At 46.6% G+C, this 144,179-nt stretch overlaps 2 protein-coding genes across 6 annotated transcripts; both read right to left on the bottom strand.

The window, feature by feature from the left end:
* Positions 1-5,962: 5,962 nt before the first annotated feature.
* On the bottom strand, positions 5,963-55,647 carry LOC137426480 (rapamycin-insensitive companion of mTOR-like). Of its 2 annotated transcripts, XR_013621612.1 has the most exons (6): positions 55,456-55,647; positions 55,114-55,161; positions 54,840-54,937; positions 35,920-35,984; positions 30,789-30,876; positions 5,963-6,694 (listed from the first exon to the last, which is right to left on the bottom strand). XR_013621612.1 is itself a non-coding variant. In XM_078769065.1 (5 exons), exons 1-5 carry the CDS (start codon positions 55,502-55,504, stop codon positions 35,306-35,308), a joined length of 567 nt encoding a protein of 188 aa, XP_078625191.1. In that variant the 5' UTR covers positions 55,505-55,647; the 3' UTR covers positions 34,266-35,305. The 2 variants fall into 2 exon arrangements, 1 of the variants encoding a protein (XP_078625191.1); XM_078769065.1 differs by lacking the exons at positions 5,963-6,694; positions 30,789-30,876 and adding an exon at positions 34,266-35,612.
* A 27,735-nt stretch (positions 55,648-83,382) lies between these two features.
* Positions 83,383-137,224, bottom strand: LOC137426479 (alpha-N-acetylgalactosaminide alpha-2,6-sialyltransferase 2). 4 transcript variants are annotated; one of them, XM_078769062.1, is made up of 10 exons: positions 136,983-137,203; positions 120,242-120,347; positions 119,701-119,863; positions 117,973-118,180; positions 113,532-113,670; positions 103,109-103,212; positions 101,261-101,344; positions 100,993-101,092; positions 97,635-97,839; positions 83,383-84,513 (listed from the first exon to the last, which is right to left on the bottom strand). In XM_078769062.1, the coding sequence occupies exons 1-9, from the start codon at positions 137,186-137,188 to the stop codon at positions 97,639-97,641; spliced, it is 1,311 nt and encodes a 436-aa protein (XP_078625188.1). In that variant the 5' UTR covers positions 137,189-137,203; the 3' UTR covers positions 83,383-84,513; positions 97,635-97,638. The 4 variants fall into 4 exon arrangements, with proteins under 4 accessions (XP_078625188.1, XP_078625189.1, XP_078625190.1 ...); XM_078769063.1 differs by lacking the exon at positions 83,383-84,513 and adding an exon at positions 93,095-93,139; XM_078769064.1 differs by lacking the exons at positions 83,383-84,513; positions 136,983-137,203 and adding exons at positions 136,251-136,518; positions 137,213-137,224 and having other exon boundaries at positions 96,833-97,839.
* Between the last annotated feature and the right edge of the window lie 6,955 nt (positions 137,225-144,179).

Genomic DNA, 144,179 nt, shown 5'->3' with positions numbered 1-144,179 from the left:
TGGAAGGGGGGGGGGGGGAATTGGAATGGGGGAGGGATTGGGACATGGGGGGGGGGGGAATTGTGAATGGGGGAGAAATTGGGGAATGGTGGGGGAGGGAGTTGGGAATGGGGGAGGGGGGAGAATGGGGGAGGGGGGAGAACGGGGAATGGGGAGTGGGGAGGACAGGGAGTGGGGAGGACAGGGAGTGGGGAGGACGGGAGATTGGGGAGTGGAGTGGGGCATTGGGAATGGGGGGGGGGGAATTGGGACTCGGGGAGGGATTGGCGAATGGGGGTGGGAATTGGTTGAATTGGGGAGAAATCTGGGAAGGTGGGGGTGGAGTTGGGAATGGGGGAGGGGGGGAGAACTGGGAATGGGGGAGTGGGGGAGGACAGGGGAGTGGGGGAGTGGGGAGGACGGGGAAGTGGGGAGGACGGAGAATGGGGGAGAGGGACGGAGATGGGTGGAGAGAGGACGGGGAGGGAGACGGGGAGTGGGGAGGTCGGGGGAGTGGGGAGGTCGTGGAGTGGGGAGGTCGGGGAGTGGGGAGTGGACGGGGAATTGGGAATGAGGGGGGGGGATTGGGATGGGGGAGGGTGATTGGGAATGGGGGGATTGGGAATGGGGGGGGGGGATTGGGAATGGGGTTGGGAATTGGGAATGTGGGGAATTGGGGTTGGGGGAATGGGGGAGGAATAGGGAATGGTGGGGGAGGGGAGTTTGGGAATGGGGGAGGGGGGAATGGGGCATTGGGAATGGGGAGTGTGGAGGACGGGGAATGGGGAGGACGGGGAGTGGGGAGGACGGGGAATGGGGAGGACGGAGAAGGGGAAGTGGTGGGAGGACAGGGAGTGGGGAGGACGGGGAGTGGTTAGGTCGGGGAGGTGCGGAGGACGGGGAGTGGGGTGGACGGGGAGTGGGGAGGATGGGAAATTGGGAGGATGGGGAGTGGGGAAGACGGGGAGTGGGGAGGAGTGAGGAGGACGGGAATTGGGAATGAGGGGGGGAGGGAATTGGAGATGGGGGAGGGGGAATTGGGAATGGTGGGGAGGGGAGTTGGGAATTGGGATGGTGGGGGAGGGGAGTGACGAAGTGGAATGGGGGGGGGGAGTGGGGAGTGTGGGAATGGGAAGGGGAGTGGGAGGACAGGGAGTCGGGGAGGATGTGGAATGGGGAGTGTGGATGGGGGAGTTGGGAGGAAGGGTAGTGCTGAGAGGGAGAGGCGGGGAGGAGGGACGGGGATGGGGAATGGGAGTGGGGAGGACGGGGAATGGAGAGTGGGGAGGACGGGGAATGGGAATGGGGAGTGGGGAGCACGGAGAATGGGGAGGACGGGGAGTGGGGAAGCCGGGAATGGGGAGTGGAGAGGACGGGGAATTGGGAGGACTGGGAGTGTGGAGTGGGGAGGACAGGGAATTGGAGGACGGGGAGTGGGGGGTGGGGGGGACAGGGAGGAGGAGTGGGGGACAGGGAGGGAGGAGGAGTGGGGGACAGGGAGGGAGGAGGAGTGGGGGGAGAGGGAGGGGAGGAGGAGTGGGGGGAGAGGGAGGAGTGGGGGGGAGAGGGAGGGAGGAGGAGTGGGGAGGACGGGGAGTGGGGAGGACAGGAGGAGTGGGGAGGATGGGGAGGGAGTAGTACAAGGAGTGGGGGGAAGACAGCGAGTGGAGGGGGACAGGGAGTGGGGGGAGTGGGAGTGGGGAGGACAGGGAGAGAGGAGGAGTGGGGGGACAGGGAGGAGGAGGAGTGGGGAGGACGGGGGAAGGAGGAGGAGTGGGGGGGGGACAGGGAGGATGGGGAGGGAGTAGGACAGGGAGTGGGGGGACGACAGGGAGTGGAGGGGGGCAAGGAGTGGGGGGACGGGGAGTGGGGAGGACAGGGGAGTGGGGAGGGGGGGAGGAGTGGGGTGGGGCGGACAGGGAGGGAGGAGGAGTGGGGGGACAGGGAGGGAGAAAGAGTGGGGAGGACAGGGAGGGTGGGTGAGTGGGGAGGAGCAGAAGAGGGAGGAGGAGTGGGGGGACAGGGAGGAGTGGGGAGGACTCTGAAGCAAAGTGAAGCATCTCTGAAGTCGGGATGAAGCCTTTCGGAGGTTCTTCTGACTGATCATCTCAAGCAGCTTATGGTCCGTTTCAACAATAACAGTTTTACCAAACACATGCTGATTGATGTTTTACACATGCAAGAACTACCTCCACAAGAGGCTCATTTTGGTTGTTCCGAGGATATTGGGTACATTTGCTTGCAGTGCGCCACAGTCTCTTCAATGTCCTTTGAGATGCCAGGCCGGTAGACTATTTCGCGTGCCCATGCCTTACTCGTATATTCCCAGATGGCTTTCCTGGATGTTATTAAGGACTTGCATTCTCAATATGGCCGGACTGATGAGTTTGTCACCCAGGCACACGAGTACCTCAGTCTCATGAACTACGTCCCTCATACTCCAGTAATGGTGACCACGCTCGGTCACATACCTTTTTGTGGTCGGCCAACTGTATTTTTCAAGTCTATTCAGCTCCACAAGACAATTATTCCCTTTTGTTGCTTGCTGCATTTCCTCTAACTTCCCATTAGTCATGGGAAGAGATCTGATGAATCTACCTCCACATCTGCCATGAGGTCCTTCTCAACCGAATCATTGGGATGTAGGCACGTGACAATACATCAGCGACATGCATTTGAGGACCTGGCTTGTATCGAATGTTTGTGGAGTACTTGAACAGTCACATAAGCATTCTCTGGTGGTCGGGATGAAGCTTTTCGGAGGTTCTTCTGAATGATCATCTCAAGCGGCGTATGGTCCGTTTCAACAATCACAGCTTTACCAAACACATACTGATTGATTTTTTTCACGTGCAAGAACAATCGACAAAAGTTCTTTTTCAATCGGTGCGTAATTTTGTTCTGCTTCAGATAGTGACCTGGAAGAATACGCCACTGGGTGACCTTTTTGCATGAGGCAAGCACACAGGCCTGCCTTTGATGCATCGGCTTGTATCACAACAGCAGATTGGACATCGAAGAACTTCAAAGTGGGTGTTGTGGTCAAAGTTTGCTTGATATCCTGAAATGCAGCGTCCTGCCCACTGCTCCAATGCCAATCAATCAACGTCTTTTCTTCACAGTAGACAACTGCATCTCCTTCCTCTCTTTCTTCCAACGCAAAATTGACAACATCTACAACAGCTTGACCACCACTGCACCCGCTCCCCCTCCAACCACCTGCCCCCCCTTGTCCTGCCATCCCTTGTCTCGGTTCTCCCCGTTCTCCCCTACTGACCTCTCTGAACTCCTCATAGGAATGAAAACTGCCACCTGCACTCTTGACCCCATCCCCTCCAGCTTTGTCAAGGCCTCCCTCCCTGCTCTCTCTCCACTTATCATTGCAACAATAAACTCCTCCCTGTCTACAGGCATCGTCCCACCTTCCCTCAAAATTGCTGCTGTTACCCCCATTCTAAAAAAACCTGGTCTAAACCCTGACACCCTAAACAACTTCAGACCCATCTCCAACCTACCCTTTCTGTCGAAAGTTTTGGAACGCGCTGTAGCCGCTCAACTCAAACATCACCTCTCTGCCAATAACCTGTATGAAACATTCCAATCCGGCTTCCGCTCCAACCACAGTACTGAAACTGCTCTCCTCAAAATCACCAACGACCTTCTCCTCTCCTCTGACGCTGGCAACCTCAACATTCTCGTCCTCCTCGACCTCAGCGCTGCCTTTGACACCATCGATCACACCATCCTCCTCACCCGACTTGAATCCACCTTTAACGTTAGCGGCACTGCCCTCTCTTGGATTAAATCATACCTCTCTGACAGACGCCAGTTCATCTCCATCAATAACTGCAAATCCCCCACTGCTCCCCTCCCCCAAGGTGTCCCCCAAGGTTCAGTTCTTGGCCCCCTCCTCTTCATACTTTACCTGTCCCCCCTCGGTCACTTAATCCGCCATCATGGTCTCCAATTCCACTGCTTCGCCGATGACATCCAGCTTTTCATCTCCACCAAGTCCGTCTCCACCGACACCCACTCTATCCGGACAAACTGCATCACTGAAATAAAATCCTGGCTTCAAATCAACTTCCTCAAGCTTAACTGTGATAAATCTGAAATAATCATCATTGGCCCAAAAACGCTCACAAAATCAACCCATAACTTTGCCCTCAACATCTACGGTATCCCAGTATCCACCTCCCCTCACATCCGGAATCTTGGCGTCATCTTTGGCCAAACCCTCTCCTTCGACAAATACACTAAACAGATCACAAAGTCAGCCTTCTTTCACCTGAAAAACATTGCCCGTCTCCGCTCATCCCTCTCCTCCACGGCTGCAGAAACCCTCATCCATGCCTTCATCACCTCCCGTCTGGACTACTGCAATAGCCTCCTCTATGGTTCACCCTCAAAAATCACCAATAAACTCCAATACATTCAGAACTCCGCTGCCCGTCTACTCACCCATTCCCGGACCCGTGACCACATCACCCCCGTCCTTTACAAGCTTCACTGGCTTCCCATCCCCCAGAGAATCCAGTACAAAATCCTCCTCTTGACATACAAAGAAAGCCCTCCATAACCTGGCCCCATCCTACCTGGCTGACCTCCTCTCCAGACACACTCCCACCCGCAACCTCCGCTCTGCTGGTACCAACCTCCTGACCCCCTCCATCCGGACCAAATTCAGATCCTGGGGGGACAGGGCCTTCTCCATCGCTGCTCCCACCCTCTGGAACTCACTACCTCACACCATCAGAGACTCCTCCTCACTCACCACATTCAAAACATCACTAAAGACCAACCTGTTCAGCACTGCATTCAACATTCAACCCACAGCATTTAACCCCTGACCATCTCTTCTCCTTCTCCCTCCTTTTGCTTTAAATATTTCCCTATTGATTCGTCTTTTTGCAATTGTTGTTTTCATGTATCGTTATGCATTATGTTTTCCACTCTGTCAAAGCGCCTTTGGGCTTCTTGAAAAGCGCTATACAAAATAAATGAATTATTATTATTATTATTATTATTATTATTATTATTCTTCAGGATTAGTCTGAGTGGGCCATACGAGCGGATAGGTTGGTGATAATCCAGCCCAAATAATGCACCGTTCCGAAGAACCGTTGCAAGTCTTCCTTGTTCTCAGGCTGAAAGTACTCGGCGATGGTTCTCACTTTTTCTGGGTCTGGCTTTCGGCCTTCTGCAGAAATCACACTGCCGACATAGTTCACCTCAACAACAACAGGCATTTTAAGGCCATTTTCCCTGCTAGAGCGGGGGTTAGCCTTACGGTCCCCATGACAATCTTCTCCATTTTGCCCTATTTTCTGCATCTCCCCTTGTTAACCCCCTTGCCCGCATTTCTTCTTCCACCACCTTGAGCCAAGTCTTTCTCGGTCTGCCCCGTCCTCTACTTCCTTCAACATTCATTTCCATCACTCTTCTCAACCAGTCACTTTCATCCTTCCTCAACACATGACCAAACCATCTCAACCTGTTTCTCTTCACAGCATCCATGACAGGCTCCATTCCCATCATCTTTCGCAATTCATCATTTGTCTTCCTCTCTCTCAACGATACTCCGCACATCCACCGAACCATTAGCATTTCCACCCTTTCCAGCCTTCGTTGCTGCTCCATGTTGACATAGTTCACCTCACTCATGCGAAATTGAAACTTGTTTTTGTGGAACTTCACGTTGTTTACTCTCGGATGCCTTCAAGATTAGGCGAGTGGGAAAAGAGATTAACCATCAACCGAAAGGCTGTCTTACTAAAAATTACTCTACTCAAGCTCAACCACTGGCTGAACAAAAGGTTTATTTTCCTCGTTACGTACGTAACTTCACACTGGAAAATCACACGAGAAGCAATGGTTTTTACCTCGCCATCACACTCAGCCCATTGTGAGGTGAACTCTCGCATTATTTCCCATCTCATATCGACAAATTGAATCAAATTTCGAATTTTTTTTTTTTTTTTTAGACAAAAATTGATCAGACCGCATTGTTTACATTCCTTTCTGCAGCAAACCAAGTAGGCCGGAACTACGTGATGAAGATAAAATAGTGCCGTAAATTAATCCGGCTGCCTCTGATTGGTTGATGTGACCATAGTACTGAGTGATCAGGTCTGCGCGAATATCAAATAGTGAGCGTGTTCTTGGGCTAAATAATAACCTTTTGTGGTGGAATATTGAGTGTGGAATTGCAGATTTTGACTTAATACATGCGGATCTAATATTCAAAATGAAATACACTTGTTCACATGAGGTACATAACAAAATTGAATGATAGAAGGCCTTATATCATGGCCTAAACAGTGCCTAATGACTTTTAGCTTGTTGGGCAAACAGACTTTTAGCCAACAAGTAAACTTTGTGGCAAGCACACAACCAACTGAGATAACTAGCTACTCAACTAAGCCAAGATGTGGAAAATGTAGACATTCAATCTATTCAAAAATTGCAATGTATATACAGATATATGATTACTGCAATTTAATGGTTTGTGAGAAAAATAAAAAGGAGGAGCAAGACAATGTCAAATCAAGAAAGTTCGAGTTCGGATAAGCTCTGTGGTGGCGTTCGCCATATGCCTTGCTCGGACCTCGCCATCTTGAAGGGTCCGCTCGATTTCTGCAGGTTCTGCCAGCAGCTGGGCCATGCACTCACGTGGCCCACGGACACACTCGAGCACAGCCTCACACACCAATTCCTATAGGATGCGAGGACGTGACAACAAATCACTTCCGCTGGGAAGAGACAGTTGTGTACTTTTGAAGAAATTTTCCTTTTTTTGCAAAATTATTGACAACTTTAACTTTGCCGATATTTAACAATCAATCCCAGCAATGCATTCACCTTGAGATTTACAGAAATTAGACTTTACAAAGAATGTATAAACACATTACAGTTTGGAAGAACAGTGCAATACAACAAGAATACCTTGATGTTGCTTTGACTCCTAGTGTCCTATCAACAACCGTTTTGTCGTTGACATGCTGAAAAAAAATTCCTCCATTTTGCATGCTGGAGACATATACTAGTTGGGGTACCTGGCGTTGCCCATTGCTGTTCTAAATCCTGTTGGTATTTTGAAAAAATCAAATTTGGAATTTGTTTCACATATTTCTTGTGGGGGCTCAAAACACTTCCCTACACCCAAGTAAAAGGGGAGAGGGGGGTGTAGTTGTTCGAGTTCAGATAAGCTAAGGCACCGCCACCCCTTCTCCTCCAGAAATATATATATTTTTAAATGCAACTTTTTTGTTTTTTCAAACTTTCAAAAACATTCACCAGAACTCACTGACGAACCCATAATAGTTTGAAGATCCGTTTGACCAACTCTGAGAAAAATGGCAACACATCGACGTCTCTCATATATATATATATATAATTATGTATATATATATACCCACCTACTTTTGCAGCCCCCTGTATATATATATATATATATATATATATATATATATATATATATATATATATATACATATATATACATATATATACATATATATACATATTGTTACAGACGTGGCTTGGATGTTATTTACCGAGCGGTTTTATGGTATGGCCACGTCTGCACAAGTTACCCGATTGTGCCCGAACGTTGACTAGTCGCGCTATGCTGGCTCAATAAGAAAAAGAAGACACCCGGCTGGATTACACTAACACAATACGACACCAAGGGTTCAGTTCTCAAGACCTCCGGAGGAGGTTATATTAAGGCGGAAGGTTAGATTACAACTACAAGAGGGACAGCATAGAAAGACAAGCACTTAGACACAATCTTATATTATTCCCAACAGACGACAGATAAACGGGACAAAATGCTGACTCACACGGGGATTGATGGCAAGGAAAGGCAGGTAGCGATGGCTCCAGGTGCACCTGGGCTCAAAGGTCAGAATCGACTCGGTCCGGTCCAGAGATGCGGGGAGGTCGCAGCGCTCGGATGGCGTCTTGTCTGCTCAAGCTGGGGGCGCATCTGACTCAGCGCTCGCAGGTGGCTTTCCTTCTCCAAGCTGGGTGCGCATCTGACTCAGCGCTCGCAGGTGGCTTTCCTTCTCCAAGCTGGGTGCGCATCTGACTCAGCGCTCGCAGGTGGCTTTCCTTCTCCAAGCTGGGTGCGCATCTGACTCAGCGCTCGCAGGTGGCTTTCCTTCTCCAAGCTGGGTGCGCATCTCACTCCCATCCGGTGCGGGGCCGCGTATATCCGGCGGGGAGTGACACGCCCTCGGCTCGTTAGCTCCCCCTCGTGGAATCGGCACGTTGCTTCTCATTGGGTGCGTGCGGGGGGTTTACCAGGCTCCGCCCTTGACGAGGAGCTGACAAGGAGCCCCTTCGTGGTAACCCCGTGGAGCGCATGGTCTGGAGCTAATCGAGCCGGTGTGAGGACGCATCCTCCCCCGCTCCGCCGCCATCTCCTCTGTTGTTGTTGTAATTGTTGGGGACGAAGATGGAAGGAGGTATGGGAAAGGTCCTAAACTCACTACTGATGCCATATCATCACATTCTGGTGCAACGAAGAGTCATAATTAATGGAGACGAGGCCTTAACTGACATAGAATAAGAATAACTAGGAAGATGTCCGAAAGTTGTCTACGTGTGGTGCGGTGGACCTGGGCACGACATTTAATGGGGGAATAAGGGGAAGGTCGGCTCTACTGATTGTTATTTACATGCAATGGGACTAGGGAATGGGGGATCGGGGAAAGTTGGGGAGTATTGGAGAAAATAGGGGAATATTTACAAGCGGATATGGAGGCCAAATTCCATATTCGCAACATTGCACCCTTCTCTACCCTCGGGGCGTCCCGACCCGATAAATTTTTACCTACTTTAGTGTGGCACGCAATGTAGTTCCCTCTACTATTAACTCTACCCTGAGTGCGACAGTTTTACAGATATTCACAAATGAGTAAATATGTCCCCCTGCGACGTTGCACCCTTCTCCTCACAGAAACACACCCACAGGATAACCGAATCCGGAAAGAATTCTCAAACTAAACATACAGCCGGTAGGGAGCATTATTTACAAGACTACGCTGCTATTTACACTACGATCCAGGACCTGTTTTTGGAGGGACACATGCAGATGTTATGCATAGAGAGAGAGCGCGCTTGCCAACATCGATACACCAACCCACGAGTGCTCTGTGGCCGACGGCCTTTAATAACGTGCAGAGCACCCTTCCCGAGCATCAACAGCACCACCCCACCACCAATCGGTGCAGTCACCATTGTTCATTGGAATAAAAATAAATTCGACAACCCCTAACCCTGCAGGTGTCTCTTGCTCTTCTTGTGGCCTTCAGTGGTGTTAATTAACAGTGGTTCACCTTTATGGCATAGGTGCCACGTTGACCCATAGGTCCATCCCCGGGTGGTGCTTGGCCGCAAACGAACTGCGGTCCATTGTGGGTGGCCACAAACATTGCGGTCCATATGGTGTATCGATCCCGGCAGCAAACAGCGAAAGTGCAGGCCCACAACTGCGCAGCCAGCACCTCTCTCTCCTCTCTCTCTACCCCAAAGCCAGATCCTCGGAGGTGGGAGACAAAAGAAGCAGACAAGTGAGTAAGGTGGTAAGGGCGCAAAAGTGCACGCAATGTAAGGTGATGCACACTGGGGGCACATGGGAACCAGGTGAGACAGGTACGTTCCTATCGTACGCCCCCCCCACCAGGTAACCTACATGGCCCCTCCCTTACCCCTTACTGTATCCACAAAACTCAACACTACCCATAAACATCTATTTTACAAATCAACAAACATCCCTACTGTCTTCCCCGTTCCTCCCATAAACCAAATTCGTCTTCTCTCCCTCCTAACCAATCAAATTTGCCATTTTCAACTCTCATCAAAATTTGCCATTTTCAACTCAACATCAAAATTTGCCATTACCAATTCAACATAATAATTTGCCATCACCAATTCATCATCAGTCCCTCCTAAGGAGGGAGAGATGGAATCACCCCAATGTCTCATCCACGTCGTGATGCGTCTCACAAATCCAACAGCAATTCTCATTTCTGCAACACAAACAAAGAAAACACAGGTGTGGAGTCATCATCATCACCACAGGTAAGTGGCTGCGTATGGTGCGACAGGTTCATCAATCCTAACTATTTCCTAAATGACTTTAACAACTTTACACTACCCGGGGTCTTTCTCCGGCCAAACCATTGGCCCTCTTACACTATGGGTTCTAAAAACCAATTCCCATTGGCCAAACTGTGGTGCGCTTCAATTTGGGGTCTCACTCCCCCGATTCATCTCCCGGTGCCCTCGCACAATTTCTGGGCTGCGACGTGTACCTCTCCCAGTGGGTCTACCCACCTGCACACCTCCACCACTGCAGTTGCCTCCGAGCTTACCTGCTCCTTACCCTAACCTAACTACCAGGGGAAGGCCCTCTGGCTCTCTCCCCACTCCGTGCCCTCTCTGGCACTGGGCTGCCCGATCCACACCCGGGATCCTCAGGCACCCACTCACAACTACCGGCTCCCAGAGCCCACCTGCGGCCTCACCTGGCCGACATCCTCACAGTGGTGGAGTGCCCAACCAACTACACACACTAACAGGCTACACGCCCAGCCATTTCCACAACACTAATGCACCCATCCACAACACCATTCTGCAACCGCACCACAAATGCCAATATCCAACCACAATTTACCTGCACCCTCTACCTAACACTTACACTACCCGCCCCGGGTATCCGTGATGGGGGTCCACTCTTCCCCCATCCACACCTTCGCACCATGCACACCACTCCGTACCACTTACTCCAACTTTCTCCACACACCTGTACTTGCACACCTGTGCTCTCACACCTGGTGCCACCGGCACCCTTCTCTCCCCAAGCGCATTCGCGCTGATCCACAACACTCACTACTCATACACTGCTCCACACACCTGTCCAGTTGCACACCTGTGCAATCACACCTGTTCAATTCTCACACACACAGCATCATCTCAGCTAACTACTCCCTTCTGAAACTTGCGCTTCCCAGTCGTCCCTTTAACTATTGCGCTCCCTCGTCATTATAATCCACACTAATCTACCTGCGTCCCCACTACAGGTATCAGTCACTAACTAACCTTAACGTTACCTAAGGTCATCTTCTCTAGATCCCTACACACAATATCCTAACCCACCCGGGCTAGTTTTCACTGCCATACACCCCATAAGCTATTGCTCCTTTGCCCCCCCCCTGTGAGGGATGGTGGATTTGCCATCCCACCACATCGGGGGTCTCTCACTACCAATTTTGCACATCAAATTTCAACAAATCAAAAATTTGGCCAATCACTGCCCATCATCTGCCAATCACTACTGCCAATCCCTTGCCAATCATCAAATTTTGTTTTTCTCCAATTTTGGGTCCAAAACACTAACCTCATCACCCAGTCGACTCACTAATACCTCTCGGTGCGCCAATCCCTGTCCAAAGCCCGGCTTCGTAAAGCCAAGCAATGGATGCTGGTTGTTTTGTGCCAGCGGTTGGATACGTCCGGCACTCGGTGCAGGGAAGGAGGTTTACCCGGCCCGAGATCCCACGCACCTTCTCGGCACGGAACCATCCAATGTCCCGATCTCGACCTGCCGGAATTCCTCAACAAAAAGTGGTCGCCATGACGACTCTTTCTATCGGGCCGCCCGCTCCGCCTAGTGGAGCACGGACGTTCAAAGCGAGGCCCAGCACGGATCGCGCACGGCGGTCCTTTCGAACCCGCCGTGGCTCGGATCCCCGCTGGTTCTCGCGGCACGCGAAACCCGGCACGCACCGAGGGCCCGCTTCGGCTAAAAGTCGACCTAACCTTTAACCCGGTCACCGTCGATGCTTCACCTGCTTGCTTACACCCCGCAGCCCGTTCCTTGCTCACACATCCAGCTGTGCCCATGCTCCTCGTACCTTTTCTTTCACACCTCGGTACACTCACTCCGCTCACCGACTTGGTCACACACCTGACCACCGAACACTTTGGCACACATTCGTCGCTCGCACACCTTACTAACACACCTCTTCGCGCCCCCTCCTCGGTCACTTCCTCTGTGACAATCACAGGTGTGCTCTCATTCGCACACCCATCCACGTGCCTCACTACCAACTCAAATGTGCCTTCCCACACACGCTCTACCATCCCAGGTGTGCATCCTTGCTCACCTGTCACAACCAACTCACGCTCCATGTCACTCTCACTACTTTCACCTCCACTCGTGACAACGCACTCACCCTTACTCTTGACAGCACACTCTTTCCCCATGCACCTGTCCGTCACACACCTTTCTCGCGCACACTCTCCCGTTACACCCTCTGTAACACTCACCACAGGTGGACACTCTTCCTTACTTCTGACAGCGCACTCTTTCCTCATGCACCTGTCCGTCACACACCTTTCTCGCGCACACTCTCCCGTTACACCCTCTGTAACACTCACCACAGGTGGACACTCTTCCTTACTTCTGACAGCGCACTCTTTCCTCATGCACCTGTCCGTCACACACCTTTCTCGCGCACACTCTTGCGCACACTCTCCCGTCACACCCTCTGTAACACTCACCACCCCGCGCTTCCACGTGCTCCCTCGCACACGCGCTACGACCGACTCACTCTCGCCAGCACACTCACTCCTTGGCACGCACTTTTTCCTCACACACCCCAGAGTCGGACTTTCTTGCACACCTCCATTTTCGCACACCAGACCTGTCGCACACTTCACCAACGGCCTCTCACGAACACCCGGGTCTATCTCGACCCCCAAGCCTCTTAAATCACCTGGCGCATCATACGCACGACCATATTGGTCACCACTTACACCGGGTCCTCTTCCTCTTCGCTTCTCCTCCATCACCTGCGAATCCCTCATCCGGTTAACGAGCACATCACGATCCAAACACAGACTTTGGACCAATTCTTTTATCTCCTCTTTTATCTCTTTGTTATCCCCTCTCCGTCGCTTCTTAATTTCGCTCATCCCTTCTTCCACTTCTTCTAATTTGTGCTTCACCTCTTTTATTCCCCGGTACGTCTCCTCAAGCTCGTCCTCCAAGGCTACCTTGACCGTTTCCATGTGCGTCCTCACCTGCCGGTCCTTCGTCTCCATAACCTCTATCACCTCGTCCAGCCTCGTTGTCAGTCCCTCACGTACCATCTGACATTCCCTCTTTGTCGCTATCAAGTCGTTTTTTATGTCGTTTTGTGTCGCTTTTAAACCTCCTAATACCGCAGTGTTCCTTTGAACCTGCTCCACTAACTCCGTTTGTCCCACCGTCAGCTGCTCCACCTCCTGCGTCAGGTCCTCTATGCCCCCTTGTAACTTTACAGTCCCCTTTCTCACCTCCTTTTCCATGTGCTCCTCACAGTGCCTCACCTCCTCGCGCACTCCTCCGACCTCCTCACTCACTCCTCTCCTGATCTCCTCTCCCATCACTTGCATCTCCTGCCCAGATGCCACCCTCATCTGCTCCATTTCCTCCCTGTGAGCATCCAGTTTGGTTTCTACCCCCATTCTGACCCCCTCTATCTGCTGCTCCATTTGTTTAACTTCCCTTTCCGCTTGGTCCCTCATGTCCCTCAATTTGCCTTCCATACTGTTTTCTAACCCCTCTAACCCATTTTCACTCCCTCTATCTGATTCTCCTGGGCAGCCATTCTATTTTCTACCCCCATTAACCCATTTTTCACTTCTTTTATCCCGTTGTCTAACCCCTCAAAATTATTGTCTATCTTCCCAAATTTCTTGTCTAACTCCTCAAAATTATTGTCTAACTTCCCAAATTTCTTGTCTAACTCCTCAAAATTATTGTCTAACTTCCCAAATTTCTTGTCTAATCCCTTAAAATTATTGTCTAACCCCTCACCGGTACCCCTCGCTTCGTCCCTCATTACCCCCATCTGGTTTCCCAATCGCTCCATCCTGTTTTTCATGTCTTCATTATACTGGACCACAAGGGCCGTCATTTGTATACAAAACAAGTTCCAATCCATCGGGGGCGCTGCCACGGTTGCCGGCGCGGTGACCAGCGAGGCGCCATTTTGCGTGCTTGCTACCCTCGCTGTTTCGCTCTCCTCACGTGTCTCAATTTGGTCCTGGACCGACCCTGCTTCACTCTCCCCTACCGGACCCCAGCCGTCTTGATCCGCCATAGCGCGACTTGCAAAATTCGGTTTTTTATTTTATTTTCGTAAAACAAATTCAAATTTCGCCGTTATAATTTCGCGCGGGAAACGCGCTCCGAATCGATTCTACTTGTTACCAATTTGGGCCTAATAAATTTAGTCCCGGGTTCGAATTCCACTCCTCGACACCAATTGTTACTCTAATAGTACAATTGGTGTTCCAAAATTTGGGCTAAATAAATTTAGTCCCAGGTTCGAATCCAACTCCTGACAACCAATTGTTACAGACGTGGCTTGGATGTTATTTACCGAGCGGTTTTATGGTATGACCACGTCTGCACAAGTTACCCGATTGTGCCCGAACGTTGACTAGTCGCGCTATGCTGGCTCAATAAGAAAAAGAAGACACCCGGCTGGATTACACTAACACAATACGACACCAAGGGTTCAGTTCTCAAGACCTCCGGAGGAGGTTATATTAAGGCGGAAGGTTAGATTACAACTACAAGAGGGACAGCATAGAAAGACAAGCACTTAGACACAATCTTATATTATTCCCAACAGACGACAGATAAACGGGACAAAATGCTGACTCACACGGGGATTGATGGCAAGGAAAGGCAGGTAGCGATGGCTCCAGGTGCACCTGGGCTCAAAGGTCAGAATCGACTCGGTCCGGTCCAGAGATGCGGGGAGGTCGCAGCGCTCGGATGGCGTCTTGTCTGCTCAAGCTGGGGGCGCATCTGACTCAGCGCTCGCAGGTGGCTTTCCTTCTCCAAGCTGGGTGCGCATCTGACTCAGCGCTCGCAGGTGGCTTTCCTTCTCCAAGCTGGGTGCGCATCTGACTCAGCGCTCGCAGGTGGCTTTCCTTCTCCAAGCTGGGTGCGCATCTGACTCAGCGCTCGCAGGTGGCTTTCCTTCTCCAAGCTGGGTGCGCATCTCACTCCCATCCGGCGCGGGGCCGCGTATATCCGGCGGGGAGTGACACGCCCTCGGCTCGTTAGCTCCCCCTCGTGGAATCGGCACGTTGCTTCTCATTGGGTGCGTGCGGGGGGTTTACCAGGCTCCGCCCTTGACGAGGAGCTGACAAGGAGCCCCTTCGTGGTAACCCCGTGGAGCGCATGGTCTGGAGCTAATCGAGCCGGTGTGAGGACGCATCCTCCCCCGCTCCGCCGCCATCTCCTCTGTTGTTGTTGTAATTGTTGGGGACGAAGATGGAAGGAGGTATGGGAAAGGTCCTAAACTCACTACTGATGCCATATCATCACATTCTGGTGCAACGAAGAGTCATAATTAATGGAGACGAGGCCTTAACTGACATAGAATAAGAATAACTAGGAAGATGTCCGAAAGTTGTCTACGTGTGGTGCGGTGGACCTGGGCACGACATTTAATGGGGGAATAAGGGGAAGGTCGGCTCTACTGATTGTTATTTACATGCAATGGGACTAGGGAATGGGGGATCGGGGAAAGTTGGGGAGTATTGGAGAAAATAGGGGAATATTTACAAGCGGATATGGAGGCCAAATTCCATATTCGCAACAATATATATACATATATATACATATATATACATATATATACATATATATACATATATATACATATATATACATATATATACATATATATACATATATATACATATATATACATATATATACATATATATATATATATATATACTTGGCATTTAATATGGAATATTTTTTTGTGGGGGTGAACTTACTTTTCAAGATGACTTTGAACCAAAAGTTCATTGGAATTATGTTGAAATTATTCCAGATTTTGTTAATGTGACCTTTAAAAGAAACAAAAACCACATTTGACATTTCAAAGCAAATAAATTGATCCTTGAAAGTGATGTAAACTGATATCGAACTCAATTCACGGACAGTACTGTGTTAAACTTCTGTACGTTTTCCAGAAGTATCTCTTTATTTTGCACATTAGCCAAAACATTTTTCAACAAAAACAAAAGCTAAATTATGACTGGGATTACGGACAGTAAAATTACAGTTCAGTACTTCGTGTAACTCCCACGAGCATTCAGGAGAGCACGTACACATCGAGGCATGCTGTTCACGAGATTTGCCAAGGTTTGGACAGGAATCGCTTGCCATGCAGTGACAATAGTCTGCTGCAATTCATGCACAGATGTAGGCTGCTGGTCCAAGTTGTCGATTTGACGCGTTAATTCTGCCCACAAGTTCTCTGTCGGATTCATATCCGGGGACATGTCAGGCCACTCCATATGCTCTACACCACGGTCAGCAAGAAAGTGTTGGATCATGCGAGCACGATGAGGCCGTGCATTGTCATCTTGGAAGACAATGTTTCCTCGAAAGGCTGCACAAGCAAATGGAAGCAATGTTTCTTCCAGAATGACCCTGTACTTGAACTGGTTCAGGTTTCCATTCAGAACAACCAGGTCAGTTTTGCCCACTGCATGAAAAGCAGCCCAAACGGCCACCCCACCACCTCCAGCTTGGACTCTTGGCACTATACAATCTTTGTTGTGGGCTTCATGCACTTGTCTGCGCACTCGGATGCGGCAATCTTGACGATAGACCAGAAATCTAGACTCGTCACTGAAGGTCACGTGATTCCAGTGTCCTGGCTGCCATTGACGGTGCTCTCTGGCCCACTGCAATCGGCGCTGGCTGTGTTGTCTGGTCAGGCGTGGCTTTCTCAGGGGACGCCTGGCACGATAGCCTGCTTGAACCAGTCGTTGGTTGACTAGCCTTCTGTATACAGGCACATTTGTCAGTTGCTGCCACTCAGCCAGAAGCCGATTAGCTGACTTGGTACGGCCATTGCAGGCTAACCGGTGCAGCTGGCGATCATCTCTCCTTGTGGTTCTGCGTGGACGTCCTGGCCTCCGTATTGGAGTAGGGACACCCCTCTGAGCATTTGGTTTCAGGATCTTTGACACCTGACCTTGAGTGGCGCCATACTGCCGAGCAATAGCACGCTGTTTCATGCCAGAATTTCGTAAAGCCACCACTCCATGACAAACAGCATTGTCAAGTTGACGGACCATCTCCAGAGGAAGCGGCAATATATATTGTTGCGAATATGGAATTTGGCCTCCATATCCGCTTGTAAATATTCCCCTATTTTCTCCAATACTCCCCAACTTTCCCCAATCCCCCATTCCCTAGTCCCATTGCATGTAAATAACAATCAGTAGAGCCGACCTTCCCCTTATTCCCCCATTAAATGTCGTGCCCAGGTCCACCGCACCACACGTAGACAACTTTCGGACATCTTCCTAGTTATTCTTAGTCTATGTCAGTTAAGGCCTCGTCTCCATTAATTATGACTCTTCGTTGCACCAGAATGTGATTATATGGCATCAGTAGTGAGTTTAGGACCTTTCCCATACCTCCTTCCATCTTCTTCCCCAACAATTACAACAACAACAGAGGAGATGGCGGCGGCGCGGGGGAGGATGCGTCCTCACACCGGCTCGATTAGCGCCATTGACCACGCGCTCCACGGGGTTACCACGGAGGGGCTGGCTGTCAGCTCCTCCTCAAGGGCGGAGCCTGGTAACCCCCCGCACCCAATCAGAAGGGCGGACCGATTCCATCTGGGGCGGCGCTAGCGAGCCGAGGGCGTGTCACTCCCCGCCGGATATACGCGGCCACGTAGCGGACGTGACGTCAGATGCGCCCCCAGCTGGAGAAAGACGGACCTGCGAGCGCTGAAACAGATGCGCCTGAGTTTGGAGAGGCCTGAGAAAGACCCGCCTGAGAAAGAACGTCACCTCTGAGCGCTGCGACGAGACCTCCCCGCATCTCTGGACCGAACCGTGTTGATCCTGCCCCGAGCCCAGGTGCACCTGGAGCCATCGCTACCTTGCCTTTCCTAGCCATCAATCCCCGTGTGAGTCAGCTTTGTCCCGTTTATCTGTCGTCTGTTGGGAATAATATAAGATTGTGTCTAAGTGCTTGTCTTTCTATGTTGTACCTCTCGTCCCTGTAATCTGACCTTCCGTAACGAATATAATCTCCTCCGGAGGTCTTGAGAACCGTATCCCTGGTGTCGTCATTTTATAACCCAGCCGGGTGTCTTCTTTTTCTTATTGAGCCAGCGTAACGCGACTTCGTCAACGTCGAGTATAGTCGGGTAATTTGTGCGGACACGACGGCCATTCCGCTCGGCCCACTTTAACATCAAAGTCGTGTCTGTAACAATTGGTTGTCAGGAGTTGGATTCGAACCTGGGACTAAATTTATTTAGCCCAAATTTTGGACACCAATTGTGTTAGTACGGTAACAATTGGTGTCGAGGAGTGAGATTCGGACCCGGGACTAAATTAATTAGGCCCAAATTTTGGGAGGGAAAATCGATTCGGAGCGCGTACTGCGCTCGACGAAATCGATCCGGAGCGCGGTTACTGCGCTCGCCGAAATTATAACGAAAAAAAAAAAAAAAAAATTTGGATTTGTTTTACGAAACTCGAATTTTGCAAGTCGCGCTATGGCGGATCAAGACGGCTGGGGTCCGGTAGGGGAGAGTGAAGCAGGGTCGGTCCAGGACCAAATTGAGGGACATGAGGAGAGCGAAACAGCGAGGGTAGCAGGCACGCAAAATGGCGCCTCGCAAGAGCGCGCGGTAGCCGAGCCCGCTGTATCAACGGGCTTTAACATGCAGCCGATTGACATACAGGCCCTCATTGCGCAGCTACAGGCAGCTGTACAGATGAGTATGGGGAGCCAAATTGAGCGATTGGGTGAGCGATTGGAGGGCCAAATGGGGGTAATGAGGGACGAAGCGAGGGGTACTGGTGAGGGGTTAGACAGGAAATTTGGGAAGTTAGACAATAATTTTGAGGAGTTAGACAAGAAATTTGGGAAGTTAGACAATAATTTTGAGGGGTTAGACAACGGGATAAAAGAGGTAAAGAATGGGTTAACGGGGGTGGAAAACAGAATGGCTGCCCAGGAGAATCAGATAGAGGGAGTGAAAAATGGGTTAGAGGGGTTAGAAAACAGTATGGAAGGCAAATTGAGGGACATGAGGGACCAAGCGGAAAGGGAAGTTAAACAAATGGAGCAGCAGATAGAGGGGGTCAGAATGGGGGTAGAAACCAAACTGGATGCTCACAGGGAGGAAATGGAGCAGATGAGGGTGGCATCTGGGCAGGAGATGCAAGTGATGGGAGAGGAGATCAGAAGAGGAGTGAGTGAGGAGGTCGGAGGAGTGCGCGAGGAGGTGAGGCACTGTAAGGAGCACATGGAGAAGGAGGTGAGAAAGGGGACTGTAAAGTTACAGGGGGGCATAGAGGTCCTGACGCAGGAGGTGGAACAGCTGACGGAGGGACAAAAAGAACTAACGGAGCAGGTTCAAAGGAACACTGCGGTATTAGGAGGGTTAAAAGTGACACAGAAAGAACTAAAAGACGACTTGATAGCGACGAAGAGGGAATGTCAGATGGTACGTGAGGGACTGACAACGAGGTTGGACGAGGTGGTAGAGGTAATGGAGACGAAGGACCAGCAGGTGAGGACGCACATGGAAACGGTCAAGGTAGCCTTGGAGGACGAGCTTGAGGAGACGTACCGGGGAATAAAAGAGGTGAAGCACAAATTAGAAGAAGTGGAAGAAGGGATGAGCGAAATTAAGAAGCGACGGAGAGGGGATAAGAAAGAGATAAAAGAGGAGATAAAAGAATTGGTCCAAAGTCTGTGTTTGGATCGTGATGATGTGCTCATTAACCGGATGAGGGATTCGCAGGTGATGGAGGAGAAGCGAAGAGGAAGAGGACCCGGTGTAAGTGGTGACCAATATGGTCGTGCGTATGATGCGCCAGGGGATTTAAGAAGCTTGGGGATTGGTTTGGATCCGGGTGTTCGTGAAAGGCCGTTGGTGAGGTGTGTGACAGGTCTGGTGTGCGAAAGAGGAGGTGTGCGAGAAAGTCCGACTCTGGGGTGTGTGAGGAAAAAGTGTGTGCCAAGGAGTGAGGGTGTTGGCGAGAATGAGTCGGTCGTAGCGTGTGTGCGAGGGAGCACATGGAAGCGCGGTGTGGTGAGTGTTACAGAGGGTGTAACGGGAGAGTGTGCGCGAGAAAGGTGTGTGATGGACAGGTACATGAGGAAAGAGTGCGCTGTCAAAGGCAAGGAAGAATGCACACCTGTGGTGAGTGTTACAGAGGGTGTAACGGGAGAGTGTGCGCGAGAAAGGTGTGTGATGGACAGGTACATGAGGAAAGAGTGCGCTGTCAAGAGGAAGGGTGAGTGCGCTGTCAGGAATGGAGGTGAAAGTAGTGAGAGTGACATGGAGCGTGAGTTAGTTGTGACAGGTGAGCGAGGATGTACACCTGGGATGGAAGGATGCACACCTGGAATGGTAGAGCGTGAGTGGGAATGCACGCTGGAGTTGGTGGTGAGGCACATGGTTGGGTGTGCGAATGAGAGCACACCTGTGATTGCCACAGAGGAGGTGACCGAGGAGGGGGCGCGAAGAGGTGTATTGGTGAGGTGTGCGAGCAACGAATGTGTGCCAAAGTGTTCGGTGGTCAGGTGTGTGACCAAGGCTGTGAGTGGAATGGGTGTACCTGGGTGTGTAAGGAAAGGTACGAGGAGCATGGGCACGGCTGGATGTGTGAGCAAGGATCGGGCTGCGGGGTGTAAGCGTCCAGGTGAAGCATCGACGTTAGACGGGGTAGAGTTTAGAACGACTTATAGCCGAATCGGGCCCTCGGTGCGTGCCGGGCTTCGCGTGCCGCGAGAACCAGCGGGGATCCGAGCCACGGCGGGTTCGAAAGGACCGCCGTGCGCGATCCACGCTGGGCCTCGCGTGGGACGGCCGCGTCCGTGCTCCACTAGGCGGAGCGGGCAGCCCGATAGAAAGGGTCGTCATGGCGACCACTTTTTGGTGAGACGTGCCGGCAGGTCGAGATCGGGCAATTGGATGGCTCCACGCCGAGGTGGTGCGTGGGATCTCGGCCCGGGTAAGCCCCCGTCCCTGCCCCGAATGCCGGACGCATCCAGCCGCTGGCACAAAACAACCAGCATCCATTGCTTGGCTTTACGAAGCCGGGCTTTGGACAGGGATTGGCGCACCGAGAGGTATTAGTGAGTCGACTGGGTGATGAGGTTAGTGTATTGGACCCAAAATTAGAGAAAAACAAAATTTGATGATTGGCAAGGGATTGGCAGTAGTGATTGGCAGATGATGGGTAGTGATTGGCAAATTTTTGATTTGTTGAAATTTGATGTGCAAAATTGGTAGTGAGAGACCCCCGATGTGGTGGGATGGCATCCCTGCCACCCTTCCCATGTGGGGGCAAAGGAGCACTAGATTATGGGGTGTATGGCAGTGAAAACTAGCCCGGGTGGGTTAGGTTATATTGATAGGGCCCTAGAAGATGACAGTAGGTGACGTTAAGGTTAGTTAGTGACTGATACCTGTAGTGGGGACGCAGGTAGATTAGTATGGATGATAATGACGTGGGAGCGCAATAGTTTAAAGGGACGACTGGGAAGCGCAAGTTTCAGAAGGGAGTAGTTAGCTGAGATGATGCCGTGTGTGTGAGAATTGAACAGGTGTGATTGCACAGGTGTGCAACTGGACAGGTGTGAGGAGCAGTGTATGAGTAGTGAGTGTTGTGGATCAGCGCGAATGCGCTTGGGGAGAGAAGGGTGCAGGTGGCACCAGGTGTGAGAGCACAGGTGTGCAGGTACAGGTGTGTGGAGAGAGTGGGAGTAAGTGGTACGGAGTGGTGTGCATGGTGCGAAGGTGTGAATGGGGGAAGAGTGGACCCCATCACGGATACCCGGGGCGGGTAGTGTAAGTGTTAGGTAGAGGGTGCAGGTAAATTGTGGTTGGATATTGGCATTTGTGGTGCGGTTGCAGAATGGTGTTGTGAATGGGTGCATTAGTGTTGTGGAAATGGCTGGGCGTGTAGCCTGTTAGTGTGTGTAGTTGGTTGGGCACTCCACCACTGTGAGGATGTCGGCCAGGTGAGGCCGCAGGTGGGCTCTGGGAGCCGGTAGTTGTGAGTGGGTGCCTGAGGATCCCGGGTGTGGATCGGGCAGCCCAGTGCCAGAGAGGGCACGGAGTGGGGAGAGAGCCAGAGGGCCTTCCCCAGGTAGTTAGGTTAGGGTGAGGAGCAGGTAAGCTCGGAGGCAACTGCAGTGGTGGAGGTGTGCAGGTGGGTAGACCCACTGGGAGAGGTACACGCCGCAGCCCAGAAATTGTGCGAGGGCACCGGGAGATGAATCGGGGGAGTGAGACCCCAAATTGAAAAGCACCACAGGTTGGCCAATGGGAATTGGTTTTTAGAACCCATAGAGTAAGAGGGCCAATGGTTTGGCCGGAGAAAGACCCCGGGTAGTGTAAAGTTGTTAAAGTCATTTAGGAAATAGTTAGGATTGAAGAACCTGTCGCACCATACGCAGCCACTTACCTGTGGTGATGATGATGACTCCACACCTGTGTTTTCTTTGTTTTGTTGCAGGAGATGAATCGCTGTGTGGATTTGTGAGACGCATCACGACGTGGATGAGACATTGGGGTGATTCCATCTCTCCCTCCCTAGGAGGGACTGATGATGAATTGGTAATGGCAAATTATGATGTTGAGTTGGAGATGGCAAATTTTGATGAGAGTTGAAAATGGCAAATTTGATTGGTTAGGAGGGAGAGAAGACGAATTTGGTATATGGGAGGAACGGGGAAGACAGTAGGGATGTTTGTTGATTTGTAAAGTAGATGTTTATGGGTAGTGTTGTGTTTTGTGGATACAGTAAGGGGTAAGGGAGGGGCCATGTAGGTTACCTGGTGGGGGGGGGGGGGGCGTACGATAGGAACGTACCTGTCTCACCTGGTTCCCATGTGCCCCCAGTGTGCATCACCTTACATTGCGTGCACTTTTGCGCCCTTACCGCCTTACTCACTTGTTTCTTCTTTTGTCTCCCACCTCCGAGGATCTGGCTTTGGGGTAGAGAGAGAGGAGAGAGAGGTGCTGGCTGCGCAGTTGTGGGCCTGCACTTTCGCTGTTTGCTGCTGGGATCGATACACCATATGGACCGCAATGTTTGTGGCCACCCACAATGGACCGCAGTTCGTTTGCGGCCAAGCACCACCCGGGGATGGACCTATGGGTCAACGTGGCACCTATGCCATACAGGTGAACCACTTTTAGTTAACACCAAGTGCACCACAAGAAGAGCAAGAGACACCTGCAGGGTTAGGGGTTGTCGAATTTATTTTTATTCCAATGAACAATGGTGACTGCACCGATTGGTGGTGGGGTGGTGCTTTTGATGCTGGGAAAGGGTGCTCTGCACGTTATTAAAGGCCGTCGGCCACAGAGCACTCGTGGGTTGGTGTATCGATGCTGGCAAGCGCGCTCTCTCTATGCATAACATCTGCATGTGTTCCTCCAAAAACAGGTCCTGGATCGTAGTGTAGATATCAGCGTAATCTTGTAAATAATGCTCCCTACCGGCTGTATGTTTAGTTTGAGAATTCTTTCCGGATTCGGTTATCCTGTGGGTGTGTTTCTGTGAGGAGAAGGGTGCAACGTCGCAGGGGGACATATTTACTCATTCGTGAATATCTGTAAAACTGTCGCACTCAGGGTAGAGTTAATAGTAGAGGGAACTACATTGCGTGCCACACTAAAGTAGGTAAAAATTTATCGGGTCGGGACGCCCCGAGGGTAGAGAAGGGTGCAATGTTGCGAATATGGAATTTGGCCTCCATATCCGCTTGTAAATATTCCCCTATTTTCTCCAATACTCCCCAACTTTCCCCAATCCCCCATTCCCTAGTCCCATTGCATGTAAATAACAATCAGTAGAGCCGACCTTCCCCTTATTCCCCCATTAAATGTCGTGCCCAGGTCCACCGCACCACACGTAGACAACTTTCGGACATCTTCCTAGTTATTCTTAGTCTATGTCAGTTAAGGCCTCGTCTCCATTAATTATGACTCTTCGTTGCACCAGAATGTGATTATATGGCATCAGTAGTGAGTTTAGGACCTTTCCCATACCTCCTTCCATCTTCTTCCCCAACAATTACAACAACAACAGAGGAGATGGCGGCGGCGCGGGGGAGGATGCGTCCTCACACCGGCTCGATTAGCGCCATTGACCACGCGCTCCACGGGGTTACCACGGAGGGGCTGGCTGTCAGCTCCTCCTCAAGGGCGGAGCCTGGTAACCCCCCGCACCCAATCAGAAGGGCGGACCGATTCCATCTGGGGCGGCGCTAGCGAGCCGAGGGCGTGTCACTCCCCGCCGGATATACGCGGCCACGTAGCGGACGTGACGTCAGATGCGCCCCCAGCTGGAGAAAGACGGACCTGCGAGCGCTGAAACAGATGCGCCTGAGTTTGGAGAGGCCTGAGAAAGACCCGCCTGAGAAAGAACGTCACCTCTGAGCGCTGCGACGAGACCTCCCCGCATCTCTGGACCGAACCGTGTTGATCCTGCCCCGAGCCCAGGTGCACCTGGAGCCATCGCTACCTTGCCTTTCCTAGCCATCAATCCCCGTGTGAGTCAGCTTTGTCCCGTTTATCTGTCGTCTGTTGGGAATAATATAAGATTGTGTCTAAGTGCTTGTCTTTCTATGTTGTACCTCTCGTCCCTGTAATCTGACCTTCCGTAACGAATATAATCTCCTCCGGAGGTCTTGAGAACCGTATCCCTGGTGTCGTCATTTTATAACCCAGCCGGGTGTCTTCTTTTTCTTATTGAGCCAGCGTAACGCGACTTCGTCAACGTCGAGTATAGTCGGGTAATTTGTGCGGACACGACGGCCATTCCGCTCGGCCCACTTTAACATCAAAGTCGTGTCTGTAACAATATATACAGACTTGGCATTTAATATGGAATATTTTTTTTTTCTTGACTTGGGTTTACTTTCTTAACTCAGTATATCAATCTGGTGAGTTTCTTTTACACTTTGGTGATTTATTTGTTAAAAGAACCATGTCACTGATTGTCTGTCGCAGCAAGAAGTCAACAACAGGATTATATCACAGGTGGCGTGGCAAAATGTACGGACAGGTGCATTTGATGATTGGCTTCACAGTCGGGTATACAAGGGTTGTTGCGGTCTGTATTAGTGGAAAACAACTGCTGCACGTCTCCAAAAGTTATTATCGCTTCCTCTGGAGATGGTCCGTCAACTCGACAATGCTGTTTTGTCATGGAGTGGTAGCTTTACGAAATTACGGCATGAAACAGCGTGCTATTGCTCAGCAGTATGGCATCACTCAAGGTCAGGTGTCAAAGATCCTGAAACGAAATGCTCAGAGGGGTGTCCCTACTCCAATACCGAGGCCAGGATGTTCCCACAGAACCACAAGGAGGGATGATCGCCAGCTGCACCGGTTAGTCCGCAATGGCCGTACCAAGTCAGCTAATTGGCTTCGGGCTGAGTGGCAGCAACTGACAAATGTGCCTGTATCCAGAAGGCTAGTCAACCAACGACTGGTTCAAGCAGGCTATCGTGCCAGGCGTCCCCTGAGAAAGCCACGCCTGACCAGACAACACTGCCAGCGCCGATTGCAGTGGGCCAGAGAGCACCGCCAATGGCAGCCAGGACACTGGAATCACGTGATCTTCAGTGACGAGTCTAGATTTCTGGTCTATCGTCAAGATGGCCGCGTCCGAGTGCGCAGAGAAGTGCATGAAGCCTACAACAAAGATTGTATAGTGCCAAGAGTCCAAGCTGGAGGTGGTGGGGTGACCGTTTGGGCTGTTTTTCATGCAGGGGGCAAAACCGACCTGGTTGTTCTGAATGGAAACCTGAACCAGTTCAAGTACAGGGCCATTCTGGAAGAAACATTGCTTCCATTTGCTCGTGCAGCCTTTCGAGGAAACTTTGTCTTCCAAGATGACAATGCACGGCCTCATCGTGCTTGCATGATCCAACACTTTCTTGCTGACCGTGGTGTAGAGCATATGGAGTGGCCTGCCATGTCCCCAGATATGCATCCAATAGAGAACTTGTGGGCAGAATTAACGCGTCAAATCGACAACTTGGACCAGCAGCCGACCTCGGTGCGTGAATTGCAGCAGGCTATTGTCACTGCATGGCAAGCGATTCCTGTCCAAACCTTGGCAAATCTCGTGAACAGCATGCCTCAACGTGTATGTGCTCTCCTGAATGCTCGTGGGGGTTACACGAAGTACTGAACTGTAATTTTACTGTCCGGAATCCCAGTCGTAATTTAACTTTTGTTTTTGTTAAAAAAATTTTTGGCTAATGTGCAAAATAAAGAGATACTTCTGGAAAACGTACAGAAGTTTAACACAGTACTGTCCGTGAATTGAGTTCGATATCAGTTTACATCACTTTCAAGGATCAATTTATTTGCTTTGAAATGTCAAATGTGGTTTTTGTTTCTTTTGAAGGTCACATTAACAAAATCTGGAATAATTTCAACATAATTCCAATGAACTTTTGGTTCAAAGTCATCTTGAAAAGTGGGCTATATATATATATATATATATCTATATTGTTACGGAACCCAACGTCGGCCTATGGTTCCCCTTCGAGGGGGGATTAAGTCCCTCGTCTGTTACGGACCGACGTGGTCCCGGGGGTATGACGCCACGCCCGGTCGGCGCCGGATAAGGTTTTAGGCCCACAAGTCCTATGACCTAAATACCAGCGCTTCTCGGTACGCGAAGGAACACCCCCCCCCCCCCCCCCCGCTCACGGCCGCAGCGTAATGGATGTTGCGCCGAACGAAGCGAACCGCGGCGTGAGCCGTTTACCAAGACTAGACCCGATCCTGAAACGTTGGCCAAATCGTGCCACAGATATTCAATTTGGAAAAAGACAAAGACGACACGGATGTGCGTCTGGCTGAGCAGCCAGCGGCGCGAAGCTACCCTCTGAGGGATTATGGCTGAACGCCTCTAAGTCAGAATCCCTCCTTGGGCACGGCGATACTGTTGCGCGTGGGGCTTCGGCCGGGACAGCGTAACTCTTTCGAGCCGGTGGCCCCCTCCGAGGGCGGCCTCCGGCGCGGTCCTCCGCACGGCATCGGTTTCGAGGGTCGCCCTATGAATCGTGCAGCGCGACCCTCTCCGAGCTTGCCGCTTGCACAGCACGACGGTGGGGCGCCATGCGCCGAATGACTCGTAAACGACCTGAAACGAACGACTCGTAAACCCAGACGCACGCGCCATCCGACACGGATGTGAAGACGACACGGATTTTTCTTTTTCTTTTTTTTTGTATACAAGATCGAGGCTCGTGAAAGAGCGAACATTAATCACACAGAAAGACAAACCGACACATAAAACATATAACATCGGGAGCGGTAGACAAGATGGGGAGAGAGGGGGAAGGACACAAACACAACATTTGAGAGCAGGGACCGAGAGACGTGGAGACATCGAGAGATCTGAGAGAGGTCGAGGGCTTTGGGGGGGGGCATGGGAAGGGGGCGGTGGGAGAGGTATAAAACATATGGACACTGCCAGGACTTCCAGGAAAGAAGTTGGAATTTCAAACAAGGTGGATCTGGGGTGAATTAGCGGGGGTAGAAAAGATCAAGGTTTTGGATGGGGGAAGATAAGAGATGGCGGTGAACAGCTGTTTTAAAGACCTGGAGGGAGGAGTGGGATTGAAGGGAGAGAGGGAGTTTGTTCCAGAGGCGGGAGAAAAGAGGAATGAAGGAGTGAAGGTGAGCAGAGAGCCGAGATTTCGGCAGTTTAACCATCAGAGGGTTGCTGGCAGATCTTGTGCGACCTGTAGGAATATTTGGGGGACAGAGCACAGAGAGAGCTGGGGGTGCAAGGCCGGAGAGGAGTCGGTAGAAGACAGAAAGACCACCTACCTGCCTGCGGTGAGTGAGTGAAAGGCCCTCAGAGATAGCTTCATCGCGGGAGATTCCAATAATTCTGAAAGCTTTGGTTTCAACAGCGTGAAGCCGAGCTAGGTGTGAGGCAGGAGCACCGGCCCATAGGGGAGAACAGTATTCCATTGAGCTGCGGATGAAAGCCTTGTATGTGGTGAGGAGCTCAGGTGTGCCGAGGAAGGACTTCGCACGACGGAGGATGCCCAGTCGGCGACTGGCTTTGGAGGCCAGCTTGGAAATGTGGTTTTCCCAAGAAAGATCATGGCAGATAGTGAGACCCAAAAGCTTGAGCGACAGAACTTCTTGGAGAGGATTGTTGAGAAAGTAGATGGGAGGGTTGTCCAGTCGATCTTTTCGGAGAGACATAGTAAGAGTGTGAGATTTGTCAGGATTGAAAGACATGTTCCACTTGTTTGACCAGTCTGTGATTTTGTCCAAGTCTTCAGAGAGTGAGTAGGCTGCAGACTGCCGATCTGAGGGAAGAGGAATGGAGCGGCAGAGAGTGGAGTCATCAGCAAAGAGATAGAGAGGATTTTCAAGAGAGTCAGAGAGATCATTGATGAAGACCAGAAAAAGCACGGGGCCCAGAACACTGCCTTGGGGAACTCCAGCCTGAACAGGAAGAGGAGATGAGAGAAACCCATTCAGGGCCACACGTTGACAACGACTAGAGAGGAAGTCCGCCAGCCATGCGTGGAGATTTCCATGGATACCAAAGGAGGAGAGTTTGGTGAGCAGAGCGGGGTGCCAGACCGTGTCGAAGGCATGTGATATGTCGAGGGAGACAGCTCTAATTTCCTGTTTGGCATTGAGGACCTCCATCCATTGTTGAGACAGCAGAAGCAGCATGTCCAGAGTAGAGTGACCTGGTCTGAAACCAAATTGATGATCAGAGATCAAGCCATTGGGGAAGAGGAAAGATTTCGTATCCGAAGCAATGATGGATTCCATGACTTTGCTGATAATTGGGAGAAGGCTGATTGGTTTGTAGTTGCTAGGTTCTGTTTTTGCACCTTTTTTGTGCAAAGCGGTGATGTTGGCTGATTTCCAAGCAGATAGCAGTTGACCTTGAGCAAAAGAGAGGGTGAAGAGAACAGAGAGAGGGTGAGATAGAGTGGCAGAGCAGGATTTTAGGACCCGTGGGCTGATGCCGTCGGGTCCAGTTGCAGAATCAGAGTCGAGGGTTGACAGAAACTTTTCCACCTTGTTAGGAGGAAAGGACACGGAGTCCAGGAGCAGCAGGGTATGACTGGGTATGGTGGGTACAGAGAGGGATGGGTTTGGGACACAAGATTTAGAGGCAAACGCAGAGTTGAGGCATTCAGCTTTTTCACGTGCAGAGTCAGCTGTGTAGCCGTTTGAGGTAAGGGAGGGGATGGAGGAGAAACAAACACCAGAAACGGATTTGACCAGACGCCACCAGGATTTGGAAGAGGGAGACAGATAAGAGAGTTCGGTCTTGAGAATGGAGAGATATTGTTTCCTGGCTCTCCTGAGGGTGGACACACACTTGTTTCGGGCTTTGTGAAAGGAAATGAGATTTCCTTCCGTTGGATTTGCTTTCCAGGAGACGAAGGCAAGTTGTTTCTTGGCAACAGCCTCACCACTTGATTCCGTGTACTATGGACGGGAGGAAGGGTATGACAACTGAAGACGAGATGGGATAAATCTGTGCATGAGAGAGAGCAATTTACTTTGGAAGAATTCCCAGGATGAGTTGATGTCAGAGGTGGTAGAGATGGGAGACCAGTCCAGATGATTGATGGCTGCTTGAAGACCGTGCCAGTTGGCCTGAGTGAAATGCCAGACTCGTCGACGCTGAGCAGGCTCCCTGAGGATGGTCAGAGAGATGTCCACTTTAACAAGGACATGATCAGATGATCCGATTGGAGCAGAAGAAGAGCACCAGACATTTTCAGGGAAGTTAGTCATAACCAAGTCCAGAAGAGAAGATGTTCCGTTGACTGAGATCCGGGTCGGGAAATTGACAGATTGTGTCAGTCCCAGTGAGTCGCAGAAGTCCTTTGCTGAGGAGCCATGGCTGGTGAGAGAGGTACCCACATCCAGCCAACTGGCATGATGACAGTTGAAATCACCACATATGAGGAAGAGAGAGTTGGGATGAGTAGATAGAAGTTGGTCCATATTATCAGACAGCGAGATGTAGATGGAGTCATCACTGTTTGGTGGACGGTACAACACACATAACATTCCTCTTGGAACCTATCTTTCTTGGAACCTCTGGTGGTCCTCTCAAAGGCTTCCGCGCGCGCTTATATCGCCCTCGGGCGATCAAGCCGCCGGCCTCCAGGACACACCCATCGGTGAGGTCGCCTCGGCCCTGATTGGTGGGCACGGGCTCTCTGGCTCCACCCTTGATGACGATCGGCGGGCCACCCCCTGGATGCGGCGGCTCCTCCCCCTTCTTCTCCGAGCCCACCTCGTGGCTAATGGAGTCGCGGTGAAAACCGCCCAGCAGCTGCGGCGAATGCAGTTGGCAATCGAGGCTTTGGGAATGAAAGGGGATCTATCTATTTGAATTCGGTGCAATGGAGTGTCAATTAATGGAAGACAAAGCCTTAGCCTAATACACAGAATCAGGAAATAACTACCAACAAGCAGGGAATCTATGATTGGCTAAACGTGATTGTATATGACCTAACTACGGGACGCCCTTTGACCTTTATACACAACAACTGGAGGAAGGAGGGTCCACAATAAAACAATAAAAAAAACAATTCTCATATCCACAACAATATATATATATATTTATATATATATATATATATATATATATATATATATATTTATTTATTTATATAAAAGTTCAAAACACACCTGGTCACAAGTGTGCCGCACTGACCGGGTCCTCAGTCGAGGTCCTCAGCATCATCCCGTTTCAGCCCTTCAACCTCGATACGGTCAGCTAAGGTGGGCCAGCAGGGGCACATATGATGGGATTCCTCCCTGGAACTCAAGAAGAGGCACCTTTGAAGCAGCAAGTGTGGTTTAATAATCGGGCAAACACAATTGTGGAGCACGTCCTGAAATCGCAGAGCCTTGTCACACAAGACAGTGCAAGTCCGAGCCGCACTGAAAAAACTCTGAAACAAGATCTCTTATATAATCGAACAAAGCCTAAACAATTATCCACTGAAGTAATGACCTCAGACAAGAGAGGGCTGAGTTTGAAGGCACAGATGTGTGTGAAAGTAAGATATTTCTCAAGCTCTTCTTCCAAACAAGCTGGGCTTACAAGGCCCAGGGATGCGTTCTCATAAACAAGATCCCTTGTGTTACATTTGGCAGTAAAACATATTGAGCCAGGCACATACAAATCAAAGGAAACATATTAACTCATACTCTGCTCGAGGTTAACTGAAAGCAAAACAAGAATTAAATGGCAACTATTCCCATAATTTTCTCCCTTTGGAAGATGTTGAAAAACGTCTCCAAGGCTGGATCTGACCGAGCCGTGGGACAACATGTTTTGCATTGAATCTAGCTTTTTTGAAGCAAGCAAAGAAAGACAATTATATATATATTGTTACAGACGCGGCTTAAAGATGTTATTTTACCGAGCGGTTGGTATTACCGCGTCCGAACAGTTACTCCCCGATTAGAACACGATCCCGCCCAAACGTTGGCCGGATCGCACCGCAGCTGCTCAATGAGGGAAAAGACTAAAACGACGAATGCAAAGAGGAAAAGGAATAAAACGAGAAGACGTACAGACGAGTAATGGGATTTATTATTTACACAAGCAAAAAAAAGGAGCAATCAAGGTTTATTTACAACACATAAGACGCAGGTGACACAGTGCAAATACTAGCTTACCTACAGACTTAACTTATTCCCAGGACAGAACAAACAAAGACACTGACTCACGCGGGGAATTGCAGAGTGGATTGCTGGAAGGAGGTGTGTGGCTGGAGGGGGGGGGGGGGGGGGGGCGGCACGGAGCTGGCTGGAGCTTGATCCCGCACGGGACGTCGGGCTGGACCTCGACGGCCGCTGATGCCACCGGGCCTGTCGTGTGCGCGGGATCACGGGTCGGAGCTGCTTGGTGGAGCCGATGCGCTGGTGGGGGGGTCTGGCGTGACGGGTTCTCTCCTCCTTACGCGCTCTTGCTCTGATGACCCAGCTCTTTTTCGTCCCTCCTTGTCTCAACTCAAAGTGCATCTCTCGTGGGAACACCCCCGCCGTGGGTTATATAGGCCCCGCCCCTCAACCTTTGCGAACCTCCCCCAAACGTTCTCTCCCCGCCCTCTCAAGCCAAACCCCTTGTTCATGGTTGGTCGAGTGGGGCTGGCTCACTTCTCCCCTCTCTGACGAGGTGGGGACCCGCCTTTCTTCCCCAACCCTGCCTCGTGGTCAATGGCGGATGAAGGGAAAACCGCCCAACATGCAGTTGGCAATGCGAATTGCAATTGACGAAAAGGGGGGAATGGAAGTGTTGGGAGTGGGAATGAAGGGAATCTATCTCTTTCACTGGTGCAATGGAGTATTTCAATTAATGGGAGACACAGCCTTACTCTAAAAACACATAATAAGAGATAACTATCAAACAGAGGTATTCTATTATTTGGCTGACGTGTATGCTTGTGGACTAATTATGGGATGCCCTTTCACCTTTACACAGCTCCGGAGGTAGGGGGGCGCAGACTAAACAATAATAATAATAATACAGCACACAATCAAAAAATATACAGTCCTCATCTCCGCAACAATATATTTCTCAGGTGCCCTGGGTCACGTGGCTGGGTCCCCCATGCCCCCCCCCTCCTGCCCGACACATACACATCCACATGCAGCAACTACACCTACAGCTTATATAGCCTTTTCAGCGAACCTTCCAGCACTTGCTAGATGCGCCCTTACCACGCCCTCTTAAGCCATGCCCACCGAGCCCTGGTTGGTGGTTGCCCTTACCGTCACCGCCTTCTGACGTGCTGCTTGATGCGGCCACACCTCGTCCTCGCGCTCCTCCCCCTTTCCAGGCCTACCTCGTGGCATTTGGCTGGTTTCGAGCGAAAACCCAAGGGCAGCGAACGCTGCTGGCAAACGAGGTGGATTAGCCGAATCAGGGCATGGGATGGATGCTGCCCAACGAGGTAGATTGGAGGGTGGCCGCAAAATTAACGGGACCTAAGCTTATTATTTCGTTACACAACGCAGATGTCACTAGGGAAATGGCCTACTCTTACACATACTATAACATAACTAATGTTCTAAGGGGCCTACCTGTTGCTTGTGGACGAACTATGGGGGCAAACCGTTAACCTTTAATGATGTTATATTTACACTCTCAGAACCGTAACAATATCTACTGCTGCAGGATTTTTTTCAACATAATCCCCAAGGATTGAGATGCATATCCCATCTCAATGTGAGCTTCCTGATGCCTGTAGAATGTAACTATGTAGGGTTGCTGTGTAGCCACACTCTTGACAAACTTCTTGACATCCTCGTGCCACAATAAGTACTCGCCATGTAAGGCCTCTTTAATGGGCCCAAACGGGCAGTAGTTGGATGGAGCAAAGTGCGTACGGAGGGTGAGGGATAACCTCCAAGTTACATTTGGTGATGTGCTAGCTGCCATACAGGTGGTGTGAGGTCTGGAATTATCCTGTTGCAGAAGCACACCCTGGGACAAGAGACCGCGATCACATCTGTGAATCTCGCTTCACAAGTAGTTGAGCTGTACATTGCACTGGTCACAGTCTGTTCTTTAAATGAAATCAAAAGGGGACCGTTCATACCCCAGACCACCATCAGCATGATTTTGCCAACAGACCACTGGACCTTAAAAGTCTTCCTCACAGGATATGTGGAATGTCCACTCCATCCTTTGTTTCTTTAATCATGGTTTGTGTTGGAACATCCAATCTTGTCTCCAGTCACAATACGAGGCAGGAAGTCGTCGTCTTCATTATGAAAGAGTTGGGAGTAAGGCAGTATTGGTTTCCAAATGCTGGGCCATATCAGCATCTGTGAGACACCTGCCTGCATGATTCCTTTCAAAGGTTGAGTTGGTTATCGACAATCGCATGTATGGTACCATGGCAGAAGCCAATTTCATTGGTAGTTGACATGTCCATAATTTTCGATAGGTTTGTACATTAGGATAATGTTCTATGAAGACACGGCCTCCCATGGACTCCCAAGACGTTGTTTATCACACACACTTTGTCTACCTACTCCAAGCTTTTCCACCCACCTATAGACATTTCATAGGAACCGGCAAGATGGTTACCGAAGGAAACTCCAAGGAGGGAAAACTGGAAAATTGGAAGGAGGAGGGATTTATTTTTTGGATACAGAATCAAAGCTCGTGTAAGAGCTAACACATTGAAATTTGGTGGGATTAACGGGGATAGAAAGGGTCATGTTTTTGGATTGGGGACGATCTGAGATGGTGGTGAACAGCTGTTGTGAAGATCTGGAGGGGAGAATGAGATTGAAGAGGATGTGGAAGTTGATTCAGCAGGTGGGAAAAAGGGGAACAAATGAGTGGAGGTGAGCAGTGATCCTCTATTTAGGTAGTTTCACCAGAAGGGGATTGATGGTGGACCGCGTGAGCCCTGCAGAAACCTGAGGGGGACAAAGCAAGGAAAAAGCGGAGGGTACAAGACCAGAAAGGAAGCAGTAGAAGACAGAGAGACCACTGACCTGTCTGTGATGGCTAAGTGATAGGCCCATAGACTCAACTTCATTGCAGGAGAATCCAATAATCTTGAAGGCCTTGGTTTCCACAGCGTCAGAGCTGAGCAAGATATGAGGCAGAGGCACCAGCCCAGAGGGGACATCATTAGAAGGAAGCAAAAGAGGACTTTACCCTTTTTATTTTGCGCCGACAAAAATTTAAAGTCTGAAAGGTCAACACCTTGTGACCCTTTTCAGCAGATAACTCAAAGCCTTTTATTCTTGCGTTTTTAGACAAGTAAGAAGGAAGGAAAGATATCGCAGGTCAAACTCGAAAGGCACTCGGTAGAGCGCATACCTCCGCCAGGCTGAACAGTTTACGCTTTGTATCGCACTGATAGGCCGGATCTGGATTCGGACCTAAATCAAAATCTAATCGGCTTGTTCTTGTCACCTACCCAAATCATCCATCAAGTTTTGTCATAGCCCATCCACAACTTTTGGAAATATCGTATCGTGCTACATCGTTTTTGGCCCGATCTCTCGTGCAAGTCACAATAGTGGCAACCAACGTCTCTAGAGTAACTGAAGCAAGATGATTTTACACCTTTTCATTGTAAAAATCCATTCTGAGAATAAAACGCAGTAAATGACTGCAGATAAGAGTAGTCAAAAAAAAAACTTTCAACACATTTTCAGAGGTCATTTGCTCATTGAATATGCATCCATCTCACCCCAACTCTGACCCCGATATTTAAGCCAGTAATCATATCCCTTCCACCAGTTGTCCAAACAGCTATAGGCATGGCGTACAGCACTCTTTTCAAAACCTCCAAGGTCAATCCAAACCGAGGAACAATCAATCGGCTTATAAAAAGTGAGAACTTGGCTATCAGATAGTCGAGCCGGAGCTGAAGCAGGTAGGGTAAGGTTGCTGGGAATGCCAGTAGGTGTCGGACAGCCCGAAGCCCTGCAGCACGCACCTCCTTGGCCTCATTTAGCAGAGCAACACGAACACTAGATACAGAAAAGAGGACGCAAAGTAAAGAATGGCGGGAAAAGAAGAGGGGTGGTGTAGATAAGATCATAATTATAGTGAGCTTCTTGGCTTCTTTTTTGAAATAGATAAATGTGATTTAATTTAAACAGTGTGTGTTCAGTTCAGGCATAATTCCCTCCCGGAAAAGCCAAGTAAACCGAGTATCACGCTCTATTTCAGACCTGTGAAAGGTTTAAATTACATGGAATGGACGGTCAAGCATGATTTTACCCCCGAGCCAAAAATATTTCTCACATATCAAGTGTGAATGCAATGATTGGTTACCAAAGAAGGATCTGTTTCAAGCTGAGACCCAGAACCTCTTCTGAAAGTCCAACGCTGCTCAACAACTGTGGAAAAGAGAACAAGTTAAATGACTGATTAAAATGACTTTTAATGTTCTTTTATTGAATTGTATTTGTTGGTACACCTCATGGAGGAAGGCTTCCGCAGTATAATGGTTTACTATGTTAAAAAATAATCGAATAACAGTAATCATGAGTTCTGTTACAAGCAACTTCAATGCAGGAAGAGGCCATTAGGCCCATCAAGCCTACACTATGATCGCCAACATATGGTTGTTTGTCCGTGCTCTATCTTTTTTAAATGCCGAGTGTCAAGCAAGGAAGCAGCACGTACCATTTAAAAAGTATTTTGGATGTCTCGGCCAGAGTTTGAACCACCAACCTCCGAGGCCAAGAGCAGACGCTCTAACTATTATGCCACCGAGTATGGTACTTGTGTGTGTGTGCATATTATGTAAATACACTTTGCAACGCCTGAAAGAAACTGAATCGGTACAAGACGAGAAAAGGCCAGCAAGACCCAGAGGAACTTCCCCAAGGCAAGGTAAGTACTTGAAGTAGCATTAAGGAGGGGAAATCAAGTGAGTAGCTGACAAATGAAATGGGAGCAGGCCTGAACATTATCATGTCATCAAGCACTGTGCACACAAGGCTGATTGTAGCGGGTCTCCATGGCAGAGTTGCAGCAAAGAAACCACATCTGACACCAGAGAATAAGGTAAAAATTGTGCGCGCATCAGACGGCGGACTGCGGAGCGATGATTCACGTGCGCTTCACCCGTACGTGCCGTGCACGTGTGCATCGTGCGCTCAGCGTCTATGTGCCAATCGTAGCGTGTCGATCGTGAGCGGGCTTACGTGCCAAGTCATGTGATCCTTCGCTAAACGGCTTACCCAAATCTTCGTACGAATGCGCTCAAGACGCAAGATGTCATGCAGCACAAAGCACGAAAAGCACGAAACAAACAGATATTTTTCAAAAACTGCGCGAGTTAATCCATTTTGAGCCCAGGTGTTCATTCGCTGTCTGCCACATGGAAGAAGCAACAGTCCCCTGCATGGAACCACAGAATCACCTGAGCGGCATGATCACACGCGCTTCTCCACGCGACATGATGACACGTGCCTCTTTTTTCATTATCTCGTCAATTAAAATGAGTTCCTTATTATCGTTCGCTCGCTCGCTCATTAAAAGAACCGTGGAGCTCAGGGCTCCACCAATGAAATGCAGCTGTCTCTCTCACCGCAATTTATGCGCCAAAGCGCACATTTAACTCCATTCTTAATCGCTGAAATGCAAAATCATGTTCGCATACAAACACTATGTACGTGCGTTACCTGTGCTAATTCGTACTGCCCGCATTGATTTGTGCAGCCCGCACATACCATGCGCGTACAATGTGGTTAATCATGCATCAGGCACAACCGCTTGCGCGCTGCACGCTCTCGGGTGAGCGAACATTAGAACCCATGAGCCCTGTGTCGCGTTCGGCCGTGCGCACTTTGCACCGGCTAGACATTCGCCTCGCTATCCCAGCGGCTCGTGTCTCGTCATAATCTGCCTGCACGTCCGCACTCCCGTCTCCCAAAACAATCGTTCTGATTATAAAGAGAAGCCTCTCACCAAACTTTCGTTCACAAATTATGTACGCAAATCGCTGCAAGATAACATTTCGCTAAAAGAAATCGCAAATAATCGCTCTAAATATGTGTTCCTTGCGTCCAACTTTAGTCACACTAGGTTCAGTTTTTGCAGACACTTTCTGAGGTTGGCAAAATAACACACAGAAAAATGCTCCATACCTTGAAAAATCGGACGTTTTCGAAGCGAATACGACAGGCCAACCTCATCCAGTGTTGCAACCAAGGCCACCATTTGTCAACTTTGTTGTGACCTTTTTTGGATACATCTCAGCCAAAACTCAATGAGACTCATGAAAACTCACTCAGTTTAAATATAGATTTTTAAAACTCTTGCAACGAATATTTACACGAAAATATAGTTATACTTTAGAATAAAACACATGACGTGACGTCGCGCGTCTTCCTTCTGCTCTCTCTCCTGCTTCTTCCGATGACCAGTTCAGTTTCTTCTCGGAGCATGGTGGTTAAATAGATATTTGCTCCTTTCATCTCGCTCCAGTGGAATGCCAAAGTTACTTTAACGCCAGTCTTCCCGGCGCCATTCGGACATCTGGAACAATTAACTCTGGTCCACAATTTGAGCCAAGTCAGCACTCTACCTCTACTCACATTGTCCGAGGTCACAAGGTTAATCCCCAGATGGCCGACCGCTTGCTCCAAGCTCCCGGCACCCCCTCCTTGCATGACTTGAGAATCCTTTACATTGCAGTACAATCCAACCACCCTAACAAATATGACATATATTTATCTGTACTTCCACATTAGGAAAAAGGGTGATGGAGAGTGAGGTTATCAGGAAATAAGGATAAGATAATGAGATGACAAACGGTGTGATATGTTCTTGATCTTGGCCCCCGATCTCCTCCTGTGTCTAGCTAGTTTCCTCGTCATCCCTTGTTAATTAAAATCAAGTTGTTCCTCGATCATAAACTGACGTTTGTGGACACATGGACAGACGGAATGACAGACAGATAGAAGTCAACCAATTGCTTACCCCGGCTTTTTGCTTCGCGTGCGAGGAGTAGTAATAACAAGAACTATCATGTTATAGTATCAGTCAATACTTTTTGTGTACATCCATTCCCTTAATAAATGCCATCACTGTTTTACCCATGATTCCTTTATACGACTGAAGCACTCTTACAGGAATATTACACCAAATATCTCTTGTAGTACATTCCACAGTTTTGTAAGGTTAGTTGGGTTCTTCTTTTTCTCTGTTCTGGGTAATCCCATATGGCCTTGATTGGACGCATGTCCGGACTCTGGGGTGGCCATTCTAACACCTGTAGCACACCAGCTGTGACCTTGTTCTCCAAATACTGTTTTACTTTATTGGAAGTGTGTTTTGCATCATCATCTTGTTGGAGATTGAATCCTCTCCGGATTAAACGATTTCCACTCGGAAGTGCATGGTGCTGGGTGCTGCAGTATCTGCTTGTACTTCTCATTTGTTGGCGTTTTATTAATTTTAACTAGCTTTACTGCACCAGAAGCTGAGATACAACCCCAGACAGTCACAGAGCCTCCCCCTTGTTTAACAGCAGGCAAACATTGCGTGTCGTAACACGCTCCGTGTCTTCGGCAGATAAACTGGTGGCTCTTCAATCTAAAAAGTTCAAACTTCGATTCATCAGACCAGAGTACCCAGTTCCATTGTTCAGTTGCCAAATCTTGACATTGCCTTGCAAAATTATTTTTGTTTACCTTGACCTAATGGCCATAGGTTCGAATCCCGTCAACGTATTTTATTAATTTTTATTATTTTTTGAAGTATCGATCGATTTTTCAGACCATGTTGCACGAACCTCTGCTTAAAAAAGTTCAATAGGAGTTTGTTTCACCCGTATTTTTTTGATTCACCATCTTATGCACCTCTAATTTGTAATTAAAATACTTTAAGACCAACCTCGTTCCCCGGGCCCACATGGGCCCTGGTTATCTTGAACGAAATTCATCACCAAACACCGGAACCAATGAGATTAGAGCATTTGAAAAAATACTTCAAAAAGCTTATTACGCGTTTCGGAGGCTGAAAACGGCGTCAAATATTCTAAAATTGACGAAGAATTTTTAAAAGAAATCTCGCGGCCGTAGGACATAGTTTTTCACGGCCGGAAATATCTGAAGTTGAGACGGAATTCACCAAATTAATCAAGAAGGAAATTTTATAAATTTTAATCTCATCCAGAATGCAAATGGTGTCATTTTGAACTAGGTTCGGTACCTACTACACCTACCTACTCCCAACTACCTAACCTACTGATGCCACAGTGATGGGTAAAATAATGGCAAGAGGCTTTGGCTTCGCCGGTTCATTGCGGCTTTGCAGTCGGGTACTCGTAACAGCATCATAAAATGCTGTGATTCATATCGGTTGCATGAAATTTGTAAAACGTGCTTTCAAAGAAGCGACACATTATCTACTGCTCTCCGTATATAATTCCGTGCGGTGTACGTACGGGGATAGGTGGCGATTGGCGAATGCCGACTGATTACGTACACGCTGTGATAGACAGCCAATGGACACAGCGCTCTCATCGCCGTGAACGTTGAGCGCGCGAGGCACAACACACGGTTCATGCACGTGCTCAAATGTACATGTACTGGTACACAGTACGCACGGGCGGAATGCGCAACATGTTACATCGCTTCGCTGGTTAAAGTGTACGCGAGCACCATTTTGAGAAGCAGCGCAAATGTTTCTTTCGTGTAAGGTATATCAATAGACTGCAATCAATTGCAGTACACGTTTATTGACTTTCCCGATACAGATAAAAGGGCGGTGTATAAGTTGAAAAAAATTAACCCGGAAGTGGCGATCGCATTTTTTACCACGAAATTATTTTATGGACGCTTAAATTAATGTTGGGATTGTGATTGATGTCGGAATAAATTGAAGAAGATATGAATTGCCTTCATCAAGTAGTATTTATGATGGGTTAAAATGGAATAAAAAAGTACGCGTTTCTTTTGATAGAAGTCACAAGTGCGCATGCGTGTAGGTGGAAATGGACATCGCATGTGTGTGACATCGTCATTTTCATGCGATGGGGTCGATTTTCGTGGATTTGGCCGTAAAAAAAAAACGCATTGCAACATTTAGCATTGTCACAAGCAGATGACCTTGTGATACAGAATCTAATGTCCTCTTTCGAACGTATATAGATTTGAGCTATACTGAAATACGACCCGCTAAAGTGAGGTGGTCTTATGCAGATAAAAGGCAGTGTTTTTATACTCGTATTAAAACCCATGGCGGCTTAATCTTAAAAGATGAGTTGCCATTGGTTACCTGACAGGAGTAAATTCCCTATCAGTGGATCAAGGGGTCTTACTCCTATTAAGAGGAGTGGTCCCAATTGTATGACCATGCATTGTGGCCCTTTGGGGGCATGATGCATGTGTTTGAATGACCATGTGCTTCAGCCTTGGGGTTGAGGCGCATGTGTATTGTTATTGGGACAGCCTTGTTGACGTTGTGCCTTGGCCATGGGGTCAAGGTGCACGTCCAAGGCTGTTCAAATGTTTGACTTTTTACCTTTTTTCAGTGTAAAAATGGCAGGCCTTAGCTGTGGCCTCATAACAGTTGCTTGTGGCCCCTCGTGGTCAGGATGCATGTGTTTGAATGACCATGTGCTTCAGTATTTGGGTTGAGGCTCATACAAGAGCTGACAAATTGAGGTGCTGGCTAAATAAAATTAAAAAAATGTTTTGAATCCATGCTTTGAAAATTTATTCAGATTCTGAACATGAAAATTTGAAATTTGAATGATTTGGTTTTGAATGCTTTGTCTAAATGATTTGGTTTGTTGATGTATGAATCTATGTGATGCATATAAATCATGACTTCCTCCCCCATTGAACATGGATTGGTGCTAGATGCAATTTATCCCTTTCATCATCCATCTTTCTCCATCCCCCACGCCCCCACCCCACCAAAAAGGCTGGTGGGTAGTTTGTGAACAATGTATATGGTAGGGTGTGGTTCAGATTAGCATTATACAGGTTTTACAGGTTATACAGGTATTTTGGGGTTTTGTTGAATGATTGAGGTAGGTCTTGCCTGGGTGGAGATATGTCCTGCAGGTAAACGTTATCGTTTTCCCTGAATCATCGGGTGTGGAATCATTCATTCATTCATTCATTCATTCATTGGGCATAGCATGAGGTGGCATTGCCCCTTGCCATGAGATGTTATGTAAGTAATATTACCATTGACACAGCAATCAGGATTGTGGATTTTGGCCAGGATTTTTTCTCAGTGATTTTAAGATTGTTGTGTTAAAACAATTATGATGCCTACATCATGTCATCAATGACATGATTATGGTTTTACACACTTGCACAGGTGATGTTCCACCTGTGATGGAAGTTTTTTGTCATTCATATCAACGAATGTAGAGAAAATCAAAATTGTTCTGTGCAGACAGACAAGCATACGGACTTAAATGTAAGGTCCTCTTTTTTGATGGAGGTAATAGGATGAGTGGGAAGCATATTTTCGCTCCTTGGAGGGCCCCCAAGAAGCGGCATTGTGTTTCCTGCTTGTGAAATGAGGAATCGGGCTGGATTGAGCTAAATGGTGTTCTGTTGAATTTTATTAGGACTTTTTTTGCCTGATGTTTTTTTGGTAGTTGTGGGTTTGGAACAACATATTATTGTTCCTTTGATAGAGCTTGTGATTTACCATTCTCTTACAGGCTCCTTTGTAAGATTTGATAGGGAAATGGATTAGAGTGGACAAATACTTTTTCATCGGTTAGACCTTTTGGCCGAACTTTTGAGTTAGTTTTCAAAATTGAAGGTGGACCAAATTGGAAAAGGGATTATGGGAAAAGGGATTATGAAAGGGGATTATTAAAAAGGATTTATGTCTTTCAATCCTGACAAATCTCACACTCTTACGATGTCTCTCCGAAAAGACTGACTGGACAACCCTCCCATCCACTTTCTGAATAATCCTCTCCAAGAAGTTCTGTCACTCAAGCTTTTGGGTCTCACTATCTGCCATGATCTTTCCTGGGAAAACCACATTTCAAATCTGGCCTCCAAAGCCAGTCGCCAAATGGGCATCCTCCGTCGTGCGAAGTCCTTCCTTGGCACACCTGAGCTCCTCACCACATACAAGGCTTTCATCCGCAGCTCAATGGAAAACTGCTCTCCCTCTGGGCTGGTGATCCTGCCTCACACCTAGCTCGTCTTCACGCTGTTGAAACCAAAGCATTCAGAATCATTGGAATCTCCCACGATGAAGCTAACTCCAAGGGCCTCTCACTCACTCACCGCAGGCAGGTTGGTGGTCTTTCCGTATTCTACCGACTCCTCTCTGGCCTTGCCCCCCCCCCCCCCAGCTCTCTCTGGGCTCTGTCCCGCAAATATTCCTACAGGTCGCACAAGATCTGCCTGCAACCCTCTTATGGTTAAACTGCCAAAATCAAGACTCTCTACTCACCTTCACTCCTTCATTCCTCTTTTCTCCCACCTCTGGAACAAACTCCCTCACTCTCTTCAATCCCACTCCACCCTCCAGGTCTTTAAAACAACTGTTCACCACCGTCTCTTATCTTCCCCCATCCAAAACCTTGATCTTTTCTATCCCCGCTAATTTCACCCCAAATCCACTTTTTTTAAATACCAACTTCTGTCCTGGAAGTCCTTGGTGTCCTTGTGTTTTATACTTCTCCCACCCCCCCCCCCCCCTTCCCACGCCACCTCCCCCCAAGCCCTCTCTCTCCCACACATCTCCCTGCTCTTAAATGTTGTGTGCTCTCAAGTGTTTGTGTGCTTCCCCTTCTCTTGTCTTCCGCTCCCTCTTTTTATATATTTTGTTTGTCTGGTTGGTTTGTTTGTGAAGTAAATGTCAGCTCTTTCACGAGCCTCGATTCAGTATACAAAAAAAAATAAAAAATAAAAAATAATGCATGTTGTCTTTTAATTGGTTTAAAAGTGAATTCTTAAAAAAGGAGCATTGACATACTTAAATTGAAATCAGAAGATTGTGATAATAAACTAGATTTTTTAGAGGAAGATGATTTTTGATTTTGATTTCATTTTTGTTTTCATTTTTAATTTCATTTTTGTTTTCATTTTTTTTCATTTTTGTTTTCATTTTGATTTCATTTTTGTTTTCATTTTTTTCATTTTTTGAGTTTGATTTTGATTTCATTTTTATTTTTGAGTTCATTTGAAGATAGTTTGATTCATTTCATAGGGAAAAACAAGATCAAAGGTACCAGTGCTTACCCGTACCTTAGAAATATTTATTAAGATCAATTATTGTTAATATTTATTAGAAATGTGGTCCCCAGTACGGAGATCGACTGTGCAAGTATACAAGACACAGGTGTACAAGACCCAGCTGTAAGGTAAACATCCGTCTTTTGTCATCTGTACAGTACGATGCGAACCTGCTTAGTTCTTCCCAAATTTACAACAAAAAAAATTAATTTTTTCCAAATTTTTTTCTCGGTAAATTCCACGTGTCCAAAGAACCACTAATAGACCGCGTTGGTCGTTAGAGAAAGGGTGCTGTGCTCGTCCCTGTCATCTAATCATGACAATTCTTTTCAGTTTTTGTCTATGTGCTATGTGGTAGGTGGGCAACACCACAAGGTATACCTCTTCAAGGTGTGCGGAAAGCCCCGGAACATTTCAGAAATGGTATCATGACAAAAAATTTTGTCAATTTTTTTTTTTTCCTCTCGGTAAATTCCACAAGTCCAAAGAACCACTAATAGACCGCGTTGGTCATTAGAGAAAGGGTGCTGTGCTCGTCCCTGTCATGTAAACTGAAATGGGGTAATATTGTGCAATATGGTCGACCTTGTGTATTTTGTTGTTTATTTTTGTGTATTTTTTTGTTTATTTTTGTGTATTTTTTTTTGTATTTTTGTGTATTTTGTATATATCTCACGATTGATTCCAGTTAACGTCCTGCGATGGATGTCCTGCGTCCAATATCTGCTCGTTTCGTTGGTTCACGATTCCTAATTATGTCGATTTCCCGTTAAATATAATGGTTGAGATCCGTTATTTCGATTGGTTATAACAATAGAACGAGCAGACAGACGGATGGTCACCGACATCAACAAAAAGCGATTTTTAAAAACGGATATCCGAGGGTTTACGATTTTTTAGCGATAATGAGGGACTTTTTTCGATAAATAGCGATTATTATATGCAATTTTTACGATTTTCTGTAAATGTGTACTTTTGCTGTGTACTTAATTACATGCGATAGACATCCGCTGCGAGAGGTAGCGTTCGCGAGTGCTTGCAAAGTGTGCTGGAGCGCCGCGGCAAGTCATTGAGTGGGAGGGAAAAACAAAAAAAACAAAAAAAAAACAAGCGCTAAAATCGGCTGGTTCGATTTTATGACATAAATTCCCTTTGTGGCACGAACTCGCTTTGCATCGGTAAATATGGTTTTGCACCTCAATGGACTGCTAACCCGAGCGAGCTGCTCCACGCACAGTAACGCGCGCGCGCGAGGCAAATACACGGACCGATGCTGTGTGCACGGTCGGACACACGATACATATATACAGGATTTTTTTTTTTTGAGTTAATTCTTTGTCTCATATTTGCCAATTAAAAATGTGGTATTGGGGAGCATTTTTGGCAAAACAATTTTTCAATTTACAAAGTTTGGAATGATTGCTTTGCAAAATTAAAATTTTTTTGGGGGAACCAAGTGACAAGAGTCACATGATGATCAGGTGGGAATTTCAGACTATTGTTTTGCATGATTGATAGGTCAGTGGTTGACTGACATGTAAATGGGTGTGTTGTCAAATTCGGATAAATTATTGTGGGAACTGAAAGGGTAATTTCAATGTGACATTATGGGGGTTTTCTAAGAATAAACTTTTTTTTCTATTTGTGCGTTAGCGTTTCTAAAATTAAAGGACAAATTTTATGAAATAGAAATAAAATTGACACCCATCTTGATCTGCACATAATGGTTCCAATGTAAATAAATATACATCATGCATGAGTTTAATTTTTTTTGGGTAACAATGTTTGTGTTTTTGTTTTTTGTGTGTTAATCTTACAAGATTGTTGAAACCAACAATGTGCTTGTCTTGACATAGATAGTTTCATGTGGATGGGATCGAATATCCAGAGAATCCATAAAATAAAATCGAAATATAATTTGATGACGAAAATTATCTCTTTTGTCAAGGGAGATGGAATATAAAGATTTGATGTGCTGAGTTATGAGCAGCCATTAATTAATAGTAAAGAATAAATGTGAGTAATCTTGGGATGCCATTTTTGATAGAATTTATATGAGAATAAAAGCTATTTATGGATACGAGCTTAATTTTAAAAATGTGGGAGTACAAAATTAGCCAAATTTGGAAGAGGTCTTACACTGATTTACCAGAGTACTCTGCTCATGGAATTTTTGATATATATAAAAAATTAACTTGAATTCTATCAGCATATAAATTGTGCTGTATGTATGGATGTGTATTAGGCGTATATGATATGGGAAAATAGTAAAGAAAATCTTGCTGAATTGAACTATTGTGGGTTTTTTTAAACGGAATGCATTGTGAATCTTAAACCAAGGGGCAGACATGAACGCGCTGTTACGTTATTTAACCTCAGAACGCGATGTTACGTGTACCTGCAACACATTTGTTAATCTGGCACACCTATATTGGCATACTGGTGTCAGTAGTACTCACTAGTTGCATAGAAATGGATGAGCAACAGTTAAGGGGGTTGGATTACTTACTTGGACTTGGAAAAAACACTTACTTGGATATTTTCGAGAAAAGTAGGGGTTTCAATAAGTGGTAGCTGTACACATGGGATTCATCAAATTAAGTTTTGGAGTTCAAACAAAGTCACTGGTTAACAGAAGGAGAATGGATAGTAAATAATTCTTAGATGCTGGGTAAATTAAGTGAGATATTACAAAGACTTATAAGAGCTATTGTTCTTCCTTACAGCGGTTGAAAAATAGATCCAAAACATATAAATGAATGTGACAGGGTTAACATCCTCAATTTGAATACGTAATTTAATTGTGGGTAAAGGAATTAATTTATCGTAGTGGATTGTTAACAGCAGCCTGAAATGTCCTGAGAGTGTGCATCCATATAATCAGAAATCCCAGATTTTTAAAGTTTGGTAGAGGTCTTATGTGGAGGAATACTTGCTTGGTAGATAAAAAAAAAAGGTACTGCGTGTTGGCAGCCTCTATACAAGGGGAAAGGTGACCCTCTGGAGTGTGGCTCGTACCGAGCGATAAAGTTATTGGAGCATGGAATGAAGGAATTGGAAAGGGTGTTGGAGAGGAGGATAAGGAAGAAGGTGAAGATCGACGAAATGCAGTTTGGATTTATGCCAGGAAGAGGAACGACAGACGCGCTCTTTATTGTGAGGCAGTTGCAGGAGAAGTACATGGAGAAGAGGAAGAAGTTGTTTCTTGGGTTTGTTGATCTGGAGAAAGCATTCGATAGGGTTCCACGCAAAGTATTGACATGGGCATTGAGGAAGTTAGAAGTGGAGGAATGGTTGATCAGAGTTGTGATGGCAATGTACAAAAGAGCGCGCACAGCTGTAAGGACGAAGGACGGGAACAGTGGTGAGTTTGAGGTGAAGGTGGGAGTGCATCAGGGGTCGGTACTAAGTCCACTACTATTTGTAGCTGTGATGGAGGTGCTGGCTCAGACCGTAAAGGAGGGTTTACCATGGGAGTTGTTGTATGCAGATGATCTGGTGTTGATTGCGGAAAGTATGGATGGCCTGAAGGAAAAGGTGAACAAGTGGAAGGAAAGTATGGAGACAAAAGGTCTGAAGGTGAATATAGGAAAGACGAAGGTGATGGCAAGTGGTAAAGCATGTGGTGAGGTGGAAAGAACTGGGAAGTGGCCATGTGCTGTGTGCAGGAAGGGTGTCCGAGTGAACTCCATTCAATGTACAATGTGCGCTGAGTGGGTTCATCAAAAATGTAGTGGTCTAAGAGGGTCATTAACCAGTGTGGCAGCTACATTCAAATGTAAGGTGTGCACAGAGGGAGCTGCAGATGGAGGAAATGTTGAGTTGGATCTTGGAGACGGCGTGAAGCTTGAAGGTGTGAAAACATTTTGCTATCTCGGAGACATGCTGAATGGAGAAGGTGGATCAGACTCGGCAACGGTTGCTAGAGTGAGATGTGCATGGAAGAAGTTTCGGGAACTGAGTGGCGTGCTGATGAGGAGGGGGGTGTCATTGAAGCTGAAGGGAAAGGTGTATGCTGCATGTGTGAGAAGTGTTATGATTTATGGGAACGAGACATGGGTCATGAATGTAGAGCAGCAACGAAGGCTGGAAAGGGTGGAAATGCGAATGGTTCGGTGGATGTGCGGAGTGTCGCTGAGAGAGAGGAAGACAAATGATGAATTGCGAAAGATGATGGGAATAGAGCCTGTGATTGATGCTGTGAAGAGGAACAGGTTGAGATGGTTTGGTCATGTGTTGAGGAAGGATGAAAGTGACTGGTTGAGAAGAGTGATGGAAATGAATGTAGACGGAAGTAGAGGACGGGGAAGACCGAGAAAGACTTGGCTAAAGACGGTGGAAGAAGACATGCGGGCAAGGGGGTTAACAAGGAGAGATGCAGAAAATAGGGCAAAATGGAGAAGATTGTCATGGGGACCGCAAGGCTAACCCCCGCTCTTGCAGGGAAAATGGCCTTAAAATGCATGTTGTTGTGTTGTTGTTGTGTTGGCAGCCACTTTTGCAGCCATTTAGGCCAAACAAATTGGGAGAAAATTGTAATTAAATACGTAAGTTACAGATGAGTATTTGGGAAGTAAAAAGGGAATTTATTGATTTGGGAGACATTTTTCGAAGGTTTATTAAAGTGTTGCAATATGACAGCTGGTAAGGAAAACTATTGGATGGGGAAAATTAGATCTGTTTATAAAATGAATTTGTTGACCCCTTGAAGTTAATTCTTCGAATCATTGTTTCACTAGTATTTTGAGTTCAAATTGGGAATAGTTTGGTCGAGCTTTGGTTAAAACTTCTGGTTGCAGTATTTTGGAACAAATTGATAAACCATAGGAGGTTGATAAGAATAGAAACAAATGTGGACCCAACATAGGAAGATGTTTATGATGATATGAATAATACCGAGATTAAAAGATTGAATCAAGTAATGTTGTAGATGAGCACAGTAGAGTTAAGATAATGGCATAATGAAAATGTTATGAATTGTGTCAGTTTTACAAGATCAGTGAACTCATATCACCACAAGTTCTGGGAAAAAAAAAAAAAAAACATTAGGGAGGACTATGATAATGATACATTATGCATAGTTTGTTAGCATAATTTGTTGGGAATTAGACATTCCTGTTTGTGATTTTAATCATATACATTCATTTATTAATGCATCTATTTTCTTCAAGTAGTGTTAAAATAACTGCATGAGTTTAATTTTCAAACTATATTGATTTGAAAGCAACTTTAAATGCTATTCTTAGTTTAGTAGTAAAATACATACCTGAATTGGATATTATTCGTGTAAGAGGAACAACAGAAATGAATATAACCTTTTGAATGTTTTGAGGAAAACAATAAATTGTCAAATGTGAAGCTGTTATAATATACATGATTATGGTGATTTCATGTTAAGATGACTCAGTGTGTGTGGGGAGCAGATTTAGATGTGGCTGAGTAAAGGATAAGACCAGATCACATCTCAAATGGAGTGATAACGGAATTGGGAAGAAGTTCGAGAAAGAAAATTTGTGGCTAAAAATTAAGTTAATCTTGGCATACACCCTCCTTCTCAAAGAATGATGAAGACATTCTCCTTTGTAAAATTGGAGATGGATGCTTACCTTCACCAAAGGAATTTTTGTGACCATTTGCCTGGATCACACTGCAACATATGGAAGAAAGGCGATCACTTACTTTTGTTCGAATGCCTCGAACCTTCATCAAGTCAGCAATTGCGGATGACGACATCTTGCCTGCAACTTCTACTGAATGCGGTGACGTGTGTCATTACTCTACCAACATCTGGAGAGCCAGCGTGGAGCTGTAAGTGGACGGATGTGCTTTTCCTCCACAACAGCTGTGCATGATTCTGCTGGAGGCTCCTGGTATGGACCATGGACAACTTGAACACCATGGGCCCAACATCGTTGCGGATGCATCTGGCATCTCTGTTCCACATCTTGCTGGTCAACCAACATCACATCAACACTTGCTCCATACTCATGATGAGTGAGGAGGCAAGTCGACTACAACTGGACGAAGGCCTTGTTCAAATCTACTATGGCTCACAGCAAGAGTGGCAAGGATGATACATGCAGAGCAGGGTCAGTTAATGACTCCGCCCAGCTATCACAACAGTGGAAAATCCTACGCAAAATAGTGTAGGTGCTATGAAGACACCAGAAGAAAATGTTTCATACTTGAATGTCAAGCAAGTGATCAGCCTCTTCTCTTCTTTTCAAACAAAAAGTCAATATTTGTTTTGAAGCAAAATGTATTGCCAAATGTTGCAGATGCTTTATTATTTTAAAATGGTGAATTGAAATCGTTGTGGTGAAGGTGAAAGGTTGTATGCTTTATGCAAATGAATTGCATTATTAATATGGAAAGAGTCAATGAATAAATAAATGTTTTGTGATCAGATTCTTCCAGGATGACGGTGTATGCCTTATGAAAAAATTGGATTACCAAGTTTGTGGTTTGAATATTTAATAAGTTGATGTTTAGATTAATGGTTAATATAAACAAAAATAAAAAATGAGGGATTGTGGGAGTATAGATAAATATATAAGTCATATTTGTCAGGGTGGTTGGATTGTACTGCAATGTAAAGGATTCTCAAGTCATGCAAGGAGGGGGTGCCGGGAGCTTGGAGCAAGCGGTCGGCCATCTGGGGATTAACCTTGTGACCTCGGACACTGCGAGTAGAGGTAGAGTGCTCACTTGGCTCAGATTGTGGATAAGAGTTAATTGTTCCAGATGTCCGAATGGCGCCGGGAAGGCTGGCGTTAAAGTGACTTCGGCATTCCACTGGAGTGAGATGAAAGGAGCAAAGATCTATTTAACCACCATGCTCCGAGAAGAAACTGAACTGGTCATCGGAAGAAGCAGGAGAGAGAGCAGAAGGAAGACGCGCGACGTCACGTCATGTGTTTTATTTTAAAGTTTAACTATATTTTCGTGTAAATATTCGTTGCAAGAGTTTAATAAATCTATATTTAAACTGAGTGAGTTTTCATGAGTCTCATTGAGTTTTGGCTGAGATGTGTCCAAAAAAGGTCACAACAAAGTTCCCTGACACTAACCATATCCCCAACGGACTTAACCGCTAGGCTTGGAGCACCAGCCTAGTATGCCTCTTCCAATAAAACGAATGCATGTACCCAATAATTTGCTACAAACACAACTGCAACCTTTATAAGATACAAAATACAACACCGCATGACACAAATCACGATAACAAACACACAACACAACAAAAAAGCACTTGTCGTGCTCTGCCAAAGGAACTTTTAAAACCTCGTGCAAACCCTAAACAGGAAGTACCTTTTTGGGAAGTCAAAGTCAATGCTATATTTTCCCCACCATCTTTGCTAAGTGCCAGTCTGGTGGTGGTCTGGACATTTGAATACGCACTTGCATGTCCGCTCCTTATTTGCTGGTGCAAACTAGTCGTTGCTTCAGCCAGCCTGTCTGATTGGTTGGTCGGTTCAAAAGAGGAACTGAGAGTGGATCATGGGGAGAGACAATTTCAGAAATCCACCGGCAACAATTGGAGGGATTGTGGAAGGAGAATTTAGAGTTGGAGAGGACAGAATAGTGAGAGAGCCACAGCAATACGATTGAGGTAGAGAAGAAAGTTTGGAGGACAGTGGTAATGATTGGGGATATGAGATCGAGCAATCAAGAGGGGAGTAGTCAAATCCCGCTTTCATATTTGGCTCATTGAACAGCCACGGAGCACACACTCAATCTTGCAGAGGACTTGAAGAGAGTGGCAGGATATGTCTCCCTTCACGAGTCCGAATTTCTACTGCACCATTTTACACACCGATGAATCCGTCGGGATCATTTGACTGTACCCACTGTGACACTTTTTCGATGTTGGCACCATCAGTGCTCTTTCACCTGTATCTACGAGATTGCACCGCCACTGCAGTGATTTATTCCTCTGCTCATTTATAACAAGATCCCTGACAAGTTAAAGTTCCTACTACTTCAGTGGAATGCCAATTTGTTTTGTTTGTGAGTGACTTCACAACAAAACATTCACCAGCTGCTCTTGTAATTATGTATACTAGGGCATTGCCCGTACTATATCTATATCTAAAATTATATCCCCCCCCTCTATTTACATGAAATGGTTTGGTCCAAAGCGAACGGCTTGCGAGTACGGTGACAATCCCCCCCCTCTATTTACATGCAATGGTTTGGTCCAAAGCGAACGGCTTCCGGAGTTTGGTAAAGAAATCGCCATCGCGTGCACAAACGCGCAGGAAAGCGAATGAATCGCAAATTCGGTTTTATTAGTTTTAAAACATAGTTTAACGCCAACATAGTTTGCAAACGTGAAATAAATGAATACGCTCTCAAATGTGCCATCCGAGGCAGAGTGTGTCCTCCACGTTCGGCACACGCGATCGTTCGCTGCTCTCTGATTGGTTGAATCGTTTTTTGGACATAGCTCGGTAAGTAATTGTCCGATTAATATGAAACCTTGAAAAGGCACATCCTCGGGTCCCCAGCAATATACCTGGCAAGTTAAAAGTATATCGGACCCGTGGTTGTCGAGAAACAGCGGTCACAGACAAACAGACGTACAGACGTACAAACGTACAGAGATTACTGGAATTATAGATAGATGTGAACCTTAAATTAGTGGTGTGCGTACACACACCCACACACACATACACACGAGATAACAATCAACAACACACACATCTCGATTTTTCATTTCTGTTCCTCACAATTCTCTCTCTTATTCACACAGACACACACACACCACATACGGGTCATTTTCACGATAGGGGCACAATTAACGGTAAAGAATGTCCGCGGTGAATTTGCCCATTTAAGTACCAGTTACAAGCTGTTTATTGACATATTCAATTAACCACCCATTTTCTTGAATGGAAAAAAATTGTTTGGGTAGCCTTCCTGCATAATTAAATACATAAGCTACTCAAAATGTGTTTTCAATGTCCACACCGTTATCCTGTCCAAACTGCAAACTGTAATTTGAAATCAAAATTTAGTGGTGTTCCTGTGTATTCTGAGAGCCTATACCAATCCAGATCCGTATGGGACTACTTGAACTGAAAGACTTCATGGTAAACTCATCCTTAAGCCCTGCTGTGATTTGCAGTCAAAAGAATAGTCACGGTCCAGGTATGGTAAACCATATGTCTTTACCGTTATCCACTGTGGACAGAAGTGATTTTCTAATTCCCTGTGCGGATAATAGGAGTCTCTGCTGTTGCGCCAAGGACACGAGGTCTTCCGGCAGCCATTTTGAAGCCAAAACGACGTTGAAGAAAGCAGACTGTTTGGCAAAGTGCCAGGGAAGTTTATGATTTCAGAATGTCTCACAAATTCGCCGTCTTTACCGTTAGTCCAGTTCACAAGCTAATTGTGTGGAGACAATGCAGATATACTGAATAGTGACTTAGTAATTGGTATTGAGGTGGATTTTGATGTGAAATGGTAGCAGTGGCGCATCATCTTGGACCCACTGAATGAATTATGTCTTTACCGTTATCTTTACCGTTACAACGTGGGATAACGGTAAAGACACCAAGTTAATGGTAGGGACATTTCAGGTCTAGGTCTAGGTCTAATGGTCAGATTTCCTGCCAGTGTCACTCACCTGTGGAAGTGGAGATATCTTCAGTTCAAGGGCCAAATACAAAGGCCTCCCTTAGTGCGTGAGTAGAATGCAAATTGTCACTTGAGCAGAAAGAACGGTTTCAGCGTCGTTGGCAGGAAAAATATGACATTGTTGTCGATGATCTTGAATCCTCGTCTGCCGAGGATCGCGATGACTACATGTATTGGAAAGCTTGGCGAGCGGCAAAATTGAGTGAACAACAAGCGGAACCGCTGATTGAGCAGGCATACTGTTACTATGCTGTGTATTTCACAATCAGGTCCAAGGGAACCTTCTATATAGGTCGAATGATGGAAAGGGCCGGTGAGGCCATAACCATGAAATTCCTTGAGAGAGTTGGGGATCGGGTGAAATTCAGATATGACTGGCCCAAAAGGGATGATATAGAGTCGGTGTCAGAAAAATGTATTCTGACCAAAGTGAAGTTTGAGGGACCACCCCCATTCGAGCTCAACAATGAGCAGCTGGTTGCGATTCAATGCAACATCCGTGAATTCCAGAGAGTTTGATAATTTTCTTCACTGATGAAGTTATTCAGCGTTAAGGATTTTCTGTATTTTGTTCAGGATTTTCTGTATTTTTTCATGTGGCTATTGTAATAAAGAAACTGGTTAGTTGATATTTCAACCTCCGTTTAAACTTCGATTTTTTTCTGTGGAATAAATACCCGGACATGGAAATGGGAATGCACCAAAGCGCCCGAACCTCGTCATACTCCTCGGCCTATTTCCATACCCTTTACCATGGCGATTATGCGGGCCTATCTTGTTGTGCAGAGAAGCTAATGATCCACCTACATTGTCCTACTACCCAATAGAGCCACACGGGGACATGAGGAGCAGGTCAGTGGAAATATGATTGTGCCACCAAGGGACATAATGGAGTTCAACCTCGGGCCTTAGCCTATAACTGGATTGTCTTTACCGTGTATCCTCTGTTAGTACTATAACATTACGTCTTTACCGTTAGGGCAATAACGGTAAAACAAAAAAACTGTTTTTCAGCCAAACTACCCCAAATCTAACGCTGCTGATTACAGGCAACACTCCTGGACATAAATAGATTTTTTTGAACCACAAATAGATACTGTGAATGCAACTTCATTTCTGCATTTTGTCTTTACCGTTATTGTGCCCCTATTGTGAAAATGACACAATGACACAATGACACAATGACACACACACACACACACACACACACACACACACACACACACACACACACACACACACACACACACACACACACACACACACACACACACACACACACGTCCGATTACTCAGTCCACACCCAGTTTTACTTCATTTAGCATGAATCTCAAACATGCCATGTTATAACTAAGTCTTGTTGACATTCCTAACCTTGGCCAGATTGTTGAGGTGACCGAGTTTGCGCGCGTTGGAGACACCCAGCGGCTTGGCCACATTCTGCAATATGTCACGGAGATTGGCTGCAGGATCTGCAGAACACACAAAATATCACAAACCAAACCAGCGCCGCCATTGTGCATCTACCCATATCCATGCAATGTTTATCATCGCATCAACTTGGATGTCATCCCTAACACTGCCCCCCTCCTCTATTCCTGGTGTGAAGTGTCAGAGCGCTCGGTCCCGAGCAGATCGTGTTCTCCACCTCGGGTTAGGTCCAAGGGCACCGACTCTTCACCGCTGTCATTGCGTCCTGTCGGGTGGAAAGGGGGTTTCGGTTAGGGATAGCGGGACAGGTGAGAATGCCGACCTCCGTACCACCACCAAGGCGAGTGGTGGTTGTACAGGAGGCAACATTTCCCCGAACGTGCATCTTATAAAAGAGCTAAAAGGTCTCGATCGTCGCGGGGACGTCATATATCATTAACTGAGGCGATTGATCATAGATACGTCACGATGAATGCCACATTACACAAATTACGTCATTGCTATGTTTAATTACGTCTAGTATTGTTGTGCTGACTTGCATTATTGTTGTGTGCATTACCGCGGAGCCGGCTGGACAGCAGCGTCCTTCCGCTAAAGCTGAGCGCCATTGCCAACACTCTCGCGAGATTTGAATTTCACAAGATCATTTGCTGCCATTACCAGCACTCTCGCGAGATTTGAATTTCACAAGATCATTTGCTGCCATTACCCACTGATCTGTATACAGATCAGTGCCATTACCAGCACTCTCGCGAGATTTGAATTTCACAAGATCATTTGCTGCCATTACCAGCACTCTCGCGAGATTTGAATTTCACGAGATCATTTGCTTGATTCCCACAGCATTCACTTGCTTCTGGTGATCATTCGGTTAGTTAAGTTGTTTTTTGTATTGCCGGATATCATATATATTCTTCTAAATACCAACTGATTCAATGCGTACTAGTACCCGACTGCAAAGCTGCAATGAGCCGGCGAAGCCAAAGCCTCTTGCCACTATTTTACCCATCACGATAGGTTAGGTAGTTGGTAGCAGGTAGGTGTAGTAGGTACCGTACCTGGTAAGACTTGGTAAAAGAGAAGAGCAGACAGTCCTCCCCAATACCTACATACAATAAATGTCCCAAGAAGCTTAAGGAAGTAACTATACGATGTGCTAGCTTAGGGCCTATTTTAAGAAATTTTAACTGGGCTTAACATACGTTTTCACAGTATGTGTGTAGTCTTCTAACTTCAGTCGCTGTCAGGACTGGTTCTCTCTGGGCACTGCGGCTTCCTCCACCAGAAGAAGTTAGCTTGCAGTAAGATCAGTGCCGACAGATCAGACGATAGCGCCGTTTCAACGGCAATGTGTGACAGTCGTTAATCAAACCGTGTCGATGGCGCTGATTGGCTGACCTAAGCTGATCGCTGATTGGTCAGCTCACAAAATTTCGCAAATTCAGACCTAAAATGACACCATTTGCATTCTGGATGAGATTAAAATTGATAAAAATTTACTTCTTGATTAATTCGGTGAATTCCGTCTCAACTTCGGATATTTCCGGCCGTGAAAAACTATTCCCTACGGCCGCGAGATTTCTAAAAAATAATTATTCGTCAATTTTAGAATATTTGACGCCGTTTTCACCCTCCGAAACGCGTAATAAGCTTTTCAAATGCTCGAATCTCATTGGTTCCGGTGTTTGGTGATGATTTTCGTTGAAGATAACGAGGTTGGTCTTAAAGTATTGTAATTACAAATTAGAGGTGCATAAGATTGTGAATCAAACAAAGACGGGTGAAACAAACTCCTCTTGAACTTTTTTCAATTTGTTATGCATACTTCCGCATCCGCAAGATGGCGGCCTCCATTGAGCGATTTGGTGCGTCAAAGCTTCGAAATTCTCAAGCCAAGGGATCCAGCAAAATCTGGCTTACCAACATAATACGTACGCGTTCATTGACAACACCGGCTTCGCCGGCTACTAGTACCCGACTGCAAAGCCGCAATGAGCCGGCGAAGCCAAAGCCTCTTGCCACTATTTTACCCATCACGATGGCATCAGTGGGTTAGGTAGTTGGTAGTAGGTAGGTGTAGTAGGTACCGTACCTGGTAAGACTTGGTAAAAGAGAAGAGCAGACAGTCCTCCCCAATACCTACATACAATAAATGTCACAAGAGGCTTAAGGAAGTGACTATATGATGTGCTAGCTTAGGGCCTATTTTAAGAAATTTTAACTGGGCTTAATATACATTTTCACAGTATGTGTGTCGTCTTCTAACGTCAGGCGCTGTCAGGACTGGTTCTCTCTGGGCACTGCGGCTTCCTCCACCAGAAGAAGTTAGCTTGCAGTAAGATCAGTGCCGACAGATCAGACGATAGCGCCGTTTCAACGGCAATGTGTGACTGTCGTTAATGAAACCTTGTCGATGGTGCTGATTGGCTGACCGAAGCTGATCGCTGATTGGTCAGCTCACAAAATTTCGCAAATTCAGACCTAAAATGACACCATTTGCATTCTGGATGACATTGAAATTGATAAAATTTACTTCTTGATTAATTTGGTGAATTCCGTCTCAACTTCGGATATTTCCGGCCGTGAAAAACTATGCCCTACGGCCGCGAGATTTCTAAAAAATAATTCTTCGTCAATTTTAGAATATTTGACGCCGTTTTCAGCCTCCGAAACGCGTAATAAGCCTTTTTGAAGTATTTTTTCAAATGCTCTAATCTCATTGGTTCCGGTGTTTTGTGATGATTTTCGTTCAAGATAACCAGGGCCCATGCGGGCCCGGGGAACGAGGTTGGTCTTAAAGTATTTTAATTACAAATTAGAGGTGCATAAGATTGTGAATCAAAAAAAGACGGGTGAAACAATCTCCTATTGAACTTTTTCTCAATTTTTTATGCATACTTCCGTATCCGGAAGATGGCAGCCTCCATGGAGCGATTTGGTGTTTGAAATATTTTTTCAAATGCTCGAATCTCATTGGTTCCGGTGTTTGGTGACGATTTTCGTTGAAGATAACCAGGGCCCGTGCGGGCCCGGGGAACGAGGTTGGTCTTAAAGTATTTTAATTACAAATTAGAGGTGCATAGGATTGTGAATCAAAAAAAGACGGGTGAAACAAACTCCTATTGAACTTTTTTCAATATGTTATGCATACTTCCGCATCTGCAAGATGGCGGCCTCCATTGAGCGATTTGGTGCGTCAAAGCTTCGAAATTCTCAAGGGATCCAACAAAATCTGGCTTTTCAACATAATACGTACGCGTTCATTGACAACACCGGCTTCGCAGGCTACTAGTACCCGACTGCAAAGCCGCAATGAGCCGGCGAAGCCAAAGCCCCTTGCCACTATTTTACCCATCACTGTGGCATCAGTAGGTTAGGTAGTTGGTAGTAGTAGTCAAGTTCACTATGTCAATAAATTATATTTCGTTCAAAATCATGGTAGATTCGCAAACCTATACATTTTTGGAAAGGTTATTGCATAAAGAAACTAAAAATCAATGTTTACATTTGGAGAGATACCTGTATGGCGGCCATTTTTGATTTTCAAAATGGCCACTGTAAAATACATATTTTGTTCTATTTCTGCCTCTAATTACCCTAAAAACTTTAAAAAATATACTAAACCTATATTTTCAGGGACAAGGAATCCAATGAAAGTATCAAATTAGTGCTATGGGGAATGGTAAGACACGAATCAAAGGTTTTGAATTGCAAAATACTGTCTTTATATTCACGATAAGTTGCATAATCAAATACATGTTATCATTTTGTACAGGCAGTTAATAACATCAAAATGTGTCACAATAATTCATATCACCAAACATACACAGGCAGTCAGCAAAATCATATATACACATGCAGTCAGTACAACTTCACATCTACACAAGCAGTCAATGACAAAATATACACAGGCAGTCAATGGCATCAAACATACACGATTACAGAATATGCCATTTAGAGTTCGTCATCACTGTCCTGTGTGTCGTATCCGACAATATAGTCCGCATCGTTTTCACAGTCCGTTCCACACAAGCAAAGGTCGGTCAAATTGATTGGCAAATCGAATTGGTCGAATGGTCGATCGAATCGAATTCGATGAATCGAATCGAATCGAATCGATCGAATTGGTCGAATGGTCGATCGAAACGATTGGTCGAATGGTCGAATTGGTCGATTGGTCGAATTGGTCGAATCGAATTGGTCGGAATTGGCAAATGTAAACATTGATTTTCAGATTTTCCATGTAATAACGTTTCCAAAAATGTATAGGTTTGCTAATCTACCATGATTTTGAACGAAAAAACATAGTGAACCTGACTATAGGTAGATGTAGTAGGTACCGTACCTAGTTCAAAATGACACCATTTGCATTCTGGATGAGATTAAAATTGATAAAATTTCCTTCTTGATTAAATCGGTGAATTCCGTCTCAACTTCGGATATTTCCGGCCGTGAAAAACTATTCCCTACGGCCGCGAGATTTCTAAAAAATAATTCTTCGTCAATTTTAGAATATTTGACGCCGTTTTCAGCCTCCGAAACGCGTAATAAGCCTTTTCTAAAAAAAATTTGAAATGCTCAAATCTCATTGGTGTTTGGTGACGATTTTCGTTGAAGATAACGAGGTTGGTCTTAAAGTATTTTAATTACACATTAGAGGTGCATTAGATTGTGATTTAAACAAAGACGGGTGAAACAAACTCCTATTGAACGTTTTCTCAATTTTTTTATGCATACTTCCGCATCCGCAAGATGGCAGCCTCCATTGAGCGATTTGGTGTGTCACAGCTTCGGAATTCTCAAGCCAAGGGATCCAGCATAATCTGGTTTTCAACATAATACGTACGTGTTTATTCACAACACCGGCTTCGCCGGCTATGAAGATAACCAGGCCCGCGCGGGCCGAGGTTGGTCTTAAAGTATTGTTACAGATCCGGGGGACAGCACTCCCATTAGCAAGGGGGGGGGGGGGGTTAATCCCCTTGTCCTGTTAAGCTGGCCGTCTCCGCCGGTCCTGGAAGTATGACGTCACTTCCGGCCGATGGTACATAGGGTCGTAAGCCCAATTAGTCTTAATACCTAAGTATTACCACCGGCCGTCAGTGAGGAAATACTCCCGCCCGTGCTGCAGCGTAATTGATGGATTGCGCCGAGCGAAGCGAACTGCGGCGCGAGCCGTTAACAATGACTAAACCCGATTGCGAAGCGGTTCAGCCAAAATCGTGCCACAGGTATTCAATCGGGAAATCACTAAAGTGATTGATGAGAAAGAAACCAAAGTAAGGAGGAACAGGTATTTATTATTAACTATTTACACAACCAAAGAAACCAAAGGAGAAGTAAAAGAAACGAAAGTAATTTACAGAAGACACAGCGCAATTCTTAAACAGGCTTAACTTATTCCCAGGGACAAGACAAACAGGGCAAACTCACGTACACTAATGGGGGTTCTCAGGCAGGAATGGCTGGAGGGAAGAGAAGGCAGACGGTCCACAGAACGGGCGGCAGGGAGGTCCGGGAATCGCGGCACGCCGTTGGTGTCCCGTGGGCACGCACTTGTTCTTGGTTCAGTTGCGAAAACCCCCCGTCGTCAGCCTCCTTATGCGTCTCTCCAGTCCTCCTTTCTCGTGTGCCTCTGAAGCTCATCTGCTCGTACCTTCTCCTTGCTCATCTGCGCGTCTCTGCCTCATGCGTCGTCTTGTGGGAGCCTTGCGCCCAGGGTTTTATATCCACCCCCGTGGAACCTTCACGAACCTGCTAGATCTTTCTGTCCACGCCCTCGCAAGCCATGCCCACCGATTCCTGGTTGGTCTTTAGGGGGCTCCCTGGCTCCACCTTTGATGATGAGGTGGGGCCACGCCCTTCTTCTCCGAGATGACCTCGTGGGCAATGGAGTTTTGCAGACGCTGAAAACAACCCAAAGCAGTAGCGGCGAACGCTGCCGTACTGGCGCTTTTAGGAGGCCATGGGGATATTGCAAGGGATCCTATCTTATTTGATTTGATGCAACGGAGAGTCAACTATTGGAAACACAGCCTTACCTGGAACTCAGAATAATGATATAACTATAGAGAGGTCCTATGATTCGCTACGTGTTGTACATGGACTAACTAAGGTGCACTTATTTCAATTAACAGCCAATTAAGGAGAAATGTACACAGGGGTTTATTGAAAAGGGAATTTACGACTAAATTTACATGTGAAGGTTCTAAAAACCGCAACAGTATTTTAATTACAAATTAGAGGTGCATAAGATTGTGAATCAAACAAAGACGGGTGAAACAAACTCCTTTTGAACCTTTTTCAATTTGTGATGCATACTTCCACATCCGCAAGATGGCGACCTCCATTGAGCGATTTGGTGTGTCACAGCTTCGGAATTCTCAAGCCAAGGGATCCAGCATAATCTGGTTTTCAACATAATACGTAAGCGTTTATTCACAACACCGGCTTCGCCGGCTGCTAGTACCCGACTGCAAAGCCGCAATGAGCCGGCGAAGCCAAAGCCTCTTGCCACTATTTTACCCATCACTGTGGCATCAGTAGGTTAGGTAGTTGGTAGTAGGTAGGTGTAGTAGGTACCGTCGGTGTAGTAGGTGTAGTCGGTGTAGTAGGTGTAGTCGGTGTATTAGGTACCATTTGCATTCTGGATGAGATTAAAATTGAAAAAATTTACTTCTTGATTAATTCGGTGAATTCCGTCTCAACTTCGGATATTTCCGGCCGTGAAAAACTATCCCCGAAGGCCGCGAAATTTCTAAAAAATAATTCTTCATCAATTTTAGAATATTTGACGCCGTTTTCACCCTCGGAAACACGTAATAAGCTTTAAAAAATTTTTTTTCAAATGCTCGAATCTCATTGGTTCCGGTGTTTGCTGACGATTTTCGTTGAAGATAACGAGGTTGGTCTTAACGTATTTTAATTACAAATTAGAGGTGCATTAGATTGTGAATCAAACAAAGACGGGTGAAACAAACTCCAATTGAACTTTTTCGCAATTGTTTTATGCATTCAAATGCTCGAATCTCATTGGTTCCGGTGTTTGGTGACGATTTTCGTTGAAGATAACGAGGTTGGTCTTAACGTATTTTAATTACAAATTAGAGGTGCATTAGATTGTGAATCAAACAAAGACGGGTGAAACAAACTCTTATTGAACTTTTTCGCAATTGTTTTATGCAAATTTCCGCATCCGGTCGATGGCGGCCTCCATTGTGTGATTTGGTTTTAGAAATATTTTTTCAAATGCTCGAATCTCATTGGTTCCGGTGTTTGGTGACGCTTTTCGTTGAAGATAACCAGGCCCGTGCGGGCCGAGGTTGGTCTTAAAGTATTTTAATTATCAATTAGAGGTGCATAAGATTGTGAATCACACAACGACGGGTGAAAGAAACTCCTCTTGAACGTTTTTCAATTTGTTATGCATACTTCTGCATCCGCAAGATGCGGCCTCCATTGCGCTTCGGAATTCTCAAGCCAAGGGATACAGCATAATCTGGTTTTCGACATAATACGTACGCGTTTATTGACAACACCGGCTTCGCCGGCTACTAGTACCGACTGCAAAGCCGCAATGAGCCGGCGAAGCCAAAGCCTCTTGCAACTATTTTACCCATCACTATGGCATCAGTAGGTTAGGTAGTTGGTAGTAGGTAGGTGTAGGTACCGTACCTGGTAAGACTTGGTAAAAGAGAAGAGCAGACAGTCCTCCCCAATACCTACATACAATAAATGTCACAAGAAGCTGAAGGAAGTAACTATACGATGTGCTAGCTTAAGGCCTATTTTAAGAAATTTTAACTGGGCTTAACATACGTTTTCACAGTATGTGTGTAGTCTTCTAACTTCAGTTGCTGTCAGGGCTGGTTCTCTCCGGGCACGGCAGCTTCCTCCACCAGAAGAAGTTAGCTTGCAGAAAGATCAGTGCCGACAGATCAGACGATAGCGCCGTTTCAACGGCAATGTCAATGTGTGACTGTTGTTAATCAAACCAAGCTTTCTTTCTTTATGTAAACCGCTTGTACCGTATTTCTGGCCGTGAAAAACTATCCCCTACGCCGCGAGATTTCTAAAAAAACAATTCTTCGTCAATTTTAGAATATATGACGCCGTTTTCAGCATCCGAAACGCGTAAGAAGCTTTTTAAAAATATTTTTAAAATGCTCGAATCTCATTGGCTCCGGTGTTTTTTTTGGGGTTTTTTTTGTATACTGAATCGAGGCTCGTGAAAGAGCTGACATTTACTTCACAAACAAATCAACCAGACAAACAAAATATATAAAAAGAGGGAGCGGAAGACAAGAGAAGGGGAAGCACACAAACACTTGAGAGCACACAACATTTAAGAGCAGGGAGATGTGTGGGAGGGAGAGGGCTTGGGGGGAGGAGGCGTGGGAAGGGGGGGGGGGGTGGGAGAAGTATAAAACACAAGGACACCAAGGACTTCCAGGACAGATGTTGGTATTTCAAAAAAGTGGAATGGGGTGAAATTAGCGAGGATAGAAAAGATCAAGGTTTTGGATGGGGGAAGATAAGAGATGGTGGTGAACAGCTGTTTTAAAGACCTGGAGGGTGGAGTGGGATTGAAGAGAGTGAGGGAGTTTGTTCCAGAGGCGGTAGAAAAGAGGAATGAAGGAGTGAAGGTGAGCAGAGAGTCTTGATTTTGGCAGTTTAACCATAAGAGGGTTGCAGGCAGATCTTGTGCGACCTGTAGGAATATTTGCGGGACAGAGCCCAGAGAGAGTTGGGGGGGCAAGGTCAAAGAGGAGTCGGTAGAAGACGAAAAGACCACCAACCTGCCTGTGGTGAGTGAGTGAGAGGCCCTTGGAGTTAGCTTCATCGCGGGAGATTCCAATGATTCTGAATGCTTTGGTTTCAACGGCGTGAAGACGAGCTCGGTGTGAGGCAGGAGCACCAGCCCAAAGGGGAGAGCAGTATTCCATTGAGCTGCGGATGAAAGCCTTGTATGTGGTGAGGAGCTCAGGTGTGCCAAGGAAGGACTTCGCACGACAGAGGATGTCCAGTCGGCGACTGGCTTTGGAGGCCAGATTTGAAATATGGTTTTCCCAGGAAAGATCATGGCAGATTGTGAGACCCAAAAGCTTGAGTGACAGAACTTCTTGGAGAGGATTATTCAGAAAGTGGATGGGAGGGTTGTCCAGTCGGTCTTTTCGGAGAGACATCGTAAGAGTGTGAGATTTGTCAGGATTGAAAGACATGTTCCATTTGTTTGCCCAATCTGTGATTTTGTCCAAGTCTGCAGAGAGTGAGGAGGCTGCAGACTGCCGATCTGAGGGATGAAGAATGGAGCGACAGAGAGTAGAGTCATCAGCAAAGAGATAGAGCGGATTTTCAAGAGAGTAAGACAGATCATTGATGAAGACCAGAAAAAGCACAGGGCCCAGAACACTGCCTTGGGGAACTCCAGCCTGAACAGGAAGAGGAGATGAGAGAAACCCATTCAGGGCCACACGTTGACTACGACTAGAGAGGAAGTCCGCCAGCCATGCATGGAGATTTCCATGGATACCAAAAGAGGAGAGTTTGGTGAGCAGAGCGGGGTGCCAGACCGTATCGAAGGAACGTGATATGTCAAGGGAGACAGCTCTAATTTCCTGTTTGGCATTGAGGACCTCCATCCATTGTTGAGAAAGCAGAAGCAGCATGTCCAGAGTAGAGTGACCAGGTCTGAAACCAAATTGATGATCAGAGATCAAGCCATTGGAGAAGAGGAAAGATTTCATATCTGAAGCAATGATGGATTCCATGACTTTGCTGATAATTGGGAGAAGGCTGATTGGTCTGTAGTTGCTGGGATCTGTTTTTGCACCTTTTTTGTGCAAAGCGGTGATGTTGGCAGATTTCAAAGCAGATGGCAGATGACCTTGAGCAAAAGAGAGGGTGAAGAGAACAGAGAGAGGGAGTGAAAGAGCGGAAGAACAGGATTTTAGGACCCGTGGGGTGTGGGCTGATGCCGTCAGGTCCAGTTGCAGAATCAGAGTCGAGGGTTGACAGAAACTTTTCCACCTTGTCAGGAGGAAAGGACACAGAGTCCAGGAGCAGCTGGGTACGACTGGGTACGGTGGGTACAGAGAGGGATGGGTTTTGGACACAAGATTTAGAGGCAAACACAGAGTTGAGGCATTCAGCTTTTTCACGTGCAGAGTCAGCCATGTGGCCGTTTGAGGTGAGGGAGGGGATGGAGGGGGAACAAACACCAGAAACAGATTTGACCAGACGCCACAAGGATTTGGAAGAGGGAGACAGATAAGAGAGTTCTGTCCTGAGAATGGAGAGATATTGTTTCCTGGCTCTCCTGAGGGTGGACACACACTTGTTTCGGGCTTTGTGAAAGGAAATGAGATTTCCTTCCATTGGATTTGCTTTCCAGGAGACGAAAGCAAGTTGTTTCTGGGCAATAGCCTCACCACAAGATTCCGTGTACCATGGACAAGTTGATGTTGTTGATGAGGGTATGACAACTGAAGCTGAGATGGGATAAATCTGTGCATGAGAGAGAGCAATTTACTTTGGAAGAATTCCCAGGATGAGTTGATGTCAGAGGCGGTAGAGATGGGAGACCAGTCCAGATGATTGATGGCTGCTTGAAGACCGTGCAGACGCATATCATTGGTGACGTTTTTCGTTGAAGGTAACGAGGTTGGTCTTCACGTATTTTAATTACAAATTAGAGGTGCATTAGATTGTGAATCAAACAAAGACGGGTGAAACAAACTCCTATTGAACTTTTCCGCAATTGTTTTATGCAAACTTCCGCATCCGGTCGATGGCGGCCTCCATTCACTGATCTCTACAACCACTGGATAGCGCATCGCCCACTGAACGTAACACACACAACTGACGCTGCCGCACACACAGGTCGGCCATCTTAACCACTCGCATCGTATGCGGACGCGTCAGGAGTCAGGGAGTGAACAACACGTAATTTGTATGCGATTCCCAACTAAGCTCGCTACTTTCCTTCAGATCTGGACTTTATATCAAATCCCTTATACTATCGTTTCAAATTGTATTCTCGTAATAGAGGCCTACATCAACATCAACTTGTTTAATCATCAAAAAAATGTCCCCCACTACACCAAGTCCCAATCATTTGCTTCCTTCTTCAAAACAAAACAATGCTATTAATGTTGCAGCATTTTGCAGACGAGATCAGTAATGATGTCCACTAACAGTTCTTATTGAATGGTAATTTGTTTTCTTTGCTGAATAAAAGTAATTTTAAAAAGGTAATTACTTTCTAGTGATTTATTTCCATTCTTATTTCTTGTCAGAAGTAAACTCTTTTCAGTAGTAAATGGGGGGGGGGGGGGGGGGGGGCCTGAAGGAATCTTAAAAATCATTGAAGGAATACATGTACTGTTATGGCAATAAAAGGCAATAAGTAAGGCAAAAAGTACAGTTGTGGCAATAAAAGGCAATTTGTAAGGCAAAAAGTACTGTTATGGCAATAAAAGGCAATATATAAGGCAAAAAGTACAGTTGTGGCAATAAAAACCAATTTGTAAGGCAAAAAGTACTGTTGTGGCAATAAAAGGCAATAAGTAAGGCAAAAAGTACAGTTGTGGCAATAAAAGGCAATTTGTAAGGCAAAAAGTACTGTTATGGCAATAAAAGGCAATATATAAGGCAAAAAGTACAGTTGTGGCAATAAAAGCCAATTTGTAAGGCAAAAAGTACTGTTGTGGCAATGAAAGGCAATTTGTGAGGCAAAAAGTACAGTTGTGGCAATGAAAGCCAATTTGTAAGGCAAAAAGTACTGTTGTGGCAATGAAAGCCAATTTGTAAGGCAAAAAGTACTGTTGTGGCAATGAAAGGCAATATGTAACGCAAAAAGTACAGTTGTGGCAATGAAAGGCAATATGTAACGCAAAAAGTACTGTTATGGCAATAAAAGGCAATATATAAGGCAAAAAGTACAGTTGTGGCAATAAAAGGCAATATATAAGGCAAAAAGTACAGTTGTGGCAATAAAAGCCAATTTGTAAGGCAAAAAGTACTGTTGTGGCAATGAAAGGCAATTTGTGAGGCAAAAAGTACAGTTATGGCAATAAAAGCCAATTTGTAAGGCAAAAAGTACTGTTGTGGCAATGAAAGGCAATTTGTGAGGCAAAAAGTACAGTTGTGGCAATGAAAGGCAATATGTAACGCAAAAAGTACTGTTATGGCAATAAAAGGCAATATATAAGGCAAAAAGTACAGTTGTGGCAATAAAAGCCAATTTGTAAGGCAAAAAGTACTGTTGTGGCAATGAAAGGCAATTTGTGAGGCAAAAAGTACAGTTATGGCAATAAAAGCCAATTTGTAAGGCAAAAAGTACTGTTGTGGCAATAAAAGGCAATATATAAGGCAAAAAGTACAGTTGTGGCAATGAAAGCCAATTTGTAAGGCAAAAAGTACTGTTGTGGCAATGAAAGCCAATTTGTAAGGCAAAAAGTACAGTTGTGGCAATGAAAGGCTATTTGTAAGGCAAAAAGTACTGTTGTGGCAATGAAAGGCAATTTGTAAGGCAAAAAGTACAGTTGTGGCAATGAAAGGCTATTTGTAAGGCAAAAAGTACAGTTGTGGCAATGAAAGGCAATATGTAAGGCAAAAAGTACTGTTGTGGCAATGAAAGCCAATTTGTAAGGCAAAAAGTACTGTTGTGGCAATAAAAGGCAATATATAAGGCAAAAAGTACAGTTGTGGCAATGAAAGGCAATATGTAAGGCAAAAAGTACTGTTGTGGCAATGAAAGCCAATTTGTAAGGCAAAAAGTACAGTTGTGGCAATGAAAGGCTATTTGTAAGGCAAAAAGTACTGTTGTGGCAATGAAAGGCAATATATAAGGCAAAAAGTACAGTTGTGGCAATAAAAACCAATTTGTAAGGCAAAAAGTACTGTTGTGGCAATAAAAGGCAATAAGTAAGGCAAAAAGTACAGTTGTGGCAATAAAAGGCAATTTGTAAGGCAAAAAGTACTGTTATGGCAATAAAAGGCAATATATAAGGCAAAAAGTACAGTTGTGGCAATAAAAGCCAATTTGTAAGGCAAAAAGTACTGTTGTGGCAATGAAAGGCAATTTGTGAGGCAAAAAGTACAGTTGTGGCAATGAAAGCCAATTTGTAAGGCAAAAAGTACTGTTGTGGCAATGAAAGCCAATTTGTAAGGCAAAAAGTACTGTTGTGGCAATGAAAGGCAATATGTAACGCAAAAAGTACAGTTGTGGCAATGAAAGGCAATATGTAACGCAAAAAGTACTGTTATGGCAATAAAAGGCAATATATAAGGCAAAAAGTACAGTTGTGGCAATAAAAGGCAATATATAAGGCAAAAAGTACAGTTGTGGCAATAAAAGCCAATTTGTAAGGCAAAAAGTACTGTTGTGGCAATGAAAGGCAATTTGTGAGGCAAAAAGTACAGTTATGGCAATAAAAGCCAATTTGTAAGGCAAAAAGTACTGTTGTGGCAATGAAAGGCAATTTGTGAGGCAAAAAGTACAGTTGTGGCAATGAAAGGCAATATGTAACGCAAAAAGTACTGTTATGGCAATAAAAGGCAATATATAAGGCAAAAAGTACAGTTGTGGCAATAAAAGCCAATTTGTAAGGCAAAAAGTACTGTTGTGGCAATGAAAGGCAATTTGTGAGGCAAAAAGTACAGTTATGGCAATAAAAGCCAATTTGTAAGGCAAAAAGTACTGTTGTGGCAATAAAAGGCAATATATAAGGCAAAAAGTACAGTTGTGGCAATGAAAGCCAATTTGTAAGGCAAAAAGTACTGTTGTGGCAATGAAAGCCAATTTGTAAGGCAAAAAGTACAGTTGTGGCAATGAAAGGCTATTTGTAAGGCAAAAAGTACTGTTGTGGCAATGAAAGGCAATTTGTAAGGCAAAAAGTACAGTTGTGGCAATGAAAGGCTATTTGTAAGGCAAAAAGTACAGTTGTGGCAATGAAAGGCAATTTGTGAGGCAAAAAGTACAGTTATGGCAATAAAAGCCAATTTGTAAGGCAAAAAGTACTGTTGTGGCAATAAAAGGCAATATATAAGGCAAAAAGTACAGTTGTGGCAATGAAAGGCAATATGTAAGGCAAAAAGTACTGTTGTGGCAATGAAAGCCAATTTGTAAGGCAAAAAGTACAGTTGTGGCAATGAAAGGCTATTTGTAAGGCAAAAAGTACTGTTGTGGCAATGAAAGGCAATTTGTAAGGCAAAAAGTACAGTTGTGGCAATGAAAGGCTATTTGTAAGGCAAAAAGTACAGTTGTGGCAATGAAAGGCTATTTGTAAGGCAAAAAGTACAGTTGTGGCAATGAAAGGCAATATGTAAGGCAAAAAGTACAGTTGTGGCAATGAAAGGCAATTTGTAAGGCAAAAAGTACAGTTGTGGCAATGAAAGGCAATTTGTAATTGATTGTCCTTTGGCAACGTTGGTATTTAAAGGAGGACAATTGTACTGGTACAATGAGCTATCAACTGAGGCTATTCTCATTACAGCGACTTGCCACAGGGGGACTCAAGTTGCATTGAATATGCCTCCATTTGCTGTGGCTCTTTGACTTGCAAGCTTTTGGTTTGCATTGACAAAGTCAATAGATGTAGTGATTTAGATAAAATATCTAAAAAGTTATCCTGTACGTCCATCCATGGTAATAGGATGCGGGTAGTTTCCTTGTTCATGAAAGCTGCTAATAGTTCGAACTACTCATGCCTAAATAAGACGAGCTTTGACAATATTATTGTTTGCGTAGTTTGGGTCCTGTTATCTTCTCAGTGAAGCACTTGGCAAGGTGATGCATCCGGATCTTGATGTAACATGCTGCAATACACTTGATAAGCACAAAAACGTGATCGTGGTCTGGCGGACAGTCGAACATGTTGTGGCGGACACGAGGGTCGCTGGCGCGGTGACATCATTCCACGCACCAAGAGGGTGTCGGCCACGCCCGAGGGGTAGGCGTGGCCTCGGGATATACACGGGGCTCGCAGCCCCGAGCAAGTCAGTGCTACAGTTTGAGCTTTACAATAAAGACTCTTTTGACCCTACGCGTTGTGGCTTACCTTCTTTGGCAAACAAGTTGCGTGCGTAGCACCACGCTACAATGTGATCATTCAGCTGTGCAAACAAACATTGAGATCCGACATCATGCAGAACAGCCGTTGATAGGGCAGATGCAATCCCTTCAGACCGAGGTAGAGCACTGTCTGTTGTACGGAGTAGTCTCTGGAGGCATCGCTCAGTAGATTTGCACACCTTCACCACATCATCAGAAGATTTGATAAGGCCACCCCGATTCTTTCTCTTCAAGAGGCGTCCACCAGCATCCATCCGTCCATTGCTTGAGCTCCGAGTCCAGACTCTTCAATGACAATGTGACTAGATCTAGAGACCAGACTCTTCAATGACAATGTGACTAGATCTAGAGTCTAGACTCTTCAATGACAATGTGACTAGATCTAGAGTCCAGACTCTTCAATGACAATGTGACTAGATCTAGAGTCCAGACTCTTCAATGACAATGTGACTAGATCTAGAGTCTAGACTCTTCAATGACAATGTGACTAGATCTAGAGTCTAGACTCTTCAATGACAATGTGACTAGATCTAGAGTCTAGACTCTTCAATGACAATGTGACTAGATCTAGAGTCCAGACTCTTCAATGACAATGTGACTAGATCTAGAGTCCAGACTCTTCAATGACAATGTGACTAGATCTAGAGTCTAGACTCCAGATCTAGTCACATTGTCATTTGTGTAAAACTGTAATCAGATCGAGATCTGATTACAGTTTTACACCGTAATTTTGTGCATTTTTTTTACAGATTTTTATTCTTCACTTACAATTAAGTAATAATTCATACTTAGCTCCACACAAATCTGTGGTTTTGCAAGCTATTTGTTTTAAAGTAGCCTAACTAAAGGTTAGATTGTAATGTAAATCTAAAATATAGAACTTTTTTACACAGCAACTAACAAGGGAATCTACACATGGGTCTGTACAAACATCTAACTCGTTCATGTGCTGCACGCTATTAACTCTAAACAGTCTCATTTACAGTAACTTTATTATACTTACAGATGAAATGTTGGAGTGCAACCCTTGAACTGCCTATTTGTACAGTTGACCGCAGCACATGAAGGCATCTTGAGTCCATTTATAGTAATAACGAATCAAAATTATATATGTATTGGCAGGAGTGTTAACGCGAGCTTTCTTGGAGAATCAATGCGAGTGGTTAAGATGGCGGCCGGTTCGTACGTTTGGCGTCAGATCGATCAGCCAATTCGCCATCCAGTGGTTGTAGAGATCAGTGCCTCCATTGCGTGATTTGGTTTTCGAAATATTTTTTCAAATGCTCGAATCTCATTGGTTCCGGTGTTTGGTGACGCTTTTCGTTGAAGATAACCAGGCTCGTGCGGGCCGAGGTTGGTCTTAAAGTATTTTAATTATCAATTAGAGGTGCATAAGATTGTGAATCAAACAATGACGGGTGTAAGAAACTCCTATTGAACGTTTTTCAATTTGTTATGCATACTTCCGCATCCGCAAGATGGCGGCCTCCATTGCGCTTCGGAATTCTCAAGCCAAGGCATAATCTGGTTTTCGACATAATACGTACGCGTTTATTGCCAACACCGGCTTCGCCGGCTACTAGTACCGACTGCAAAGCCGCAATGAGCCGGCGAAGCCAAAACCTCTTGCCACTATTTTACCCATCACTATGGCATCAGTAGGTTAGGTAGTTGGTAGTAGGTAGGTGTAGTTGGTACCGTACCTGGTAAGACTTGGTAGAAGAGCAGACAGTCCTCCCCAATACCTACATACAATAAATGTCACAAGAAGCTTAAGGAAGTAACTATACGATGTGCTAGCTTAAGGCCTGTTTTAAGAAATTTTAACTGGGCTTAACATACGTTTTCACAGTAAGTGTGTAGTCTTCTAACTTCAATCGCTGTCAGGACTGGTTCTCTCCGGGCACGGCAGCTTCCTCCACCAGAAGAAGTTAGCTTGCAGTGATTAATTCGGTGAATTCCGTCTCAACTTCGGATATTTCCGGCCGTGAAAAACTATCCGTATTTCTAAACGAAATATGTAAACCGCTTATGCCGTATTTCTGGCCGTGAAAAACTATCCCAAACGGCCGCGGGATTTCTAAAAAATAATTATTCGTCAATTTTAGAATATTTGACGCCGTTTTCACCCTCCGAAACGCGTAATAATATTTTTTCAAATGCTCGAATCTCATTGGTTCTGGTGTTTGATGACGATTTTCGTTGAAGATAACGAGGTTGGTCTTAACGTATTTTAATTACTAATTAGGGGTTCATTAGATTGTGAATCAAAGAACGACGAGTGAAACAAACTCCTATTGAACTCTTTCGCAATTGTTTTATGCAAACTTCCGCATCCGGTCGATGGCGGCGACCATTGAGTGATTTCATTTTAGAAATATTTTTGCAAATGCTCGACTCTCATTGGGTCCGGTGTTTGGTGACACGTTTCGTTGAAGATAACCAGGCCCGTGCGGGCCGAGGTTGGTCTTAAAGTATTTTAATTATCAATTAGAGGTGCATTAGATTGTGAATCAAACAATGACGGGTGTAAGAAACCCCTATTGAACGTTTTTCAATTTGTTATGCATACTTCCGCATCCGCAAGATGGCGGCCTCCACTGCGCTTCGGATTCTCAAGCCAAGGCATAATCAGGTTTTCGACATAATACGTACGCGTTTATTGACATCACCGGCTTCGCCGGCTATCAAGGCATAATCTGGTTTTCGACATAATACGTACGCGTTTATTGCCAACACCGGCTTCACCGGCTATGAACAGTAAATCCAGGGTGTGTAGCGACCCATGGGTCCCCCAAGCGAGACCAGCAACAGAATCTCCTTGCTCCAGCCGGTGACGTAACCGGCGGGCAAGCCACGGCGCCGGGGTGGCCGGTCACGTGACCACCAAAGCGTGCCGCGCGTGCGGTTATAATCCTTTGCACCTGTCGGTCACGTGACCACCAAAGCGCGCCTCGCCTGAGAAGCGGGGCTTTCGGTTTCGGTTGTGCTTTCGGGTTGTGATATATATGCAGCCCGATAAACGGGCTTGGAGAGAGTTCCCGAGTTGGTTTTTACAATAAACATTTTCTCGGATGAGTTTGTGTCTTGCCCGTCACTTCGTCCGTCTCAAGCAAGAGCCCTGCTCTTCACTGGTGACCCCGACTGCCCCCGCACGGATGCGGGGGCTGCGAACGAACACGGCAAGCGCGCCCTAGCCAGGGAAGCCACCTAGGCTGGTGACGCCGGCTTCTCCTGCACGGCTTCGGGCGCAGTTTCGAACGCGGTTTCGACATGCCGGAGTTTCGGTAACGACGACGGCCATGACTATGAGGTTCGCGCACCGCGCTCGGCTCCTCCTCTACGACCGGAGGGGCGAACCTATTCCAAGACCCTCTGAAGGCACGGCTGCTTCGTCACCTTCGCGCGCACTGACGTTGGCGGAACGGCTGCTTCGTCACCTTCGCGCGCACTGACGTTCGCGGCACGGCTGCTTCGTCACCTTCGCGCGCGCTGACATTGGCGGCACGGCCGCTTCGTCACCCTCGCGCACCTACAACTACAACCGCAACTACTTCTCCGACCCTGCATCCTCGGGAGGCCCGCGAGGAACCTCGGCAGCCTCCCCCGAGGCCTTGACCAGCCCCTCCGTTGGCTCACCCGCTTTTCGCGTGCACCGCTCGAGCCTTCTCGGCACTGCACCCGCGAACTGCAACCTCGGGAGGCCCGCGAGGAACCTCGGCAGCCTCCCCCGAGGACTTGACCAGCCCCTCGGTTGGCTCACCCGCTTTTCGCGTGCACCGCTCGAGCCTTCTCGGCACTGCACCCGCGAACCGCAACCTCGGGAGGCCCGCGAGGAACCTCGGCAGCTTCCCCCGAGGCCTTGACCAGCCCCTCGGTTGGCTCACCCGCTTTTCGCATGCACCGCTCGAGCCTTCTCGGCACTGCACCCGCGAACTGCAACCTCGGGAGGTCCGCGAGGAACCTCGGCAGCCTCCCCCGAGGACTTGCCCGACCCTCGGCCGCCCCCCGTCCACTGCACCCCCCGTCCGACCACCCGCCACCACACCGGACCCCCCCCCCCCCCGGCGACTGGCCAGGGGTCGTTTCGGTAGGGTCATCCGGACCCCCTCAGGTTGTTCTTCCTGGATCAAGTCCATTCTGGGGGGGCGTGTGTAGCGACCCATGGGTCCCCCAAGCGAGACCAGCAACAGAATCTCCTTGCTCCAGCCGGTGACATAACCGGCGGGCAAGCCACGGCGCCGGGGTGGCCGGTCACGTGACCACCAAAGCGTGCCGCGCGTGCGGTTATAATCCTTTGCACCTGTCGGTCACGTGACCACCAAAGCGCGCCTCGCCTGAGAAGCGGGGCTTTCGGTTTTGCTTTCGGGTTGTGATATATATGCAGCCCGATAAACGAGCTTGGAGAGAGTTCCCGAGTTGGTTTTTACAATAAACATCTTCTCGGACGAGTTTGTGTCTTGCCCGTCACTTCGTCCGTCTCAAGCAAGAGACCTGCTCTTCAGGTGGATCGGTGGATGATTTTGTTTCGCTGGCAATATGCAAATGAACCGACATGAGAATGCACTTGGCTAATAATGCTTCAGATTCCATTCGTCTGAAATATGAATATGAAGATAAAACTTTTAGTGGATGAGAAACGTCCTCTGTGTTGTATTCCGACTGAGGAGACGATATAACAGCGTTATATCGTCCGTCACTGATTTCTTCTTTTAGAACATGAGGACTTGTTCATTTTGTGTCTGATAGCCATGATGGTGTAGTAAGCGGCATCATATTTCTCCTTTATTTATAGTTTTTATTTATTCGGAAATGTATATAAACAAGATTTAGTTGAGCTTTAAATATTAATGTACATTCATTTTTTATGGTATTGTAAATGAATAAAAGATAAGGCCTAGGCCGACAACCGTCTACGGTACTGTATACTGTATAGTGTTGCTGTTTGATTTGAAGGTCGTGCTACAGACGGGATCCTCCTGTTTTAGGTTTTGTGTGTCCGAGATGTGGTGGGAGATCCTTCCAGGAGCCGCCGTGATGTTCACGGCCCTGTGGGTGCCCGGGCTCTGCAGGCCGCTTCTGCAGCGTTTGGGAAACTCCGGAAAGGTGCTCGTTATGGTTATGTGACGCACCGTTGGCGTTTCTTCGTTTGCTCTTGTTATAATTCATGCAAGTTACGGCGTTTGTTGCACGATTATTACATTAATCTCGTCATTTCGGAGATATCAGTGTGTGTGTGTGTGTGTGTGTGTGTGTGTGTGTGTGTGTGTGTGTGTGTGTGTGTGTGTGTGTGTGTGTGTGTGTGTGTGTGTGTGTTTGTACATGTGTGTTACATGAAAGGTAAAGGTATATATTACAGGTAGAGAGTTTCAAAAGCGAGGTTGCATTGTGATTTGACTGTGGATGTGGTTGAGGTTGTGGAACACCGAGTACTTTTCCTTGTTGAAAGTTTTATTTTTAATCTTGGCAGAGTAATAAAACGTTGGTCATGCTGCTTTGCTGTCTGTATTTCTGAATGTTCCTTTGTCCACAGGAAATGCGAACAATTGCCTCTCCATTGGAATTCTCCCTGAATATGCGAGATGTGAGATTATCCGATAATGGCCATTATGCGGATTCTAAGGTATGTCTTTTTTTTTTTTTTTTTGTGTACAAGATCGAGGCTCGTGAAAGAGCGAACATTAATCACACAGAAAGACAAACAGACACATAAAACAAATAACATCGGGAGCGGTAGACAAGATGGGGAGAGAGGGGGAAGGACACAAACACAACATTTGAGAGCAGGGACCGAGAGACATGGAGACATCGAGAGATCTGTGGGAGGGAGAGGGCTTTGGGGGGGAGGCATGTGAATGGGGGGGGGGGGGGGGTGGGAAAGGTATAAACATATGGACACTGCCAGGACTTCCAGGAAAGAAGTTGGAATTTCAAACGAGGTGAATTAGTGGGGGTAGAAAAGATCAAGGTTTTGGATGGGGGAAGATAAGAGATGGTGGTGAACAGCTGTTTTAAAGACCTGGAGGGAGGAGTGGGATTGAAGGGAGTGTGGGAGTTTATTCCAGAGGCGGGAGAAAAGAGGAATGAAAGAGTGAAGGTGAGCAGAGAGCCGAGATTTCGGCAGTTTAACCATCAGAGGGTTGCTGGCAGATCTTGTGCGACCTGTAGGAATATTTAGGGGACAGAGCACAGAGAGAGCTGGGGGAGCAAGGCCAGAGAGGAGTCGGTAGAAGACAGAAAGACCACCAACCTGCCTGCGGTGAGTGAGTGAAAGGCCCTCGGAGTTGACTTCATCGCAGGAGATTCCAATGATTCTGAAAGCTTTGGCCTCAACAGCATGAAGCCGAGCTAGGTGTGAGGCAGGAGCACAAGCCCAGAGGGGGGAACAGTATTCCATTGAGCTGTGGATGAAAGCCTTGTATGTGGTGAGGAGCTCAGGTGTGCCAAGGAAGGACTTCGCACGACGGAGGATGCCCAGTTGGCGACTGGCTTTGGAGGTCAGCTTGGAAATGTGGTTTTCCCAAGACATATCATGGCAGATAGTGAGACCCAAAAGCTTGAGCGACAGAACTTCTTGGAGAGGATTGTTGAGAAAGTAGATGGGAGGGTTTTCCAGTCGGTCCTTTCGGAGAGACATTGTAAGAGTGTGAGATTTGTCAGGATTGAAAGATGTTCCACTTGTTTGACCAGTCTGATTTTGTGCAGGTCTGCAGAGAGTGAGGAGGCTGCAGACTGCCGATCTGAGGGATGAGGAATGGAGCGGCAGATAGTGGAGTCATCAGCAAAGAGATAGAGAGGATTTTCCAGAGAGTCGGAGAGATCATTGATAAAGACCAGAAATAGCACAGGGCCCAGAACACTACCTTGGGGAACTCCAGCCAGAACAGGAAGGGGAGATGAGAGAAATACATTCAGGGCCACACGTTGACTACGACCAGAGAGGAAGTCCGCAAGCCATGCATGGAGATTTCCATGAATACCATAGGAGGTGAGTTTGGTGAGCAGAGCTGGGTGCCAGACCGTATCGAAGGCACGTGATATGTCAAGTGAGACAGCTCTGATTTCCTGTTTGGCATTGAGGACCTCCATCCATTGTTGAGACAGCAGAAGCAACATGTCCAGAGTAGAATGACCTGGTCTGAATCCAAATTGATGATCAGAGATCAAGCCATTGGAGAAGAGGAAGGATTTGATATCCGAAGCAATGATGGATTCCATGACTTTGCTGATAATTTGGAGCAGGCTGATTGGTCTGTAGTTGCAAGGATCTGTTTTTGCACCTTTTTGTGTAAAGCTGTAATGTTTGCTGATTTCCAAGATGCTGGCAGATGACCTTGAGCAAAAGAGAGGGTGAAAAGAACAGAGAGAGGGTGAGATAGAGTGGAAGAGCAGGATTTTAGGACCCGTGGGCTGATGCCATCTGGTGCAGTTGCAGAATCAGAGTCGAGGTTTGATAAAAACTTCTCCACCTTGTCAGGAGAGAAGGACACAGAGTCCAGGAGCAGTTGGGTTCGACTGGGAAAGGTGGGAACAGAGAGAGATGGGTTTGGGACACAAGATTTTGAGGCAAACACAGAGTTGAGGCATTCGGCTTTGTCACGTGTGGTGTCAACTGTGTAGCCATTTGGGGGTAAGGGAGGGGTTGGAGGGGGAACAAACACCAGAAACGGATTTGACCAGACGCCACCAGGATTTGGAGGAAGGAGACAGGTTTGAGAGTTCAATCTTGAGTGTGGAGAGATAGTGCTTCTTGGCACTCCTGAGGGTAGAAACACACTTGTTTCGAGCTTGGTGGAAGGAACTGAGATTGCCTTCAGTTGGATTTGCCTTCCAAGACGCAAAGGCAAGTTGTTTCAGGGCAACTGCCTCACCACAAGATTCAGTGTACCATGGACGGGAGGAAGGGTAAGACAACTGAAGATGAGATGGGATAAATCTGTGCATGAGAGAGAGCAGTTTGCTTTGGAAGAATTCCCAGGAAGAATTGATGTCAGAGGCATTAGAGATGGGAGACCAGTCCAGTTGATTGATGGCTGCTTGCAGACCGTGCCAGTCGGCCTGAGTGAGATGCCAGACTCGTCGGCGCTGAGGAGGCTCTCTGAGAATGGCCAGTGAGATGTCCACTTTAACAAGCACATGATCAGAAGAACCGATTGGAGCAGAAGAAGAGCAGCAGACATTTGCAGGGAAGTTGGTCATAACCAAGTCCAGAAGAGAAGATACTCCATTGACTGAGATCCGGGTCGGGAAATTGACAGATTGTGTCGGTCCCAATGAGTCACAGAAGTCCTTTGCTGAGGTGCCATGGCTGGTGAGAGATGAACCCACACCCAGCCAGCTGGCATGATGACAGTTGAAATCGCCACATATGAGGAAGAGAGAGTTTGGATGAGTTGATAGAAGTTGGTCCATGTTGTCCGACAGCGAAATGTAAATGGAGTCATCGCTGTTTGGAGGACGGTACAGAACACATATGAACAAAAGGTGGGAGCGAAGAGGAAGCCATAGCCAGAGGTACTCCTGTGGGTGGGGTGGAGAGAGGGCAGTGCAGGGAGAGTGAGGAAGAGTTTTTGATAAAGATAGCCACCCCACCACCAGGACAAGGCTCAGGTCTATCGTACCGGAGGAGGGAGTAACCAGGAAGAGATATTAAGGAATCAGAGACATCTTGAAGGAGGAAAGTTTCTGTTAAGCAGATCGTCTGGATTGTCAGAATCAACCTGAATGGAGAGATCAATCAGGTTTGAGCGAAGGCCCCGGATGTTTGAGGTCCATACCGTTAGTGAGGAGAGAGGGGGAGCATGGGTGCAGGACAGGGGAGGGGAGGGGTAGGGTCAGATGAAGGGTGAGAGGGGGATGTCGGAAGAGCAGTTGATCGTGTGTCAGAGATTACAGAAGAGTTACAAGAAAGGGAAGGATGAGGAGGACGAAAGGTTTGATGGTGATGGGATGAGGCACAGTGAGGGTTTGTTTGAGGGGGGCAGAGGAAAGTAGAAGGTTGGGGGAGGTGGAGGTATGACATAGAAGGGAGACGAAGTGGGGAGGAGGCAGCTTTGAGAAGGAGGTGGGAGGAGGGAGAATTTGGGAGGGATGGTTGGGGGGGAGATTTGAAGGGGAGGGGTTAGGGGAGAGTTTTGAATGGGAGGGGCAAGGGGGGAGTTTAGGAGGGGAGGGGCAAGGGAGGAGTTTAGGAGGGGAGGGGCAAGGGGGGAGTTTAGGAGGGGAGGGGCAAGGGGGGAGTTTAGGATGGGAGGGGCAAGGGGGGAGTTTAGGAGGGGAGGGGCAAGGGGGGAGTTTAGGAGGGGAGGGGCAAGGGGGGAGTTTAGGAGGGGAGGGGCAAGTGTGGAGATTCGGAGGGGAGGGGCAAGGGGGGAGTTTAGAAAGTGGATGATTAATGAAAGATGACCATGTATAACAAATTGGGTTTGTTGTGATTTTCAAGTTAGCGATTCGTTTAAGAACGATGGAGGAGGGATAGAATGAATGAGAATTTAGAGCATGGAGTGATTTGGAATCATAAGAGATTGAATATTTTTTTGAAATGGAATGAGTTGAAGAGGAAATTGAAAGGAGCCTTTTAAATAAGAAGAAAAACAGCATGTTGTAATAAACCACTGAATAAAACACTGAAGGGGGTAGTTTAAACATATTTAAACAGAATTGTGAAGAACAATCTTACATTCACAAAAATACCAATGGGGAGAGGAAGCCTAGAGCGACGACCACGAGTCACTTGAACAGGGCAAAAGGTGGAAGGCAAGGGGAAAATGGGGGCGGGGCGAGACAGCGCACGTGGGCAGAGGCAAAAGCCCACGAGGAGAAAGGGAAATAAAAGTTGTTTTTTTGGGGGGGGGAGAGGGGGGGTGTGGGGGTTACAACGTTAGACAAATTGTAGATGTTCAGTGAAAGTTTGGGGGAGAAGGGAAAAATAAAAAAACCTAGCAAAACCAGCAAGGGAAGAAACAAACTTCGATGGGGGAAGCCTGAGGCTGCAAGGCCTCACACCCCATGCGGCAAACAAACGATTAATTTATTAAAGATAAACACCGAGAAACATCCAAGGGACTCCCTATAAGTTCACACGCCGAAAGATAAAATACAGTTGCGACAAAATACAATTGTGAACAGACTTAACTTTGAAAACGTGGAGACCGTGTGGAGCTTCGAAAAATTCGTGACGTCGTCTCGAAATCTCGCGAGATCGAGGATCTGCAGTTACATCTCCATTTTCCGGAGCTCCACATTTTCTTTTTCCTCGGGTAACCAATCCAAGGCTACCTCTGTCCATGTTCCCTGTCCCACCAGAGATTCTACCACCAATGTCTGCATCTCTGCTTTCTTCATATTAACTCGGACCTCCAAGTTAAAATGTCTGGCCAAGATCAAGAGTTCCGATTTTTTTAACGCTTGGAACTTTGCCTCATTAGGGGACGCCGCAAACTGTTCTGCGTCAAACACCATCACGACTATCAGTTAACACCTGTTAACCTTCACGCAAAAAAATTTCTAATTTTTTTTTTTGAAAAATTTGGGAATGTTAGAAAAATTCCAAATTTGGGAATTTTGGGAATGCTCGGGAATTCTATCCCGGACGAATGTTATCAGGGAATTTAATCCCGGACGAGGATCCTAATTTCGAGCCCCCAAGCCAATTGGACGAGCCCCCAATTTCTGTTACGTGCTCCTCACCGACCCCCTGGTCACAGTGTACCTCCGAGCCCCGAAAGGAGTCACGGCAGAAAAATGTGTTATTCTGTGTGTCAAAGATCAACGGAGAAGCCACCCCAATTGTTACTCACAAACAAATATTGTATTAAGATCACACAAGAATAACAGTACAACAACAATAGTATTCAAAAGTACAATCAATATGTCCTATGATGGAACCATCAGTTTTGTAATATATAACTCACTGTGCTCCAAGTGAGTGAAACAAGAACATTCCCCAATGTCTCCTATTCCCGGCTTCAAGATGAAGTTGATTCGCTCCAGCGATCGCCAGAACGATGTCCAATCGAGACCAGAATCCCGTGCGGATGGCAAGCACAGTCACACCGCCAAAGCTGTACAAAGGTGCCCTCAAGGCGACTGGGAAACCCAAAGGCGCCCTGCAGGCGACTGAGATCACACCCTCGGGCATGGACGAAGTAACCTTCAAAAAGCCACGTCACACACACGCCCCAGGTCGACGTCTGAATGCGGTGAAAATGGTCAAAAAGATGAAACCGCGAGCGAAGCACAAGTCTTGCGCGAGTCAAAATGGCCAACGACCCGCTCTTGAGACGTAACGGCCCGGCGATAATTCTCCTCGGAATCCACCGCCCAAAACCTGACACGCAGGTTGATCGGTCACAGCGATGAGAACTCTGTCGCAAGAATTCCTTTCCCGGAAACCCGAAAGTTCGCGAGTGAATCTTGTAGTGGGGCAACTTAGCATAACAATTGTGCATTTTGTGAGGAAAGCACCAAATTTGGCACACTAGTAGACTATCCTATTATGAACAGATTTGGATATTGGGCCATCTCAAATTCAGCAATTTTCTAATTCTCAAAAATTCTCAATTTGTTTTTTCAAAATGGCCGCCACTCATGGCATCGAGTTATTCACATACTAGTGAACATCTGTTTACTATTTGGTATGATATCGAAATTGTTCTGAATCAGTGACAGTCTGCTCTGTTAATGTTCTCTCAATTTTGTGAGCACTCTCCTTCACACACACAACGCTGTGCATTCAAGTGCGGCCTTTTTGCACTTGCAACGCTTCACACAGCTCTTCTTGCACTTGCACGATAGTAGCTCATAGCAGGTGTGGGCTGCTTTGGGTAGCTTCGTCCAGTGTGGCTCGTACACCCCCTCGTCATTCTTGACCCAGCCCCAGCTGGTTGGATGGCAGCCTTTGGCCAAGCCAATAGTGCTATGTGCATTTGGCCAAGCCAACAGTGCTATGTGCATTTGGCCAAGCCAATAGTGCTATGTGCATTTGGCCAAGCCAATAGTGCTATGTGCATTTGGCCAAGCCAATAGTGCTATGTGCATTTGGCCAAGCCAACAGTGCTATGTGCATTTGGCCAAGCCAACAGTGCTATGTGCATTTGGCCAAGCCAATAGTGCTATGTGCATTTGGCCAAGCCAACAGTGCTATGTGCATTTGGCCAAGCCAATAGTGCTATGTGCATTTGGCCAAGCCAATAGTGCTATGTGCATTTGGCCAAGCCAATAGTGCTATGTGCATTTGGCCAAGCCAACAGTGCTATGTGCATTTGGCCAAGCCAATAGTGCTATGTGCATTTGGCCAAGCCAATAGTGCTATGTATGTTTATCATTGGTTTTCATTCAGAATCTGTGTCTTAATTAGACTAATTAGTTCACTTTAACTTTTTTTTCTCAACCAAATCAAATTGCCACTTTCTTTGACCATTATTGGACCTTTATTAGTAAATAAACCTTCACTGTCAACCTGCATTCCTCTCCAGTAAAGCAGATATGTATCATAACAGTAACCGCTGGCGGCCCTTTTGAAAAATGGCTGCCATAGCCATCAGGGGCTGAATCTGAGATGGCCCAATATCCAGATCTTTTCATAATATGATAGTCTACTAGTGTGCCAAATTTGGTGCTTTCCTCACAAAATGCACAATTGTTATGCTATATTTAGCTTAGCTGCCGGACTATTGTTGCTTGCCAACGTTCGATTCCGAACTCTGAGCAACTCGGCTTTCTTGTCCAACTCTCGCTCCGCCCCCTTTCTCGCTCTTCTTCCTCTTCGTTGTCCGGTTCTTGATCCGGTTTCCTGTTTCTTTTAACATTAACTTTTTTACCTTTTGAAAACAGTTCATGGACAATAAACCTTTTGAAAACAATAATAGTACATGGAATCAGAAATATTTACAGTGGATGCAAACCACCACAACGGAAGTGACGAATCCGTAACGATACGTTTTCTCGATAACCAGTTAAGCAGTTGACACGAAAGTTTCAACATAGGAGCACCTACTCATGGAGAATTCCAAAAACATTCCAAAAATTGGTTTTCTACAGGGTTGGGTTACAGGGTGTTTCATGTACCGAGAATAAACGGCCTCGACCTTGCTTCCCATGGTCAAATAATGGGGAAAAAAAATTATTGTGGATGATCCGTCGGAGAAAACGTCGCTGAATTAACGCCAGGGGGGTTGACTCAGCCTGTCATCCTTCCGAGGTCGGCTAATTGAGTACCAGTTCACTGGTAATTCCCTGTTTGTCGTAAAAAGGCGACAAACAGGGTTGGCGGCATGATGGGCATCCGGCCGTAAAACATTGCTTCAAAAAGGGGACCAACAAAAACAACAACAACCACGGTGCCTGAAAAAGGCCAACCCCCGCTTTGCGGGGGGAAATGGCCTCTAAAGGTTTTTTTTTTTTTTTTTTCCGTCGGAGAAAAGGTGTTTGTGAAGAAAATGTTTTGAACATTTAGTTTTGACCTTCTTATTTTCATTTTATGATAAATATATCTTCCAAACAATTATTTATGACCATCATCCAGCAATCAAATAAAGTACTTCTCTCTCTCCCCCTCCAAATTTGTAACTGGCCCTTCATGAAAGGCACTGTGGGACCTTTAACATCCACCATCTAATGCTCGCAGATGGGACACCCGGCTTAAAGGGGAACCCAAACGCTCAGACCACCTCGACGCTAATCTATCCCTTGCTTCCCTACAAAATAGATATCTTTTTCCGATGTCCGATTTTTAAAATAGGTAATCTTGCAATTGAAAGACTAAATGTTCTTCTTTACGATTAGCCGTGACTTCACATCATGAAGTTGACCGCCACTTCCGTATTGTCCCCGACTCTACGGGTTCCATCAAGCAACGATTTAACTTGAACGGTGAATAAGTTTTGAATTTCTACAAATATTCCTCGTCGATGCGTCCTTGGTGGTTGTAGTCACACAAAACGAGATGGTTTCATGCTACACCAATGGCCAAAAGACCAAGTTTGCCAGAAATTAGACGAGGTTTTTGCGAAATACCCAAGTGTGGGTCGGGCCTACAAAATGTTTGTTTTTGTGCTCAGAAAATTTTCCAGAGCACTGTTGTGAAACAGATGGCTAGATCTTGTTTATCTGCCAATATTGAGAGAGGGTGCCTTCCCCACAATTAAGTACAATAAACAGCAGTCGCTCAACTCCAAAACAATCAAACATGTTGACCTGCCGGCGACTGATCTCACCTTGCCATCACCCCTCCTAAGCCCCCTCCACTGGGTCGCGACATCCACACGGCACGGACACAAAATAACCATCGCACTAAATTGAAATATCATCTCTGCCGATCTCACATCATGTGGACACGGGCGATTTGAGTCATGAATTGAACACCTGTGTTGGCCTGCCACCAACTGTTCTCACTCTGCTAGATGTGCTGGCTAACTTCGCCACCACCTTGCCCTACACATCTGAAGAGCTCAAATGCCAAGAAGCCATTGTTTCGGATGCCATCATGTCAACTCCGGTATTCCATAAATTCCCTCCCGATGAAGACTCATTCAGTACGATCTGCATTCAAGAAGAGAGAATGAGGGTTAGTCTACTGTGTGCGCGTGCTTGGTCCCGTGTTTTGTGAAATACCGTATGCCTGTGACTCGAGCTATGGCCTGACAAATAAAGCAGTTATCTTGCTCCACCCAACCCCTCCCCCTTCACCACCTCCCCACAATCTCCCATCAACCATCACCCCCAAAATACCACCACCATCCCACCCCATCCACAATCCACCATAAACCAACCGTGTGCCTGAGCGGTCTCCATGCCGTACTTCTGCTGGGGTAATATAACTGATTTATCAATAAATTAAAAAATCCCTGATAAACCATCAATTTAACTGAAAAACAAACAAAATTGAACGATAAATCTGTAATGAACATGTGACCAGCGTTTAAATCTACATTATCAACACCGCCATCTTCGTCCGAATCGCTCGCACAAGGCTCAAAACAATACGGCTCTACAATTCCCCCAAAAGTGTTTCCATCACTAATTTTCTCTCCAAATGTTTCTTCGAAATCCCACTGATCCATTTCAATATACTGAGAATCCTCAGAGTAGTTAACGACGAACGAATCAGTATCGAAATCCGAGCTTGGAATACACTTTCTCTGTGTTGCCATTTGCCGACAAGGTGAGATCATTGTGACGTCACTGGCAAAATCAAAAATTAATACTCGAGGACTATTTGACACTTAGGCAAAAAAAGAAGACAAGACATCATGCAGAGTATGATACTTGCAAAATGCACCCCTTCCCCCACCCCCCTCAAAAAAATGAGTTGCTATGGATACATCAAATTGTCCATTTCATTAAGATTAAAATTGACAATTGTTACGTGGTCCTCCCGGTGACTACCTGGTCTCGGTGACCCCCGGACCGTGAGAGGAACTCCGCCAGAAAGATCTATTATTTCTGCGCTTTCGTAACGCAATCAATATGAATTCCAATCAATAAGAAACCCCACACCAAGGATCCGGAATAATCAATGATATATTCCCCGAGCAATCAACAACCATCCACAATCAGCAATCAATAGTACAAAGATGTAAACTCATCTATAATAACTCTAAGATGGCCAGCTTAAACATTCCTCACGTGAGCCCCACTCCCGACTCCCGACTCCCTCCGTGGTCAATGTCTCTCACAATGTCTCCGTACGCCTGTAGTTCGATCTCCGCACGTGGGCGGTTGAACAGACCCTTCCTGACGTGCTTTCACCGGGCACGTCCCGTACCGGGAACAACGGCTGCAGCGCGCACCTCCTGGCCAAGCAAAGCGGGTAATGTAAAGCAGGCAAAGCAACACGCGGCTTGCCCAGCGCGCGCGGCCCAAGGTGCGACCCGTACGCGGCCTTGTAGACGGCGAGGCGAACTGTGCCAGCTGCTTGGTTCCGTGCACGAACCCACAGTGACTTGACGTGTCAAAGGGTAGTTACACGTCCCGGTAACTCCTCTCGCCAGACGGGCTTTGAAACGCCGATTCTCTGACGTTGCTCAATTGATCCCGCCCGCGTCCGAGCTCCGCGAGGAAGAAGAAGAATCGTCGCTTCTCCAGGACCTCGTGTCTTTTCTTCTTCCGTTTCCGGTCTCCTTTTTCCCAGAAGGGCTCCTGACCCTTTAATCACAACAACCTTTAATCGAGTCCACATTGATAAGCAAAGACCTGAATAGTAATTCACATACATTCACATAAATATGTAACACTCCCCCCCTTCAAGAAAGAAAGTTTGAACCCAGCGAAAACTTTCTTTGCCGGCCAACTTAGATAAACAAACCAAACAACTCACCCCCCCCCCCCTCCCAACTCATCAGTTCCCCCCGGGCACAGTCATCACTTAAAAATAAAGCAACAAAATTTCACACAATCCCCTAGATTAATTCCCTCTGGACCAAGCGTCAACCACTTCTAGTTTCTCTTGAATGACGGTTAAGAGGTGGTGACCCAAAGCCCCCAAATTTAAACCTCTCTATAGCACTTTTTCGGGAGGCCCAGCGGAGTATTCCTACATGGACGCCTTAAGGAATGTGGAGTTCACGGTTAGTCCGGGGAGGAAAGTTCATTACATGGACGCCTTTAAGAACGTGGAGTTCACGGTTAGTCCGTGCAGGAAAGTTCACTACCTGGACGCCTTTAAGAACGTGGCGTTCACAGTTAGTCCGTGTAGGAGCCTCGGCTCGGCGGCTCCCCCGTATATAGTGCTTCAACTTCTCCAGACTCCTAACAGTTACGGTGGGACCCCTTGTCCCAGCCGTTACCTGACTGGCGGTCTCCTTCTCGGCCAGTGCTCTGACATTCATTCTTTCGGGAGGTGCCGTAACTCTGGGAGCCTCCATAGTAATATCGGCTGCTGCCAACCCCAAAACTCCTGCCAAGTGGTCCTCTTCTGTAGACCTCTCGACGCCTACGAAATGCCTTCCCTACTGTTATGGTCCGACCCTCAATCCTTACCATTCCAATTCTTCTCTGCCTCTCTGGCGTCTCTTGTGCTTGCAAAAGTGACAAAGCCGAACCCTCTTGACCGTTGCATTTCCCTGTCTTTTACCACCCGCACTTCCACCAGAACTTCCTCTGTGTTGAAGTTCAGTCCCCCTACAAATAACTTGGAACTTTTGTCGCCATCCCGAGCTGGTGGGGTGTTATTTTCCCTGCTGTGCTCTTTACCAACCCTCGGGGTACCATAAATTTGCCCCCCGGCCAAATCATTTCCGATAATCACAGATACTCCCTCTACAGGAAGCGTGGCTTGTAAACCGACGGTGACCGGTCCTGACACCAAATCGGATTCCAAATGGATGACATGAAGTGGGGCACTAACACAGCCACCGATCCCTTGTAACCGAACACTATCACCAGTTGCGGTACTCTTTGACAATGGCAAAATGCCTTCAAGCATTAAGGATTGATGGGCTCCTGTGTCCCTCAAAACCCTAACCGGTCTTGGGTTAGTCAAGTCTCCCTTGAGTGAGACCAACCCCTCATAAATAAATGGTTGGTAACTCTTCTGTGGGCGATTTCTTACGTTTGCCATCGCATTCGGAGTTGTACTAGTCGGACTCCGCTCTGGGTCTACCCTTTTCATGAGGTAACAACTGGACATCAAGTGTCCAGGTTTCTTGCAAAAAGCGCAAGTAGGCCCGGAGGAAAAACTCGTGGTCTGCCTCGGGCCCCCCGAAAAATAAGTTTGTCTTGGGCCCGCAGCCCTCTGATTTCGAACAGGTGGGGTATCCGGGTTGTCCCCATAATCCTCTCGAGGCCGCCGCCATGTATTGTCGTTCTCCGCACCTGCTGTTCCCCACCTCCCCTGCGGAGATCTAGGCGAGGAGTTAGGTTTGTGGACCCCTACCCGGTGTGTTTTTTTTTTTTTTGTATACAAGATCGAGGCTCGTGAAAGAGCTAACATTAATCACACAAAAAGACAAACCGACACACAAAACACAAAAAACAAGGGGAGCGGTAGACAAGATGGGGAGAGAGGGGGAAGGACACAAAAGAGAGGGGGAAGGACACAAACACAACATTTGAGAGCAGGGACATCGGGAGGACTTGGGGGGGGGAGGTGGGAGAGGATTAAAACATATGAACACTGCAAGGACTCTGGGGTGAATTACCGGGGGTAGAAAAGATCAAGGTTTTCGATGGGGGAAGATAAGAGATGGTGGTGAACAGCTGTTTTAAAGACCTGGAGGGAGGAGTGGGATTGAAGGGAGTGGGGGAGTTTGTTCCAGAGGCGGGAGAAAAGGGGAATGAAAGAGTGAAGGTGAGCAGAGAGCCTAGACTTTGGCAGTTTAACCAGAAGAGGGTTGCAGGCAGATCTTGTGCGACCTGAAGGAATATTGGGGGGAGAGAGCACAGAGAGAGCTGGGGGAGCAAGGCCGGAGAGGAGTCGGTAGAAGACAGAAAGACCACCAACCTGCCTGCGGTGAGTGAGTGAAAGGCCCTCGGCGTTGACTACATCGCAGGAGATTCCAATGATTCTGAAAGCTTTGGCCTCAACAGCGTGAAGCCGAGCAAGGTGTGAGGCAGGAGCACCAGCCCAGAGGGGGGAACAGTATTCCATTGAGCTGCGGATGAAAGCCTTGTATGTGGTGAGGAGCTCAGGTGTGTCAAGGAAGGACTTCGCACGACGGAGGATGCCCAGTCGGCGACTGGCTTTGGAGGCCAGCTTGGAAATGTGGTTTTCCCAAGAAAGATCATGGCAGATAGTGAGACCCAAAAGCTTGAGCGACAGAACTTCTTGGAGAGGATTGTTGAGAAAGTAGATGGGAGGGTTGTCCAGTCGGTCCTTTCGGAGAGACATTGTAAGAGTGTGAGATTTGTCAGGATTGAAAGACATGTTCCACTTGTTTGACCAGTCTGTGATTTTGTCCAGGTCTGCAGAGAGTGAGGAGGCTGCAGACTGCCGATCTGAGGGATGAGGAATGGAGCGACAGAGAGTAGAGTCGTCAGCAAAGAGATAGAGAGGATTTTCAAGAGAGTCAGAGAGATCATTGATGAAGACCAGAAAAAGCACAGGGCCCAGAACACTACCTTGGGGAACTCCAGCCTGAACAGGAAGAGGAGATGAGAGAAACCCATTCAGGGCCACACGTTGACTACGACCAGAGAGGAAGTCCGCCAGCCATGCGTGGAGATTTCCATGGATACCAAAGGAGGAGAGTTTGGAGAGCAGAGCAGGGTGCCAGACCGTATCGATGGCACGTGAAATGTCAAGGGAGACGGCTCTAATTTCCTGTTTGGAGTTGAGGACCTCCATCCATTGTTGAGAAAGCAGAAGCAGCATGTCCAGAGTAGAGTGACCAGGTCTGAAACCAAATTGATGATCAGAGATCAAGCCATTGGAGAAGAGGAAAGATTTAATATCTGAAGCAATGATGGATTCCATGACTTTGCTGATAATTGGGAGAAGGCTGATTGGTCTGTAGTTGCTGGGATCTGTTTTTGCACCTTTTTTGTGCAAAGCGGTGATGTTGGCTGATTTCCAAGCAGATGGCAGATGACCTTGAGCAAAAGAGAGGGTGAAGAGAACAGAAAGAGGGAGTGAAAGAGCAGAAGAACATGATTTTAGGACCCGTGGGCTGATGCCGTCAGGAACAGTTGCAGAATCAGAGTCGAGGGTTGACAGAAACTTTTCCACCTTGTCAGGAGGAAAGGACACAGAGTCCAGGAGCAGCTGGGTACGACTGGGTACGGTGGGTACAGAGAGGGATGGGTTTGGGACACAAGATTTAGAGGCAAACACAGAGTTGAGGCATTCAGCTTTTTCACGTGCGGAGTCAGCCGTTAAGCCGTTTGAGGTGAGGGAGGGGATGGAGGGGGAACAAACACCAGAAACAGATTTGACCAGACGCCACCAGGATTTGGAAGAGGGAGACAGATAAGAGAGTTCGGTCTTGAGAATGGTGAGATATTGTTTCCTGGCTCTCCTGAGGGTGGACACACACTTGTTTCGGGCTTTGTGAAAGGAAATGAGATTTCCTTCCGTTGGATTTGCTTTCCAGGAGACGAAAGCAAGTTGTTTCAGGGCAACAGCCTCACCACAAGATTCCGTGTACCATGGACGGGAGGAAGGGTATGACAACTGAAGACGAGATGGTATAAATCTGTGCATGAGAGAGAGCAATTTACTTTGAAAGAATTCCCAGGATGAGTTGATGTCAGAGGCGGTAGAGATGGGAGACCAGTCCAGATGATTGATGGCTGCTTGAAGACCGTGCCAGTCGGCCTGAGTGAAATGCCAGACTCGTCGACGCTGAGGAGGCTCTCTGAGAATGGTCAGAGAGATGTCCACTTTGACAAGCACATGATCAGATGAGCCGATTGGAGCAGAAGAAGAGCAGCAGACATTTTCAGGGAAGTTTGTCATAACCAAATCCAGAAGAGAAGATGCTCCGTTGACTGAGATCCGGGTCGGGAAATTGACAGATTGTGTCAGTCCCAGTGAGTCGCAGAAGTCCTTTGCTGAAGAGCCATGGCTGGTGAGAGAGGTACCCACACCCAGCCAACTGGCATGGTGACAATTGAAATCACCACATATGAGGAAGAGAGAGTTGGGATGGGTAGATAGAAGTTGGTCCATATTATCAGACAGTGAGATGTAGATGGAGTCATCGCTGATTGGTGGACGGTACAACACACATATGAACAAAAGGTGGGAGCGAAGGGGAAGCCGTAGCCAAAGGTATTCCTGGGGGTGAGGTGGAGAGAGGGCAGTGGAGGGCGAGTGAGGAAGAGTTTTTTATAAAGATAGCAACCCCACCTCCAGGACGAGGCTCAGGTCTATCATACCGGAGGAGGGAGTAACCTGGGAGAGATACCAAGGCATCAGAGACATCATGAAGGAGGAAAGTTTCTGTTTAGCAGATCACATCTGGTTAACAGAAAGATCACAACTGTTAAGCAGATCACAACTCCAGTGTTAAGGCATAATCATCTGCCAGGGTGGCTGCGTCCCACAACTTCGGTACTTTCTTTTCCTGCAGGTACACTTTGATGTCCTCGTGGACACACTGTTGAAATTCCTCCACCAGCATCAGGTCACGCAATGCTTCGAAGTCGTTCCCGACTCCTTTTGACTCACACCACCGATCAAACATATTTTCTTTCACTCTGGCAAACTCCACATGGGTCTCACTCTCCCTCTTCCTGGCATTCCTGAATTTTTGCCGGTAAGCTTCCGGAACCAACTCATAGGCTTTGAGGATGTGCTTCTTCAATACCTCATAATCTGCACATTGGTCCATTGGTAGCGCCGAATAAATCTCTTGAGCTTTTCCCACCAGCACACTTTGTACTAGTATGGTCCAGGCCTCCTCGGGCCAGTTTAACTGTCGAGCCACTTTCTCAAAGTGCGGAAAAAATTTAGCGACTTCCTTTTCACTGAAGGGTGGAACCAGCCTCACATGTCTGCCCACATCCCAGGTGTTCTGGCTAGGTGTCGACCCCGTCAGCAAGGGTGGTCCCTCTCCCCGTTCTCTCATTAACTCCAGCTCCTTGAATTTAATTTCTTGCTGAAGCTCCATGTCACGTTCCTTTAATTCCCTTTCCGCTTTTCTCTCCTCTGCTTCGAGGTCCCTTGCAGCTCTCCTCTCCTCTGCTTTTCTTCCTTCTAACCTTTCCTGGAGTTCTCGTTCCACTCTCCTTTCCTCTGCTTGTTTCTCTTCTCTCCTCTCTTCTGCTTTCCTTTCTTCTTCTGCTCTTTCCTTTTCTGCTTTCCTTTCTTCTTCTGCTCTTTCCTTTTCTGCTTTCCTTTCTTCTTCTGCTCTTTCCTTTTCTGCTTTCCTTTCTTCTTCTGTTCTTTCCTTTTCTGCTTTCCTTTCTTCTTCTGCTAACCTTTCCTGGAGTTCTCGTTCCACTCTCCTTTCCTCTGCTTGTTTCTCTTCTCTCCTCTCTTCTGCTTTCCTTTCCTCTTCTTTGATTCGTTCCTGGCTCCGTAATTGCAACTCCAGTTTCCGGAGCTCAACGTCTTCTGGTTCTTCGGGTAGCCACTCCCAGGCTAACTCGTCCCATGTTCCTAATCCCACCATAGATTGTATCACCGTGGTCTGCAACTCTGCCTTCCTCAAATTAGTTCGGACCTCCAAGTTAAAATGTTTGGCCAATTTCAAGAGGTCCGACTTTAGTAACGCTCGGAACTATGCCTCACTCGGGGTTACCGCAAAGTTCTGTGCCACAAACGCCATGGTGCCTATCGTTAACACCTGTTAACCTTCACCCAAGACTTTACCCCAATTTCCCCAAAAATTTACCAATTAATACTTAATTAATAAATTGTAATTAATAAAAATATTATTTTATTATTTTATCCAATTTTAGATCCCGGACCTAGACCCAATTGCGAATCCGCAAATCGTAATTTGGACGAGCCCCCAATTCTGTTACGTGGTCCTCCCGGTGACTACCTGGTCTCGGTGACCCCCGGACCGTGAGAGGAACTCCGCCAGAAAGATCTATTATTTCTGCGCTTTCGTAACGCAATCAATATGAATTCCAATCAATAAGAAACCCCACACCAAGGATCCGGAATAATCAATGATATATTCCCCGAGCAATCAACAACCATCCACAATCAGCAATCAATAGTACAAAGATGTAAACTCATCTATAATAACTCTAAGATGGCCATCTTATACATTCCTCACGTGAGCCCCACTCCCGACTCCCGACTCCCTCCGTGGTCAATGTCTCTCACAATATCTCTGCACGTGGGCGGTTGAACGGACCCTTCCTGACGTGCTTTCACCGGGCACGTCCCGTACCGGGAACAACGGCTGCAGCGCGCACCTGCTGGCCAAGCAAAGCGGGTAATGTAAAGCAGGCAAAGCAACACGCGGCTTGCCCAGCGCGCGCGGCCCAAGGTGCGACCCGTACGCGGCCTTGTAGACGGCGAGGCAAACTGTGCCAGCTGCTTGGTTCCGTGCACGAACCCACAGTGACTTGACGTGTCAAAGGGTAGTTACACGTCCCGGTAACTCCTCTCGCCAGATGGGCTTTGAAACGCCGATTCTCTGACGTTGCTCAATCGATCCCGCCCGCGTCCGAGCTCCGCGAGGAAGAAGAAGAATCGTCGCTTCTCCAGGACCTCGTGTCTTTTCTTCTTCTGTTTCCGGTCTCCTTTTTCCCAGAAGGGCTCCTGACCCTTTAATCACAACAACCTTTAATCTAGTCCACATTGATAAGCAAAGACCTGAATAGTAATTCACATACATTCACATAAATATGTAACACAATCTTAATCAAAGCTTGAGTCAATTGGATTAAAATTGATTTTTCAGATGAAAATGGAAATTAGAAGTTTGACCTAGAGTTGAACTTTGACCTTTTAACCACAAAAATAGTTGGGTTTCCCAATTCAGTGATGCACTATGTAATTGCTGTTTAATTTTCAATTTAATAGGATGAAGTGATGATTTTTCAGATGAAAATTTATTTTAGAAGTTTGAACTTGAGTTGACCTTTGACCTTAAAATAGTTGCTTTCCCAATTCAGTGAGGGACTATGCAATTTCTGTTTAATTTTCAAGTCAGTCGGATGAAAATTGATAGTTTTTCAGATGAAAATTGATTTTGGAAGTTTGACCTTGAGTTGACCTTTGACCTTTTGACCTCAAATAGTTGGTTTCCCAAGTTCGTGACTATGCAAATGTTGTTCAATTTAAGTCAATCGGATGAAAAATGGCAATTTTGGAAATTTCACCTCAAGATGACCTTTGACCTCAGTCAATAGACTTCTCCCTTGTGACGAACTCTACCGTCTCGTGAGGTTTCATGAAAATTCGTTTAAAATTGTGACCTGTAGGCAATGGACAGAATAACACACAAGACCAACCAATAGACTTGATAAATGTTTGATTTTTTTTTTGGAAAGTAAAAATACCCTTTAAATTTGACTGTGATTCATGATTTTCAGAATTTTTTTCTTTTGTTTGGGTTCTCCTTTAACATCCACCCAAGGGATACAACACCCTGCCCTCAAACTACCTGTCTGCCAGTTTAATTGTCTCATTGAGAATGAAACCCAGAACAGATAGCTCAGTGGTGTGTGTGTGTGATACCTGTTTGGGAGGTTCCACAAGGTTATACGTGGCACAAATGGCACAAAGATTTACACAGGCTATTGTGAAAAAGGTGTTTGCATGCAGTTTATTTTTATTATTTACATAAATCATTTTCATTAAATATAAATAAATGGAGGTCATTCCAACCAAAAATTAAAATTCCTTTGTTTCCAAAGGACAAATGACCCTTATTACTCCAGAAAAGTTATTCCCACACCTTATAAAATTCTTTATGTTGGATGGCTCAAGATTTTTTTGACATACAGCATAATTCTTTCATTTCAATGATTGTTCTGAGTACAGTCAACTATTTATACATTATTTAAGCTCTGAATAACTTCTTACAATCACATAAAATAACGGCCTGGTTAAGAAAAGTAGTCTCCATATCTGAATCGATCCATTTGTGAACGATATAACGTACGCGTGTTTCTAAATCATGTCCGTTTCTTCTTTGTGTTTAGGGCCTTGAAAACATCGACTAAGAATCAAATCCTTCGCTGCAATGCTTCCACTCACATGATCCTGGCACAATATCTGCGATACTCTTCAACGACAAACATGTCACAAGAATAAAACCTTCAACTGGAATGTTGCTGTTTGATTTCCTGTGATGTTTTAGTACATGATAAAACTTATCACAATTGCTTGCGTTTCGATACTCCGAATGGAATTTTATGTTTATAAATTTAGTGGCATGTTAAAGTACTTTAATTTGGTTTCCCTCATTGAAAACCTAGTGGTAAGTGAGGCTTTTTTTTTTCTTTTTATTTAACGTAGAATTTGATGCAAATAAGTCTAACTATGCTTCCACCTGTTAATGTCAACCTACTGTTTTCTTTGATCTCAATTTAAGGTTGTGTGAAAATTTAGAGGTGGAGAGAGAGGGAGGGGGGGGGGGGGGGGGAGAGGTTGAGGTAGAGGCAGAGAGAGAGAGAGAGAGCATGGGAGATGGGAGATGGGGGGGGGGGGGGGGATGGAAAGAGGTATAGAGGTGTATAACTGGTGTTGGCCTAATGGTTAGGTTGGCGGTTTTGGGGATCCTAAGGTCCTGAGTTCAAATCCCGTTCAACTATTGAATTAATACCAAGTGGGGTTGACTCAGCCTGTCATCCTTCCGAGGTCGGCAAAATGAGTACCAGGGTACTGGGTCCTCTCTCACAAAGAGGTTGGTGGCAGGATTTGCACTCCGGCCACGGAAAAAACACCTCATTCCGGAGCACACAAAGTGGTGTGTGTCGGGATGGTTCTGAGGAGTTATCCAAGGACGCAGCGACATGCTGATCCAGCATACGCTCCCATATATGTATATATATATATTGTTGAGGTTTTGAGATTGTACATATATCATTAAAGGTTAAAGGTTTGCCCCCCATAGTTAGTCCACAAGCAACATGTAGGCCCATTAGAATTAGTTATGTCATAGTATGTGTAAGAGTAGGCCATTCCCTAGTAACATCTGCGTTGTGTAAAGAATTGAGCTTAGGTCCTTTCATTTTGCGGCCACCCTTCATTTTCGTCATGGGCAAACTCGATCCCGCGCCCCATTTGGCATCCCTCAAGTTTGTTACGCTTTGGCCGCCAGCAGCGTTCGCTGCCCTTGGTTTCGTTCGAAACTAGTCGGGTAACCACGAGGTAGGCCTAAGAAGTGGGAGGAGCGCGAGGGTCGAGGTGTGGCCGCGTCAAGCAGCGCGTCAGAGGTGGTGACGGTAAGAGCAACAGCCAACCAGGGCTGAGAGGGCATGGCTTGATAGGGCGTGGTACAGAGCGTCTTGTAAGTTCCAGAGAGTTCGCTGGGCAAGGCTATAAAAGCCAGCGCACAAAGCCCTTGAAGAGGACTGGTACGAGGACTGACCTGAGTTATGAGAAGGGGGAGGCAGGCGCTCGAATTGGGAGGACTGAAGCCAAGCCCTTGTTGGAGCACTCAGAGGACCGGCGAGCACACGACAGTTTCGAGGCCATTGATTGAGAAGCGCATTGTTCGCGTTTATTGAACTGTCCGCTTATTACGTACGCGGCCGCAGCCGCAAGTGTAACTGCCAAAGCCAGCCCGACCGTTCACCCTGTAATAATCCCGTGCACGCCAAACGACACGTGGAGAGCTCCTGCCGTATGTTCATCTACTTCGCGGTGCGAGTTGGGGACCGGAGAGAGAGCTGCCCGGACGCCATCTCTGGACCATCGACCTGTTCGTCTGCAGCCCCATATGAGTGTGTCTGAGAGTGAACGGGCCCGTTGGTCTTGGGATAAGTTAAGACTGTTGAAGGCTGCACTGTGCTTTCTTATTATTATTATTGTACAAAGTGTAAATAAATCGTGTTATTCCTTTCTTCCAAATTCGACCGTTTCCGTGATTTCCTCCATTGGGTAAGCGTGGCGCGATTACGAACCGCTGGGATCTGGTTTTAGTCATTGATAATGGCTCGGATCACGGGTTCGCTACCACTTGGCGTTTCCACCAACACCCGTGATTCGGGCGGGGCTTATTTCCTCGTTTCCGGTCAGCGCGAGGAATTAGGTTAGTGATTAATCCTACGACCCTACTTCGCGCTGTCCGGGAAGGACGTCATCGGTCCCGGGTCCCGTCGGCTAGTCAAAGACAAGGGGACTAATCCCCCCTTGGTCAGGGGAAAAGGCCGGCGCTGAGATCCACAACAATATATATAGACACATACATAGGTGTAGGGGGGTGGAGAGAGTGAAGGGTAGATAGAGGGAGGAAGAGGTAGAGAGAGAGATCAGATTCTTCAAACTTAAGTTATGATTTTCAAAGGGTGCATGACCTTTGACCTTTTGAAACGAAAATGCAATCAGTCTTTGTTTTACAGTTTTTGTGCCAAGTTTAGTTGAAATCCCTTTAGTGGTTCACAAGTTGCTGTGGTAGCAAAATTAAAAACGGACGGACAGCTGGACGGACAAACCGAAAACATAATGCCTTTGGCTATGGAGATAATTCTCAATAAGTTTGAATGGGATGCAATTTGGGAGTGGTGGTGAAACAGCTTTGTTTCATATCAACGGATGTGTTATAGAGTGCAAGTGTAATGGACAATCGTCACCTGGAATAATAGCACTGTTGCCACCAACGGTCTTCCATCACTTGCCAAGATTAGATGTTACTTCTTCATACCATAATACATACGACCGCATTATTAATCTGTTTTAAAATAAAAATTAAAAACCTCATCCCCAATCAAAACATTTTCAGGTTCATACCAGAAAACCGAAATGAGTGACAATACCACTACAGATACTGCTTCGATTTAACATGGATCATATTCACAATAAATCATCATTAATTACAGAAATTTCTGCAATTGCCAATTAATGGGAAGGACAGCTGGGACTGGCGAAGTTTACAAAAAGGAGAGTTTGTGGGTGAAATAGCCATCAAAACCACCACCAAATGAAACCTCTGTGGCAGTCTGTCAATACCCCCAACAACCTGACACGACAGCTTCAAAAGTTTATAAGTATAACAACCTGAGTATAAGAAAAGTGCACCAATCACAGCCCCACAGTGCCATGGGCCTGCTTCACCAAGGCGATAACCACTTGGCATTGCAGTTCCACTGACTTGGTCATGACTTGTGCAAGAGGCCGACATCTGTGTTGTTTCGCATGAAAAGTGAAATGGCACCGACGTCGTGCAGCCTCCTCCATAGCTTCATCTCCTTGTTATAGTTGTGGTTGGCGTAAAACCCCGTTTTCTTGTAGGTCTTGTCGTAGTAATGGTTTGAGAAGTTTGCGTAGTTCTCGGTGAGAAAGCCGTACGCAGACACCTGGAGACCGAAAATGAAATGCTTATTAAACGGGACATAATTTGTACACACGATGGCCGTACCGACAGTGACGAGCATCAGTGGATTCTACAGGTTTATGGCGAATATAGTAGAACACGAATTATTAACATCTATCCACTCCGATTTATATAAACAGGCTCGATGCCGACACACTCGTATCGAGCGATAAAGTTATTGGAGCATGGAATGAAGGTATTGGAAAGGGTGTTGGAGAGGAGGATAAGGAAGAACGTGAAGATTGACGAAATGCAGTTTGGATTTATGCCAGGAAGAGGAACGACAGATGCGCTTTTTATTGTGAGGCAGTTGCAGGAGAAGTACATGGAGAAGAGGAAGAAGTTGTTTCTTGGGTTTGTTGATCTGGAGAAAGCATTCGATAGGGTTCCACGTGAAGTAGTGACATGGGCATTGAGGAAGTTAGGAGTGGAGGAATGGTTGATCAGAGTCGTGATGGCAATGTACAAAAGAGCGCGCACAGCTGTAAGGACGAAGGACGGGAACAGTGGTGAGTTTGAGGTGAAGGTGGGAGTGCATCAGGGGTCGGTACTAAGTCCACGACTATTTGTAGCTGTGATGGAGGTGCTGGCTCGGAATGTAAAGGAGGGTTTACCGTGGGAGTTGTTGTATGCAGATGATCTGGTGTTGATTGCAGAAAGTATAGATGGACTGAAGGAGAAGATGAACAGGTGGAAGGAATGTATGGAGATGAAAGGTCTGAAGGTGAATATCGGAAAAACAAAGGTGATGGCAAGTGGTAAAGCATGTGGTGAGGTGGAAAGAACTGGGAAGTGGCCATGTGCTATGTGCAGGAAGGGTGTCGGAGTGAACTCCATTCAATGTACAATGTGCGCTGAGTGGGTTCATCAAAAATGTAGTGGTTTGAGAGGGTCATTAACCAGTGTGGCAGCTACATTCAAGTGCAAGGTGTGCACAGAGGGAGCTGCAGATGGAGGAAATGTTGAGTTGGATCTTGGAGACGGCATGAAGCTGGAAGGTGTGAAAACATTTTGTTACCTAGGAGACATGCTGAATGGAGAAGGTGGATCAGACTCGGCAACGGTTGTTCTAGTGAGATGTGCATGGAAGAAGTTTCGGGAACTGAGTGGCGTGCTAACGAGGAGGGGAGTGTCGTTGAAGCTGAAGGGTAAGGTGTATGCTGCATGTGTGAGTAGTGTTATGATTTATGGGAGCGAGACATGGGTAATGAACTTAGAGCAGCAACGAAGGCTGGAAAGGGTGGAAATGCGAATGGTTCGGTGGATGTGTGGAGTATCGTTGAGAGAGAGAGTAAGCCAAGTGATGAATTGCAAAAGATGATGGGAATAGAGCCTGTGATTGATGCTGTGAAGAGAAATAGTTTGAGATGGTTTGGTCATGTGTTGAGGAAGGACGAAAGTGACTGGTTGAGAAGAGTGATGGAAATGAATGTGGAAGGAAGTAGAGGACGGGGAAGACCGAGAAAGACTTGGCTAAAGATGGTCGAAGAAGAAATGCGGGCAAGGGGGTTAACAAGGGGAGATGCAGAAAATAGGGCAAAATGGAGAAGATTGTCATGGGGACCGCAAGGCTAACCCCTGCTCTTGCAGGGAAAATGGCCTTTAAAATGCCTGTTGTTGTTTGTGTCCACTCCGATTTATATAAACAGGCTCGATGCCGACACACCACTGGTGTTCCCACAATCCATTGTGGCAAATGCCTGTCAACGACGTATCGCTTCTTCAACGTGCAGTGATTGAAATGCTCGTGAAGGAGAACAACTGCAGATATCTATGAACAATTGAGTCGGACATACGGAGATGCCTGCATGGACGCTGGCAGTGTCAGAAGGTGGGTGAAATACTTCAAAGATGGAAACACGGACACGGATCAGCCACGCTGTTGTCGGCCGAGAAGCACCATGACAACGTAACGAGAATGTTGATGCGCTCAATGAGGAGCGAATGGTGATGGTCAGGGAGATCGCAGCGCAGCTCGGCAGAGGACACCATGCCGTACAGGAAATGATAGTGACTTTGGGCTATTGGAAAGTTTCTTCCCGTTGGGTTCCCTGTTTGCTTATGGAGGAACACAAAAACACAAATGGATGTTTCATCTCGGTTGTATCAACGACGTACTGCCGAGGGTGATGACTTCCTGTTCCGTATTGTGACTGGTGATCTGGTGGTAAAAACCTGTTCCACCATTTCGACACAAAATCCAAGCGGCAAAGCATGGCATGGCATTGCTCAACATCTCCAAAAAAAAAGAATGCCAAGAGCACTGGTCTTACGAGAACAGTCTTCTGGGATGCCGAGGATGCATATTGGTTGATGTCCTACCCAAAGGGAAACCAACGTGGCTCACTACGTACAGATGCTCAATAAAATGAAACGTGCACTTTGGGAAAAGCGCTTGATGAAGAAAAAAAAAAATGCTGTCATCTTGCTAGGCCTGGTGTTGGCTTAGCGGTTAGGGTGCCGGCTTGGGATCCTGGATTTGAATCCCGGTGGATTGCCGAATTAACGCCAGAGGGGTTGACAGCCTGTCATCCTTCCGAGGTCGGCAAATTGAGTACCAGCTTGCTGGTAATTCCCTGTGGGTCGCAAGAGGTGACTAACAGGGTTGGCGGCAGGAAGGGCATCCAGCCATAAAACATTGCTTCAAAAAGGGGACCAAGGTGCCCCGAAAAAGGCCAACCCCTGGTCTGTGGGGAAAAATGGCCTCTAAAGGTGGTTCTTTGCTCCGCCTCCACTGCATATCCGACAATGGAGGAAATCTCATAAAATGGATGGGAAGTGCTCCATCAACCCCGTACTGTCCAGACTTGGCCGCCTCGTACTGCCATCTGTTTGAGCCCATGAAAGATCACGTGAGAGGCCAGCACTATGAAAACGATGAGGCAGTCCAGATGGCCATGCATAGCCGGTTGTGATGTGTGTTGGGATGGACTTCTACCACAGCAGGATTTTTAAGCTTGTGCCACGCTGGCAGAAATACATGGATCATTTTGTATAAAAGTGATGTGGTATGTCAGTTTTCTTACAAGTACCTTTGTTTTATTGTCCAATAAACGTGCTCATCACTTTCGGTACGACCCTTTTATTTATACAGTGAGCCATTGAAAAAAAGCAAGTTGTCACGAATGCCTCTCACCTCATCACAGGTGTAGAGGGCAGTGAGCAGAGCAAAGCCACCAGTACTAGGCCTGTAAATGTTACGGGACTTGCTCTTCATGATGGGAGCTGGCAGTAACCTGATTAGAGTGGAAAAAAATAAATAAGGGAATCGTTTTACATTTATTTGGGCACATTCTGCGAAAGATGAATTTTCAGGAAAAGACAATTCCGACGGACATTTTCAGTCAAATTTTATCCAAAATATTATGCTTCAACCTTGATACTATTGTTTTGTTTATTTTTACCTGTTTCGGAGGTATCGACTGAAGTCAGGGTGCACCATCTTGAATTTCTCTGCTGTCAAGTTGGGACCAAATAACTTTGATGGACTAAGGAAGGCGGATGAGCGAGTGAGTGTCACCAAATTAAAACCTGTGTGACATGAACTCGTTTTCGAATCAAGCACAGGTATCGACAATACAACAAGACCAAATAAATTGTTTCACAAACTTTCATCAATCACCATGAACAAGGCAACTCGTAAAAAGTCAAGGAATTTAACGACAGCCATTGAAGAGTTCCTTAAGCTCTTATGTAACATGAGGAGTGACTGTTGGATGTACAGTTCAGTTGACTTGATAACATGGTGAATACTGCAATGAACATGGAATTGCTCTGAGAATGTGAGCCTTGCTAATATCGGATTAACCCCCTTTGTGGTTGAATAGCATTAAAATGCACTGATGGCTCAAAAGTAGAGTCAAAAAATCCTTCCAACTCAGACAGATTCTGGACAGAATGCGTAAATGCCAGCATCTGCCTCATGCCTAACTCAGCTTCACGTTGTAGAAACCAAAGCTTTCAGAATCATTGGTATCTCCCGCTTTGAAATTTATTCTGATGGCCTTTCTCTCTCTCACTACAGGCAGGTTGTGGTCTTTCTGTCTTCTACCGACTCCTCTCCGGCCTTGCCCCCCCCCCCCCTGCTCTCTGTCCGTGCTCTGTCCCCCAAATATTCCTACAGGACGCACAAGATCTGCCAGCAACCCTCTTCTGGTTAAACTGCCAAAATCTCGACTCTCTGCTCACCTTCACTCTTTCATTCCTCTTTTCTCCCGCCTCTGGAACAAACTCCCACACTCTCTTCAATCCCACTCCTCCCTCAAGGTCTTTAAAACAGCTGTTCACCACAATCTCTTATCTTCCCCCATCCAAAACCTTGATCTTTTCTACCCCCACTAATTCACCCGAAATCCACCTCCTTAAATTCCATTTTCTTTCCTGAAAGTCCTTGGGTCCATCTTGTTTATCCCGTGTCCCTCTCCCTTCCACAGATCTGAAGTCCCTGTTCTCTATTGTTGTTGTGCTTCCCTCTCAATCCCCCTCTTGTATGTTCTATGTGTTAGCTCTTACATGAGCCACGACTTGGTATACAAAAAAAAAGCTTGTGCATATTGTAGGAAACACAGAAATCATGTCAAAGTGTTTTTTTGGCAAATGGTTGGCTTCCTAACACTTCTGTGACGCTCCCGCTCCTGCCGCTCACATGCTTCAGCTTGCCTTTTCTCCCCGCTACGGAACCCCCATCATGGGAGAAACCGTCAAATCCAGCAAACCAGATGCAATACTAAGAGCAATGAAGCAGCGTTGGATGCAACATTCCATGCCCTCCCACAAAAGCAAGCATCGCATGCCTGCCGGAAAGCAAAAAAAATAAAATATATATATATATTTGTAATGAAATTTCTCTTGAGTTTAGTGCTACTGCTGTCTGCTGTGGGGTTATAACTCGTTGTGCATAGATCAAAACAACCCGGCCTTTAAACTGCAAAGAAAAAGTGAACTTTGCAGTTGCACCGGGTGAAGATTTTAATATCCCCGTGTTTCAACTTTGCTTAGGCTTAGGGTGAGAAGCGTGTTGATTTGTGATGTTGCGTCATGGACTTTGCTCAATTCTTGTCTTTGTGAATTGTCGCTTGCTCTATCACATTGGCACTCGGCCAGAGGCAACTCACCTGCACGCTAATGTGTAGAACAAAACACGAGTTAACACTATCTTCGTACGGTGTGCAAAAAGCTGTTTTTTCTTTCTTATTCCCACCCAAATCCATGCATACATTATGTAGATGTCCCTGATAAAGAGCACGACTTACTTAATTCCCTTCTCTCGGCCCTTCTCCACGAGCACACCTTTTACAGCTGCCGTCACCATGAAGAAGTCACGGTCATGGTCTGGTATGAACACAAACCGGGTCTCCTAAAAAAAAAAATAAAAAAAAATTGCAAATATTTTTTGATGGTTTTTAAATGGAATGAGCAGCAGCTTATCAACTTTTTGACACAACATTCACTTTTGGATGACCTGAAGCTTGGTTCACAAAATAGATAAAAATTAAAATAGATAAATAAATAGATAGATAAATATACAGATAGATAAATCGATAAATGCCATCAGCTTGGAAATCAGCCAATATTACCGCTTTATTCAAAAAATGTGCAAAAACAGATCCTTGCAACTACAGACCAATCAGCCTTCTCCCAATTATCAGCAAAATCAAGGAATCCACCATTGCTTCGGATATGAAATCTTTCCTCTTTTCCAATGGCTTGATCTCTGACCATCAATTTGGATTCAGACCAGGTCATTCTACTCTGGACATGCTGCTTCTGCCGTCTCAACAATGGATGGAGGTCCTCAACGCCAAACAGGAAATCAGAGCTGTCTCCCTTGACATATCACGTGCCTTCGATACGGTCTGGAACCCCGCCCTGCTTGTCAAACTCTCCTATGGTATCCATGGAAACCTCCATGCATGGCTTGCTGACTTCCTCTTCGGTCACAGTCAACGTGTGGCCCTGAATGGATTTCTCTCATCTCCCCTTCCTGTTCAGGCTGGAGTTCCCCAAGGCAGTGTTCTGGGCCTTGTGCTTTTTCTGGTCTTCATCAATGATCTCTCTGACTCTCTGGAAAATCCTCTCTATCTCTTTGCTGATGACTCCACTCCCTGCTGCTCCATACCTCCTCCCTCAGATTGTCAGTCTGCAGCTTCCTCACTCTCTGCAGACCTGGACAAAATCACAAACTGGTCAAACAAGTGGAACATGTCTTTAAATCCTGACAAATCTCACACTCTTACTATGTCTCTCCGAAAAGACCGACTGGACAACCCTCCCATCTACTTTCTCAACAACTTTCTCAACTTTTCCAACTACTTTTTCGCTCTTTCACGAGCCTCGATCTTGTATACAAAAAAAAAAAAAAAAAAAAAAAAAAAAACCTCTCCAATAAGTTCTGTCACTCAAGCTTTTGGGTCTCACTATCTGCCATAATTGATATTTCCTGGGAAAACCACATTTCCAAGCTGGCCTCCAAAGCTAGTTGCCGACTGGGCATCCTCCGTCGTGCGAAGTCCTTCGTTGGCACACCTGAGCTCCTCACCACATACAAGGCTTTCATCCGCAGCTCAATGGAATACTGTTCCCCCCTCTGGGCTGGTGCTCCTGCCTCACACTTAGCTCGGCTTCCCGCTGTTGAAAGCAAAGCTTTCAGAATCATTGGAATCTCCTGCGATGAAGCTAACTCCGAGGGCCTTTCACTCACTCACCGCAGGCAGGTTGGTGGTCTTTGTCTTCTACCGACTCCTCTCTGGCCTTGCCCCCCCAGCTCTCTCTGTGCTCTGTCCCACAAATATTCCTACAGGTCGCACAAGATCTGCCAGCAACCCTCTTCTGGTGAAATTGCCAAAGTCTAGGCTCTCTACTCACCTTCACTCTTTCATTCCTCTTTACTCCTGCCTCTGGAACAAACTCCCTCACTCTCTTCAATCCCACTCCTCCCTCCAGGTCTTTGAAATAGCTGTTCACCACCATCTCTTATCTTCCCCCATCCAAAACTTTGAGATGTGATTTAAAAAAATAATAATCATTCTGAAATTCTCTGGATTTCTGAACCTTATAGAGATCCTGTTGGCATTTTGAAGAAGTCCAATCGGTTTTTGTTCCATTTTTGTGAGGGCCTAAACACTTCCCTACACCCACAAAGGAATGAGGTAGGGAATCATATAAATATTGTTTGCCGAAAACACTCCCCAGCATGCACTGATGAACCTCTGAAAGTTTGATGAAGATCCGTTTAGCTATCTCTAAGAAGAATGGCGACAGACAGGCAGACAGACAGACAGACAGACAGACATCTCCCATAGTATGGAGTGAAAACAGCTTGGCTGATTCCTACCAAATTTTGCATAAGAGCTCAAGGTACCCAGGGTCAGGATCAGGTCATTGGCACAAAATAAATCCCCCCTCTTACGCCCTACAAAGGTGAGGAGACAACGTGGAATTATCACCTGTACACGTGCAATAGTGCAAGTGGTTTAGCCATCGACCGTTGACTGAGAGAGGGATTTTACTTTGTGAACATCTGGGAGCTCAACTGACACCCCTGTGCACATGAAGGTCTCTGGGCCTTAAATGAATGATGTAAAGCACTTTACTGTGCTTTCACACTTACACTTACAAAGCACTTACACTTTCACATGTTACTGCTGATCCACAATTACCAGCCCACCTCAAACCCAACCCAACTTGCCAAATCCTCAAATCCTCAAATGTAGTTTGATGTACAAGACCATATTTCTGTTAAAATATCCTCACAAGTGCTATACGAAAAAATGCTAAACATGGTGTAAGAAGAGACCTTTTAGCATTTTATTGTGTATAAAATGAGCACGCAATCAATTATAACAGTTTTTGCCAAAATGATACTGATATGATACTTCACAGATGTTAGAAGTTTTCAGGAAGTATTCACACCCCTCGACTTTTTCACATTTTGTTGTTACACCCTGAATTTAAAATGGGTTAATTTGAGTTTGTTTTTTTTCATCGATTTACACACGATACCCCATAATGTCAAAGTGGAATTTTTTTATTAAGAAATTTTTGCAAATCTATGAAAAATGAAAAGCTGAAATATTTCGAGTCAATAAGTATTCATATTCATTTTTTTACAAATCTATGAAATTTTACAAAATTTTTACAAATTTTTTTTACAATTTTTACAAACAAAATTTTTACAAATCTATGAAAAATGAAAAGCTGAAATATTTCGAGTCAAAAAGTATTCATATTCAACCCTGTGAGACCCAATTCAAACTGAGAAGTGTTATGATTTATGGGAGCGAGACATGGGTAATGAACGTAGAGCAGCAACGAAGGTTGGAAAGGGTGGAAATGCGAATGGTTTGGTGGATGTGCGGAGTATCGTTGAGAGAGAGGAAGACAAATGATGAATTGCGAAAGATGATGGGAATAGAGCCTGTGATTGATGCTGTGAAGAGGAACAGGTAGAGATGGTTTGGTCATGTGTTGAGGAAGGCTGAAAGTGACTGGTTGAGAAGAGTGATGCAAATGAATGAAGAAGGAAGTAGAGGACGGGGAAGACCGAGAAAGACTTGGCTAAAGATGGTGGAAGAAGAAATGCGGGCAAGGGGGTTAACAAGGAGAGATGCAGAAAATAGGGCAAAATGGAGAAGATTGTCATGGGGACCGCAAGGCTAACCCCCGCTCTAGTCGGGAAAATGGCCTTTAAAATGCATGTTGTTGTTGTTGTATTCAACCCCTTGGCTATGACACTCCAAATTGAGCTCAGGTGCATCCAATTTCCTTTGGTCATCCTTGAGATGTCTCTACAACTTGATTGGAGTCGACTTGTGGCCAAGTCAATTGATTGGACATGATTTTGAAAAAAACACACCGTTCTATATAAGGTCCCACAGTTGACGGTGCATGTCAGAGAAGAAACTCTACCATAAAGTCCAAGGAACTGTCCGTGGAACTCTGAGATAGAATTGTGAGGAGGCATACAGTGCATTCAGAAAGTATTCAGACCCCTTCACTTTTTTCACATTTTATTATGTTGCAGCCTTATGCTGAAATCGTTTAAATTCATTTTTTCCCTCATCAATCTACACTCAATACCCCATAATGACAAAGAGAAAACAGGATTTTAGAAAGTTTTGCAAATTTATGAAAAGAAAAAACTGAGATATCACATTGACGTAAGTATTCAGACCCTTTGCTATGACACTTGAAATTTAGCTCAGGTGCCTCCCATTTCTCTTGATCATCTTTGAGATGTTTTTACACCTTGATTGGAGTCCACCTGTCGTAAATTATATTGATTGGACATGATATGAAAAGGCACACACCTGTCTATATAAGGTCTCACAGCTGACAATGCATATCAGAGCAAAAACCAAGCCATGAGGTCGAAGGAACTGCCTGCAGAGCTCAGAGACAGGATTGTGTCGAGGCACAGATCTGGGGAAGCCTACAAAAAAATCTCTGCTACATTGAATGTTTCCAAGAGCACAGTGGCCTCCATAATTCTGAAATGGAAGAAGTTTGGAACAACCAGGACTCTTCCTAGAGCTGGCCGCCCGGCCAAACTGAGCAATCGGGGGAGAAGGGCCTTGGTAAGAGAGGTGACCAAGAACCCGATGGTCACACTGGCTGAGCTCCAGAGATCTTGTGTGGAGATGGGAGAAACTTCCAGAAGGACAACCATCACTGCAACACTCCACCGATCTGGGCTTTATGGCAGAGTGGCCAGACGGAAGCCTCTCCTCAGTGAAAGACACATGAAAGCCCGCTTGGAGTTTGTAAAAAAGCACCTAAAGGACTCTCAGACTCAGAGAAGCAAAATTCTGTGACTTGTAAGGAAAGAGGGAATAATGAATGGAGCCAAATCCTTGAGGAGAACCTGCTTCAGTGCAAAAGACCTTCCACTGCGACGAAGTTTTAGTTTCCAACAGGACAATGACCCCAAGCATACAGCCAAAGCAACACTGGAATGGCTTCAGAACAAGAACGTGAAAGTCCTTGAGTGGCCCAGCCCGAGCAGAGACTGAACACCATTGAGAATCTATGAAACGACTTGAAGATTGCCGTTCACCGACACTCCCTATCGAACTTGACAGAGCTTGAGCAAATCTGAAAGGAAGAATGGGAGAAAAACTCGCCAAATCCAGATGTGCAAAGCCAATACAGGCATACCCAATAAGACTCGAATCTGTAATTGCTGCCAAAGGCACTTTTACGAAGTATTGGCTCAGAGGGTTAAACACTTACGTGAATTAGATATTTCTGTATTTCATTTTTTTATTTTCTAAAAAAATTATAAAAAATAAAATTCCACTTTGACATAGGTATGATGCGTATATCCGGGACAATAAATCGCAATTTAATTGTACACCGCACCTTTCCTATGCCATCTCCAGGCATTGCAAATCGTCATTGCTGGGCATCGAAGGGGGCTCGGCAGTGACGCACGCTGAAAGAGAGTACTCAGTTTTCACTCTGGTTGTTTGTTGTACACCGCTCCTTTCCTATGCCATCTCCAGGCATTGCAAATCGTCATTGCTGGGCACCGAAGGGGGCTCGGCAGTGACGCACGCTGAAAGGGAGTACTCAGTTTTCACTCTGGTTGTTTGTTTTCTTTCTTTCTTTCTTTCTTGTTTGTTTGTTTGTTTGTCCGGACGATATCTCAGCCATCCTTTGAGCTAGGAAGCTGAAATTTCGGCACAATAGTGAGCAAGTCCTTTGTCAAAAAGGTTATTTTTTGTTTTTTGATGAATCAAATAATTGAGGAGTTATTTAATTATTAGCGATTAATTAAGTACTTATTTAATTAATCAAATTTCCTTTCTCTTCTGACCATTAACTCAGGCACCTTTTGAGTTAGGAAGCTGATATTTGGACATGCCAATGACCAGGTGATTTGGCTGCAAAGGCTATTTTTGATTTATCAATTAATCGATTAATTATTTGATTAATGACTAAAAAATGTTTTTTTTTTAAGTTACAGATTCTGATGAAATGGTGGTGGTTTATGTGTTCTCTGACCGAATTGATTAATAATTTAATTTTTTATGATTATTCTTTATTTATTTTCATTATTAATCATTTATTTATCTTCTTTCTCATTTGGCCAATATCTCGGGCACCTTTTGAGCTCAGAAGCTAATATTTGGACATGAGTGACCAAGTGATGTGGCTATCAAGGATATTTTTGATTTATTGATTAATCAATGAATCAATGAATCGATTAATTATTTAATTATTCGATTAATTACTAAAAAAAATTTTTTTTCCCCCAGTTACACATTCTGATGAAATGGTGGTGGTTTATGTGTTCTGTGGCCGAATTGATTGATAATTTAATTTTTTAATGATTATTATTTATTTATTTTCATTATTAATCATTTATTTATTTTCTTTCTCATTTGGCCAATATCTCAGGCACCTTTTGAGCTGGGAAGCTAATATTTGGACATGACAGTGACCAAGTGATGTGGCTATCAAGGATATTTTTGATCTATCGATTAATCATTTAATTGATTCATTATTTATTGATTAATCGATGAATTACTTATTGATTAATCAATTAATTATTTAATTTTTTATTAATGACCTATTTGATTAAATTTCTAAAAGATACATCTTCGGATGAAGCACAAGTGGTTTAGTTATGCTATTAGCCAATTGATTAAGAAAATATTTTGTGATAATCTTTTATTGATTTTAATTATACAATTAATCAATCAATTAGCATACACCTCTCCCTTCCAATGCAGCCCCTGTGGGGTGCACTTTGGTATTGCCGGGCGCCGGAGGCGCCCCGGCAATGCCGCACTGTAGGATATTTAATTATTTGGCATGGGGGCGGTGTACTTTGAATGTATCTGTACTTGTTTTCTTGCTTTCTTGTTTGTTTGTTTGATTGTCCGGGCGATATCTCAGCCATCCTTTGAGCTGGGAAGCTGAAATTTTGGTGCAATAGTGAGCAATTCCTTTGTCAAAAATGCTATTTTTTGTTTTTTGATTAATCAAATAATTGAGTTATTTAATTATTAGCGATGAATTAAGTACTTATTTAATTAATCAAATTTCCTTTCTCTTCTGACCATTAACTCAGGCACCTTTTGAGTTAGGAAGCTGATATTTGGACATGCCAATGACCAATGACCAATGATTTGGCTGCAAAGGCTATTTTGGATTTATTAATTAATCAATTAATCTGTTTCTGGTGTTTGTTCCCCCTCCATCCCCTCCCTTACCTCAAACGGCTACACAGCTGACTCCGCACGTGAAAAAGCTGAATGCCTCAACTCTGTGTTTGCCTCAAAATCTTGTGTCCCAAACCCATCCCTCTCTGTACCCACCGTACCCAGTCGTACCCAGCTGCTCCTGGACTCCGTGCCCTTTCCTCCTGACAAGGTGGAAAAGTTTCTGTCAACCCTCGACTCTGATTCTGCAACTGGACCTGACAGCATCAACCCACGGGTCATAAAATCCTGTTCTTCCGCTCTTTCACTCCCTCTCTCTGTTCTCTTCACCCTCTCTTTTGCTCAAGGTCAACTGCCATCTGCTTGGAAATCAGCCAACATCACCGCTTTGCACAAAAAAGGTGCAAAAACAGATCCTAGCAACTGCAGACCAATCAGCCTTCTCCCAATTATCAGCAAAGTCATGGAATCCATCATTGCTTCGGATATGAAATCTTTCCTCTTCTCCAATGGCTTGATCTCTGATCATCAATTTGGTTTCAGACCAGGTCACTCTACTCTGGACATGCTGCTTCTGCTGTCTCAACAATGGATGGAGGTCCTCAATGCCAAACAGGAAATTAGAGCTGTCTCCCTCGACATATCACGTGCCTTCGATACGGTCCGGCACCCCACTCTGCTCACCAAACGCTCCTCCTTTGGTATCCATGGAAATCTCCAAGCATGGCTGGCGGACTTCCTCTCTCGTCGTAGTCAACGTGTGGCCCTGAATGGGTTTCTCTCATCTCCTCTTCCTGTTCAGGCTGGAGTTCCCCAAGGCAGTGTTCTGGGCCCTGTGCTTTTTCTGGTCTTCATCAATGATCTCTCTGACTCTCTTGAAAATCCTCTCTATCTCTTTGCTGATCACTCCACTCTCTGCCGCTCCATTCCTCATCCCTCAGATCGGCAGTCTGCAGCCTCCTCACTCTCTGCAGACCTGGACAAAATCAGACTGGGCAAACAAGTGGAACATGTCTTTCAATCCTGACAAATCTCACACTCTTACGATGTCTCTCCGAAAAGACCGACTGGACAACCCTCCCATCTACTTTCTGAATAATGCTCTCCAAGAAGTTCTGTCACTCAAGCTTTTGGGTCTCACTGTCTGCCATGATCTTTCCTGGGAAAACCACATTTCCAAGCTGGCCTCCAAGGCCAGTCGCCGACTGGGCATCCTCCGTCGTGCGAAGTCTTTCCTTGGCACACCTGAGCTCCTCACCACATACAAGGCTTTCATCCGCAGCTCAATGGAATACTGCTCTCCCCTCTGGGCTGATGCTCCTGCCTCACACCTAGCTCGTCTTCACGCTGTTGAAACCAAAGCGTTCAGAATCATTGGAATCTCCCGCGATGACGCTATCTCCGAGGGCCTTTCACTTACTCACCGCAGGCAGGTTGGTGGTCTTTCCGTCTTCTCCCGACTCCTCTCCGGCCTTGCTCCCCCAGCTCTCTCTGGGCTATGTCCCCCAAATATTCCTGCAGGTCGCACAAGATCTGCCTGCAACCCTCTTATGGTTAAACTGCCAAAATCAAGACTCTCTGCTCACCTTCACTGCTTCATTCCTCTTTTCTCCCACCTCTGGAACAAACTCCCTCACTCTCTTCAATCCCACTCCTCCCTCCAGGTCTTTAAAACGGCTGTTCACCACCATCTCTTATCTTCCCCAATCCAAAACCTTGATCTTTTCTACCCCCGCTAATTTCACCCCAAATCCACTTTTTTGAGGTGACTTTTGTCTTCTTTCCTGGAGGTCCTTGGTGTCCTTGCGTTTTATACCTATCCTGCCTCCCCCCAGGCCCTCTCCCTCCCCCACATCTCCCGATGTCCCTGCTCTCAAATGTTGTGTTTGTGTGCTTCCTCCCCTTCTCTCCCCATCTTGTCGACCGCTCCCCTTTTTATATACTTTGTTTGCTTGTTTGTTTGATTTGTTTGTTTGATAAATGTTAGCTCTTTCACGAGCCTCGACTCTATATACAAAAAAAAAAAAAAAAATTAATCGATTAATTATTTAATTATTCAATGAATGACTAATTTTTATTTATTTTTTTAGTTACAGATTCTGATGAAATGGTGGTGGTTTTTGTGTTCTCTGACCGAATTGATTAATAATTTAATTTGTTTATGATTATTATTTATTTATTTTCATTATTAATCATTTATTTATTTTCTTTCTCATTTGGCCAATATCTCAGGCACCTTTTGAGCTCGGAAGCTAATATTTTGACATGAGTGACCAAGTGATGTGGCTATCAAGGATATTTTTGATTTATTGATTAATCATTTAATCGATTAATTATTTATTGATTAATCGATTCATAATTTGTTGATTAATCAAGTAGTAATTTAATTTTTTATTAATGACATTTAATTAAATTTCTAAAAGATACATCTTCGGATGAAGCACAAGTGGTTTAGTTATGCTATTAGCCAATTGATTAAGAAAATATTTTGTGATAATTTATTGATTTTAATTATACAATTAATCAATCAATTAGTGTACACCTCTCCCTCCCAATGCAGCCTCAATGAGCTGCACTGCGGTATTGCCGGGCGCCAGAGGCGCCCCGGCAATGCCGCGCTGCAGCATATTTAATTATTTGGCATGGGGGCGGTGTACTTTGAATGTATCTGTACTTGTCCATTTTATATTCAGGCTGCAACAACTTCATGTGACGAGCGTTACGCCTAGGTCCCCCGTCGGTGAAGTGATGTGTCGACAAAGTGGAAGACGAAATGTGGCCATCTTGGATTTTGACGTGGCGACCCAATTTTCAATAGCGTTCTTCCTTATGCGAAGATACACCCACACACAAGATTAAAAGTTGGTACTTCGCTGATTTTTCAAGATATTCCGCTCACAAGATTCAGACATACATGGCGGTGGCCATGTTGGATTTTGACGTGGGTGGCACCCACACACCAAATTAGAATTCGGTCCTTCGCTTACACACGCACGCACGTCCACACGCACACACGCACGGACGGACGCACACACGGACAGAGGGGAAAACCATAGTCCCCCTTTCGCTCCGCGGTGCGACGGGGGACAAAAAAGTCTCAAGGGGTTTGAATACCCTCTGAAGGCAATTTATTTATTATGCAGAAAGCATGGAAGAATTTCAAATAGAAAGTCAAATCGTCACTACTGCTGTTAAATACTAAACTGAAAGGGAGGAAACCCGATGTTCTTGAGGCATTATTATAGATGCTTATCGCGTCCCCCAGACTAATGGACCCGAGCTTAGATCCCTGAGGATAACAACACGACCATTCCTGAGGTTACCGTATGCATTGGATATACAAGTTTACATCAATGTCCCTCATTTAAATGCAGTAAACAAAGCCAAATAGGAAAAACACTACATTAAAGCAGGATATTTATATCCTCGGCATTTTCAGTGGAGGGATTGAGGTAGTCATGGGAAGTGAGCAGGTGGAATTAAAGGGGAGGAAACGGTACCCACTCACTTCAGAGATTGGCACAGTCACAAAGCCATTGCGACTATAAGCAGCTAAAGAGTTCCGCATGGTGTTCGTCGAGAAGAAGTAGAAAGATGTCCGTGTCCCCACGTCCTCCTCAAAGCCGTGCAATAATGCACCGTTCATCCTGTATGATCGTGCAAAGGACATCAGAGCAAATCAAACTCAGCGGAGGGATATTAAAAAACCGAATATTGACAACACCACAAAACGACATAAATCAGAGGTGGATTCTGGAAAAAGGAGAGGGGGAATTTAATCACATGGTTTGTAAGTTTGGATAACCTCCCTCCCTCCCCCTCCCCCCTTTCATCGATCCAGCACTTTCTCATTTTGAAATAAACCAATTTACTAACCTCATTTTATCTCATCATGGATACCTAATGTCATTGCAATTTGTAATGGGATGGAAATGAATTCCATGAAATAAGTTTATGTGACCGCCCTGCTTCGACAACAAAAAATAACTCAAAAACATCTGAAAATGCAAAGCCCATCTGTGTCCGTTTGTATTTAGACGTCTTCTTCTTCATCCGTATGCCAAAATAGCAAAAACAGTTAAAAAGAACTACAAATGAGAATTTATCATTTTATTCAGCCTTTACCTTTGACCTATTGATCTTGGGGGGGGGGGGGTGGGGGGAGGGGGGGGGGAGACAACAAAAAAAAATCGGCGACTAGCTTTTGATTGGTGAACCAATTTAGTGCCCCAATATGCAAATTCTTTAAATTTCAGGTCAATCAGATGAAAATTGATGATTTTATGGGATACTGACCTTTGACCTTTTGACCAAATTATTAATTTACCTTCTCCATATTCTCAAAATAAAGCTTTGTTGAATATTTGATGACAAAACTCAAACTCCAACCTCAGGAGAGCCAGGAAACAATATCTCTCCGTTCTCAGGACCGAACTCTCTTATCTGTCTCCCTCTTCCAAATCCTGGTGGCGTCTGGTCAAATCTGTTTCTGGTGTTTGTTCCCCCTCCATCCCCTCCCTCACCTCAAATGGCCACACGGCTGACTCCGCACGTGAAAAAGCTGAATGCCTCAACTCTGTGTTTGCCTCTAAATCTTGTGTCCCAAACCCATCCCTCTCTGTACCCACCGAACCCAGTCGTACCCAGCTGCTCCTGGACTCTGTGTCCTTTCCTCCTGACAAGGTGGAAAAGTTTCTGTCAACCCTCGACTGATTCTGCAACTGGACCCGACGGCATCAGCCCACGGGTCCTAAAATCCTGTTCTTCCGCTCTTTCACTCCCTCTCTCTGTTCTCTTCACCCTCTCTTTTGCTCAAGGTCATCTTCCATCTGCTTGGAAATCAGCCAACATCACCACTTTGCACAAAAAGGTGCAAAAACAGATCCCAACAACGACATACCAATCAGCCTTCTCCCAATTATCAGCAAAGTCATGGAATCCATCATTGCTTCGGATATGAAATCTTTCCTCTTCTCCAATGGCTTGGTCTCTCTGATCATCAATTTGGTTTCAGACCAGGTCACTCGACTCTGGACATGCTGCTTCTGCTGTCTCAACAATGGATGGAGGTGCTCAATGCCAAATATGAAATTCGAGCTATCTCCCTCGACATATCACGTGGCTTCGCTACGGTCTGGCACCCCGCTCTGCTCACCAAACCCTCCTCCTTTGGTATCCATGGAAATCTCCACGCATGGCTGGCGGACTTCCTCTCTAGTCATAGTCAACGTGTGGCCCTGAATGGGTTTCTCTCATCTCCTCTTCCTGTTCAGGCTGGAGTTCCCCAAGGCAGTGTTCTGGGCCCTGTGCTTTTTCTGGTCTTCATCAATGATCTCTCTGACTCTCTTGAAAATCCTCTCTATCTCTTTGCTGATGACTCTACTCTCTGTCGCTCCATTCTTCATCCCTCAGATCGGCAGTCTGCAGCCTCCTCACTCTCTGCAGACCTGGACAAAATCACAGACTGGGCAAACAAGTGGAACATGTCTTTCAATCCTGACAAATCTCACACTCTTACTATGTCTCTCCGAAAAGACCGACTGGACAACCCTCCCATCCACTTTCTGAATAATCCTCTCCAAGAAGTTCTGTCACTCAAGCTTTTGGGTCTCACTATCTGCCATGATCTTTCCTGGGGAAACCACATTTCAAATCTGGCCTCCAAAGCCAGTCGCCGACTGGGCATCCTCCGTTGTGCGAAGTCCTTCCTTGGCACACCTGAGCTCCTCACCACATACAAGGCTTTCATCCGCAGCTCAATGGAATACTGCTCTCCCCTCTGGGCTGGTGCTCTTGCCTCACACCTAGCTCGTCTTCACGCTGTTGAAACCAAAGCATTCAGAATCATTGGAATCTCCCCGCGATGAAGCTAACTCCAAGGGCCTCCCACTCACTCACCGCAGGCAGGTTGGTGGTCTTTCCGTCTTCTACCGACTCCTCTCTGGCCTTGCCCCCCCCAGCTCTCTCTGGGCTCTGTCCCGCAAATATTCCTGCAGGTCGCACAAGATCTGCCTGCAACCCTCTTATGGCTAAACTGCCAAAATCAAGACTCTCTGCTCACCTTCACTCCTTCATTCCTCTTTTCTCCCGCCTCTGGAACAAACTCCCTCACTCTCTTCAATCCCACTCCACCCTCCAAGTCTTTAAAACAGCTGTTCACCACCATCTCTTATCTTCCCCCATCCAAAACCTTGATCTTTTCTACCCCTGATGATTTCACCCCAATTTCACTTTTTTGAAATACCAACTTCTGTCCTGTAAGTCCTTGTGTTTTATACTTCTCCCACCCCCCCCCCCCCTTCCCACGCCTCCTCCCCCCCAAGCCCTCTCCCTCCCACACATCTCCCTGCTCTCAAATGTTGTGTTTGTGTGCTTCCCCTTCTCTCCCCATCTTGTCTTCCGCTCCCTCCTTTTATATATTTTCTTTGTCTGGTTGATTTGTTTGTGAAGTAAATGTTAGCTTTTTCACGAGCCTCGATTCAGTATACAAAAATAATAATAATAATAATAATAATGGTAAAAAAGTTACGGTCTGGGTGGACACACAAACGCATACACTCATCCCCTGCACATGAACAGCACCAATACCCCTATACGTACATGTACACACACGTACCCCCCCCCCCCCCCACATAAATTCCAGGATCCGTTCCTGCAGAGTAGATAGTAGGAACAATTTGCAGTGTTTTTCTGCCATGTTAATATTATGGGAATGTATTTTGAGGATTACCCTTTATAAATCGATAAGTATTTTTCCCTTCTCTGTACAACTACTTTTTGTCCCCCGTCGCACCACGGAGCGAAAGGGGGACTATGGTTTTCCCCTCCGTCCATGCGGGCGTGTGTGCGTGCGGGCATGCGTGAGCGAAGGACCGCATTCGAATTTGGTGTGTGGTTGCAACCCACGTCAAAATCCAAGATGGCCGCCGCCATTTATGTCTGATGCCATGTATGTCTGAACCTTGTGAGCTTAATATCTTGAAAAATAAGCGAAGTACCAACTTCTAATCTGGTGTGTGGGTGTATCTAGGCACAAGGAAGAACGCTGTTTAAAATTGGGTCGCCACGTCAAAATCCAAGATGGCCACCGCCATGTATATCTGAACCTTGTGAGATGAATATCTTGAAAAATAAGCGAAGTACCAACTTCTAATCTGGTGTGTGGGTGTATCTCGGCATAAGGAAGGACGCTATTGAAAATTGGGTCGCCACGTCAAAATACAAGATGGCCGCCACCATATATATGTCTGAACCTTGTGAGGGAAATATCTCGAAAAATAAGCGAAGTACCAACTTCTAATCTGGTGTGTGGGTGTATCTCGGCACAAGGAAGAACGCTGCTTAAAATTGGGTCGCCACGTCAAAATCCAGGATGGCCGCCGCCATGTATGTATGAACCTTGTGAGCGGAATATCTTGAAAAAGAAGCGAAGTACCAACTTCTAATCTGGTGGGTGGGTGTATCTACGCATAAGGGAGAACGCTATTGAAAATTGGGTCGCAACGTCAAAATCCAAGATGGCCGCCTTGCGTCTTCCACTTTGTCAACTCGCATCACTTCACCGCTTGTTTTCTTTTCCCACAGAAGACGCGATGAGCAAGTCATGATTTCAGACACCATCTGCACATTACATACAAAAATGGCAAACATTTGCTCACCTCCCTCCCCCTCTTTTTTACCTCCCTCCTCCTCCTGTTCTTTTGCTCCTCCCTCCCCCTCTTTTCCACTTCTACCCCCAAATATCCCATAGTTTCCTATCTTTCCAACTTTCCTCCTCCCCTTCATCCTTATTAAAATCTCCTTCCCCCTTTTCCTTATTCCGCACCACTTTGAATACACGTGTTGACAGGTGACCAAAACATCTCACCAATCACCTTTATAGGATTACAACAATCACGAAGGAAGATGATCAAAACCAAAGCGCACAATAATCGGGTGAGAGGTACAACCTAAAGACATAATCGTGCTTGTCGATCTCTGATCCGCGGCCAGCCTTCCGTAAGATGCCACCATTGCCAACAACTGCACACCGAACACAAGCGGAGCTTGGAGGTGCACCTCGCTTACTCCACTTTTCTCGTTTCACTGGCTCACGCCACTTGTCAAACATCACACCATTGGCTGTGGAGTTGAGCAGTGAGAGCGCTTCCTTGAGGTCTGCACATCCAACGAGGAAACAGAAAGAGATATTTTGGGGATGTTTTCCCCTATTTCATTATTGTGTTTGCAAGAGCATACCACAAAACAGTTTACAATGATCCGAGGATGTAATGTACTAACCCAATTTTCATCATTACCTTGGGCTGGAAAGATGGCCTCGAGGTATGTACATTTGCTTCTAAGCCGTCGAGCCTGGGTTTGAATCCCGACCCAGCAATAAACTGTCATCCCGATTTTTCACAGGCAGGGTAATTCATCAATGTGTGCCGTCCCTCGTCTGGACGTTAAACTGGCTGTCCTGTCTTTCAGTATTAGTTGGTGGATGTTTATGGATAGGAATGACAGAAGCCACCTTCCCTCGTGAGAGGAGGGGAGCCTTGATGAAAGATCTGCAGAAGATTAGGGAAAGAGGAAGAGCGAGTTCGGATGGACACATTTTGAGGAAGGCATTGGATTAGTTGCTGGTGATGAGTCAAGGTTGTGCATACACTTCTCCACCTTTACAGGTGAGAAGCTCATTAGCTCTGGACAGTAAGTTGTCTGGAGGGGAAAGGGAAATGTGGAGCAGGAAGGAAAGAAGGGATTGGAAACCTGAGACATTTCAGCAGACACGATTGAAGCATTCCACCTTTTTGCAAACCGTGTCCATTGGGACTCCTTTCTTGATGAGGAAAAATACTAAGGAATAGCATATTCCTGAAATGGTTTCAAGCAGTTGCCACTAGAATTTAGGACGAGAAAGGTCCGATATTGGGTGAGCCTTGTGTCGTGCTCTTGATCTTCTCAGGACAGATTAAAGATGCACACCTGTTGTGGATCTTGCGAAGCATCTGGGGGTTTCCACTCGCAGGATTGACCATAAAGGAAGAGGAGGCAAGATGTTTGCTTGCTATCACTTCACAAGCTTCTGTATCCATAGATGAGATGCTGAACAGTGGAGCTGGAGATGCAAGGGAATTAATTAATGCATGAGAAAGACAAGGACCTCCTTACACAGGAAGTCTCAGGACCTTTTACTGTGGGTCATTCCATACCCACTCAACCAGAGCCATTTCCGGACCCACCTTTTGACCATCAGCCCAACTCTCTACCCTGTCGGGGATGCAGGTCCTAAAATGTTGGTAGTGCTAAAATATTGGCAAACTTTAGGTGCGAGGCAAATGGCACATCCTGAAGAAATGGGACTTTCCCCAATATGGCAAGGTAGAAGTTCCCTGCCATGTAAGACTTAAACTCCAAAGTTGCAGTACTAACATTTTAGGACCTAAAATGCCTTGTGCAGTATTATTCCTTGTGCAGCTTTCCAGGTAGTTGTCCAATCAAAGTGCGAACTGAGCTCAAGGTCTGACAAGATCATGCATAAACAAGTCTTGCGCTATGATTGGTATTTTTTTTTTTTAATGGAGGAATGCAACAAGCGACTGAAATGTCAAGACATTTTAAACACAACGTTGTCGTCAATAAAAAGTAAAATTATACAAAGAGACCACTATTTTATATCCCTTTGCAAAACGAACCATCAAACTTTATCGGCCAGCCCATGCATCCCACGTAGTGCCTCAGCCGGTTGTACAGGTCCTGCGTGGCGTGTGGAGCCCATTGTAGGACAGGCACCGTGGACAGGAATGCTCCTCCGTCCCATTTCAACTGCTCCAGCTTCTGTTGCAGTTTACTGGGACACTACGCAAGAAAAAGAGGAAGCATAATGGATGCACTCATTTGCAACCAAAAGCTACACACTGTCAATAATCACAGTGAAAACCATGGTGGTCCACTATACATTTTTACGAACGAGTAACTACATTATTTTTTTTTTCATGGTGGTTCACTGCTCAAGGATTTTTTTTTTACAGTGATAACACTGTATGTACAATTATACCCCGGTTTACGTCGCCCCTTTTTATGTCGTTTCGCAAATACGTCGTCACATTAATACCTCCTCTCGATATTTGTCCTCTCAACTCGCACTTGCGTCATTTTAAAAGCCATACCTTTTATTCTCAAGCGTTTTCGGAACTATTGTGTTTGTTGACATTAATATGTGAAGAGCAAACTTACTTCGGAAGCAGAGTAGAGTGCAGTCTCGGAGGAATAGCTGTCCCCAAGCCAGGAAGCAGTGGTAAATTGTTGTGGTTGTGTTGTGGTTGTTAATTCTCTCTCCTTGCTGGGAAGGCAAATAAAGCATTGTAAGGAGACCTTTTTTATAAACAGGGTCTAGGCTCGTGGAACAGCAAGAAAATAGAATGGCCCGGGACATAACAGAATGAAAAGAATAGTATAAAGAGGAGGAGGAGACACCAACACCAGGGTAGAGGGGCAAACTAGAGGGAGCCCTGGAAGAGGATACGGGTTGAACAAGCTGGATACAGTTAAAAACTTCTTCTTCTCCTTTATCGGCCATTATTATCCCAGCTTGTGGGGTCGGCCGGGGGAAGCTTGGCCCAAGTGTTCACCGGCTGGTTGGCCAGGCCTGACATTCGCCTAGTTCGGGCAGGAATTTGGAATTTGGCCATGGTGCCGGCGATACTCTCCTCCTCTTTGCGAAGGAAACCATGGGATCTTTAATAACATCCACCAACTCATGCTGGCAGATGGGACTCACAGTTTAATGTCCATCCGAGGGACGGCACATACACTGATGAACCACCCTGCCTGTGAAACGCCAAACTGGCAGTTTATAGCTGGATCGAGATTCGAACCCAGGCTAGACAGCTTAGAGGTGAGTGTGCGTACCTCGAGGCCATCCTGTCAGCTCATAGAGGTGCAAACTATCATCACAGAAATGGAAGGTGAAAACTGGGGAAGAAGCAGAAATGGAAAAAAATAAAAAATAAGAGGAGAGCGAGGGAGCAGGGGCAAATCCTATGACCTGGAAAACCAGAAAGAGGTAGGCCTGCGGAGGATTAATTCACGGATTTACATCAATTCTAGCATTAAAGCCAAGGTACAACATTTCATATTATGCAGTGATTTTCAAAAAATCGTGATGTTTATTCGTGGCTGCATAAATCGCGCTCTGCGTTCAATTTTGATCAAATCAAATTGAGATTGATCGCGGTCAATTTTTCCGCTTTTCTCTGGAGTGTTTTGCACACTCATCGATATGGACTTTGAGGCCAGATCACACTTGGATGGTGGCCACCCATAGGCCTTCAATCAAAAGGTAAAACGGCCTGGCTGTGCTGCACGTCGGCCATGGTTTCACGTGTCGACACCTCAAACCATTCGTCCACCAGCTATTTATGCCACCCACGTGTTCTTGCTGCTCCTCATCTCCCTCCACTGCAACTCCACGAAGAGAGCAGTTTCATCCAAGATCCCCCACCTGAGTTCCACCCCTTGTTAACTCTACTCTTCTTCTTCTTTTTGTACCCCGCACATTTCCTATGCCATCTCCAGGCATTGCAAATCGTCATTGCTGGGCACCGAAAGGAGCTCGGCAGTGACGCACGCTGAAAGAGTACTCAGTTTTCACTCTGGTTGTTTTCTTGCTTGTTTGTTTGTTTGTCCGGGCGATATCTCAGCCATCCTTTGAGCTGGGAAGCTGAAATTTCGGCACAGTAGTGAGCAAGTCCTTGGTCAAAAACAGTATTTTTTGTTTTTTGATTAATCAAATAATTGGGGAGTTATTTAATTATTAGCGATTAATTAAGTACTTATTTAATTAATCAAATTTCCTTTCTCTTCTGACCATTAACTCAGGCACCTTTTGAGTTAGGAAGCTGATATTTGGACATGCCAATGACCAGGTGATTTGGCTGCAAAGGCTATTTTTGATTTATTAATTAATCAATTAATCGATTAATTATTTAGTTATTCGATTAATGACTAAAAAATTTTTTTTTTAAGTTACAGATTCTGATGAAATGGTGGTGGTTTATGTGTTCTTTGACCGAATTGATTAATAATTTAATTTTTTTATGATTATTATTATTATTTTTTCATTATTAATCATTTATTTATTTTCTTTCTCATTTGGCCAATATCTCAGGCACCTTTTGAGCTCGGAAGCTATTATTTGGACATGAGTGACCAAGTGATGTGGCTATCAAGGATATTTTTGATTTATTGATTAATCATTTAATCGATTAATTATTTATTGATTAATTGATTAATTATTGTTATTAATTTAATAACACATTTATCCCATCAGAGTTATCCCATCTCGTCTTCAGTTGTCATACCCTTCCTCCCGTCCATGGTACACGGAATCTTGTGGTGAGGCTGTTGCCCAGAAACAACTTGCCTTCGTCTCCTGGAAAGCAAATCCAACGGAAGGAAATCTCATTTCCTTTCACAAAGCCCAAAACAAGTGTGTGTCCACCCTCAGGAGAGCCAGGAAACAATATCTCTCCGTTCTCAAGACCGAACTCTCTTATCTGTCGCCCTCTTCCAAATCCTGGTGGCGTCTGGTCAAATCTGTTTCTGGTGTTTGTTCCCCCTCCATCCCCTCCCTTACCTCAAATGGCTACACAGCTGACTCCGCACGTGAAAAAGCTGAATGCCTCAACTCTGTGTTTGCCTCTATATCTTGTGTCCCAAACCCATCCCTCTCTGTACCCACCATACCCAGTCATACCCAGCTGCTCCTGGACTCTGGCACTCCTGGCGCTTACCTGGTAGAATAAACAGTATACTGCACTGACTAAAGGTATTTTAAACCAATTTCAATGGTTGCTGGAAGACAGGGCAGCATGTAGAATCATACTAACATAATCATAAGACTTGATAACAAACAAACAAAACAAAACAAAAAACTATTTTGGGGGGGCACCCCCCCCCCCCCCCCCCACTCCCACCACGTGTACCTCCTCAGACCCAAATTCTTCCAATGCCTTGAACAAACTTTGGTACAAAACGGGTAATGAAGGTTATGGTGAGGTTTCATCAGAATTGTGTGTGTAGGTTCTGTGAAAAGAAGCAAATAACTATTTTGGGGGGCAAGCCCCCCCCCCCCCCAGAACACCTTAGACATTGATTTTTCAAATGCCAGGAACAAACTTTGGTACAACACGGGTGATGAAGGTTGTGGTTAAGTTTCATCGGAATTGCGTGTGTAGTTTCTGAGAACAAAGCAAACACCGATTTTGGGGGGCAACCCCTCGAAGACCCCAAAAGTGGCAGATTTTTTTTAATGCCGTGAAGAAACATTGGTACATCACGGGTGGTGACGGTTGTGGTGAAGTTTAATCGAAATAGCGTGTGTAGTTTCAGAGAAGAAAGCAAATACCTATTTTAGGGGGGGGGGGGGGGGGTGTCAAACCTGGACCCACTTTGACCCCCTCTCCCCCGTAGACCCCTAAAGGGGAAGATTTTTTTTTTTAATGCCGTGAACAAACTTTGGTACATCACAAATGATGAAAGTTGTGGTGAAGTTTCATCGAAATTGTGTTTGTAGTTTCAGAGGAAAAAGCAAATTCCTATTTGGGAAGGGGGGGGAGGGCGGTCAAACCTGGATCCACTTTGACCCCGGTAAACCCCCTTAGACCCCGATAAACCCCCTTAGACCCCGATTTTATATTGTTATGTCTGGGGGTAAAGCAAAATCCAGAGCCAGGTATATCTGTATAGGGAGGTATTTGACTGTCGCGATAGGGAATCTACCTGTAATAAGTTATTCATGTTTAGGCGTTTGTCGGGATAAGATATACGATTGTGAATCTACCAGGAGATTCGGGTGATAGTTAGTTCGGGAATAATGAGTATAGCCCTTGTATGTCTCAACTGGTAATCAAACCTTTGTCCATTATGGCACTGCAAACCACATGAACATTAATAATAATAATAATTCATTTATTTTGTATAGCGCTTTTCATGAAGCCCAAAGGCGCTTTGACAGAGTGCAAAACATAATGCATAACAAAACATGAAAACAACAATTGCAAAAAGACAAGAATCAATAGGGAAATATTTAAAGCAAAAGGAGGGAGAAGGAGAAGTGATAGTCAGGGGTTAAATGCTGTGGGTTGAATGTTGAATGCAGTGCTGAACAGGTGGGTCTTGAGTGATGTTTTGAATGTGGTGAGTGAGGAGGAGTCTCTGATGGTGTGAGGTAGTGAGTTCCAGAGGGTGGGAGCAGCGATGGAAAAGGCCCTGTCCCCCCAGGATCTGAATTTGGTCCGGATGGGGGGGGGGTCAGGAGGTTGGTACCAGCAGAGCGGAGATTGCGGGTGGGAGTGTGTCTGGAGAGGAGGTCAGCCAGGTAGGATGGGGCCAGGTTATGGAGGGCTTTGTAGGTCAAGAGGAGGATTTTGTACTGGATTCTCTGGGAGATGGGGAGCCAGTGAAGCTTGTAAAGGACGGGGGTGATGTGGTCACGGGTCCGGGAATGGGTGAGTAGACGGGCAGCGGAGTTCTGAATGTATTGGAGTTTATTGGTGATTGTTGAGGGTGAACCATAGAGGAGGCTATTGCAGTAGTCCAGACGGGAGGTGATGAAGGCGTGGATGAGGGTTTCTGCAGCCGTGGAGGAGAGGGATGAGCGGAGACGGGCGATGTTTTTCAGGTGAAAGAAGGCTGTCTTTGTGATCTGTTTAGTGTATTTGTCGAAGGAGAGGGTTTGGTCAAAGATGATGCCAAGATTCCGGATGAGAGGGGAGGTGGATACTGGGATACTGTCGATGTTGAGGGCAAAGTTATGGGTGGATTTTGTGAGCGTTTTTGGGCCAATGATGATTATTTCAGATTTATCACAGTTAAGTTTGAGGAAGTTGATTTGAAGCCAGGATTTTATTTCAGAGATGCAGTTTGTCAGGATAGAGTGGGTGTCGGTGGAGACAGACTTGGTGGAGATGAAAAGCTGGATGTCATCGGCGAAGCAGTGGAATTGGAGACCATGACGGCGGATTAAGTGACCGAGGGGGGACAGGTAAAGGATGAAGAGGAGGGGGCCAATAACTGAACCTTGGGGGACACCTTGGGGGAGGGGAGCAGTGGGGGATTTGCAGTTATTGATGGAGATGAACTGGCGTCTGTCAGAGAGGTATGATTTAATCCAAGAGATTGCAGTGCCGGTGACGTTAAAGGTGGATTCAAGTCGGGTGAGGAGGATGGTGTGATCGATGGTGTCAAAGGCAGCGCTGAGGTCGAGGAGGACGAGAATGTTGAGGTTGCCAGCATCAGAGGAAAGGAGAAGGTCGTTGGTGATTTTGAGAAGAGCAGTTTCAGTACTGTGGTTGGAGCGGAATCCGGATTGGAATGTTTCATACAGGTTATTGGCACAGAGGTGATGTTTGAGTTGAGTGGCTACAGCGCGTTCCAAAACTTTTGACAGAAAGGGTAGGTTGGAGATGGGTCTGAAGTTGTTTAGGGTGTCAGGGTTTAGACCAGGTTTTTTTAGAATGGGGGTAACAGCAGCAATTTTGAGGGATGGTGGGACGATGCCTGTAGACAGGGAGGAGTTTATTGTTGCAATGATAAGTGGAGAGAGAGCAGGAAGGGAGGCCTTGACAAAGCTGGAGGGGATGGGGTCAAGAGTGCAGGTGGCAGTTTTCATTCCTATGAGGAGTTCAGAGAGGTCAATAGGGGAGAACGGGGAGAATTGAGACAGGGGAAGGCAGGATAAGGGGGGGCAGGTGGTTGGAGGGGGAGCGGGTGCGGCGGTGGTCAAGCTGTTGTAGATGTTGTCAATTTTGCGTTGGAAGAAAGAAAGGAAGGAGATGCAGTTGTCTACTGTGAATGACTGGGTGGTGGTGTCCAGGGGGTGGAGGAGTTTGTTTATTGTCGAGAAGAGTGCTTTTGGGTTTCCGGAGCCAGAGTGGATAATTTGAGAGTAGTAGGCGGAGCGGGCGTGGGAGAGGGCATCTTTGTAGTGTTGTAGGTGGTCCTTGTAGGCTTGGGAGTGAACTGTGAGACCTGTTTTATTGCGGAGTCTTTCAAGTTGGCAAGCACGAGTTTTCATCAGGCGGAGTTCAGGGGTAAACCAGGGAGCAGAATGGGTGAAAGAAACTGTTTTGGTTTTTACAGGTGCAAGCTGGTCAAGGCAGGAGGAGAGAGTGTGGTTGTAGTAGTCAGTGAGGTCGGAAGGGGTGTGGAGGTCAATGAATGGAGAAGTGGACATTTTTTCAGAGAGGGTGGATGAGAATGAGGTAGGTGAAAGAGCGTTTAGCTTACCGAAGTTGATAGTGCGATAATGTCTTGGTGTTGGGGTGGGGATGTTGATGGTCATAGTGATGGCGAAGTGGTCAGAGAGGGTGAGGTCGGAGCCAGAGAGATGGTGCAAAATTAATCCAGTGGAGCAGACAAGGTCCAAAATGTGACCACGGATATGCGTAGGAAAGTTGACATGTTGAGTGAGGTTAAAGCAGGTGAGTAAATCAGTGAAGTCAGTGGTCATTGTGGAGTCAGTGGAATCCATGTGGATATTGAAATCACCAAGGAGGAGGATTGAGGGGGAGAGGGAACATAGCTGGGTCAGAAAGTAGGAGAAGTCAGACAGGAATAATGGGTGTGGTTTGGGAGGGCGGTAGACGACAGCCATGACTGACTGCGTGCGACCAGAGAGTTTAAAAGCCAGGTGTTCAAAGGATGAGGATGAGGCGATGGGGATGAGGCTGGTCCTGATGTCTTGACGGTGGATAACGGAAATTCCACCACCTCGGCCCTCCGAGCATGGTTTATTGACGTAGGAATATCCGTTGGGTGTGGTGAGGTTGAGCGTGTAGTAGTCCAGTGGTTGTTGCCAGGTTTCGGTGAGACCGAGAAAGTCCAGTTTGTTATCCAGGATGTAGTCGTTGAGGATGAGGCATTTGTTGTTGAGGGACCGGGTGTTGAACAGGGTGAGTTTGATGTTGTTTTGAACAGCGGGGATGAATTCAGGTGATTTAGCCAGGGTTCGCAGGCAGGAGGTGCGATTTTGTGCGTTGCCGTGACTAGGTGTGCTGGGACGATGAGCGGGAGTGCGCTGAGCCGACCAGAGGACGGGGATGGAGTGACCTGATTGTACATATACAAACTTACGACCGGAGCCACGGTGAATGTACCTGGGTCGTCGGAGGAGTCCATTTGATTTGATGGCAGAGATGCATGATGGGGTGGAGCGGGTATTGAGCAGAAGGAGCCTTGCGGCGGAGTACCGCAGAGCCATGCCAGGCAGGAGCGGAGAGGCGAGCACGAGGCCAAGGTTGAGGAGGCGAAACAATGGTCCCAACGCACGGGAGCAGGCCCAAGGAGACGAAGGAGCCAGGTAGGTGAAGCCAGGAGCAGAGTCGGGACCAAGCAGAGGGCAGACAGGAGCAAAGAGACGATCACGAGGCCAAGGTTAATCACGGCAAAGCGGGAAATGCAGCGGCAATCAACCGCCGCCGCTACAAATCAAGATCACGGCGGGAAAACCGCCGCCACACCGCTGCGAAGGACACAACCCACGAGAGCGTGCCCGAGGAAACAGCGAGCAGGCGAAGGAGCCGGGTAGGCGAAGCAGGGAGCAGAGCCGGGACTATGCGGAGGGCAGACTCAATGGCCAAAAAATCCGCACGACCACCAAAAAAGCAAGCCACAGACAGTGGCCCAGTCGAAGAAGCGGCAAGCATGTGACGCCTGCGTCCTCTTCAGACCGGACCGGAAGCGGAAGCGCCCTTTAACATTAGTTACGACCTTTAGTACAACACTAAATGACGACCTTTAGTACAACACTAAATGACGCCCTTCCCCCTGACATGACTTCGGAAGAAATCGGGCTGGAGCACTAGGGCGGGCCATACTTTTTTTTTTTTGTAAATCAATCGAGAGGGGTGTTCATATTACTATTTTGGTGTGTAGAACACAAATCTGAGGTTTTTAAAAAAATTCTGATAACCCTAACCTACATCAATTTGCAGTTGATTATTATTAAATTTTTGATTATTTTGCTATTCTTCTGGAAAAAAGAGACGTTTTTTATTTTGAAGTTAGGGCTTTTATTTTGGTAACTTCCTGTTGGGACGGCAGTTGTAGCCATCTTGTTGCTCAAAGCTCGTGTCTGACATCTACCCTGGTCTGATTTGTCAGTGGAGCAAAGCTAATGCTCTTTTCAAGCCTCCTGTTATCAATGAAAAGGTGACCATCATGTCCAAGCTCAAGGAGGTCTGGAATCAGGCAGTGAAGTTTTCTCTTGGTAAGGGCAAACTTGATGCCAAAGAGAGGTTCATTGTCAAGTTAGACAAGTTATTTGATATTTTGACTTGCAAGTGTCAGATTACCAGTTGTGAGGGGGGAGGCTGTGAGGCCGATGAGGGCTGTGTGATCCAAGCCCACATTAACTGTTCCTGCAGCAGAGAGAAAATGATTCCTGTGAAAGATCTTGCCGACATCAAGGGACAGAAAGAGAAGGTTGGAAGTAAAGGACCCCACCAAATGGGGAGCCCTGATCTGCCAGAGCACAAGAGACAGGTGAGGACATTGGATACCCTTGTATGTCTCAACTTGTAATCAACCTTTTTTTTTTTCTTTTTTTTTTGTATACAGAGTCGAGGCTCGTGAAAGAGCTAACATTTATCAAACAAACAAGCAAACAAAGTATATAAAAAGGGGAGCGGTCGACAAGATGGGGAGAGAAGGGGAGGAAGCACACAAACACAACATTTGAGAGCAGGGACATCGGGAGATGTGTGGGAGGGAGAGGGCCTGGGGGGAGGCAGGATAGGTATAAAACGCAAGGACACCAAGGACTTCCAGGAAAGAAGACAAAAGTCACCTCAAAAAAGTGGATTTGGGGTGAAATTAGCGGGGGTAGAAAAGATCAAGGTTTTGGATTGGGGAAGATAAGAGATAGAGGTGAACAGCCGATTTAAAGACCTGGAGGGAGGAGTGGGATTGAAGAGAGTGAGGGAGTTTGTTCCAGAGGCGGGAGAAAAGAGGAATGAAGGAGTGAAGGTGAGCAGTTTAACCATAAGAGGGTTGCAGGCAGATCTTGTGCGACCTGCAGGAATATTTGGGGGACAGAGCCCAGAGAGAGCTGGGGGAGCAAGGCCGGAGAGGAGTCGGTGGAAGACGGAAAGACTACCAACCTGCCTGCGGTGAGTAAGTGAAAGGCCCTCGGAGATAGCGTCATCGCGGGAGATTCCAATGATTCTGAATGCTTTGGTTTCAACAGCGTGAAGACGAGCTAGGTGTGAGGCAGGAGCACCAGCCCAGAGGGGAGAGCAGTATTCCATTGAGCTGCGGATGAAAGCCTTGCATGTTGTGAGGAGCTCAGGTGTGCCAAGGAAGGACTTCGCACGACGGAGGATGCCCAGTCGGCGACTGGCTTTGGAGGCCAGCTTGGAAATGTGGTTTTCCCAGGAAAGATCATGGCAGATAGTGAGACACAAAAGCTTGAGTGACAGAACTTCTTGGAGAGGATTATTCAGAAAGTAGATGGGAGGGTTGTCCAGTCGGTCCTTTCGGAGAGACATCGTAAGAGTGTGAGATTTGTCAGGATTGAAAGACATGTTCCACTTGTTTGCCCAGTCCGTGATTTTGTCCAGGTCTGCAGAGAGTGAGGAGGCTGCAGACTGCCGATCTGAGGGACGAGGAATGGAGCGGCAGAGAGTGGAGTCATCAGCAAAGAGATAGAGAGGATTTTCAAGAGAGTCAGAGAGATCATTGATGAAGACTTGTGCATGCGCGCAACTTGCGCATCGCAAGATCTTGCGCATGCGCAAGATTGGAGGTCTCGTCTCTTCAAAGCTGTCCATGCGTGCTCGCTTTCGAAGTTAAGTAACTTTTCACAATTGTGGTTTTGTCGAAACTGTATCTTTCTCTCGGTGTATGTACCTATTGGGGTGTCTTTAATAGTATTCTTGGTGTTGGTTTTTCATACCTGTGTACAGAATCGTCGGTCTTTCGTATCGCGTATTCTGAGGCCTAAGTGTAGTACGAGGCTACCGTGTCCGACCTTGGCTTGAGGCTTTGTTTTTGTCTCAGTGGTTCTCCGATCGCGCTGCAATTACTTTCCGGTCTCTGTTTTTCACGGTCTTTTCACCCCATACTTCCTCGTTTTAAAATCTCAAAAAAAAAAAAAAAAAAAAAAATTCCTTCCGTTCTTATTCGTTTATTCGTTCTTATTTGTTCGTTCGTTCTTCGACCACGTTGTTTGTGATCACGTGATCACGTTGTTAAAAAATGTCATCTGTCCCCTGAAGACCTGTATTCTGTTATATTCTACAACACCTTTTTCTTCTTCTTCTTCTATAAAAGGATGCTTTCGACTTGCTCACCAAATCGATTCATTCCAAAAAAAAATTCCATCTCTTATAGTGCATCTTTCATTCATTCCCTAAACTCTCCAGCACTCCATCCTCCCTCCAGCGTCCTCAAACGTATTTTTGACTCGAATGTCTCAAGAAACTCATTTTGCAATAAATGTTCGTTTCCCATTAATCGTACACTTTTCAAAATCCCATCACCCTAAAATCCCATTTCCCATCACCCCTCCCCTCTAAATCTACCCCCTTGCCCCTCCCCTCCAAATCATCCCCATCACCCATCTCTTTCAAATCTTCCCCCTTGCCCCTCCCCTCCAAATCTTCCCAATCACCCATTCCTTTCAAATCTCCCCCCACACCCCTCCCCTCCGAGACTCTCCCTCGCTCCTCCCCTCCTAGACTCCCCTCTCACCCCTCCTCCTCAAAGCGTCCTCCCCGCTTCTTCCCCCTTCCAACTTTCACCTTCATCTCCCTCAACCTTCTGCCTCGCTCTTCCCCCTCGTCAAATAACACCTCACTGCGCCTCTCCCAATCACCATCAAACCTTTTGTCTGCCCATTCTTCCCTTTCTCCAAGCTATTCTGTAATCTCCGACACACCTTCAACAGCTCTCCCTACCTCTTCCTCCTCTTCCACATCTTACCCTACCACTCCCCCCCCCCCTGTTCTGTATCCGATGCTCCCCCTTCCTCTTCCTTAACAGTATGGACCTCAAACATCCGGGGCCTTCGCTCAAACTTGTCTGATCTCTCCATACAGGTTGCTTCTGACAAACCAGACGTGATCTGCTTAACAGAAACTTTCCTCCTTCATGATGTCTCTGATTCCTTGGTATCTCTCCCAGGTTACTCCCTCCTCCGGTATGATAGACGTGAGCCTCGTCCTGGAGGTGGGGTTGCTATCTTTATAAAAAAACTCTCTTCCTCACTCGCCCTGCACTGCCCTCTCTCCACCTCACCCCCAGGAATACCTTTGGCTACGGCTTCCCCTTCGCTCCCACCTTTTGTTCATATGTGTGTTGTACCGTCCACCAAACAGTGATGACTCCATCTACATCTTGCTGTCTGAGAATATGGACCAACTTCTATCTACCCATCCCAACTCTCTCTTCCTCATATGTGGTGATTTCAACTGTCACCATGCCAGTTGGCTGGGTGTGGGTACCTCTCTCACCAGCCATGGCTCTTCAGCAAAGGAATTCTGTGACTCACTGGGACTGACACAATCTGTCAATTTCCCGACCCGGATTTCATTCAACGGAGCATCTTCTCTTCTGGACTTGGTTATGACTAACTTCCCTGAAAATGTCTGCTGCTCTTCTTCTGCTCCAATCGGCTCTTCTGATCATGTGCTTGTTAAAGTGGACATCTCTCTGACCATTCTCAGAGAGCCTCCTCAGCGTCGACGAGTCTGGCATTTCACTCAGGCCAACTGGCACGGTCTTCAAGCAGCCATCAATCATCTGGACTGGTCTCCCATCTCTACTGCCTCTGACATAAATTCTTCCTGGGAATTCTTCCAAAGCAAACTGCTCTCTCTCATGCACAGATTTATCCCATCTCGTCTTCTGTTGTCATACCCTTCCTCCCGTCCATGGTACACGGAATCTTGTGGTGAGGCTATTGCCCAGAAACAACTTGCTTTCGTCTCCTGGAAAGCAAATCCAACGGAAGGAAATCTCATTTCCTTTCACAAAGCCCGAAACAAGTGTTTGTCCACCCTCAGGAGAGCCAGGAAACAATATCTCTCCGTTCTCAGGACCGAACTCTCTTATCTGTCTCCCTCTTCCAAATCCTGGTGGCGTCTGGTCAAATCAGTTTCTGGTGTTTGTTCCCCCTCCATCCCCTCCCTCACCTCAAATGGCCACACGGCTGACTCCACACGTGAAAAAGCTGAATGCCTCAACTCTGTGTTTGCCTCTAAATCTTGTGTCCCAAACCCATCCCTCTCTGTACCCACCGTACCCAGTCGTACCCAGCTGCTCCTGGACTCTGTGTCCTTTCCTCCTGACAAGGTGGAAAATTTTCTGTCAACCCTCGACTCGGATTCTGCAACTGGACCTGACGGCATCAGCCCACGGTTCCTAAAATCCAGTTCTTCCGCTCTTTCAATCCCTCTCTCTGTTCTCTTCACCCTCTCTTTTGCTCAAGGTCATCTTCCATCTGCTTGGAAATCTGCCAACATCACCGCTTTGCACAAAAAAGGTGCAAAAACAGATCCCAGCAACTACAGACCAATCAGCCTTCTCCCAATTATCAGCAAAGTCATGGAATCCATCATTGCTTCAGCAATGAAATCTTTCCTCTTCTCCAATGGCTTGATCTCTGATCATCAATTTGGTTTCAGACCTGGACACTCTACTCTGGACATGCTGCTTCTGCTTTCTCAACAATGGATGGAGGTCCTCAATGCCAAACAGGAAATTAGAGCAGTCTCCCTTGACATATCACGTGCCTTCGATATGGTCTGGCACCCCGCTCTGCTCACCAAACTCTCCTCTTTTGGTATCCATGGAAATCTCCACGCATAGCTGGCGGACCTCCTCTCTAGTCGTAGTCAACGTGTGGCCCTGAATGGGTTTCTCTCATCTCCTCTTCCTGTTCAGGCTGGAGTTCCACAAGGCAGTGTTCTGGGCCCTGTGCTTTTTCTGGTCTTCATCAATGATCTCTCTGACTCTCTTGAAAATCCTCTGTATCTCTTTGCTGATGACTCTACTCTCTGTCGCTCCATTCTTCATCCCTCAGATCGGCAGTCTGCAGCCTCCTCACTCTCTGCAGACCTGGACAAAATCACAGACTGGGCAAACAAGTGGAACATGACTTTCAATCCTGACAAATCTCACACTCTTACGATGTCTCTCCAAAAAGACCGACTGGACAACCCTCCCATCCACTTTCTGAATAATCCTCTCCAAGAAGTTCTGTCACTCAAGCTTTTGGGTCTCACTATCTGCCATGATCTTTCCTGGGAAAACCACATTTCAAATCTGGCCTCCAAAGCCAGTCGCCGACTGGGCATCCTCCGTCGTGCGAAGTCCTTCCTTGGCATACCTGAGCTCCTCACCACATACAAGGCTTTCATCCGCAGCTCAATGGAATACTGCTCTCCCCTCTGGGCCGGTGCTCCTGCCTCACACCTAGCTCGTCTTCACGCTGTTGAAACCAAAGCATTCAGAATCATTGGAATCTCCCACGATGAAGCTAACTCCAAGGGCCTCTCACTCACTCACCGCAGGCAGGTTGGTGGTCTTTCCGTCTTCTACCGAATCCTCTCTGGCCTTGCCCCCCCCCCAGCTCTCTCTGGGCTCTGTCCCGCAAATATTCCTACAGGTCGCACAAGATCTGCCTGCAACCCTCTTATGGTCAAACTGCCAAAATCAAGACTCTCTGCTCACCTTCACTCCTTCATTCCTCTTTTCTCCCACCTCTGGAACAAACTCCCTCACTCTCTTCAATCCCACTCCACCCTCCAGGTCTTTAAAACAGCTGTTCACCACCATGTCTTATCTTCCCCCATCCAAAACCTTGATCTTTTCTACCCCCGCTAATTTCACCCCAATTCCACTTTTTTGAAATACCAACTTCTGTCCTGGAAGTCCTTGGTGTCCTTGTATTTTATACTTCTCCCTCCCCCCCCCCCCCTTCCCACGCCTCCTCCCCCCAAGCCCTCTCCCTTCCACACATCTCCCTGCTCTCAAATGTTGTGTTTGTATGCTTCCCCTTCTCTCCCCAACTTGTTTTCCGCTCCCACTTTTTATATATTTTGTTTGTCTGGTTGATTTGTTTGTGAAGTAAATGTTAGCTCTTTCACGAGCCTCGATTCAGTATACAAAAAAAAAAAGACCAGAAAAAGCACAGGGCCCAGAACACTGCTTTGGGGAACTCCAGCCTGAACAGGAAGAGGAGATGAGAGAAACCCATTCAGGGCCACACGTTGACTACGACGAGAGAGGAAGTCCGCCAGCCATGCGTGGAGATTTCCATGGATACCAAAGGAGGAGAGTTTGGTGAGCAGAGCGCGGTGCCAGACCGTATCGAAGGCACGTGATATGTCGAGGGAGACAGCTCTAATTTCCTCTTTGGCATTGAGGACCTCCATCCATTGTTGAGACAGCAGAGGCAGCATGTCCAGAGTAGAGTGACCTGGTGTGAAACCAAATTGATGATCAGAGATCAAGCCATTGGAGAAGAGGAAAGATTTCATATCCGAAGCAATGATGGATTCCATGACTTTTCTGATAATTGGGAGAAGGCTGATTGGTATGTCGTTGTTGGGATCTGTTTTTGCACCTTTTTGTGCAAAGTGGTGATGTTGGCTGATTTCCAAGCAGATGGCAGTTGACCTTGAGCAAAAGAGAGGGTGAAGAGAACAGAGAGAGGGAGTGAAAGAGTGGAAGAACAGGGTTTTAGGAACCGTGGGCTGATGCCGTCAGGTCCAGTTGCAGAATCAGAGTCGAGGGTTGACAGAAACCTTTCCACCTTGTCAGGAGGAAAGGACACGGAGTCCAGGAGCAGCTGGGTACGACTGGGTACGGTGAGTACAGAGAGGGATGGGTTTGGGACACAAGATTTAGAGGCAAACACAGAGTTGAGGCATTCAGCTTTTTCACGTGCGGAGTCAGCTGTGTCGCCGTTTGAGGTAAGGGAGGGGATGGAGGGGGAACAAACACCAGAAACAGATTTGACCAGACGCCACCAGGATTTGGAAGAGGGAGACAGATAAGACAGTTCTGTCTTACTACTTAAACATCAAAAGAGTTCTCATGATGTGCTAATCCCAAGTTATGCCAGTCTGGCCAAACCTGTTAGCATCAAAAAAAAATTGGGTCATGGATTTATAACGTATGCAAACTTCACCCATTTCATTCATCACTTTGCTCTCGGTCCTCAGTCCTCCCCCATACCACGTCCACCACCGACTCCCCTACCTCTTACTCCTCCTACCCCTCCCCTCATTCCTCTGCCTTCTCAACCCTCCCACCCCAACCCCCTACTCAATGATCTCTCCTCCCTCTGCCCCCTTCAACCTTCCCTCTACCCCCTCCTCTCTTCTCTCTACCCCCCTCCTCTCTTCTCTCTACCCCCCTCCTCTCTTCTCCCTACCCTCCTCCTCTCTTCTCTCCACCCTCCTCCTCTCTTCTCTCCACCCTCCTCCTCTCTTCTCGCTACCCTCCTCCTCGCTTCTCTCTACCTCCTCCTCTCTTCTCTCTACCCCCCTCCTCTCTTCTCCCTACCGCCTCCTCTCTTCTCTCTACCCCCCTCCTCTCTTCTCTCTACCCCCCTGCTCTCTTCTCTCTACCCCGCTGCTCTCTTCTCTCTACCCCCCTCCTCTCTTCTCTGTACCCCCTCCTCTCTTCTGTCTACCCTCCTCCTCTCTTCTTCCTATCCCTTCCTCCTCTCTTCACTCTACCCCCTCCTCTCTTCTCTCTACCCTCCTCCTCTTATCTCTACCCTCCTCCTCTCTTCTCTCTACCCCCTCCTCTCTTCTCTCTACCCCCTCCTCACTTCTCGCTACCCTCTCCTCTCTTCTCTCTACCCTCCGCCTCCATCCTCTCTTCCCTCTGTCCCCCTCCTCTCTTCCCGCTGCTCTCCTCCTCTCTTCTCTCTACCCCCTTCCTCTCTTCTCTCTATGCTCCTCCTCTCCTCTCTCTATCCTCCTCCTCTCCCCCTTCTCCTCTCTACCCCCCTCCTCTCTTCCTCCTCGCCCTCTTCGCCTCCCTCTGTTAAGGCGTATGGCGATTCAACAGGTAAATAGACGACCCCTATTAAAAAACAAACAAACATTATCTCATTTATCGTGTTCGGTCAACAGGGACGAGCCGAGAGCTCCAATCGCTCGTTTCGAAATGCCATTCACACCACCTGCTGTGGACACACCATCGATGGTCGATCCCCCACACTCACAGTTCGGCTGATTGAAGCAAGCTGCGCTGGAGCGATTTGAAGTCAACATTTCTGAAGAAGCCGATGGTGAAGAAAAGCAGGAAAACGGACCCGATAAGGCACACTCGGGGCGACCACATGATCTACGTGAGGCGGCGACGAACGCGGGAAGGAACGGACACGGAGTCACGGATATGCTCCGATAATACAACCGGCACCGCCACGAAAGGTGCGGCGCCACTTCCAAGGTGGGTGTGCGCGTCAACTCGTGACGTCATATCAGTAGGGACTGGCCAAAAAAATTCAAGTTGGAGATAGATGTAAAATTACTATGTGAGCTGCTGGAGCTCTTCAAGATGAAGAAAATGAGCCAGAGATGACCCTTCTAGCATGTCTGTAAGCAAAGTTATGGCCAAAAGCGTATCAGCGATTTTCCGCATCAGTGGCCATTATTATATCATATAAATATGGAATCCATATCTGTGACCGATTTGCATTGAAAACTGCTGAAATATGTCCGCAACTTCAACTTAGCACAGTTTAGTAAACACTCGAGATAAATCCATGCGGTAAAAGATTGCTGAGAGTTGCTAAGACCTACGACTTAGAAATTCCACCTGGACACACTTCAGGGGGCACTTTCAAGGGGGAGATGTGCTTATTCTTTCTAAACAATACTTTACGTGTGGTATAGACACGATATTTGCATGCATCGGTTTCAAAAATCGAGCAAATATGGTAAATATTACTCACGTGAAACCAGGATCCGTCTCGGTGGGAGCCATGAGTGTGTAGATGTCACATGATCGGTCATGAAGAGTGGTTAAGTCCAAAATATGACATACCATGGCATAAAAACGATTTGCCCGCAAAGCATTGCACGTTGCACCGCAACGGCGGTCACAGAGTGCCATGCAGAGCGTGACGTAGGGGAGTGCGCGCAGCGCCCCTGGCGGCATTCCCGGTCCCTAATATCAGGGCACCGCGCTCGCGACGCCATTTCATTGGTGGAATGGGGAGTGGGGAGGACTGGGAATTGGGGAGGTGGAGTGGGGCATTGGGAAGGGGGGGGGGGGGGAATTGGGAATGGGGGAGGGATTGGGAATGGGGGGGGGGGAATTGTGAATGGGGGAGGGGGGGAGAACGGGGAATGGGGGAGGGGGGAGAACGGGGAATGGGGGAGGGGGGAGAACGGGGAATGGGGGAGGGGGGAGAACGGGGAATGGGGAGTGGGGAGGACAGGGAGTGGGGAGGACAGGGAGTGGGGAGGACGGGGAATTGGGGAGGTGGAGTGGGGCATTGGGAATGGGGGGGGGGGGGAATTGGGAATGGGGGGGGGGAATTGTGAATGGGGGAGAAATTGGGAATGGTATGGGAGGGGAGTTGGGAATGGGGGAGGGGGGAGAACGGGGAATGGGGAGTGGGGAGGACAGGGAGTGGGGAGGACAGGGAGTGGGGAGGACGGGGAGTGGGGAGGACGGGGAATGGGGAGGACGGAGAATGGGGAGGACGGAGAATGGGGAGGACGGAGAATGGGGAGTGGGGAGGACGGGGAGTGGGGAGGACGGGGAGTGGGGAGGTCGGGGAGTGGGGAGGTCGTGGAGTGGGGAGGTCGGGGAGTGGGGAGGACGGGGAATTGGGAATGAGGGGGGGGGGAATTGGGAATGGGGGAGGGTGATTGGGAATGGGGGGATTTGGGAATGGGGGGGGGGATTGGGAATGGGGGGTGGGAATTGGGAATGTGGGGAATTGGGGTTGGGGGAATGGGGGAGGAATAGGGAATGGTGGGGGAGGGGAGTTGGGAATGGGGGAGGGGGGAATGGGGCATTGGGAATGGGGAGTGTGGAGGACGGGGAATGGGGAGGACGGGGAGTGGGGAGGACGGGGAATGGGGAGGACGGAGAATGGGGAGTGGGGAGGACAGGGAGTGGGGAGGACGGGGAGTGGGGAGGTCGGGGAGTGCGGAGGACGGGGAGTGGGGTGGACGGGGAGTGGGGAGGATGGGAAATTGGGAGGATGGGGAGTGGGGAAGACGGGGAGTGGGGAGGAGTGAGGAGGACGGGGAATTGGGAATGAGGGGGGAGGGGGAATTGGGAATGGGGGAGGGGGAATTGGGAATGGTGGGGGAGGGGAGTTGGGAATTGGGAATGGTGGGGGAGGGGAGTGACGAATTGGGAATGGGGGGGGGAGTGGGGAATTTGGAATGGGGAGTGGGGAGGACAGGGAGTGGGGAGGATGGGGAATGGGGAGTGTGGATGGGGAGTTGGGAGGAAGGGGAGTGCTGAGGACGGGGAGGAGTGGGGAGGACGGGGAATGGGGAGTGGGGAGGACGGGGAATGGAGAGTGGGGAGGACGGGGAATGGGGAATGGGGAGTGGGGAGCACGGAGAATGGGGAGGACGGGGAGTGGGGAAGCCGGGGAATGGGGAGTGGAGAGGACGGGGAATTGGGAGGACTGGGAGTGTGGAGTGGGGAGGACAGGGAATTGGGAGGACGGGGTGGGGGGACAGGGAGGAGGAGTGGGGGACAGGGAGGGAGGAGGAGTGGGGGACAGGGAGGGAGGAGGAGTGGGGGGAGAGGGAGGGAGGAGGAGTGGGGGGGAGAGGGAGGAGTGGGGGGAGAGGGAGGGAGGAGGAGTGGGGAGGACGGGGAGTGGGGAGGACAGGAGGAGTGGGGAGGATGGGGAGGGAGTAGTACAAGGAGTGGGGGGAAGACAGCGAGTGGAGGGGGACAGGGAGTGGGGGGAGTGGGAGTGGGGAGGACAGGGAGAGAGGAGGAGTGGGGGGACAGGGAGGGAGGAGGAGTGGGGAGGACGGGGAAGGAGGAGGAGTGGGGGGGGGGACAGGGAGGATGGGGAGGGAGTAGGACAGGGAGTGGGGGGACGACAGGGAGTGGAGGGGGGCAAGGAGTGGGGGGACGGGGAGTGGGGAGGACAGGGAGTGGGGAGGGGGGAGGAGTGGGGTGGGGCGGACAGGGAGGGAGGAGGAGTGGGGGGACAGGGAGGGAGAAAGAGTGGGGAGGACAGGGAGGGTGGGTGAGTGGGGAGGAGAAGGAGGGAGGAGGAGTGGGGGGGACAGGGAGGAGTGGGGAGGACTCTGAAGCAAAGTGAAGCATCTCTGAAGTCGGGATGAAGCCTTTCGGAGGTTCTTCTGACTGATCATCTCAAGCAGCTTATGGTCCGTTTCAACAATAACAGTTTTACCAAACACATGCTGATTGATGTTTTACACATGCAAGAACTACCTCCACAAGAGGCTCATTTTGGTTGTTCCGAGGATATTGGGTACATTTGCTGCAGTGCGCCACAGTCTCTTCAATGTCCTTTGAGATGCCAGGCCGGTAGACTATTTCGCGTGCCCATGCCTTACTCGTATATTCCCAGATGGCTTTCCTGGATGTTATTAAGGACTTGCATTCTCAATATGGCCGGACTGATGAGTTTGTCACCCAGGCACACGAGTACCTCAGTCTCATGAACTACGTCCCTCATACTCCAGTAATGGTGACCACGCTCGGTCACATACCTTTTTGTGGTCGGCCAACTGTATTTTTCAAGTCTATTCAGCTCCACAAGACAATTATTCCCTTTTGTTGCTTGCTGCATTTCCTCTAACTTCCCATTAGTCATGGGAAGAGATCTGATGAATCTACCTCCACATCTGCCATGAGGTCCTTCTCAACCGAATCATGGGGATGTGGCACGTGACAATACATCAGCGACATGCATTTGAGGACCTGGCTTGTATCGAATGTTTGTGGAGTACTTGAACAGTCACATAAGCATTCTCTGGTGGTCGGGATGAAGCTTTTCGGAGGTTCTTCTGAATGATCATCTCAAGCGGCGTATGGTCCGTTTCAACAATCACAGCTTTACCAAACACATACTGATTGATTTTTTTCACGTGCAAGAACAATCGACAAAAGTTATTTTTCAATCGGTGCGTAATTTTGTTCTGCTTCAGATAGTGACCTGGAAGAATACGCCACTGGGTGACCTTTTTGCATGAGGCAAGCACACAGGCCTGCCTTTGATGCATCGGCTTGTATCACAACAGCAGATTGGACATCGAAGAACTTCAAAGTGGGTGTTGTGGTCAAAGTTTGCTTGATATCCTGAAATGCAGCGTCCTGCCCACTGCTCCAATGCCAATCAATCAACGTCTTTTCTTCACAGTAGACAACTGCATCTCCTTCCTCTCTTTCTTCCAACGCAAAATTGACAACATCTACAACAGCTTGACCACCACTGCACCCGCTCCCCCTCCAACCACCTGCCCCCCCTTGTCCTGCCATCCCTGTCTCGGTTCTCCCCGTTCTCCCCTACTGACCTCTCTGAACTCCTCATAGGAATGAAAACTGCCACCTGCACTCTTGACCCCATCCCCTCCAGCTTTGTCAAGGCCTCCCTCCCTGCTCTCTCTCCACTTATCATTGCAACAATAAACTCCTCCCTGTCTACAGGCATCGTCCCACCTTCCCTCAAAATTGCTGCTGTTACCCCCATTCTAAAAAAACCTGGTCTAAACCCTGACACCCTAAACAACTTCAGACCCATCTCCAACCTACCCTTTCTGTCGAAAGTTTTGGAACGCGCTGTAGCCGCTCAACTCAAACATCACCTCTCTGCCAATAACCTGTATGAAACATTCCAATCCGGCTTCCGCTCCAACCACAGTACTGAAACTGCTCTCCTCAAAATCACCAACGACCTTCTCCTCTCCTCTGACGCTGGCAACCTCAACATTCTCATCCTCCTCGACCTCAGCGCTGCCTTTGACACCATCGATCACACCATCCTCCTCACCCGACTTGAATCCACCTTTAACGTTACCGGCACTGCCCTCTCTTGGATTAAATCATACCTCTCTGACAGACGCCAGTTCATCTCCATCAATAACTGCAAATCCCCCACTGCTCCCCTCCCCCAAGGTGTCCCCCAAGGTTCAGTTCTTGGCCCCCTCCTCTTCATACTTTACCTGTCCCCCTCGGTCACTTAATCCGCCATCATGGTCTCCAATTCCACTGCTTCGCCGATGACATCCAGCTTTTCATCTCCACCAAGTCCGTCTCCACCGACACCCACTCTATCCGGACAAACTGCATCACTGAAATAAAATCCTGGCTTCAATCAACTTCCTCAAGCTTAACTGTGATAAATCTGAAATAATCATCATTGGCCCAAAAACGCTCACAAAATCAACCCATAACTTTGCCCTCAACATCTACGGTATCCCAGTATCCACCTCCCCTCACATCCGGAATCTTGGCGTCATCTTTGACCAAACCCTCTCCTTCGACAAATACACTAAACAGATCACAAAGTCAGCCTTCTTTCACCTGAAAAACATTGCCCGTCTCCGCTCATCCCTCTCCTCCACGGCTGCAGAAACCCTCATCCATGCCTTCATCACCTCCCGTCTGGACTACTGCAATAGCCTCCTCTATGGTTCACCCTCAACAATCACCAATAAACTCCAATACATTCAGAACTCCGCTGCCCGTCTACTCACCCATTCCCGGACCCGTGACCACATCACCCCCGTCCTTTACAAGCTTCACTGGCTTCCCATCCCCCAGAGAATCCAGTACAAAATCCTCCTCTTGACATACAAAGAAAGCCCTCCATAACCTGGCCCCATCCTACCTGGCTGACCTCCTCTCCAGACACACTCCCACCCGCAACCTCCGCTCTGCTGGTACCAACCTCCTGACCCCCTCCATCCGGACCAAATTCAGATCCTGGGGGGACAGGGCCTTCTCCATCGCTGCTCCCACCCTCTGGAACTCACTACCTCACACCATCAGAGACTCCTCCTCACTCACCACATTCAAAACATCACTAAAGACCCACCTGTTCAGCACTGCATTCAACATTCAACCCACAGCATTTAAACCCCTGACCATCTCTTCTCCTTCTCCCTCCTTTTGCTTTAAATATTTCCCTATTGATTCGTCTTTTTGCAATTGTTGTTTTCATGTATCGTTATGCATTATGTTTTCCACTCTGTCAAAGCGCCTTTGGGCTTCTTGAAAAGCGCTATACAAAATAAATGAATTATTATTATTATTATTATTATTATTATTATTATTATTATTCTTCAGGATTAGTCTGAGTGGGCCATACGAGCGGATAGGTTGGTGATAATCCAGCCCAAATAATGCACCGTTCCGAAGAACCGTTGCAAGTCTTCCTTGTTCTCAGGCTGAAAGTACTCGGCGATGGTTCTCACTTTTTCTGGGTCTGGCTTTCGGCCTTCTGCAGAAATCACACTGCCGACATAGTTCACCTCAACAACAACAGGCATTTTAAGGCCATTTTCCCTGCTAGAGTGGGGGTTAGCCTTGCGGTCCCCATGACAATCTTCTCCATTTTGCCCTATTTTCTGCATCTCCCCTTGTTAACCCCCTTGCCCGCATTTCTTCTTCCACCACCTTTAGCCAAGTCTTTCTCGGTCTTCCCCGTCCTCTACTTCCTTCAACATTCATTTCCATCACTCTTCTCAACCAGTCACTTTCATCCTTCCTCAACACATGACCAAACCATCTCAACCTGTTTCTCTTCACAGCATCAATCGCAGGCTCTATTCCCATCATCTTTCGCAATTCATCATTTGTCTTCCTCTCTCTCAACGATACTCCGCACATCCACCGAACCATTAGCATTTCCACCCTTTCCAGCCTTCGTTGCTGCTCCATGTTGACATAGTTCACCTCACTCATGCGAAATTGAAACTTGTTTTTGTGGAACTTCACGTTGTTTACTCTAGGATGCCTTCAAGATTAGGCGAGTGGGAAAAGAGATTAACCATCAACCGAAAGGGTGTCTTACTAAAAATTACTCTACTCAAGCTCAACCACTGGCTGAACAAAAGGTTTATTTTCCTCGTTACGTACGTAACTTCACACTGGAAAATCACACGAGAAGCAATGGTTTTTACCTCGCCATCACACTCAGCCCATTGTGAGGTGAACTCTCGCATTATTTCCCATCTCATATCGACAAATTGAATCAAATTTCGAATTTTTTTTTTTTTTTTAGACAAAAATTGATCAGACCGCATTGTTTACATTCCTTTCTGCAGCAAACCAAGTAGGCCGGAACTACGTGATGAAGATAAAATAGTGCCGTAAATTAATCCGGCTGCCTCTGATTGGTTGATGTGACCATAGTACTGAGTGATCAGGTCTGCGCGAATATCAAATAGTGAGCGTGTTCTTGGGCTAAATAATAACCTTTTGTGGTGGAATATTGAGTGTGGAATTGCAGATTTTGACTTAATACATGCGGATCTAATATTCAAAATGAAATACACTTGTTCACATGAGGTACATAACAAAATTGAATGATAGAAGGCCTTATATCATGGCCTAAACAGTGCCTAATGACTTTTAGCTTGTTGGGCAAACAGACTTTTAGCCAACAAGTAAACTTTGTGGCAAGCACACAACCAACTGAGATAACTAGCTACTCAACTAAGCCAAGATGTGGAAAATGTAGACATTCAATCTATTCAAAAATTGCAATGTATATACAGATATATGATTACTGCAATTTAATGGTTTGTGAGAAAAATAAAAAGGAGGAGCAAGACAATGTCAAATCAAGAAAGTTCGAGTTCGGATAAGCTCTGTGGTGGCGTTCGCGATATGCCTTGCTCGGACCTCGCCATCTTGAAGGGTCCGCTCGATTTCTGCAGGTTCTGCCAGCAGCTGGGCCATGCACTCACGTGGCCCACGGACACACTCGAGCACAGCCTCACACACCAATTCCTATAAGATGCGAGGACGTGACAACAAATCACTTCCGCTGGGAAGAGACAGTTGTGTACTTTTGAAGAAATTTTCCTTTTTTTGCAAAATTATTGACAACTTTAACTTTGCCGATATTTAACAATCAATCCCAGCAATGCATTCACCTTGAGATTTACAGAAATTAGACTTTACAAAGAAT

The sequence above is a fragment of the Myxine glutinosa genome, unplaced genomic scaffold, assembly GCF_964187855.1.
Source record: "Myxine glutinosa unplaced genomic scaffold, kmMyxGlut1.1 SCAFFOLD_1036, whole genome shotgun sequence".
Lineage (NCBI taxonomy): Eukaryota > Metazoa > Chordata > Myxini > Myxiniformes > Myxinidae > Myxine > Myxine glutinosa.
The sequence above is the reverse complement of the archived record's forward strand: the minus strand, read 5'-3'. Positions and strand labels throughout refer to the sequence as shown.

What these genes read in the sequence shown, in the direction of transcription:
- LOC137426479 (XM_078769062.1), bottom strand. Translation starts at nt 137,188, where the DNA reads ATGCCGCCAGGGGCGCTGCGCGCACTCCCCTACGTCACGCTCTGCATG. An exon ending in CACTCTACTCTGCTTCCGAA is followed by an intron (nt 119,864 to 120,241) that starts GTAAGTTTGCTC and finishes TTTCTTGCGTAG; the next exon opens with TGTCCCAGTAAACTGCAACA. An exon ending in AGTCGATACCTCCGAAACAG is followed by an intron (nt 101,093 to 101,260) that starts GTAAAAATAAAC and finishes CACTCTAATCAG; the next exon opens with GTTACTGCCAGCTCCCATCA.
- LOC137426480 (XM_078769065.1), bottom strand. Translation starts at nt 55,504, where the DNA reads ATGGCGCTCAGCTTTAGCGGAAGGACGCTGCTGTCCAGCCGGCTCCGC. An exon ending in GCCCTTGGACCTAACCCGAG is followed by an intron (nt 54,938 to 55,113) that starts GTGGAGAACACG and finishes TGTGTTCTGCAG; the next exon opens with ATCCTGCAGCCAATCTCCGT. An exon ending in TTGAAACAGATCCTTCTTTG is followed by an intron (nt 35,613 to 35,919) that starts GTAACCAATCAT and finishes TTCTGTATCTAG; the next exon opens with TGTTCGTGTTGCTCTGCTAA.